This window comes from Dipodomys spectabilis, unplaced genomic scaffold (assembly GCF_019054845.1).
Source record: "Dipodomys spectabilis isolate Male_0828 unplaced genomic scaffold, ASM1905484v1 ptg000081l, whole genome shotgun sequence".
NCBI lineage: Eukaryota > Metazoa > Chordata > Mammalia > Rodentia > Heteromyidae > Dipodomys > Dipodomys spectabilis.
In genome coordinates this window covers 15438795-15582973 of record NW_024870758.1, presented here as the reverse complement: position 1 = coordinate 15582973, position 144179 = coordinate 15438795, and positions in this window count along the sequence as shown.

The window sequence follows — 144179 nt, the reverse complement described above, 5'->3', positions numbered from 1 at the left end:
GGAAAAGTTTATGAAGGTAGTTCCACAGTTGCAAAGTACTAAGATTTTACCTAGCATACTTGCCACTAGTTAATAGGTGGATGTTTCCAAGTTAGTTCAACAGAGTTACTAGATTTTTCTCACAAAAAAATGCACAAGAAAATAAAAACAATTGATATCTACTTCAGCTCAAATGAAATATGAGGGACCGGATTTACCATATTTGCCAGAAGTAAACAACAAAAAGTGTGCAACGGATTTTCACATACTGGGCCTTAGCACATAACAACCATCCTTCAAAGAGAAATTATATAATTACCCCAAATTTATGTGTGACGTTTCCAGACTTCAGTAGATGCATGAGGCAGGGGTGGGGCGGGGTGCAAATAGTCTCCCTGAGTTTAAATGACAGAGGTGAAAGTGCTGAGGGAATAAGACACTATAATTTACTGGGTAGTATACTAGTGAAGAAAAATCTGCACAGAGAGAGAGAGAGACTCAGGTATCTGGTGGGGCTTCCCCTTGGGTCTGGATCTCAGCGTTGATCAGAACATTCACATGAGGAAATTGTCATAATCAAGGAAATAACCATTAAAAAGGAGAAGGGGGAGGGAATGCGTTTGATGCTCACAGAGAAATAGAAATTGTTTGCACATAAATATGTATTTCTACTACACAGAGTGGGAAAAATCCCATAACCCAGGGAGCATGAGGGACAGTACTTAGAAGGATTTTGTCTAAGTAGTTAGGCAAAATTACATTAAAGGTTATTTTGGACCTGCCTGACAAAGCTTAAAAGCACACTTTGAAAAGCTCAAATCCTTCCCAGGAACTTATTGGTGTTCCAGAACAAAGTTTAAGAACATTTACAGAAACACAGGAATATCTGCTTCCCAGAAAGGAAAAATTATTTATAATGTCTTACATATAAAAAAAATTCCAAGAATTGCAAAGAAGAAGGAAAATATCACCACACTGAGAAGAAATCCAAGCAATGAAAACTCAGTACAAAACAATGCAGATGCTAGAATTGCTAAAGGGAATTAAAACATTAACTATCACCACATTCTGATGTTAAATACAAAGGACTTTATTTTTCTGAATACCTACAATTCTTCCATGGCTTGCTGACATTCTCATCCCTCCGTTTCTCTCCCTCTGGCTCCTCTCAAGCCCACATTCTTCTCCAAAGAGACCTTTATGAGGTTCCCAATGACCTCCCTGGTGGGAAGCCCAGTACTCTGTCCTCCATCTTCATCTGCTTGCACCTGCGACCAGCATTTGACACACTGACTTTTAAAAAAAATGTTTATTATCTCTTAGTACTTCTACGAAGAAGTTCCCATTCTACAAAACAGTATATGAAGACAAAGTGTCTGACAACATTGTCATTATCACTCCTAACTCCTCCTTTCTCCCACTTTTCTTTTTTTTTAATTGATATTAGGTGATTACATAAATTTCACATATTTCACAGTATTGTGGAATAGAGATATTTAGTTAACATCACAAACACATTTTAACCTTCACAAGACAAACTGTCATTATCATGGTCTATAAAGTTTGTGAATTCTATGAACTTTGACAATACAATTATTTCTTCCACATCAGGTGATATTTATATTTCTTTCCTTTTGCTTAGTGTAAGCTGTTTCCTCTTTTCCTCTCATTCCTCTCTTCCCATAGCTGTCTTTGGGTTGCTTCGTTCATTTTTCATCTATGTCAGGTGCAGCTGATGGGCCCCTTTGTTGTATGTTTTCCCATTTCCCTCTGATTCTGTGTCTTCCTCCTACCCTCCTAGCTTCCCCGCATTGTGCACGCACACACACACACACACATATATATATATATTTTAACTGATCTTAACTGATCTTTGGGTGAAATACTGTCCATATACTCCTATATGCAGCTAATACCTCTCCCTAAACTCCAGAAACATATATTTGACACATTTGATCGATTTATATTCTATTAATACAGTATATGACAGTGTCATTATTTCAACTTCCACCATGCATTTCACTTTTAATAAGCTGGTAGGCAAAATATTTCAGCATTTTTAGTTTATTTGCCTGTTGTATATATTATCAGCCATTTGTGTAAGCATTTTGTGTGAATTCCTACATATTATACATCTATTTTTCTATCATGATAATTTCCCTTTTTGATGGTGTCTAATGTGTTATTTGATTGTGTTAACTATTTAAAGTGAGAAAGCACGAAGGAAAGCTTGGTATGCTAAAGAATTGAAAGACATTTTGTGTTAAACTCAAATTGAACTCTCAGAGAGAATAGAAAAAATAGCATTAAAACACGGCATATTTAGGCAACAGGGCATAAAGAGTTAAGTGGGGAGTATATTGTTATACTCACCAGCTCATTTAAGCATATACCTTTTGAATTTTCCATAACTGGCTTAAATCACTTTTACTTAAATCACTTATACTCTAGAATTGTCTGAGGAAATCACTTAGCTATCCTGAACCTCCTTTCCTTCAGTCATAAAATGATGACATCCTTGTTCTGAAGAAGTGCATAATGAGGAAGAATAGCCCATGTTCTTCTTAGCTCAGCAGTCCTAATATGGGTGCCCCTTTGTGCTACCTTTGCTTTCCACCACTGCTGGTGTTTAGGAAGCCTTCACCCCCTCCAGCACTGGGACCTTCAAGAGATATAGGACAGGGAATACTGTTCTCAGTATTTCAGTTTCACTGATTTAAGTCCCTCCCTTTGCAGGCCATTGATTTCGATTTTCCTACAGCCCTGGGCTTATACCCTACTAAATTATGTACTGTAATTACAAGTCGAACAAACATGAACCATGGAAATTATGAAAAAACAAACTATCCTCCTGTATATTTTTAAAGACCTGTAACCTAATTCATTATTGTACTTTGTTTTATTTCACTGTATAGTGCTTATACTGAAAATTCCACAAATATATACCATTCAATAAAATTTCATAAACATTAATGTAGTAAGCACTACTCTGGACAAAGGAGCTGAAAACTGCAGCCACAAGAGCAAGTTCCCTGCCCGGCTCCCAGGTCAGTTGTTACTTCCTCCTCAGAAGTAGTTATGCAGAGTTCTAACATTATACTTCAGTTTTGCCTGTATTTGAGTGTTACACAAATACATAGATTTTCCTTTAAACCTTTGTCATAGCACTGTATTTAGGAAAGTTCATGTACATTGCTGCATGGAGCTGTGGTTCATTTGTTATCCTGTTAATTCATTTATTCCTCCATTCATTCAACAGATATATTATTGCCACACAATATTGCTTTTAATAATATACATTGTGAAAAACAAAATGCTTAAATAGAGATACAGGTTGACCCATTGTAACAATAAGATGGACAAGACACTATGTTGAAAACAAACTTTACAATTTGTAGGGGGGAGGGAGGGAGGAGTTGGGGAGATGGGGAGGAAAGGGATGATAGAGGAAAAACAAAGGAGGAGGTAACCATGTTCAATAGGAAATGTACTCATTACCTTACTCAGGTAACTGTAACCTCTCTGTACACTATTTTACAATAAAATTTATTAAAAATAATATCCTATTGTTGGTTGATTGATATTTGAGTTATTTCTAGTTTGTGGGTTTTAGGATTGATGTTACAATAAAAACATTTGGCACCTTTCTCTTGTATCTCTGTGCTGTCAATTAGTATAAAATAGAATCGAGGGGGTATAATGTAAGCATAAATTATATATAAACATAATATACATATATTATCTACCTCCAGTAGATAATATAAAAGAGTATTTCCCAAATGGTTGTGCCATCTTCTTCTCACTAAGAGTTCTATTAGCTCTACATTTTTTATCACTGATGTTTTAATTTTTAATTCCTCTGATGAGTATACAGTGGTTTATCATTTGGCATTAATTCTCATCTTTCATGACAATAAGATTCAAGGCTTAACAGAGTTTATTGGCAATTTATACTTCTTTTGTGCAAAGCCTGTACAAGTCTTCCATGTTTTGTAAGTAGCATCTTCTTTACCAATCTGTACTAGTTCTTTACATACTGGAGATCATTTAAAAGCTGTTATTAGTTACATAGATGGCAGCTATCATTTCTCTTCAATGGCTTGAGTGTTCCTCTAGGTTTCAGTTAAAAGTTAATTTTAATGCATTAAATTTATGTCTTTTATTTTTAAGATCTTTGTAATCTTTCTCTCCTGAAGAGAATAAACCTCATTATCTCTAGAAGCTAATTAAGCTTGATTTTTACACTTTAATCAATTCTATCTGGAGTATAATGCTTGTGTGTGATATGTTATATGTTATAGATCAAATTCATTTCTACATAATATTCAAATTACTCATTTTCATTATACCAAAACATCTTTTTGTGTTGCCTCTCCAGGAGCAACAGAATTGTTCAGAATTAATTGTCAGAATTAAGCATTCACATACATTTCAGTCTTTTTCTGAGACATTTATTTTATGTGCTTTATTTAGTTGCATGTTTGTTTGCTGATTTATGTAGCTCAGGCTGGACTAGAACTTGGAATTCTCCTCCCTCAGCTTCTAGACTGCTAAGATTACAAAGGCAAAATGCAATTGCAAAAATCTCTGTTATTCTACTTGTCTTACTTATACTTGAATAAGTACCACATTAGTCTAATCTCTGAAATTGTACACCAGTTCTTAGCATCTTATTAATAAAGTACTTAATTGTGTGTGTGTTCGTGTGTACACACTGGTAGAAGGACTCCAACAAAGAATCTGACACTATACTTTAGCAGTTTAACTCAAGGCTGGCACTCTACCACTTGAGCCACAGTTCCATGCTCTGCTTTTTGGTAATTAATTTGAGATGAGAGTCTCATGGACATTCCTGCCCAAGCTGGCTTTGAAACATAACCTTCAAAATTAAGTAGAAATCTTTCTCGACTGCCTCTATATAACAGTAAATAATTTATAAGTATACTCTCTAAGTGAAGTTAAAACACAAAGTATATAAGAAAAAAATATGAAGTCAACAGACCAATGTTTTGATGTAGGAAAATAAAAACATAGACTAGCTGAATAAACATTTTCCTCTGGGATTTGTTTAATGTGCCAGAGTCTATCCCTTCACTCAGATTTGGAAGGCTCACTTCCTTGCATGTTTGGAGAAACTTTTTGCCAGCTTGAGCTCTTTAAAAAAGACATGTGCCCATAGTTAAAATTACAGAGGACTTTACAACATCACATTCCTCCTCTCATGTGGTGGGAGGGAAAGGAAGAGAGTTTCACATCCCTTTTTAAAAATGATTTAAACACTTTCAGGACATCATGTCTTTTATTAGACATTTTATAGAAATTTTTGAAGAGGCTCAATGAATTCCATTAAAATGGAACTTAAATTGAAAGGAATTTTGTTTCCTTAAGAAGTTTCAATAATATTTATTTGATTCTCATATCAATTAAGCTCTGAGTCACTCTTTCTAAGAGGCAGTTTGAGTTGGTATTTTATTTGGCCTTAATTTAATATCCTAACAATAGGCTGTTAAGCTTAGTAATTGCTACTTTGGTGAGATACACTTCTTTGAACACCCTGAATCTTTCACAATAAGCAGAGCTAAATGTCTGCAAGGTACTATATCTACTTGTATTTGATTCCTAGGGTTTATATTATTGACCTTTGGGTAGTTGCCAAGATCATACTGTGTTTGAGGTTTAGTTAACTGAGTATAAAGGCATTTTAGGATAATATCCATTATAAAATTTAAGTTAAAAAATTCAAATAGTTTCAAAAGCACAAAGAGACTAAAGAAAGACAAAGCCCAAGTCTGAGAAAATGCTGGAATTTTACCATAATCTGGACAGAGACAGAAGGAAGGAAGGAGGAAGAATGGGAGAATACAAAAGAGAGAATAAAACATTGAGCTTAATTCTTAGAGTTAAGTCATTTATTATGTAGATGATAACACATATTTCATGAGTTAAGGAAAAAGCAGGGGGTATTTTCAATGTGTATGCCATTACAATTGGTTTAGTTAGGGTGATTTTTTTCAATAGCTCTAGCACAAAGTAATCAGTAAGCATTTGGTAAATAAAATTTACTGAAGTAAGGGACTGAACCTGAATGCAGACCAGAAAAAAAGAAGAAAATCTTCTAGTGAAAAACTAAAATATTAAAATTAAATCTTCAAAGAAGTATTGAATATAATACCACATGCTTCTGCCTCTTGAGCATGTGTTTCCAGCACTCACTTCCTCTTTCTCCCTCTCTCCCTCTTTCCCTTTCTTTTTCTCTCTCTCTCTTTCTTTCCCACTCACAGATAGACAGAGATTAAAAAAGAATAAAAATACTTATGCCACTCCTATGTGTCCTAGGTAACTGATAACACAGTATCCAAACAAATCATACTTTGCCATACTGAAAGGAAAACATCACACAGCATAGAAACTGAAATGAAGCTTAAATAACCAAAAGGAGTGGTCCCTACATGGTTAGGTTTTTAAAAAAGAGGCTGCCGAGTAAGAACACCACTACACATGTGATACCCAGGTAAGGGGTAGGTTTATTCATCATTCCAGCTGGCACCAGGCCAGGTTGGCACTCAATGAGGCTGGGAAAGAAAGCATCTGGCCCTGGGTTAGGCCTTATCTGGGCGGGGGGGGGGGGGGGGGGGGGGGTAAGGGTGGGGGAGAAGGTGTGGCCACATCGAATCTCAGTGGATGCTGATGTGACCTCTTCCAGGTGTGTCAGTTGTCTAGACAACACAGGTACTGGGCAGAGACTTTGCTGCGAGGACGGTGGAGTCTACTCACCATCCAGGATCGAACCTTACATTCCAGCCTTTTAATAATCATGAAATAGGGTGCAGAGTCTCTCTGGCTACTTCCTGATGACAAGGGGCGTCGACATTAAGAGTAAAAGGCCAGAATGTGGTCCCCTCCCAGAGAAGGCAGTGAGCAGCAGCTGTCCCTTGGTAGGCGAGAGTCCTTAGATGAAGTCTGGAGGAGGCAAGTCTCTTGGATGAAGTCTGGAGAAGTCTCATGAGGCATTGAGGGGCTGGGAACAAAATACTAGAGAACAAATAAATGGCAAGAGGAAGGACTTGGGGCCGAAAATTAAAAACTGGCTAGAATGGCTAGTTCTTATCTCCTGCATTCCAGGCTGTCCTGGAATTGGTAGAAATGTTCCTAGCTACTTCTAACATCTGACAACTAGGTAGAGGAGAACATCAGGTAACAAAGGCAAGAACGTAAATTCCTGTCCAGTTAAAAGACAGGTATGGACACTAGATGGGCAGGCTTCTTACTTCTATTGACCTCTCAGCTCTGGTTAATTTTGAAAGGGCAGGCAAAAAGTGGCTGATGTGACATCATCTCCTCTTACTCCTCTCCTTGGTCCTTTGCTCCCCAGACTGGCTGAGTCCCAGGGGTCTAGATGCTCATTGCTGGGATGGCTCATCCCAGTTGATATTCACAGAGGCTTGAACTCCAGGTCTGAGAACTATCCCTGAGCACTTCTTTTTTTTTTTCTTTTTTGCCTGTCATGGGGCCTGAACTCTGGGTCTGGGCTCTGTCCCTCAGCTCGCTCTTCAGCTCAAGGCTAGCGCTCTACCACTGAAGCCACCACACCACTTCTGGCTTTTTCTGTTTATGTGGTGCTGAGGAATTGAACCCAGGGCCTCATGCTTGCAAGGCATGCACTATAGCACTGAGCTACCTTCCCAGCCCTCCCTGAGCACTTCTGCTCAAGGCAGTGCTCTACGACTTTGAGTTATGGTACCACTTCCAGTGTTTGGCTGTTTAATTAGAGATAAGAGTCTTGAACCATGCTTCCAGCCTGGCTCTTTGCAGGTTAGTTGGGAGATGGAGTCTCAAGGATTTTTTCAGCCTGAGCTGGCATTAAACTGGAATCTTTGCCACAAAATCCTTTATTATTTCCAATTAAAGCAACAAGAAGACCAAATAGAATAAATAGAGCTTACCTGCTCCTTATCAAGCATTGACCAACAAATATTCTGCAATGACAAAACTCGTTAGATGTGATGAGAATTTTAGCTCAGATATGCCCAATATTTTAGAACCACACAACACCAAACAAAAGGGCAAAACTCAAAACCTAAAATTTTTGACAACCATGTTTAGACATCTTTTCTAACAAAGCACATCAGATGGTTGGGCCTCAGTTACCAGGGCCTGTGAAGAGGCAGTAACTTGTTAGCAAAGCACCTTAGAATAGATGGATGGAGGAGTAGTAAGCTTGGTGGAAGGGTCTGGGAGAGACAGGCCAAACCCTTAACCCACCAGGTGCCAAGATGGCAAACTCAATATGGCAAATTTCTGAAAAAACGCAAAGAAAACCTGAACAAATAGAAACTCTGACAGTTTTCAAACCTAGGCTGGCTAGCCTTTGAGAGGGAACCTAGAGGGGGGTCCCCGGGACCCAGTCTGCATCTCACTCTTCAGGGCACAAGCCAAAAAGTTGTAGAAAAGAGAAAGGGAGAGATAGGGAAAGTTGGACATGATTGTCAGGGAGCAAAGAGAGCCTAAAAGTAAACAGACTTCTGATTAGTTACCATTCCAGTGGCAAAAATTGTCTAAATCCAAGAGAAGCATGGAGGTGGATGCAGAAGCCAGCAATGGTATTGATGCTCTGTGTCTGCAGCAGATCAGTTTGCAAAAAGGCCACCAGAACTGGGGGCATTCTTCAGAGCAAAAAAAAAAAAAAGGAAAAAAAGAAAGAAAAGAAAGAAAAAGGAAGGGTATCCTACCTATGCTGACTTTAAGCCCTTCCTGGGCTTCAGCACTATTTGTGTTAGGTTTTTAAAGAGGGGCTGCCGAGTAAGAACACCACCACACATGTGGTACTCAGGTAAGGGGTAGGTTTATTCATCGCCCTGGCTGGCACCAGGCCAGGTTGGCACTCCATGAGGCTGGGAAAGAAAGCGTCTAGCCTTGGGCTAGGCCTTATCTAGGGTAGGGGCAGGGAAAGGTGTGGCCACATCGAATCCAGATGTGACCTCAGCGGATGCAGATGTGACCTCTTCCAAGTGTGCCAGTTGTCTAGGCAGCGCAGGTACTGGGTGGAGACTTGGCTTCCAGAAGGGCGGAGGGCAGAGTCTGCTTGCCAACCAGGAGCAGACCTTACATTTACCATGCTAATTTCGTGGTTCTATGAAATATTTCAAGTCAATATAAAATGGATGTGAATGTCAGTGAGGAAGAATGCAATAAAATAAAAAGAGTTGTACATGAATGCTTATAACAATTTATAATGGCTCCAAAGTGGAGGCAACCTTCTTGTTATTCAACAGATACATAAATACAGAAATCTTAGTGCATCTTCAAAATGAGATAATGAGCCAGAAAGTAAAATAGAGGAAGCAAACTATTGATATATGCAATAATGTGGTTAATCTTAAAATCAAACTATTGATATACGCAATAATGTGGTTAATCTTAAAACTGGCTAGACACAAATGAGCACAAAGATATTGCATTTGCACAGAATCTTAGGAAGAAATAATAAAACTTATAATAAAAAAAATATCAGTGGTTACCTGGGAGTGGAAGCTGGAGAAAGAGTATGGCTGGCATCCCTAAAAAGACAGGGTAGGATTGTTTGGATTGATAGAGAAGTAATGTATATTGATTACACTGCTGGTTATATAAATAAAGACATTTGTCAAAATTCACATTTCAAATAGGTATATTATTTCACTGTATGGTATTAGATCTTGTTAAGTTATATTTTGAAGGGAATGCATTCTACTCAGAGAAAACAAGGCTATGACTGGGCTGTTTTCTTTCTTTTTTTTTTTTTTGGTCGGTTGTGGGGCTTGAACTCTGGGCCTGGGCGCTGTCCCTCAGCTCTTCAGCTCAAGGCAAGCACTCTACCACTTGAGCTACAGCACCACTTCCGGTTTTGTGGTGGTTTATTGGAGATAGGAGTCTCACGGTCTCTCCTGCCCGGGCTGGCTTTGAACCGCGATCCTCAAATCTCAGCCTCCTGAGTAGCTAGGTAGGATTACAGGCATGAGCCACCAGCGCCCGGCTGGGCTGTTTTCTTAATAGTCCATTCATAGGCAGATTAGAATGGATTAAAGAAAAATATGGAGCTAGTGAGACTATTGGTTAACAATAAAGGTGTTGTTTTACATGGGTGTTGAAGATGCTTTTCTCCAAAAGTTATGGAGGACCTCCTCCTCCTCGCCATGATACTGATGAATGAAGAGCTCTTTCGTAGAGCAAGTTGAAAAGCCAGAACTTCCAGGGATAGTTATCAGGCAAAATCTGTTCTTCATTTTCTACTCAGATATTATCACACTGTAAGTAATCAGATCACACACACATATACAGACATATAGACATATACTTAAATGTTGCTCCTTCTACATATATGTGTACATAAGAACATATATGTACACATATGTCTATGTTCCAATGGAAATTAGAAAATATTTTGGAATAAAAATAACAAATATAAAATAGCAACCATGTAGGGTACAGAAGCAACTTGTGTTTACAGGAAAAGTTATAGCTTTTTATGTGCATATCTGAGGGGGAAATGTAAGGCCAAAGATCCAGTTTCATTCCTCAAGAATTTGGAAATAGTAAATCCAATGCTATCCTGCCATCTGTTCGCAAATGTTTCAAATCCTTTGGTTGAAAAAAAGAGCTTTCTAAAGCCATGTACCTTTGAAGAGAAGCTGTTGTTGATTTCATACTGATTGGTGCTTCATATAGGAATTCATACTTAATCATTCTATAAAGTTTAATCGAAATCTCTAATTTGTGTCAGAAATGATCATTTCTGAACTGTAGACCTATTGTATCTTCTGTTGTTGAAGCTTTAATATGCACATACTTTTTAGATTAGAATGCTATTATAAGCACAAATACATGTTTTTAAAGCGGCTAGAAATCTGCCGATGAAAAAGAGCAATCTAAATGCAAAAGTCCAGATATTCAAAGCATTTGCAATGTTCAAGATAAAGGAGAGAAAAACTGAAATGTGAATTGAATCACAAAATTTGAATGTTTACTTTTCTGCCTTCATTTTTAAAACAACCTAGACTGTGGGGGTGGAGGGAGTGCGGGAAGGTAATGTGGGTACAGAAATAGTTTTCTAACAAAAATAGTAATTCTAAAACTAAACTAAATTACTGAAAACAGATAAAACAAACATCTGTTACTCCTCAAACTTGACAGGAATAAGAAAGTAGATATTAAGCTTGATCTAAACCCTTATGACCAAATTGTTTATTACTCCTTCATCAGTTTATCATCTCAACCATCCATTGAGCCAACAGGTCTTTACCAGTGGTAATTCTTTTCCAGAAATTGCGCTAAAAGTAGCAATGCCACGGAGAGTAAAACAAACATGTTTTCTTTCCTCTGTTGTTTATGGTATAGAAGGAGTCAGTATTAAATAGATAGTCACATGAACAGATGTGGGCACCTGGAGGTTCAGTCTGCAGAGGATGAGGGACAGAATGCTTTGTGAACATACATATTATGGCATGAGTCCAGGGAGTCAGAGAATGCTTCCTTCAGAAAATCTTTCCTGAGCTACCATCTATAAGACAGAGTAATCAACAGACAGTAGAGAGAAGTGAAGTGGAAGAATGTTCTAGAACAAGCAAATGAGAGGGGTCCTCAGAGGAAGGGACCAAGGTCAGTGTAGCAAAAGAGCTGAATGTGGCAGCAGTGTGAAAGGGAATGAAGGGACAAGGGCAAAGCAGTAGGTAGAACTTGTCTAAGGTATTTTTTAATATCGTTCTGCCTGACATGAGCCCATTGCCTTATTGCCTGGATTCTAGCAGGTGAGTCAGGATCCTGTTGCATGAGTATGAGTGAGAAGAACAATGCTGGAACAACGTTGTGAGAACAGGCCTGACCCTGGAGGCCTTCCCTAATCTGAGGGCCCTTGATTTTTTAAGTCTACCTTCTATGACACCTGCTCTACTAAGCCAATTTTCTCACTGCCATTCTCCTAAATTATTCCTAGTCTTTGTTCCATTTTTCTCCAAGGAGCTCCATCCCTCATGAATGATATCTCCTTTCATGTAAATCATGACGATTTTATATACATGAGCCCATGCTCCATCTCCCTGCTCCTCAGAACATTACCATATCCATCTTTCTGTGCATTGAACATATACTAGCTCCTTCTCTCTCTGTCTCTCTGTCTGTCTCTTTTTCTCTGTCTGTCTCTGTCTGTCTCTGTCTGTCTGTCTGTCTCTGTCTCTCTCTCTCTCTCTCTCCCCCCCCCCCTTTGGTGGATGTATAAGGTACATAGGGAAAGAAATATGTCGTACTTTGGATTCCACTGTAAGACCAATCCGAGGCTGGGATTAAAGGCAAAACACCTCTGCCCATATGGAATTGAATTCAATGAAAAGCATTCATAAGCTATGAGTAATGATTTGGAGGAATACCATGTTCAAACTTCCTTTTATGAGAAAAAATGATATTACATCAATATATATTAGAGAAGAATGTTTTATAATAAATTTTTAAAAATCCAAACCATCTGCAGCTAGCTTCCTTAAATTTGTGAACTATTAGTGCTGAGTAGCTAACTAAGTCTCATCTGACTTCTGTGCCTGCCTGGCCAGTCCAAAGTGCAGCAGTAGCAGCTCTAAACTTGGGTTCCCATTAGAGCATTTTCTGAAACAGGAGAAAGTGTCAATTTTATCCCAGCATGGCCTGGGATAAATCTCTGATAGTGGAGCAGGAAAGAGCATGAGAAGTAGGCCTTATGAGAACACACAAAGCTAAAAACGCATCCCTTATCTCTAGATATCTGATATCTTCAGATTTTTAAATAATAAGATGCTAGTGTTGGGACCTGACTCTAAATAGGAAATTCATTTATACTGTATATATCATTCACACATATAGCCTGGAGGTAATTCTGTACAATAGGCTGTATGAGGTTAATGTGCAATTTTCTACTTGTAGCATCCGCTGGAGTTCAAAACATTTCACATATTGGAGCATTTTAGATTTCAGATTTTTCAGATTAGGCAGAGTAAACCTTGTTATACCCACAAACCTTCAATAAAGCAATCGTATTCTTGCTATGCTTCAATCAGAATTTTTTTTTTCATAGAATCTGATAAAGAGGCTAAATTTTGTTAGATAAAAACCAGTTCAGCCTGTATAGTTATAAGAGATATAGTTCTAGTCTTTTATAGTACTAGCTAGCATACTTAGAACATGTCAAGTAAAAGACAAAATTCTCAACCAGGTGCTAGTTTCTCACACCTGAAATCCTAATAACTAGGGAGGTTAAAGTCAGAATGACAGTTGTTTCAAGTCATCCTAGGTAGAAAATTTGCATTACATCTCAATGGAACACATTAGTTACAATGGGGCATCTCAGCTGGTATGAGAAGACTAACACAGGCAGGTTACTGTCTAGGAGCAAGCTTGTCTAGAAAGTGAAACTGTAACACACATGTGCACGCACACACACACACACACACACACACACACACACACACACACAAAGACTGAGACAAAGACAAAGACAAAGACAAGAAGCAGAAAAAGAAGAAGAAAAGGCTGGAGGTATGGGCTATCAGTAGAGCACACTGCCTAGCAATTGCAAAGGTCCTGAGTCCAAACCTTAGTACTTCCAAAAGAAGGATGAGCAGATAGAGTAAGGGAAGGAAGGAAGGAAGGAAGGAAGGAAGGAAGGAAGGAAGGAAGGAAGGAAGGAAGGAAGGAAGGAAGGAAGGAAGGAAGGGAGGGAGGGAGGGAGGGAGGGAGGGAGGGAGGGAGGGAGGGAGGGAGGGAGGGAGGAAGGACTTAATTTTATTAGCAACTCATCTATACAGACATTCTATGAAATATGAAAGAACATTACAAATAACAACTCGGGGCTTAAAGAATGGGGGGGGTGATGCACTAAAAAATTTCAGAAAAAGTAATGACAGCTAGGATTCTGATGGAGACGTATCTGATTACCTAATTAGAACTTTAATCTCAGTTTTAGAAGCATCTCTAGTGCAGGCAACACATTACTGGAAATAGGTCTAAGTCCTGATTTCAGAGTTCCTCTAATTTTTCAGGAAAGGCTCCAATGTTAACACACTCCGCTTACTTCCTAGCCTGTTGAAGCATCCTCTCTATTGTATCTCAGTTGTGTTAGGAACACCCATGGCTACTCAGTGCTCTACCAGGAGGTAGAAACTCTCCAGATTTGAACATAATACTCTTAAATAATTCTAGGGAAACAGAAAGGCATTGGACTTCAAAAATCTGTTTTCTGAATGGACTTGAATTCTAGTTTCTTCATACAAAAAAAAGTAATTGTCTTCAAATTAGCTCACCTATCTATGCCTTTGCCTACAGTAGTGCCCAACCCATAGGGATAATCTCATTGTCAGAAGAGTTGAAAAGTGCAATTGTGCTTTATATAATTCTTGGAATATCCCAAGAAGTCTAAAAGTTTCCTGACTTCACTGTTATTTTTTCCTATATATCCTCATTTCTTTAAACAGGTAGACAGTTTGCTAATTGTTTAACCTGCCTTCTGCTTGCCCATTTGTCTAAGGTTAGATGTGAGTATAAGCATGTTATCTGGAAGTGATCCTAGGAAGCACCCATCAGAAGAATGGAAAAGAGAAGCAGGAGAAGGAAGAAAGCCAATGTATGTATGGCAAGTTAATGAGCATCCAGCACTCTTGGCACCTCAACCCTCATCTGGCTGGATGTCTCCAGAAGAGGATGGAGAACACACCTTGCAGTCATCCTAAAGATTGAGAAAGTCTGCATTTGTTACTAATTGAGCCCACACTCAAACAGACTTTTATGTGTCAGGACATTTACTGGCTGAATAGCTCTTCCCCCTTCTCCCCCCAACCCTGAACTGGGCTTAGAGTGTCAAACATCTATTACTCACATGGTCCTTTATTTTTATAATGTTCCCAACTGCCTGTAATGTAATCAACTGCCTGGCTTCTACAAGGTGTCTGAACAAGTCCCATTGGCCAAATAGACCTCCCAGGCAGAGGCAGATGGGTAGAAGAAGCTACCAGAATGCATTAGAACGGTGGGTGCACAAGGATCTTGCAGGAACAACTTTAACATTTCTGCACCATCCCTGTGTCTTTCTCTTTCCCATTACTATGTTTGAAGAAATCTACTCAAACATTCTCTTTGTCTAAGAGGTCTTTCCTAATTGCCCTATAATGTGATATTTTTAAGGTTGGCAATGTCATGGTTCTTTTTTTGCATTACACATCATAGCCTATCGTGGATTGTGTTCATTTGTACATTAGTGTTGACTACTGACTTTTAGGTCAGGAGTCTCCATTTACTTTCTTTTATTCTGCAGAACTTAGTATAGAACCTTGTTCGTGGTAAGTGTTCAATAAATATTTATTGGATTAGACTGTGTTCCATGTAGAAAATGATTAGGCACAAAAAATGTACTTATTTTTTTCCACTGTGCTATTTTATGCCTGAGCCTCTTGGGAAATGTTTGCTAGAACATCTTTGCCTTCTTTAATGAGTTTTGGTCTTACATCACATTTAAATGCCTTGGAGTTCCAAAAGACAAATATATCCTCATGTAATTTAAATGACAGTCACCAGGCTATTTCTTCCTGATGAATATACAGAAAGCTGGTGGTCACAGCAGGTAACTGATGAGGCTAATCTGTCAATGTCCTGATAATTCTCTGCCTGATTGCTCCCAGCCTCAAAGGCTGCATGATCACAGAAACATTCAGCTATTTTATCAGGAACAGAATAGATTATCGATTGTCCTCAAGTGAACTTGGAGTTTGTAGAAGATGAGGTTAGCATGCTATCAAGAATTAAGAAATCAATACTGAGACTACAAAATGTGGTAAAAGACAGATACAGGAAGATTTGATGAAATGCAAGCCTAGAAAGCTTGATGCAGTGAGAATTGATGTGATTAGTTGTCATATTCTGTTAATTAGGACGCTGACTAAAAGCACTCAGAAAGGTTTGAGGATCATAATGGATGACTCAGTGTTTGATTGGTTTGGCTTCCCTGCTTCTTTATAGGTTTTTAAATTGTCTGAATTAATTATTTTGATAATGTCACCAAAAATATTCCCCAAACAAGATAACATGTTTCTACTGGGTATGAAAGAATTAAGCAGATGTCAATACCTTAATAGTCTTTTCTGAAGACTGTTTTTTTAAAATTATCTTTAAGTAGTTGTACAAAGGAGTGGCCATTAACAAAGTAGTTTATGAATACAATTTATCTTGAAATCACTCATTTCAATATTCTCACCTATCCCTCCCCTATATATCCTCTCTCTTCCTCTTCTTAGTTTTATAGGAAATGCATTTGATTCTTTGTTGTTATTATTTTGTTAGCTCATAGGGCTTGAACTCAGGGCATGGGCACTGTCCCTGAGCTTTTTGCTCAAGACTATCACTTTCAGCCACAGTGCTACTTCTGGCTTTCTCGTGATTAATTGGAGATAAGAGTCTCGGGGACTTTCTTGCCATAGCTGGCTTTGAACCAAGATCTTCAGATTTCAGCTAGCTGAGTAGCTAGGATTATAGGCATAAGCCAATATATTGACTAACTTGGATTCTTGACTGTATTCCCCTCTCAGTTCATTCTTTTATCCCTTTCCCTTAGCCTCATCCAACCTCTTTCAACTACCCCCTTCTAGGGGTTTATTTTGTTGAACTCTTACTTTGTCTTTCAAAAGAATTACACTATTGAGTTCTACCTTGACTCTACCATATTTTAGTTAATACTTTTGCATATACTTGCATACCACCCAAAGTATTTACTTCCAAGTTTATAAATAAAATCTAGCTTCCACATTTAAGGGAAAACATGCATGTTTTGTCTCTCTGACCTGACTTACTTCACTTAATGTAATATTTTCCAAGTTTTTAATTTCATTGCAAATGGTAAAATATAATTCTTTCTAATTCCATTGTGTATATACACCACGTTTTCTTGATCCATTAGTTCACTGAGGGGCATCTGGGCTGATTCCATACCTTGGTTGTGATGAATAGTGCTGTGACAGTTGTGCTGGTGGCTTTACTCTATGTCCTGGTGGATTTACTATTTATACTGGTTTGTAATGCTTTGGTTAAATGCCCAGGAGTAGAATTACTTAAACCCTCAAAAAATACCTTAATATACTTAACAAAGACTTTTGAGAAAGAAAAACATAACACATATATTGTAACTATATATATATGTATGTATATACATAGTTGCTTTAAATAATTAACATTACACTAGAAGCTAATTCTACTTGGTGAGTTTACTGTTCACAAAATTAAGTGGACATGCCTCCCTTAATCTAGGTCTTGCAGATCCCCTCAGGTCTTCATATTGCTTACTATTTTAAAAGTTGCTATTCTTCCTTATACATTTTGTTAACTGGCTTATGAAATCTAGAGTATGAGCTAAAGGTGCTGAGGAATATTCATGTTTTGATGATAATGTTGTCTTGATCCAACAGTGGGGTTCATCAGATGTTGTAGGAATTGAAAACTATGTCCTCTCCTTTTGAAGTTGATTTACGGATTCTTTGCAGATCCCAACTTCTGAACATCTTCAGAAAGAAAGCTACCTGCTATAACAAACATATCCCTACACTTGTTTGAGATTCAACAATCAACAATACCATCAGTTTCTCTCTGCCAAGATCTTTTTAGCAAGGTCAAGGAAAATTCATACCTTGTCTACCACTGCTAAATCTGTGAGTTGAGTTATTTTCAAATAATAACTCTTTCTACCACAACCAGACTGTGACTATGCATACTTCTCATACATAAAGCAGACCCCAGTGCCCTGTGTTTCTATGGAAATGCATTAAATTCTTCTTAAATGGATCCTTTTTGACCAAGAGCATGCAACTGCCCAGGACTTACTCATACAACCTTGGTTTAACCAAACTTGAGTCTGGTTTCTCACACCTCTACAGGCTTTAAATTCTGGCATCCCTCAAACACTAAAACATTAGAATGAGACATATACCTGTCCCCTTGCCTAACAGCTCATTCCGAGAACCAGCTAGTTACAAAGACTTTTCCTGCTGCCTGCGTATTCCACCACTTGCTGTCCTTCCCACAGCATCACACTCAATCCTGTTACCCTCTTAGTTTATTTAACTCAAAGATCTTTCCTGATCCTGAAGTCTGGATCCTCTTCCCATTGTAAGATCTGCCAGATCATCTTCTGATATCATTTGGATATAGTGTCACTTAGCATTTGTACATCTCTCTCTTAACTGGTGTACTCAGACTTCTTCCCTTGTAGTAGAGGGAAAGGCTTCACAGACCTCCATGATACCAGTTTGTAGAAATCAGGCCTGTACAGCTTGCAGGATAAACTAAAATCCACATGATAATGAAACAGTGACAAGAGATTGAAGAAATGAGGAAGGCAGTGAGTCTCCAGTTTCACAATCTTACAGGAAACATAAAGATGATAGATCAATTGGAGAGCCATCTTCAAAACCTTCAATTCTAGAAAACTAATAAAACTAATGAAGAAACAAATGAAAGATAAGGCCTATTTTAGTAAAATCTCTTTATTTACACACATCTGGGTGTTTATTTCTTATCATTAGTAAAGAGGCATTCTTTTTTACGTGGGATTGGAAAAGCTTCTTAAGTGGAAAATTTTATCCAATTTTGAGACAGATAAGGAATGTCACAGAATTCTTCTTGCATCTGTTGATTCTCAATTTCTTTCAGTTCAAAATAATTCTTAGGCCAAAGTGACATTTTTTTTTCACATGCTATATTCTGCTGCCCTTCACTTTCAGCATACAATCTATTTAGAGTCTGCTCTAGAAGATATCCACATATTTTGAACACCACTGTTTTTCCAGGAAGAACTTAATAATTATTTGGGGCTTAGAATACTGGGATTAAATTATGACTTTACAACCATGAGTTTTTACCATTGAATGGCAGTACACAAGGACAAGAAATGAAATATAATAAATATTTTTAAAGAAAGAGGAGTGCATTAAGTAATGATATTTTTGAAAATTATTAGGTATATGAATTTTTTTCCCATATTGAACTGTACAACAGATTATTTTAAGAAAACATTTTGAAACCAAGCATTAGGAGACTCCTTGGATATTGCCTTTCTCAAGACTAAAATTTTCCACCTAGTTAGGCAGAGGGCAGGTCACAGAACAGCAGTGAAAGGAGTCTGTACTTTATTTTAAGTGAGATGGAAAGCCCTGGAAGGTTTCCAGCAGGGGAGTCTCCTATCTGATTTACACTTTTTAAAGGCTCCCTCTTGTCTGTTAGATGGAGACAGGATGATAGAAAACCAAACTGGCAGTTAGGAGTCTAGTCTAGATAAAGGATGGCAAATAGTCCGACACAGCTGCTGCCCCTGGAGAGCTGAGAAGGAATTCCTAGGGATCCACAGCTGAGCACATTGCAAAGACATGAGGTACATCTTTGACTAAGATAGGCTCGGTGGCTTTTCATTTAGGCTACTTACTTATCTTTCCTGTGTTTGCCTTCACAAGACACACCCTTACCATTTTCTCCACACCCTGACTCTCACCCATCGCCTCAGTTGGAGTTATCTTGATTTATCCATTTTCTTCAGCAATCCCAACCTCCACAGTTCATAAGGTGTAAAAAAAAAAGTCATAATAAATTGATAAAATGAAACCTTTGGGAATAAAGTCTGTGAACCTGTTGCACATAAACTGCCAGATGTCTTTTAACAGGATAATTTAAGCTTATAACCCTTCAGCTTAGTAGTTACTGAGCAATTTAGTACCAGCTCCCCACTCCCTGCCCAGGCTTTCAAATCCCAGGACTATAACTTATGATCTGTGATTTTGGAGAAAATTACTGGAATCCTTTGTGCCTAAATTTCCTCATATATAAAATAAGAACATTAATAGTGTTTGCTCCACATGATTTTTATAAAGATTAAATGCATCCGCATTTACAAAGTGCTTTGTATACTCTACCTAACACCTAATAAATGGGTGTTTGGTATTGCCCTCATCACCTATTTTTAAGACCTGGGAAAGAAATAGATAAATAATACCTATAAAGCAGTTGGCATGCAGGCTCACGTATATATATATAGTAAGTACCCAATTACTTCTCAACTATTACTATTTTGCTCAAATATGACACAAATCTCAGCAATGACCCATTGTTTATTTTTTGCCTGTCTTGATGCTTCTAATTTCTTTTTCAGTCACTATGAGGTCACCTATGTCTGTGCTTGTGTCTGAGATGAGTATATTTAACCTTGGGGCTAAGACAGAAGATATTGGAAAAGAAGCAGAAGTTGCTGGCTCATTTCCAGTTTTCCTGATTCTATTAAATGTTTTCTTAAGATACTTTTATTTTAAAGTATCTTTTGTCAAAACTAGGCACCCAGTGTTGAGACTCCAGCTGAAATAAATAAGTCAACTAGTATATTAATTTTGGCTCTCTGACATTGAAATAAAAGCAATTTAGGAAAATATACCTTTGATTATTAAATTACAACTTGAGTACATTTTTTACTTCAGTAATTTTTGTAATTAGGTTTTATATTTGATATAACCATATGGAAACATGTCTATGCTGTGATTACAAAAAAACAGCTGAAATATTAATGAAGTTTAAGGAAGATTTTTGGAAGAGGGAGGAATTAGAAGGGCTATCACTCAACAATGAGAAAGAAGTAGCACAAAGGAGCTAGTAAAAAAGGGATGAAACTTCTGGGTACTGGTGGCTCACTCCTGTAATCCTGACTACTCAACAAGCTGGGATCTGGGGGTCTTGGTTCGAAGATATCTCAGGCAGGAAAGTCCATAAGATTCTTACGTCCAATCAACCACAAAAAAAACCTGAAGTGGAGATGTGTTTGTGGCTCAAATGGTAGAACACCAGGCTTGATTAAAAAGCCTAGAGATGATGCCTAGGCCTTGAGTTCAAGCCCTAGTACTGGCACAAGAGAAGGAAAGAGGTGTAGAAACTGAACAAGAGAAGACATACTGAAGAACCAAGAGCAAGAATATTACTGTTACTATTAGTGGCCCGTCCCACTCTGATGGCTCAGTACATTTCACAACTTCCTCTCTATAATCTCATTTGCTTTGTTAGTGACGCTTCTGACTTCTGTAACTTCTGCATGCCTCTTGAGGAACCTTTCCAGATCTTTGAGTTTTTTGGCAGATATTTAAAGTATTTGACAGCAAGGTTTATGTTACATAGCAGCAAACAAATGCTTAGCCATGAAATAAGAGCAGACATTTTGAGGTGGCCAGCAGCACAAATCAGTTCTGAGTGGGATTTGTTTGCCTTCTTTTATTCTGCCAATTTGCTAGAATAACACTGACAATGCAAGATTGAAGTGTCTACCATACCTTTTCTGAAGTTCTATTTAAATTACCAAACACTTTCTCCTGCTTACAAGCTCATATGTATGATGTTCCGGCTTAGATATTACTGTGATGTGTAATCTACCCAGGTGCAGTAGATTCATTTTTTCTAAATTGTCTACTGCCAGCTAGGTAAAAATCATGAGGACATCAAGAGGAAGGTTTGGGAACTATCTTATGTAGTTTTTCTCTATTACTATATAGGGTGATTTTGTTAAAAATATTGTACTCACTCCAGGAATTCTATATAAATATAAGTAAATATATATAGTTGGGCATGGTAGCTCATGACTATAATCCTAGCTATTCAGGAGGCTGAGATCTGAGGATTGCGGTTCAAAGCCAGCTCAGGAAGAAAAGGCCATGAGTCTCTCCAATAAACCATTCAGAAAACCAGAACTGGCACTGTAGCTCAAGTAGTAGATTGCTGGCTTGAGCTGGAGAGCTAAGTGACAGTGCCCAGGCCCAGATTTCAAACCCCACAACTGACAAAAGTAAACAAATAAACACACACACACACACACACACACACACACACACACACACACACCATCATCATCATCATCATCATCATCATCATCATCTGACTACTTGGAGACTTACCATTTATTGACCTATAAAAAATGTACTAGATATATCACATCATTATTTTATTCATTCTTTTCTACACTACCCTAAGGTAGATGTCATTATCTTTACAGGTAGAAACATTGAGGTTCAGAGAAGTAAAATAAGCAGTCTAATAGTCTAAATAGCTCAAGGGCATATTGCATCTTGGTGAGTTTATAAAATTATTCATTGCAGGTTTGAATCTCAAATAAGACTGTCTTTGGCATCCTTTTTTCTATGTGAATAAGATCACTACATTACTCATGATCCAACAAAGTCTGCAGAGACTTAGAGCATGTTTTTAGGTAGTATTACTCAGGCTGGTGGAATGCATCACAGAAAAAAAAAATTACATCACAGATGTGCCTGTGTGCCATTTACTATGGTTATTTAAGGGTTTGTAATAGAATCCTATTCAATAGGATTTAAGATTCATAGCAAAACAAATCTAATTTTGGCTGGACTTCAGAGATGCCTGTCTGTCCTGGATGGAGTTCTTCCCCAGTACCAGGATGAAGGAAAATCTGCCCTGTCTGCTCAAAGCAGAGATTACTCTTGACCCAATGTCTTTCTGTCTCCTCCCACAGCTAACCATCTCAAGAGGTAAAAGAGTATACATGACCTTACCCTTTCTCTCTCTCATGTTCCCACCCAATTTCCCTGAAGTTGCCTTTCCTTCTTAATAGACACTTTTAAGAAAGAAACATTAGAGAAGTTGAGAAATCCTTAAAGATATTTTTTGTTAATACAAGAGGAAACTGGCATTATTGCAAATCTCTCTCTCCAGACACTTCTGACACTTAAGACTAGGAATACTGAATGCCCTCATCATGTCTAGTCATTATTAAAAAGTATGATTTATAGAGGTCAAATGCAAATTACCTTCCCAGACCCTGCTCTACTGTGGTCTGATAGACACTGCACTGCATTCTCCCTTCCTTCCTTGCTGTACACTCGTATCTCAAACGACCCACCCCACCTATGCACCCTGGACCAATACACCAATAGCCATACCAATAGCTCATTCCAGTTGGTGCCTTATGAAAGTAAAGAGGGAATGGATTAACATATCTACAAAATACAGTCTACTGCTTGTATTCTGACTCCTTCTGGTCCTGGTTCTCCTAGTTCCTTGGCTCTGTTTTTCATTTGACCTGCTGAACACTCTTTATTGGCAGCTACTCAGAAGGTCACTGCTTAAAAATTCCAGCCTTTGGAGTTGACTTTTGCTGCCAGAAACAGAAGTTGTTGACGTCTGCTCCATATTGCTGAGTTATCCATAAGGATTCTTATTTTTTCCAATATGGAAAACATTTGTTCTGCCAAACATGCCCATCTCCAGCATGGGAGTTGACAGGATTCTGTTTGCTTCTAGCACAAAGCAGATTGACCTCTATAAATCACACTTTTTAATAATGACTACCCAGAGAAATTTGGCGTTAGCCCAAAAGTTTCTCTCCAGGTCCACATAAACTGATGAAGATGAAGACTTTGGCCACAACACCTGGGTGGATGTGATGTTCCTTATTAAGTTATATAAAAATGTCTGGAAAACAAAGTCTGGCTAGAGGAAGAAAAGAAATTCCCCTTGGCCTTGTTAAGCTTGAGATGCTTGTCAAGATAGAAGTTGGGTATATGGAGTTAAAATTCCAGGGAGCAGCTAGGATTGGAGATGCACACGCAGGAGAGATAAATAGTCCTAAATCTGAGGACTAATAAAGACCTAAAAAGAGTAAGAATATAAACAACTTCTACCAAGTTCTGCATTCTATAAATACTACAAATAGATTTTTCTTGGTGTGATACTGAAACAAGTAGTTGAAGTGTTCATGTTACCAACCCCATTGTTTTGTTTCCAAACAGAAATGAGAGAGAGAGAGATATCTGTGAGTGAAAAGTTAATGAATGCGTTTTTATTTTTCTTTGTCTTTCTCCATGAATATGTTGAGACCTGTAACAAATTTATTATTTTAACACAGTAAGTATTTAAAATAGCAGCAGCCTTTACACAAGCATTTCGAACTGTCATGAGTCCACATACATTCTATCACACTACAACATGAATACATAGAGTAAGTATAAGCATTTCTCCTGTAACCAAGTATTATGTCTCAAACCAAGTTATTTTTATAAGCCAAAAAGAGTGGTGCCTTGGAACAAGTGATATGATCAAGACCCTAGTATGGTATTTTGGATATAATAGAAGGTTATTTGTTGAATAAACAAAAGTTGCAGCTAAAAGACACCTTCTAAAAGCCTATTAATTATCTTGAGAAGTAGTTTACAAGCATGGTCTCTGTGTTTCTGTATGTTTTCCAACTCTCCCAGTACAGGAGGATAGCAAAAATGCAATTGGGGAAATAATTCTTGGCCACAACTCACATTCCAAAGGAAAGAATAACAACAACAAAATACCCAAGCAAAACCATCAAACCACATCCTGGTAAAAACCTTTCATGTACTGTTAGGGCATCATCTGGTCCCCATCATTACCAGCTGTGACTTGCACCCGGGAAAGGCCAGACTTAGCAATAGGAACTAAAATCAAAGGCCCATGACAAGGCTTTGAAGTTGAATGTGTTTAGCAGCATTTTTAATGAAGGTGGTGACTGGAGAATTAAAAGAAGGGACACGCAGGGCCTGTGAAAGATAAAGTTACTAGGTCTTACTTATAAAAAAGTGATCAATCTTTTCAGATCAAATAGGATGGCAACTTTTAGGTCAATCACAATGATCTTACCCTTTTTTTATTCAGTCTGTGGCAACTGAAAACCCACCTCTGAGAACTCTGTGTGAGTGCCTGTAGAAAGGGACAAAAAGCTGAAGCACTTTTACATAAAGTAAGAGGGAAATTACTAAAAGCTTTGAAAATGATATAAGCAAATTTGATCTTAATATCAAGTTATCACAGTCACAGAGCATACTTTCTTACAGCACAAAATAATAATTCCTAGGCATCCAAATGTGAGATCACCTGAGCTAAGCTGTGTGATTACATAAGTTCATCAAGATAAGCTTCTTACTAGAGAACTTCTAGTGCTTATTGTAAATCTCCCATTGGGATATTTAAAAAGCAGCATTTTCCTAATTCTTTGTTCCTGAACTTCATTTACCTAGAGCATCTCAGTAGAGCTGTGTTCCAAAAGAATGCACTTGCTGCATCTTTCCAGTAGAGAGTGTGACTGTGTGTGATTAATCTCGACAGAGCTTTGTGGAAAGTAGAGCAGAATTTTGAAAAAGGTAAACAACGTGATGGACACTTCAAAGGAAGTAGGTTAGTATGATGGACCAACCACAAAATGGCTTGGAGGTTGAACTATTTTCCAAGGGTGAGAACAACTAATGTTTATGAAAGAATCACAGAATCCACACAGGGCTTGGTTGAGTAAGCTTTCTCTAAGAATAGTCCAGACAAATCCAGAAAATGAAAAAGCTCTGTGAATTATAATTATTAAGAGGTCAGTGAGGAGATAGAGGGCAAATTGTAAAGAACACTAATCTTATAGATAACACACCACAGAAAAGAATTCTTACATTGGTAGTTTAAAATGATTGCTCCGAATACTTCAAGTTGCCACGAATTTTTAATGACCTGAATATCTCAAAGCTAGACTATTTCTAATTCATTTTTATTAATTTGTCTCTGTAAGCTTTACTTGTCCCCTGGAAGGCTATATGCTTTAGAAGATAAATTAGCAGTACCATTTTATGCATTTGTTCCTTCTGGAATCCAAAATTATCACCCATAAGGCAGGAATACTGCCAATTATAATCCTTCCTCACAAGACTTCATCAAAATGCTGATTCATACTGACTAAACAAGCTGCATATTAATTACTTATTTCAGTGTCAGTGTGCTCATTATATCTGGCTCTTTCCAAAGTAGGGAAAGATGAGGAGATTCTGATGCTTCCAGGGCATTTCATTAACATGCACAATGCAGGGAAATAAAAAGCTGTTTTTGTCCTTTAAATGAATTATGTAGAACAAACTGGCGAGAACTATAATGGAAGTGAAGGCTTGGTCACGTGAAGTAAAATATGTATATTTTTAGTCTCCTTCCTGAAATATTGGTAGCTCAAATTGACACATTATTATTTCTCCTTAATCTGTCCTTTTGTAGCCTCTACTACCTCATCCTATAACCTCCCTAGTGAGGGCCTCTGTTGGTAATATCTGGGGTAAATAATGGAACCTGACTTAGATGTTCTTCTTGGGCTTTGGCTGGGCCAGTTGCTTGATCACAGTAGACCTTTGGAACCCGAACTCAAGCCATATTTTCCTCTGGTGTTTAAGCATATCTGAAAATGTTTTGCTAATGCCCAGAAGACTTTTTAGAGAGAGGCTGAAAAGTCTCTTCATAGGGAACTTGCTCTAAGGAAAGAAGTGGAGATTATTAACTGGTCTAGTTATATGGACTTAATTATGAGAATACATGAGAGATCCTAGAGATACCATGATAAACACATCTCAAAACAGATGTGCTCCAGCATCCCAGATACATGAATAAGCCCAAAAGAAGATAAGCTTCTTTTTTTTTTTTTTTTGGTCGGTCGTGGGACTTGAACTCTGGGCCTGGGCGCTGTCCCTCAGCTCTTCAGCTCAAGGCGAGCGCTCTACCACTTGAGCTACAGCGCCACTTCCGGTTTTCTGGTGGTTTATTGGAAATAAGAGTCTCACGGTCTCTCCTGCCCGGGCTGGCTTTGAACCGCGATCCTCAGATCTCAGCCTCTTGAGTAGCCAGGATTACAGGCGTGAGCCACCAGCGCCCGGCGATAAGCTTCTTTAATTATTAAAAATAATGATTTTAATAGATTGTGTAATGCATCTGGTGTGAGCCTACCTTGTCAGAACATATAATCTATCATATCTACCTCTTGTCCCTACTCATTTCTTGGACATAACCCCTAGGCTCAAGTCTTAATAGATAGCAAATCAGTTCGGCTGTCAGCTGTGTTGAGATGAGGAACAGAAGAGCACTAGAGCACTAGATGACCAGTAAAGAAAGAAAAAGAAGGCAGACTCCAATGACCAAAAATGATACAGAGTTATGTTAGAGAGGCACAGTGCCCAGAAAAGTAATGGGAAAACAGGTCTGTGCAGTGGTGATGCTGGGTGCCTTCAGGTTGAATCTGTTCATGAACTCATTCAACACACTCATTCGAGAGGCCCCAAAATAATGCCAGGTGGGGTGGCACAGACCACAAATCCTTTGCCAACAGATGAGGAAAACCAACAAAATGGAGAACTTGAAGTATTACGGTAAATGTAGTTTGGACTTTGTCAGAAACCACGCAGACATCCAGGTACAGTGAACAAAGAAAAGGGACCAGCAAAGGAACCAGCAAGACATCTTCTCACAGGAGAGAAGTGAGAAGTGCCAGCTATTGTCTGAGGTGACATATATAATCTAGGCGGCTTAGGAGGAGTAGAAGGGGCTAGGAGGCAGAGACCCTGGTGTAGACGTGAGGTCCAGAGGCTTCATCATGGTGGACTAGGATTTATGGCTGCTGCCCAAGTAGTAGATAAGGGGCCCTGTAGCTGCCCAGAACTGAAGGTCACTCTAACGGGCTCTTGCTGCCTTATATGGTGGTAGCTGCCCCAGAGGAGTGCCATCCCAAGGCAAAGGGGGGTTGGAGGCAATTATTTACAGCCTTAACTAAATGGGCCTAGTATTGCCTAGGAAGGGAGCATGCCAAGCTGTGGGAGAGGGAAGAAACATGCTAAGCAATGGGAAGGGAGCTCATTGGGCTAAAATGTAGCCTCATTTGCTGTTCTAGCTAATAAGACCAAAGAAAGAGATAGACACACAGACACACAGACAGACAGACAGACAGACAGAGTCAGAGAGACAGAGACAGAGACAGAGAGACAGAGAAACAGAGAGTCAGAGAGAAAGAACATGTGTGCTCGTTCTAGTGTTTGAACTCAGAGCCTGGGCACTGTCCTTTAGCTTTTTTACTCAAGGTTGGTTCTCTACCATTTGAGCCACAGCTCCACTTCATTACAGCTTTTTGGTGGTTAATTGGAGAAGAGTCTCACTGGCTTTCCTAACCAGGCTGGCTTCAAATTATGTTCCTCAGATCTCAGCTTCCTGAGTGGCTAGGATTACAGGTGTGAGTCACTGGTGCCAAACATTATTATCATCACTTTACAGCAAATAGCTTATTTTTAGAGAGATGAAACAACTTTCCCCAGATCCAAATCCAATGACTTCTAAACATTAAAATTATAGCTTCAGTCAATGTCTATATGATATGAAGATTCATGCGTCACCACCAAATATGAACAAGGTAAGTAGCTGGAGTATATAAAGAGGACGTTAAAATTCTGTTTTGTGTTTATTCATGAGCTGTGATTCCACTAGGATCATTTTAGTCCAAATCAAGAATTACCATACCATGCCAACTTCACCAGATATCCTGAAAGAATAGGGATTTACAATCAGATGCTGATGACCCCTTCATTTGTTAGCTTTGATCATGATGTGCTGCAGTTTATATAGTTAAAAGTCATTCCTATTACATGTTTTTGACCAATATACCTCAGAAGACAAACAAATGACTTTAAAATATTCAAAGAGTAGGAGCCTGGTGAGAATGCTAATAATGTACACAAATTGGGTGCACATGAAAAGTAAAGGCATGAGCTTTCACACACACAAACACAGGAGCAGCAATGATGTAACAGGGACATAGGATGCTTTGACTCAAAATCAGTAAAAAGAAAGAAATTCAATACTTCCTTAGAAGTATTTTAAGTGAAGTAAGCCAGGCACAGAGAAACACAGATTGCATGATTTTCCTCATTTGTGGTAGCTAGAATGTGTCTTTATGTAAACACACTGGTATGCAAGCAGTTTCCAAAGAATTGACTAAATTAAAATAGATACTACGAAGACTTCATATAGTATAATTTTTAGAAGACTAAGTCAAAGACCAATGAAATAAGTACCAGAAAATGGATACTTGCAAGAGGGGAGGTCAGGGCCAAGGTGGGTAAAATGAAAGGAGGAAAAGAGGAGAATGCAGAATTCATTGACTATACCACACAGAATTGAGAAAAAGAAAGAAAGGAATTGGTCTAAAGGGGATGAAAATGTTAAAGTGGTGACACAGATCAAAGTGCATTGTATATATAAACTGCCTTGTTAAATGTCAAAAAAATTCAAAATATAAACTAAGAATTAAGAAAAGTGAGGGAAGGGGTGGCCTGGGAGGGGTGGGTAGGAATATTGAAAGGCTTAATATTGATGAAAACACATTGTTTTCATAAACTGTTTTCATGAACGGCAACTCCTTTATACAACTACTTAAAGGCAATAAAAACCTTCAAATAAATAAAAAAATCAGTTTAATAAAAGGAATTCAACACTAATGAAATTGATTTCTTAAGGATTCCTAATGACAATGCCCTGTTTCTAGATTCCCCTAAAGAAAGTTATTGTGAGCTTAATTCAAGGATCAAGCAGGTGTCCAACACTTGGACCAAAGAATGATTTCCTTTTACTAAGCAAAGACAGAGAACGAATGGTGGAGATTGCTACTTGCCAACTCTGTCTTATGAACTGAATTGGTGGCCTTGAGATAAACATAATATCAGCCTAGCATGGAATAATTTTATCTCGTCCACTCTTGTCTTACACTTTTATCTCCTTGAATTTCTGAAATTATTTGCCAGTGCTACTTTCTTTCCCAAATTAGTTTATTTCACTTACTTTACTGTATTACTATAGTTTGAACTCAGGCCCTGGAGTTTTTCAGGCTTGGACTTTACCACTTGAGATACTTGTTGAGTCTAGTCCTATAAGTACTACTTATTAAATTATTTTAAGATTAGAGTAATAAAAGGCATGGAATCATCTATTGTCAATAATTCATAAGTTGGAATCAGAACTATCTGGATGTGAATTCTGTAGTGTCTTTCAATGTTGTTCATTGACATCACCCAAGTCTTCAACTCTGAATCTCAATATCATTTTCTGTGACATGGAATTAGGAGCACAAAATCACAAGCTGTTGTCCCTAAGTAGTAAAATAATCTGCATCTGAAAATGGACTGTTTTGTTTAAACAATAAACCTTTTTTTGTTAGTCATGGTCCTTGAACTCAGAGCCTGGGCTCTGACCCTGAGCTCTTTTGCTCAAGGCTAGTGCTCTATCACTTTGAGCCACAGCATTACTTCTGATTTTCTGGTTGTTATTTGGTGATGAGTCTCATGGAGCTGGAGCTGGCTTTTAACTGTGATCTTCAGATCTCAGCCTCCTGAGTAGCTAGGATTATAGTCATGAGCCATCAGCACCTGGCAAACATTTTTTAACTGCTTTAAAAGTGCACATGGTTACCATGAGTTTAATTAATTAATTAGTCCACATTAGTTTATGATTGATTCAAAAATCCTGTCATGGTCACTGTTGATGACCTGTTATTCTTCACATCCCTAAGTCCAGGTGGACAGTAATACCATCTGTTGTGATGAAATCTCAAGAAAATATATGACCTCTGAAATTTCCTTAATTAGGCTCAAAAGCTGAATTATTTTCCAGTAGTCTATACTGAGTAACTTTTTTCCTAATCCCTTTTATATATAAATAAAAAGAAGGGAGGTGATAAATGATGTAAGGTGAAGAATATAACAGAAAAATTTTGTAGCTGCCACCAAACACCCAAGGAAAGAAGAGGTTTGTAATGAGCCTTCAAAAAGGGCCTGAATTAGTATATATTTTTATCTGCCGAGTACACTGGAACCCATCACAGAAGATTTCACTTGTTAGTGTGATTTTTCTCTTTTCTCCTAACATCACCTAATTCTGAATTCCACAGAAACATGAAAGAGGAGGATTAAAACTACTAGCTTAAAGCTAGGCACTGTTGGCTCATACCTGTCACCCTAGCTACTGGGAAGGCTGAATAAACCTGGGCAGAAAACTCCAAAAGACTCCTAACCTCAATTAATCAGCAAAATACTGAAGTAGAGGGGTGGCCTTGAGTAAAAAAGCTAAGCAAGAGCACCAAACCCTCAATGCAAGTCCCAGAACCAGTATACACACACACACACACACACACACACACACACACACACACACACTAATTAGAATAATAATAATGACAAATCAAAATATAAAACCACTAGCTTTGAAAAATACATAAATACAACACCATTTTCAGACCTGTAACTGTGCCAAACTGAAGAAGGAGGAGATGACTCAACATGACTCAACTTAAAATCAAGTTAAGTATTTTTTTTATTATATGAGACAGGGTATTTTATTTACTTATCAGAGTCTGTTTTATGTATTGGCCACTAACACATTTTTATTATCAAGAGTGGCCAGAAATGTTAAAAGACAATTTCCTTTTAAGTCACTGAAAGGATGCAGATTTCAGGTTGAGAATCCCACTCTGTAGGAGACAAAGGAAATTGCAATGGTGCATTGTGTGAAGACTCCAGACACAGGATGATGAGCTTTCATTTTATCATTCTACACTTAGCCACCATCTTTCTCCACTCCCGTGTAGTTACCACTACAAGCCGAGATATGAAAGAATTGTGATCTGTTACATTGCTTGAAAGTTAAAAGTGGCACAGGAGAAAGAATGATGAGAATTGGGGTTAGGACAGGCATTTCAGAAGAGACAAACAAAGACAAGGGATATTGATATTTGCCTTGTGGACTTTTACTACATAGTCCCCTCACTAACACTGCCTTCTGGCAAACACATATTTGTCAAAAAGCAACATTTAAATTTGTTTTAGTTAGTTAAATCGTTAGAGAAAAGAACATTTTTCTTTAGCTGTAGCTTGAGAAGCTAAAGTTACATCTCCGAATAGCAAGAGCTAATAGTTTCCATCCTCCAGCAGAAGAGTCAGGCAAATAAAAACATGAAGTTAGATTCAATCGTAGAAAATGATTATAAGCAGTGATTTATAGGCAGAATTCCTGGGGTGGGGGAAAAGACAGTGGCGTCAGTGCTGTAGACCGAAGGAAACAATGCTTTATAATCTACTGAACAAATGTTAAGTCAAATTACAGAAAACAGAACTGTGGAGATAAAAGTACATTCCCTGGGGCCAGGAAATTGTAGAGCATTTAAAATGAGAGAATTTCCCCTGGCCTCCTCCCTATATTTATCTTTCTCTTTCTCATTTTACTATCTCCATTTCTCATTTCCTGTGTCTTGATCTTTTAAAATAATCATTCCATATGGAATGAGTGAGCAGTTTATATATAAATGAACTGGTTAAATATGAAAATGTTGTATTATTTTAATAATGACATAGATTTCAATATTTTCCATCTAGATTAAAAAAATTCTTGGTTCATAAGGCCTTAATTAACTGAAAAGAGTATAATGTGGCAAAACAAATTAATGTTATGGCTACAAATAAATCATTTTTATTTTTATTATTGTTTCTAAAAAGTTGTAGTTTTCTATACTTTTTTTATAAAATAAGAGGTCAGGTTTTTGCCTCTTTAAATTTATTTTACAAAATTCAATGTATATCAGTTAATAACATCTTTCTTAAATCATTTCCCTACGTTAATTTTGTAAATTTATGTTTATAGCATGGGTAATAATCAGTGATTCAGAGATTATAAAAGATTAGAATATGTTTCTTTTTTTTTCTTTTTTTTCTTTTTTATCGGTCATGGGACTTGAACTCTGGGCCTGGATGCTGTTCCTCAGCTCTTCAGCTCAAGACTAGCACTCTACCAACTTGAGCCACAGTGCCACTTCCTAGAATGTATTTCTTAAATTCAGTCCATATGGCTATTCTTTCTTTTGAATTTATTGTAAAAGTGAACGGGGGTTACAGTTACCTAAGTAAGGTAATGAATACATTTCTTTAAAAAAATTATTTTATTGTAAAGATGCTGTACAGAGGGGTTGCAGTTACATGAGTAAGGCAATGACTACATTACCTGCTGATCATTGTTACCCCTTCCCTTGTTGTCCCACTAATCTTCCCTCCCCTACTCCCCACACTCCTCCACCTCGGCATCCACAATGACTCAGGTATCCATGGAAACACTGGAATGTGGGATGATGGGAAGCCCAGGATGACATGCCTCCTCCTCCAGGACAGTCAGCAGCACCACGCTCAAGGCACATATAAGCAAATGGTCCCAAGTTCTGCTTGGACAGAGGTCCACAAAAGAGGCTCACTCACTTGCAAATGTGTCTCCTATTCTCCCTCTTCCCCGGCCACTAACACACATTTGCCTGTCTCCTCCCCTTCCCACCCCCTTCAGGCTCTTTCAAGAGTAGATTCTTCCCTTCCCATCTTAGAGCTGAAAATAACTTCTTTTTATGCTTGGTCTTTCTTCAGACGCTTAATTGTCAGGATGTAGTAACCCTCTTCAATATGCAAAAATTTAAACATTTCCTTCTTAACTGATGAGTTGAATTTCCCCACCTCTCCCCAAGATAGGCTGATATGTTGAAGTCTTATCATCCACAATACCTCAGAATGTGATTGCTTTATTTTTTATTTTTGGAAAGTTGATCCTTTTTGGTAATATTGGAGATTGAACTCAAGGAGCGCCTAGTACTTGCTTCCTAAGTACTCAGCCACTTAAATGATGCCTCTAGTCCCTTTTTTACTTCATTTTTCAGGTAGAGTTTCACTTTATGCCCTCACTGACTTGAGTTGCAATCCTCTTATTTATGCTTTTCTATCTTGCTGGGAATGACAGGCACATACCAATGTTCGCATCCTTTCATTGAAATGGATTTCCATGAATTTTTTTATGATGCTGTTGACCTCAAACTGATTTCTGCTTTCTGAGTAGCTAGGATTACAGACTTGAGCCACCTCACTCAGCTGAAAAATAGATGCTTTAGAGAGATAAATGGAAATGGGTTCAAACCAGTTATGACTTGTCTTACATAAATCATATGCAGAGGAAAGACAATGTGAAGATACACAGAGAATAGTGTTGTAAAGCAACTTACATTTTGGAAGATGGAATCTTGGATCCTTCTACATAGTTAGCAGTGCCTAAGCAGCCCATTGTAACAAAGGCCTGCTGCTCACAAATACATTTAACACAGCGAGGAAACAGGCTAGAGAGGAAAGAAAGAACAAAAACAAAACCAACAACCAATTCATTGTCAAATTGGGACGCCATGATGACCAGGGACAAGCCAGGAGACAGGACACAGGACATATCATGGAGACTCGTGGCATGGTGTAATGGTGCCTGTGCTGGTACGGGCCTAAATAGGGTCAGGGCAGGGGCCAAGTCCACAGGAAATATCTAGTCCCAAGCACTGGACTGACAGGTTCAGTAACCTATCAGCCAAATGCCAGCCCTGCCTCCAGGGATCCAAACACATTCATCACCTGGGGGTGTGGGGGCGTTTCCTACCCCTAGCATAAAGACAAGATGCCAGACTCAACCATCAGCTACGTGGCCAATATGGCACCAGCCATACCTGACCAGGCTACTTCTTTAGCACCACGTGAAAACATGATCACATCGTGTGCTACAGCCCTAAATCGAGGAATGCCAAAGACTGAGGAACCTGGCAGAAGCTAAGAGAAACAAGAAGGATTCCTCTGCAGATCTCAGAGGGAAGGTGACTATAATGATATCTTGATTTCAGACCTCTGACTTCAGGAATTGTAAAACAATAACTAAGTGTTGTTTTAAATACCTCATTCTTACAGCAGCCTGTATGACAGTCTTAACAAACTAATACTTGAGCAAACCTCCTTTGGCTCTCCTTTCGTTTCCCTCAATTATTATTTCCTGAGTTTGACTAGTTGCAGCTGAATAATGGCAAAATATCTTCTCTTGGCTTCAGAGATGGAATTTAATCTAAGTTCATTACTTGTGCAAATGAAGCTGTAAGAAAATAAAGCCCCATTCAAGAAGTCCCAAGTTTGTGTTGCCAGACCTAGGGCTTTTCGGTGATAAGATCCAGAGAAGGTCTGTCCATTCATGCCTTGGCATTAAACTTTCTCACACAAAAGGCAATCCTCCCTCCTCCACCCTTCCAATGACTGAGAGTTGAAATAACAAGAGACTTATTATTTGGTTGGAAGCCTCTGCTAGTGTGATCCTGTATTTGTAGACTGGCCTTTCACTGACTATGTTCACAATAAAGGAGGAGCATTTCTAGGCTTCAGAGATGCATCCAGCATGCAAAGGCCTATCTTCCTATTGCAGCTCATGAGTCTGAAGATATATCAGTATTCCCAGCGACATGCAAATTTAAGAGAATGAAAAATGTGGAGTCCTGTTTCTCTTCTAATAATACTGGTAAAAATGTAACCTTCTATAGTACAAAGGATGAAACCAATCTTAGGGCCTTTGACTATAATAAGTTTCACTTCAGTTTATGAATTTTTCAATACATAATTCTGGGTCAAAATATTTATTGAAATTCATTTATAGAATGTTAAACTATTCATCTACTTATCTTTTACAAGATGTGAATATATAAGACAAACAGCTACCATTTGAGACCTTACTATGTACCAGTTACTATGGTAGATACTTTATCTTACCACTTTAACCCTTAAAACAACAACACAGGGTGCATCCTGATATAATCCCAATTTCCAGTGACAAGTAAGAATAGTGCTCACACCCACCTCAAGTTCCACATTTATTTTGGAATTAATACATGAAATCAATCTCTGACTTCTGAGCTCAAGCTCATAGCTTCTCTGCATATTAGGACTACTTTAGGTATCAGATGTTGTACTAAGAACAAGGGAGCACAAGATTTTTTTTTATGGCAGTATTATTAATGGTCAAAGCACTTAAGAATTTAAGAAGGGAAAACAGTAAATAAACATAACTGAGTTTCCTATTTCCAGAAACACAACTGGTTCTGTTGTCACAATTCATATCAAAATCCCTTAATACATGATACCAGAAACTCTATTTTTATAAAATTAATTTTAAAAAGAACCTTCAAAGGAGATAATACAAATGGATGACAAAAAATAAGGTAATTAAACTATGTGTATATCCTGACTTGAAACACAGATTGAAATCGTCTGGAAGCCAGGCCAATCTGTTTGTCTTGGCAAACTTGGAAGGTACTCATAAAGGTTTTCACCTCACTCTCCTAGCCAATGGCTTCCTGAAAATGGACTTATCTCTCTTTGCTTTGTGGCAGATTTTAAATACCTATCAGGAGTTCCCTTGCTACAGTTGGGTTCAAAAGCATCTGTTAGGGCTGGGAAGGTGGCTCAGTAGTAGAGTGTTTGCCTAGCATGCATGAGGCCATGGGTTCAATTCCTCAGCACCACATAAGCAGAAAAAGCAGGATATGGTGCTGTGGCTCAAGTGATAGAGTTCTAGCCTTGAGCTGAAGAGCTAAGAGACAGTGCCCAGGTCCAGAGTTCAGGCCCCATGATCGACCAAAAAAAAAAAAAAAGCATCTGCTATAGCCCAGAACAGTATGCATCCCTAACATTCAAGTCTCATTCAAATCTTTGCTGAACTTAGGCCTGATTTTTGTAACCCTTGTAAGCCTGAGAGTTACTGACAATTCTAGCTTTCTCCACATATAAGCTATGCAACCTTGTGGTATTTTGTAGCTAAAACAGAACTTCAAAAATCATTCCTTAGACCTATTACTCTATCATCTATAAGCATTTACCTAAATACTTTGCTTTGTTTACTGTGCATTATACAGTGGCTACTTGGGTAGGCAAGAATCTTTCCTCTATAAAGCCTTTTTCCCAAAGATGTCTAAAATATGGGTAGTACTGAACTATATGTGTGTGTGTGTGTGTGTGTGTGTGTGTGTGTATGTGTGCATATACACATGCATACATATGTATATGCACCCACATATGTTTTTCCTATACCTATGCACCTATGAAAAAATTAATTTACAAATTCAGCACAGTAAGAGATCAGCAACAATTAACAATAAATCAATAGAATACCTTTAACAATTTGCTATAATAGAAGTTCAGTGAGTGTGATATCTTTCAAAATATGTATTGCACAGTATCATAACATTGTATTGTTATCAAAACAATATCAATAGATGATATTTTCCTCAGAATTTTGGTTCTGAATTTTCAACTTTTGCTGAAATCCCTTTATGGCTTCTGTCCATATATTTAAATGGCTACATCATTACTCAGATGCTACAAGGAGTGCTTGTGTGGTTCTAAACAGTATGATTCTTAAGACAGCTTGTGAGATAAGGCAGCTCTTAAGTGATTATCAGTAAGTAGTGTCTATAGCACACCAAGTATATACAAAGACACATATCACAAGATCCCAACCTGTTATTCAGAATGGTGCACAATTCTAAATATATGCATCATCTGATTTCCATTTTTAAGGATCACTGAAGTGCAGAAAGGAATTAAGTGTGTTTTCCCTCAACTGTACTGTAATGTGTTTAAGAACAGGGAATACATAAGCACATTTTTTTCTACTGCTTTTTACATTGGTTTGTAGATAATACTAAGTAAAAGTTGCTGAAAGGATAATTCCATGCTGAAGAAAGTAGGTTTAGAAGTTGATTTTTCTTCATTTAGTGAAGGAAATATACCTCTTCCACAAAGATTTTTCTGGGCTAATTAGAGCAGAAGTTAAAAATAAGTTTAGACCAAGTTATTTTATTATACAGTCTGGTATCAGTAAGCATAAAGTTGTATGTTTACATAACTTGGATTTTTGTTACAATAGAAATGCACTCATCATTAAACAATACAGCAGCAAACTAGCAATTACTCTAATACATAATGACTGGCTCAACCTCTGAAGCCATCAGGAAGGTTCTTCACCTCTCTTCTCTGTTCCCTTTTACACACAGATCTTTTCATCTCTACCTCTTATTTCTCACTGTCCTTCAGAAAACCTTCTAAAGGAAAAATAAGATGGCCATCAGGTATGCAGTTTGCATGTAGCCAGCATTAGGCTGAGCTTCTTGACCTTGAATCCAGATTCCCTAAGACTCCCTACCAGACACAACTTAGTTTTCTGAAAACCCCTGGCCTGTAACCAGAGAAACAGGTTCTGGTAAAACTCTTGGTTATTTCTATTTTATTTTATTTTTTGGGTGGGGGGGAGGGGTCCGGTCATGGGGCCTGAACTCTGGCCCTGGGCACTGTCCCTCAGCTCTTCATCTCAAGGCTAGCGCTCTACCACTTGAGCCACAGCGCCACTTCTGGCTTCTTTTTGCTTATGTGGTGCTGAGGAATCAAACCCAGGGCCTCATGCATGCAAGGCAAATGCTCTACCGCTGAGCCACCTTCCCAGCCCCATGTTATTTCTATTTTAATGAGGAGAAAAGTTGATGAGTAGAATTTCTTTCTCTAGGTTTCTAGAGAAAAAAAATCAAGAGACCCTACAATATAATCTCTACCTATGTAGTCAGTTACTCTGATTCAGAAACTCAAGTCCCACAACTACAAAAGTATGACTAGTGTTGGGAAAATGGAGGAGAATGGAAAAGGAATAGGCCAGACTTGATAGTCAACAGATGAGGACTGTTTATTGAGGAATAGCTAGGGGCACAGACCTTCCTGTGGGATTGGAGGTTGTGCAAGGGATTGGATTTTGGGGTGGGCTTATATAGGGCTTAACAAGGAAAAAGAAGATTGAAAAAATGGGCTACCGTCTCCTTGGGATCAAGGGCAATGTCCTCGGCCGGGCCCACAGTGAATGCTGAGTGTGGGGGCTGTTGTCTCCCGGGGGCCGAAGGACCTGCCTGTGGACAAGCACATGAGCACATACCTGGTGCTTTGCTTGACCCTGTGGAAAAAGCAGGACTGAATCCTACACTACTTAGTAAATGTATTGTAGGTGATGTCAACCTTAGTGAATAAACAACAGGGTTTTTTGTTTTTATTTTATTTTACTTATTTATTTTTATTGTGAAAATACCGTACAGAGGGATTACAATTACATGGGCAAGAAGGCAAGATAATGAGTACATTTCTTATCAAGCATTGTTGCCTCCTCCTTTGTTTCCCTTTCCCATCCCTTCCCATCCCCCACCCCACCCCCACCCACTTTTTTTTAATCTCTAAATTATAAGATTTTATTTGTGGGGAAAGTGTCTCTAAATCCTGTCCCTAATTCAATTTTTGTTTATTTACTTGTTTTCTTTAAAACTAATTAATTGATTCTTGGATGATTCCATTTTCTCATATAAGAATAAAGTCTAATCCTTGGAGATTTACTAAAAACTCCTGAGACTTAGACAATGCCAGCAGAGTAGGGGAAACACACGGAGCAAAATTCACAAATGGCCAATGGCTAAAGGAAAGGGTTTTTGTTAAAGACTCCATGAAACATTTCCAACAATCTAATGACAAATTCCAGGTGAACTTGAGGAATTTGACCTTGTCTATATACTAGCATAATAAATTCCATAATGAGACAAAAAGAGAGACAAATAGAAAATAACAAAAGTGTAAGGCAGCAAAATGATTTTGTGTCCACATTTTCAGAATGAGAAATAAGTTCAGTGTAATCTACCCATGTGGGAATCAGCTCAATGGAATTGAACACGTTATTGGCAGCAAGCTATTCACTGTGAACAGCCTGGCCTAACCAGAGGGTTCCAAATCTTCCTTCCCTGCAGAGACTTCTATCTGCCCATTCATTATTTGCAACAGGGGATGACCAACTATGGGACTGTCAAATCATGCATAATACAAAGAGACTTACTTCCCTCAGGCTTCCAGCTTTTTAGGAGAGGCCATCCAAGGCATGATGGCATTAAAACCCAAATAGTCACTGAACAATATAATGTGTAACAATTCAATACAGTCCAGGTGAGTTGAGGTCTCATTATACAGACCCTCCGGGCTGAGAAGAAGCAGAACAAACGATGGCAAGCATGCTGCTAGGGAATCTCTGCTGTGTCCCCTGGCTTCACAGAAGTGAAATTGCATTCCTTTGAACTACTTTGGTGGCAAGTATCTTCTGCCCACTTTCCTCAGTACTCACATGAATAAGGATGCTCTTCCTCCCACACTGGTCATATTAACTCCTACGTTACAGGTTTTCCACATCACCACTTACCAGTACTAGATCAGAATTGGTTTATTGTATCTGAGAAAGGATATTTCCATGAAGAATATACACTTTTAACGTGGGGGATTTTAAGAGAGAGGAGGAAGCATAATCAGGAGCAGAACCATGTCTAGGGTGTGAGCAAATCAAGATTTCATTGGCAAATGAGCTCCATTGCCAAATTATAAGGCAGCCTTTGGCAAATTACTAAATTAGCCAAAGCCTCTACTTCTTTATCATATAAGCTAGTACTGATTAAACCATACACAATTATGTATTTACAACTAGGAAAGTAAAAACACAGCTATTTGTAATTGTAATGTGTCATTGATTACAAAATGCATCCTGATTTCAAGGATGTTAAATATGAAAGAAAAGCATATACAGATATAGATGTAAGTGGTAAATGGCAAAAGTGAACAGTAGGGGCTTAAGAAAAGAGATATTCTTGGAAGATATTCTTTTCACAAAATGTCTATTTAAATTGTCAACTTCCTTTCTTTTTGTAGCTGTGCTGAAGCCATTGAAACATATCTGTAGAAAAGACAGGAGCAGGAGCAGGGCTTTTAAGAAAAATGTGCTTCTAGGCCAGGCGCCAGTGGCTCACGCCTGTAATCCTAGCTACTCAGGAGGCTGAGATCTGAGGATCGCAGTTCAAAGTCAGCCCGGGCAAGAAAGTCCATGAGACTCTTATCTCCGATAAACCACTAGAAAACTGGAATTGGCACTGTGGCTCAAATGGTAAAGTGCTCACTTTGAGCTGAAGAGTGCAAGGAAAGCACTCAAGCCTAGAGTTCAAGCCCCATGACCGACAAAAAGAAAAGAAAAAGAAAAGTGTGCTTCTATCTTGTAACTGCAACATGACTCTGAATCAGTGAGGCATTTGGAAGTTAAGTCCTCTGTCTCTTCTAAACAAAACTCAAAAGTCAGGTCTGCCCTGTTCACCAGCCAGCTCCCAAAGCATTAGACCAGAATCTCCCCAAGTCTAGCCTATTGATTATTTGCATCTTCCAAACCTCTCTAGATCCTTTCTTTCCCCTTTTACCTTTTCTTCCTTTTTCTCATCCACCAATAGTTATTAAGCCCCTACTCCATGATACCAGGAGGAATACAGTGGTGAACAAAGCAGACATGAACCAACCTTAAGAGCAAGAAACATCATGGGAGAAACAGGAATGAATTGTTCTAAGAAAGGAACACACATACAACCTACACTTTGAAGATCAGAGCACCTTTCTACAGGAAGTGATGTCGAAACTGAGATCTGAATTGTAATCAGGAAACTACTAATTACTAATGAAACAATTCCTTCATGCCGCATAATTGAGTGGCTTGTCTAAGTGTATTTTCTAGTTAACTGAAAAAAACAAAAACAAAAAACAAAACAACCACAAGAACATCTATCCAATAATATTTTTATTCCCCCACGTAATTTCACCTTGGTTGGAGATTATCTCCAAATTAACCTTGTTCTAGCCTGCCAGTGGCCTCTTTTCCACTGCACAAACTTTGTTCTGTGAACTCTGTCCTTTGTATACCTCCTTCAGTTGCCATCTCTCCAAATTCTTTGATCCATTTAAGTTGTACATATCAACTAGTTTTCTCTGAAAAAGCTAAGATAGAGAGTGGCTCAGCAAACTAATCTAAACGGAAACAGCTAGTAAGCAGCCAAGCATAATTCAAAGCTGGTTTTCCCCAGTATCTCACATTTAACCACTACATCCACTATATTGTGTCATCCATTGTGATTTCAAGACCAAGGTCCAGACATCATACTAATAGGCTTCCCTAGAGAGTTGCAGCATATAGATCTTTCCTTTGCTTTCTGTTGTTTATTTCCTTCCTGAATTTTGTTATAGAGTGTAACACTTATCAAGTCTTTTGACATATGCATAAATTAAATAATTCTGTGGTTAAATAGTAGACCATTCATTGAAAGAAATTGTATTGCAGTTGGAATTTTTGCTTAGTTATATGTAACAAGCAGCAGGTTTTTTTTCATTTTCATCCACATGGGTCAGAAAATCAGCATATTAGCTGCCTGAGAGAACTCCTTAGCTGTGTGTCAGGTAAGGGACATTTTGGGTGACATTGGACCATAAAGGTCTTAGAGGCACCAATCGGATGATTCTTGCTCTTAATTGCGTTTGCCTTGCAAACTGACACAAACTTAGTGTCACTGGTAATGGGAAATGAGCAAAAATGAAGGACATAAAAGGTTTTCTGAGTTCTTCATTTCCTCCCAGAGCAGCCAGACCTGAATAGTATTCCTCTTTGAATACAAATCAAATGCCATTGTGGATGTGAAATTAGATTATACCAATGAAATATCTCAGGACATGAATTTTCAAGTAGATCAGTGCTGACGTGTTTTATTGGGTTTTATCCTTCACAGCACTAAAGCCACTCCCAGGGTGTTCCTGAGGCACTTGGAGAAGTGCATTCATCCCACTAGGCTCCCAATTGATCATGTTGTACATTATTACATACGTTATTGCCAGAGAGTGACAAAAGCTCATAGCAGAATGTAATTCCTTATCATCATTTGCATTTCATATATACAGATTTCCACTAAAGAGCTTCAAGCTCTGTGCAGAGAATATTTAGTGAACCATATTAACGAATTATAAACAAAGAACACTACGGAGCGAATAGGAAAAGCAAAAGGTACAATGAGGGAAGATCTCATACAGAACAAATAAAAGCAGGTAAAAGCAAAATTCAAGTCCCAAAGAAAACAAAATAGAGTGTTCTGGCTACCAGAGAAAAATGGTACCCAACTATCTGCATAATAACATCATCTAAAGAAATCTATTTGCCGCTACATCCTTTAGGCCACAGACCAATTTGTTTAACTGAATAAAGAATTACATTCCATCCTCTAGTTTTGCTGGTTCCAGAGCTATAATCAACCAATTATAGATCAAAAATGTCTTAAATAAATGTTGCACCTGAACTGAATACATACAGACATTTTTGTCAATAATATAGTATAACAATTGTGTATCTTTTACATTTTATTAAATGGTGTAAGAAATCTAATAATTTAAAGTATATAGGAGAATATGAATAGGTTATATTCAAATACTATAGTAGTTTATAGAAAAAAGGACTTAAAGCCAAGCACCAGTGGTTCACATCTGTAATCCTAGAGAGATTCTATTTTTAAAATAAATGAAAAAAATAAAATAAAATAAAATAACCAATGAAAATCAGACTCAGTGGTATAATGCCATCCTAGCAAGCATGAAGGCCTGAATTTAAAATCTATTAAAAAAAAAAAAAAAAAACCTTGAACACCCATGGATTTTGCCATCTGATGGGAATCTTGGAATGAATCTTCCATGGTTTCTGAAAGCCAACTGTGTTTGTCCAAGTAATACAAGTGAAAAGTGTTTGCATATGGTCATGAATGCGCTAACAGTCAAAGGCTCCATGAGTGTAAGGAAGCCTTCCCAGGAAGCCCATCATCTGTTAAATGAAACCATCCAGAGTAAAGGGAAGCGCCTCTGAAATCATATTGTTTCTTGTTCTAAAAGTAAGAAGTACCCATAGTGACTATATCCCCAGCTTCCTGGCAGTTTAAAGATATCAGCCTACTTATTTTCACCAGAGTAAACTTTCATCCACAATATTTCCTGTATTTTAATTAAATCATTTCACAAAGACACAAACACATAATCATGTCTCCCCACACACCACCCAGCAGCCTATTAAATTTAAAAAAAACACATAAGATTATGAAATTACACAGGGTTATAATTTCCAGGTGACACACATGCACATGTATGGACACTCTGACAAATTTGCATTGGATGTATACATATATATTTGGATGTGTGGATATATTTTGGGTTTGATTTTTTTTTTGGTCAGTCCTGGGGCTCAAACTTAGGGCCTAGGCACTTCCCCTGAGCTTCTTTTGCTCAAGGCTAGCACTCAACCACTTTGAGCCAAAGCACCACTTCTGGGTTTTTCTGAGTAGTTTGTTAACAGGAGGTAAGAGTCTCATAGCCTTTCCTGCCTGGGCCTGCTTCAAATTCCTATCCTCAGATTTCAGCCTCCTGATCAACAAGGATTACAAGCATGAGGCACTGGTGCCCAACTTTATTTTTTGTTTTTAAGACATGGTATGTAGCTCAGACTGGCCTCAAATCATGGTCCTCTTCCTATCTCACCCTCCTGAGTGCTGAGATTACAGACATGCACCACTTACCTAAGACTTTTTTTAATCAGACTTTAATATACATTCAAGGTATATGTTTTAAAGGCCAATTCAATTCCTCATATCCCCCCAAATAATCACGTGCAATTCTCCTTACTAGGATGCACTCTTTCCAAGAAAATGCTAAGAGAAAAAGACAACTTGAACAGGTTTGGCAGGAATTCTCTGGTCATTTGCAAGAGATAAACGTTTCCTTTACCTCATTAATTCACATTTTTTGGCATAATGTACTTTATCCTTGCAGTTTATCACTAGGCTCAAAAAACCCTGGAAATTTTGTGAAAAAGTTTAATGACTCAACCTATAAATAGCAAGTAAAATTTCCCTTGCTGGCATCTGCAACTAGCTAGAAATGTTCATGGGATATTTCTTTCCAGATGAAAATTAAGCTAGGAGATAAAATGGGAAACACTTCACAATGTGCTATGTAATCTCTGGATATATTTGGGAAAGGCTTAATTTCCATTCGTCTAGGTTTTCAGATGTTTACCATAGAATGTTCATTTGGGAACTGGAAACCAAACTTGCATGATAAATAATACACATTGTGTCTCAGAGGATTGTATGAAAAATGTCCATTTTAACTATTTGTGTTTCTTTTCAACAGTACTTATAGATTTTTTATGTTGTGCATGTTTTGGAAGATAAAAAGAAAAAAGTTCATATGATATCCTCAGGAGTTTATAGTTTGTGGGGAAAAGAAAACATATGGGAAAAAATCTGGTTAAGATAAAAGAAAATCAACTTTCAATAACAGAAATAGACTTCTCCATTCACTGTCATACCTATGTTGAGATACAGTATAGAGTTGGGTATCATCTCTAGATCTGTGAGTTCAATTTATAAGGATGAATTCACTTATTTATTTTCCAATAAGCCATTTTTTTCATTTTTTTATTGTGAAAATACCGTACAGAGGAGTTACAATTACATGGGCAAGATAATGAATACATTTCTTATCAAGCATTGTAGCCTCCTCCTTTGTTTCCCCTTCCTGTCCCTTCCCATTTCCTCCCCCTCTGCCCCCTCATTCCCCCCTCCCCTGCCAAAGTTGTGAAGTTCCTTTTTCAACATAACAACTTGTACATCTCGTTGTTGCAATGGGTCCACCTGTATCTTTATTTAAACAATTTGTTTTTTCCCTTCCCCTCCACAAATTATACCAACCTCGAATACAGTGAAAGCAGGGGTTATATCGTGGGGGAGGGACATACAAAGCAACAAAGAAATCATCTTATAACCTATTGAAATGGAGACAATAAAGTAATTAATGGAGCTATGAGTTGTCAGTTTATCTGTAGCTTAGTGAAAATGTCATATTTAAGTCTTAAAACTTTGGCTCTAATTGCCTTTAATTAAGTAATTAATGACTACTGGAGGTTTTTAATAGAGCCAACATTTGAAGAATAAACTTTCATTAGTAAATTTACCCACATGAGTGAATAACTAGCAAAAAAAATGAGTAGCTACTATGACCAGTCAAAAAGATTTTGCTATATTATTGATAAGCAATGGTAAGCCAGAATTAAAATAGTAATCAGAAGAAGTAATATGAGCTTTAAATTTGAATCATCTTAGGTGAAGACACATGTGATAAATGATTAAAAATTCAATCTCAGAGAAGTCATTCCTATGCTCCACAATTAGAGACACTTTCAGAGCCAGGATGTGCTCATCAATTAGGATATAGATCACTTAGAAAGACTAGAGCTCGGAACAAAACCAAGGAAGACCTAAAGAAAAATGATTTCTTCATTTGGGAAGAAGACCAGAAGAAATGTTATTACGATAGCCAGAATTTACAGTAGGAATGGGCATCATAAAACATCTAAAGTTCTAAAAAAATCTATGGGTGCCATAGCCATGTGTCTCGTACGTCAGAAAGGGATAGCAGGTGCAGAACAGTACCCCTGGAGTTACAGATTATGAGACGTTGGTGATCAAAAGGGAAGTATGTAAGCAGAACTGTGAGGCTGAAAGCCAGATTCCTAGGAAAGAGCCAGTGTTAAGGAAGTGATGCTGGGAAGTGCAAACCAGAGTACCTGTTCAACAAAACACAAGGACTAACATGGTATCAGGAGCCAGGGCTCAAGAGAAACGTCTGTATTTCTGTAGTGGTTTTCTTTCGTTTGTTTGTTTAGTTAATGGAAACCTGAGCACATGGGTCACATAGAAGGACTATTCCATTGTCTCTAAGGAGCACACTGTACTAAAATTTAACGGGAATAACTTGAAGGGCAGGAAGAAGTAATCCCTTTTCCCTGGGATTAGAAGATGAGAGCAGAAAATGGGTAACTATTGAGGAAAAACTCTGAATAAAGTAGGTGTGGTGACTCACACCTTTGTCATCCTAGCTTTGGGGATGGAGAGATTGTAGTCTGTAGTTCAAGATCAGCATAAGCAAAAAGGGTTTGAGAAGTTATCTCAACATCATAATGTGTTTCTGTCATCCCAGTTTTGTGGGATATATCAATAGGAGGATCACTGGTCAAGCTGGCCCAGGCATAAAGGTGAAACTTTATTCAGAATTAACTAAAGCCAAGAACTAAGGAACACCTTACGTGATAGATTGCCTGCCTAAGAAGCACTTGTACTGCTGATTTTTTTTTTAATACTTAGATCACTCACACAGCAGAGTGGGCCAGAGATATCACTAGTGTTCCACAGTGGCCAGGCCCAGACAGCTGGCAAAACATGAGGTGGCTTAGATGGTCTCAAGAGGGATAAAGCCAGAGGCCTGCTGAGTAGCATGAAAGGCCTTGTTACAGATGGTGTATCTGCCCCACATTTACATGTAAAGCTCAAGGCTTTGCCTTGGTAACTTCCTTTGAGGATTGTCAGCAGCCAATGAACAAGAGAAGAAAATTTGAAGTATAAGGCAGAGCTCTTAGCTGCTGTGTGCTGTTACCAGTGTTCTTTAAAATTTGTGGGAACAGGGCTGGAAAGGTGGCTCAGTGGTAGAGCCCTCGCCTTGCATGCATGAGGCCCTGGGTTCGATTCCTCAGCACCACATAAGCAAAAACAAAAAAAGCCGGAAGTGGTGCTGTGGCTCAAGTGGTAGAGTGCTAGTCTTGAGCTGAAGAGCTGAGGGACAGAGCCCAAGCCCAGAGTTCAGGCCCCATGACTGGACCAAAAAAACAAACAAACAAACAAACAAAAAACAAAAAAAAAACTTGTGGGAACAACAGTAAGTCAATAGGTCTGGTAGATCAAAAGTGTTAACAAGAACATTGATGAAAGTTTTTATTGGAGAAGGAGGTGAGTGAGGATCAGAGCATACAATATCTGAATAATGGGAGAAGTAAGTATACTTTATCCTTCCAAAAATAGAAGTTTCAGGTATAGAAAATATTTATCTTTCCTTATTATAAGGTAGACCAAGGACACATTCCAAGTTCTTCCTGAACACCTCAAGAAGAAACATGGATGAGGCCTACCGAGCTGAGTTGAAGAGGCATAGCTCCTTGAGACACAGACCCAGCATGGAGACAGGCATGTGGAAAGGACCATCGACCTGGGAAACTAATGCCCTGTATTCTCTTCACACTGTTCTCTACAGTATTTTCTACAACATGAGGACCATGATATATACTGAACTGGATAACTCTGCCAATAAAGAAACGACTTGCTTCATTATTTCTGGGTTATTTTTCAGTAAATGCAGGAGACTATCGAGACATAGGGTACACTTGAAGAGAGCTTTTTAAAGTAATGAAGTCAAAGTTGTTTATTCTGCCTTTAAAATATAATGTAGCTGAGTTAAATTAAACCACTTAGGGCCATATCACTTCCCCAGAGAAAGTGCAAAGTCATTTCTCACAAGCAGACCTCACTGCCCTCCAAGCAATTAGACACAGGATCAGATAACATTCAGTGCACTTATCACTGGGGATTGCAAAGCCTTCAAATAAATCCAATTACCATTAGATAACCAAAGAAATGTGCCTTTTAGGGCAAATAATCTGTTCCATCGAAGACGTTGTTGCATATGAAGAATGACTACTTGGAAGAATAAAGTTTCTCTCTCTCTCTTTCTTCCCCATCCCCTTCTCACTCTTCCCCTCTCCATACCATATGGAGCAGCTGGCTGTTGGCAGAACTCTCTCTTGTGGCCAAGAGGATGGCTGTCTTCCAAAGATAGCCCTTGAGGCATGGCACAGATCAGAGGCTAGCACAGAAATTGAACAAACAACACAGTAGTCAGTGGGGTCCGACCTGCTCAGCAGGCAGGAGTGGCTGACTGATCCTGCGGTCGGTCAGAGGATACAGTCACAGCCCAGAATCAGATGATGGTGGCTTTCTGATTATAAGAATTTGGAAGAAGAAAAATTGCTTGAAAATACTTCAAAAGACAAGCCAACAGTCTCTCACTGTGCCTGAAGGCAGACTGACTACAACTCAGAGTTCTAACGATAGACTTTCACGGTCTGGCTGGTTAATCACTGGTTCCCAGAAAGCACACTGCAATCCATTCCTCCCCACCTTGGTTCATGCTGTTCTGCTCATCAGAAGGGTTGCTTCCCCCAGCCACCTCCTCCTCCCACCCACTTCAACGCTCAAGGCAGACTTCAGCATTTCTAAAAATCTTCCCTGAATGTCTCCAGCTCTCAGCCTCCTATCACTTTAAGTCTGCAAATTTACTCCAGAAGGCACAAAAATATTAGTTTTATATAAGTGTATCTTAACTTATTATATGGTCATTGTTCAGGAGCATAAACTCTGTCCCTATCATACTATATGATACCTTTAAAGTTGTGGAATAAAGTATTAGTCTTTCTTGGATTAAGGAGCATGTTTATTTAAATGTCCTCAATGTATACAAATAATAGACTTAGTACCAAATAGATGAAGCCAACCTCAGGTCTGTTGTAGTATAAGAAGGAAGAATAAAACAGGAAGGGAAGCTGTACCAGTCAGCGTTCTTCTGTACATGTTTGAATTTGACTGCCCTGGAGGAACTAGTAAGAGTAAGCTCTGAGCACAGCAGGACTTGGCAGGGCAGGTGTTTTCTGGAAACTTCCATGAGGTCAGAAACAGAGGTGTTTTTTAAAGCAAGTTTACCCTTGTCAGAAGTTCACTCAGCCTCATGTCCACCATCATGATGCTTCTGTAACACAAAGTCATGCAAGTTTTGGCTCTTCGTTTCCAGAAGTGTGGTGACCAGGACTACTGGTGGCCTAATGACTGACAGAAATGAAATGCAGAAATGGGACACTGCAGGTTTCCTTACTAGAAAGGTAAACTCTTTATATGGCACCAACTGCAGTCCCGTGGCTCTGGGGTGTTCTCACATAGAAGATGCCTCCGTGTTAACCACTGGATGCTGAATCTGCCTTCATGACATTCACTGTGTTCTCTTCACACAGCCATTGATGGTTCACTGGTTCCCGAGTAAATAGAAGCAAACATAAGGTTGCCAGTTCTTGGTTATCATCTGGATCTAGAGTTGTAGTTCTAGTCTAGCTCAGAGACATGCCACACTAGAGCCAAGGTAAGTTCCCTTCCCTAACCTGCCTTGTACACATTCGGCTTCCTCATTGAGTTATGTCATCTCCATCCCAGCTTTTTACTGGTTAATTAGAGATATTGTCCCATGGACTTTCCTTCCCCAGGCTAGCGATGAGGTCCTCCAGACCTCAATCTCCTGAGTGGACAGAATTATAGACATGAGTTGCCAGTGCCCAGCTGTGCTCTTCTCTTGGCTCCACCAGATTTGATCGTTGCTTTCTGCAATCACCAGGGCCTACCACAGTAACGCAAGCCGAGGAAAAGTAAGACATCAGTGAAGAGAGAGCCAAATTTTATGCTAAGACCCAACATTCTTCACATGGGACCCTCCTAAAAGCTATCAAATCACGTGTTTGGAATGTCCTTAGAAATGCCAAGCAGAAACTACTAGAGGTCTTGTAAAACAGAAGTCTGTGCAAAATTAGAAGAAACATTTCTTTTATCTCTGTTTGCTAAAAAAGACATCAAACACCACAAGTAAGCGTGATTCTCTTAGGTATTCGTTCTCAGATTTTACTTTTAATGAAGCATTTTATATAAAAACATACTTTCAAAGTCTCAGACTCCAGAACAGCAATTACTATATTTAAAAGGCAAAGCTTTTTCCCTCACAGCCGGAAAACTTTAGATCTCACATGGCATCAGCCAGCTCTTCAAAGTTTACTAAACTAAATCTTAAGAGCTTTTTGTTTTATTTTGAATTCCATGTCAACTTTGAAATAGTGGGAAGTCTTTATGTCTTTCATATCTCCTGAGGACTGGTTCTCCTGGGCAAGACTTCTCCATAAGCAAGAACTAAAGAGAGAGGAATAAAAACAGTCCTCCAAACTTTGCAATCCAATCTATTTCTTGGTTGGTGGTATTTCTTGAGTTGTGTCTTATTCGCTCAATCTGTAAAATTCAGTCCTGTCTGAATGTCAGACAGCATTACTTTTGGTCAATGCTCTAAATCTATTGTTGGCCCTCTTCACAAAAGAAGGGAGGTATGAGGGCCTCCAGGTACCAACCCCACACTTCTAGACTTATCTTCGGTACTTGGGACTTCACAATTACTTCTTCAAGTAGCCAGACCATGTTTCTGTGGCCAAATACTGCAAGCCCTATCATGACAATCACCCAACTAGACAAGAATGTAGAAGGAGCAACACTTCCTAGAAATTTTTAGGAGAGAAGAATTTACTTAAAAGTCAACTCTAATTGTTCGAAGATCAAAACTCATTTTCTGAAAGCCTTGTGAGATGTGTTTTTTAAATTTTGAAGTTTAGAACTAGGAAACATGTTAGATAATAGGACATAACGACTTGTACATCTCATTGTTGCAATGGGTCCACCTGTATCACTATTTAAATGATTTGATTTTCTCCTTCCCGTCCACAAATTATACTGACATCAAATACTGTAAAAGCAGGGGTTAAACTGTGGGGGAGGGATACAAAGCAACAAAGAAATAATCTTATAAATGTGTTAGAAACAATTGCATGAAAGAAAAAAAAACATTTGAATACATATCTTAGGGTTCACAAGTCGTTATGTCAAAAACGAACTTTACAACTTTCGTGGGGGGGGGGAGGATTGGTTGGGGGGTGGGGGGGGAGGATGGGAAGGGATGGGAAGGGCAAACAAAGGAGGAGGCTACAGTGCTTGATAAGAAAGTACTCATCTTGCTCATGTAATTGTAACTCCTCTGTACAGTATTTTCACAATAAAAAAAAAAAAAGAAAGATAATAGGAAAGACAGACAGACAGACAGACCAACCGATCATATCTCCAGGATAGTCCAGGGAGTTCCTCATAATCAAGTACAATATATTTTCAAGAAACAATATGTTTTCACATTCTTGGGCTTAATTGTATTCTCTCAAAGATCTTATGTTGAATCTTTAATACCTAGTACTTCAGGAGGTGATTGTATTTGGAGAAAGTGTTTTCAAGAAGTAATCAGGTTAAAATGAGAGCATTCGGATAGGTTCTAATTAAACCTGATAGTATTCTTACAGGAAGAGAAAATTAGCACAGAAGAGAACAAAGCATATAAAAAATATTAGGAGCAGCTGGCCATCATGAGCTAAGGAGAATAGGCTCTGAAGAAACCAGCCCTATCAACATTTTCATCTTGGACTTCCAGTACCTAGAACTGTGAGAAAATAAATTTCATTGCTTCAGTTGCTCTAATATGTTATTACCGTATCCCCAGAAAACTAATATGCACTCTGAATAAAGCTGATCAATAATCTCATAGCAAGTCAGGTCAAAATCTCCCCCCAAATGGGTTAGGAAAAAAAATTAAACCCTGTTTCAGAGCTTTTTGGCTTTCAGAAGCGAACCAAGTGTGGGCCTGTGGACAAGTTATGCAATCCTGCCAAGTGCCTGAAGTCACAAACCTTTTCCAAGAGCAGCCAAGAGACCTGTGAGTTCCTTCCATGCTGTAGAAGCTACTTTACAGCCTGGCTGCCCACTATCCAGGCTTCCCTATTAACAGGCTTCAGAAGAATACAAAGCAGGTCAAGGAAATAATCCTTGTTACACAATGTGCCTTTGCAAGGAAGTCCTGAATTAGCCCTCAAGGGGCCTTCAAAGTTGGCCGAATACTTCAGATTCTTTGAATTCTACAGCCTCACTGCACCTTCCATTGTATCACCATATGGGTAACACATGCTCCTGTCTCAGTTCTACTAGCATTTTGGTTTGAATTCTATAGTGAATCAAAAGAAGGGAGATCACTTCATAGCTTCTGTTGGATAATAAGCCACATATTGTGTGTGAGCACTCATAAATAATTTTATTTAACAATGAGCTGTTTCCCCCCACCCCCAACTTTTCTAAATCTTCGGTTAGGGAAGGCAGCCAAATACAAAATTTGACAGCTTATTATTCTGTAGCAGAAAAAGCTGCTTTGTTACTAAGCTTTTTAAAGGCACTGTAAGTATCATTTTTGGTCAGAGAATTCTTTCTTTAGTACAGATTAGCTCCATTTCTCAGGTTATAAATTGAACAATAAGCCCCTAAAGTTCTAACTTGTATGGTCCCCACCAAGTCACAGAAAACTTGACTTTTCAAAACTCAACTTTTTTTCCCATTACATACTTATGTAGCAATAGTAATATTAGTAGTGGTGATGTTGGTGATGATAATAATATTTATGCATCCTCGGGTCACACTTTTGACAAAGCTCATTTAATGATCAGAGTCTGTGTTATGAAAGCCTTTTCATAGAAGAAAGTACTAATACAGGGTTAGCAGGAAAGCCAGCAGGGAATTGTGGTCTATAGAACTTGTATATGGTAGGATAAGCAGATAAGCCAAAACCTGCCTGACAACAAAATTGGGGTAGGGGATCTACACCAGAATGAGGAAGTAAAAAGCACAAAAGAATGAGGAAATAAAGACAGCATGGTAAATTTCTGGCTTTAAAACCTCATAGAAAATAGAAAGGAGACCTATGAATGAGAAAGTCATCCAGTTCTCACTATTAAACTCAAGGCCAAATTCTGTAGGAAAGAAAATTGTGGAAGACAGCCTAAGATGGTGGAAACAGATTGAACCAACATCTTCTCCTGTGGCATATGTATGCCAAGTGCTCTCTTTCTCCTATTTCTCTTCTTATAAACTTGTCTGTCATCTTTACTTATATTTGTGTCTTGCCTGAATTCTTCTCTTGCCCCTACCAGGACTGAGGTCATTTAACTGCTGTTAACTTTCTGGTACATATTTGGTGCATTGGCCAAGAAATTCAGGATTTTTTTTTTAATTTGGACTCATCTAATGGTTATGATATGATACACACAGAGCTAAAATATATGGTATAAGGCCCCACCCAAATTAGTGGAATACCTGAGCTTGAACCCAAGCAGTTGGGCCATAGAGTTTAATTGAGGCTTTTTATCAGTTTCCTTATACCCATCCAACTGTCCACTGGATGGCAAACATAGATTGTTTCACATATTAACCCAGTGAAGACTATTACTCTGTGTATGAATAGTTACTCTGTGTAAATGTGCAGATTTTTTCAAAATCCTATTTTATTTATTAAGTTGTGATAATATTGTTGCTATTGGAAAGAGTATTGATCTAAAATTTTAAATACGAAGAACCTGATTTCAAGTTCTAAGAAAATTGTTTCTACACACACAGGATGTTAAGCAACTATCAATTCAGAAAAGAAGTAAGAACATGATAATGAAGTCAGAAGAAGCACTCAAGAGAATTCAAAATCTGCTGAATGTCTACCAAGTGTCAGAGATCCATTATACTTCACAATCTCCGTGAAATTCATCTAAGCTTTACATGGCAGGGTGAAAACGAGTCTCCAAATCCCTGGAACTGTGCATGTGACCTTATCTGAGAAAAAAGTCGTTGCAGATGCAATTAAGATGAGGGAAAAAATATTCTGAATAATTAAGGTTTTGTCTAATTCCACAGGCAAGTGTCTTTGTAAAAGACATATGGAGCCAGACACTGGTGGCTCATGCCTGAATCCTAGCTACTCAGGAGGCTGAGATTTGAGGGTCATGGTTCAAAACCAGCCCCAGGCAGAAAAGTTCCTGAGACTCTTATCTCCAAAAATCAACTCAAAACAGTTGGAAGTGGTGCTATGTCTCTAGTGGTACAGCACTAGCCTTGAGCATAAAGAGGATCAAGGACAGCACCTATGCCCTAAGTTCAAGCCCCAGGACCAGCAAAAAAAAAAAAAAAAAAGACATGGAAAAAAAAGAGAGAAGAAGAAATCATGTAACCATAGAAGAAGAAATTAGTGTGATATAAAATGGCACAGCAAAAAAAAAAAAAAAAAAAAAAATGCCAACAGTCACCAGAAATTAACAAAAAGCAAATAAGAGAGTGTACTTTGGTCCCGGGAAGGGAGCAAAACCCTGCCAATTCTTAGACTGCACACTGCCGACGTGAACCATAAGAGAACTGATTTCTGTCCTTTTAAGCCATCTGTTCTGTGGTGATTTTTTTCAGAAACAGCCAATATTGTAAGAACTGGCCTTGGTCTAGCACCATGGTACACACCTATAATCCCCAAAGTACAAATGCCTGAAAAAGAGGATCATGATTCTAAAGCCAGCTGGGTTACAAAGCTAGTTTGCAGCTGACCTTAAGTAAATAATAAGATGGTCTCAAGAAATGCACACAAGCAAACAAACTAAAAAATCCAACTAACCACAGAAAGGCTGGCAGACATACAGTTGACCCTAATATCCACGTAAGAATGAATGTACTCATTTCACAAGAAAGAAATGTAAGTAGTAAGGAAGTTACCTCTCTTGTTTAGCAAAAACAAGTAATATGAGACTCAGATCATGTATTTATCCAAGACAGTTTATTGAAAACTGTAAAATATTACATTATAAAACCTATGATGATAAGCAGATACTTTTGAAGAAGATAATGAAGATTATGGTTTTGATTACATAAGATGGGTAAAAGTATATTTTAATGAACTAAACATTGAAATCAATTCATAGAAAAGTCTTTTTATAAAAAAAAAGTCTTTATGATTACTAGTGAATATGTAAGAAAATGTAGTTTATTAAAAACTTCATGAAAGTAAAAAAAATTACCTAAACAAAGCATCTCTAATTTTCAAAAATTATTATCATGTGGCAATATAATAATAAAATGCAATAAAAATTTTGATGACAGAAGAATTAGGAAGATCCTCAGCCTTCATTATGAATATTAATTATTATTGCACTAGGATAGTCGTTTAACAATTTTTTTGGAATCAAAACTACTTATAGAATGCCTACATTGTGTTTGGTAGCACACTGCTGTGCTCAAAAGCTTTGGCTAACAGAACAATTTTCAACTGTCACAACATGACTAACAAAAGGGCAAGACTTACACAAACAACATTTTTCTGACAGCAATGGTATTTTTCTATAATCCAACTAACTAGTCTTCTTTCTAAACACAATAGAGACTCAATTATGTACTTCCTGGTAAGATGTTACTCGAGCACTTTGTCCAATACAAATTGAGCAGTACAAGTGATGAGTCTGAAATTTCCATTACTGATAGACACATTTCCAATTGCACATTTAATGTTCTTATGGAGATTTAGATGTCCTTAAATAGCCTCATTCTCTCTTCACAAGAACCAATTTTAATATTAGTGTAATTTTTATTCCTTCTCTTAAGATGTGGCACTTGAACAACAAAATAAAGTGTATAAATGAGCGAAACATTTTCATGGAACTATATAAAAAGCTTTACAATGCAACTTAAAGAAGAAAGGTAAGAAAAGTCAAATAAACTGATTATTTGGATAAAACAACAAAAATATGGATAAAGAATATAGTACATAGCACCCATTGCTTATAAATATGTCTGTTTATGTGAAGTATTAAAAAATAACAATGATGCTGATACAAGAAAGAAACAGATGACTGTATAGATCCTGCTAGCTCAAAAATTTAAACTTACATTTTTTTAGAAATCCAAACAAAAATGGGCAAATGAATTGAACAGACAATTGCCTTCATGAAAAAATATCCAACAGGTTGCAATATTCTGGTTGCAAGGTCAGTCTTCTTCAGGCTACATCCAAATACCCTGGCTCCCCAGGGAATAATCTTTAACCATCAGAGAAATGCAGTCACTAATATTCACTTGGATTGATTCCATCTTGCCCTAGTGAGAATGGTAAGCATAAAAAAAAAGACAAAAAAATGTTGGTGGTTATATGGTGGCAAAAGAGTTCTATATCATGTTGGTGGGAATGCAATCTAGTGTACCAGTAGAGAAAGCAGTATGGAGGTTCCTCATAAAACTGCAAATCAACTACTATATGAAACAACTATACCACTGTTGAATATATATCTAAAGTCAGCATACACTACAGATACCTATACACTCACATTTACTGCAGTCTGATCTACCAAGAAATAGTCCCAGGTAACCCTGGGCAGAAAAGCTTATAGACTCTATCTCCACAGAAGACAGATGGATATAGTGGCATTTAACTGTTATCCCAGAAACTACTGGAGGTCTAAAATAGGTTGTGGCATAGACACATGCAGGGTGATGAAGATGGATGAGACTCAAACTACAAATAGCCACTACGAAGTATTATAGATGAGTGGCTCAGCAGTAGAGCATCAACCTAGTATGCACAGAGTTCAAGCCCCAGTACTGCCAACAAAGACAAATGTGAAATATATATACAATGGAGTATAAGTCAGCTGCAAAGAATAACAAAATTACTTCATTTGCTGGGAAATAACTTGAACTGGAGATCATCTCCTTAAAAACCAGACTTAGACAAATACGTTTTATATGAAGAATGCAGATTCAAAATTTTAAAAATGGTCTTAGAGCAGGGGCTATTTGAATTGAGAAAGGGACAAACAGAAATGGAAAAAAGGACTAGAGAGTGTACTAATAGGGGCAATATGATCAAAGTACATTATATATGTGCATTAAAAAGTAAAAAAAAATCTCAACTCTCTAGAGTCATTCTAAATAATTTAATCTAGCTTTGCATTGTTTTTTTGCTTTCTATTGCTGCATTTATAAAAATGTTGATCTCTAAAAATATATTCAGTGAAGAAAGGTCTTTTAATAAGAAAGAAAAGAAATAAGGATGTACATATTCATAATACAAATCTTTCAACCTTTTTGAAAATTTGATATTAAAAATAAATATTAAGAGAAAAAAAGTCAGTTGAAGTCACCCATGTGAATTCTTAAAGACATATCTCAGTTCACAACTCAGTTTTGTTGTGTCAGATTTTGCTTTTGGTTTTGTTTGAAGAAAATAATTTCATATTTAGAAATCAGGAAGTTTCACATAAAGTCACATTTGGGGGGATTATTTTGCAATATGGAACAATTTGTTTGCCTTCCCTCTTGGTAACAGCTGACACTTGTCTTTGTCTAAGGGGCATGAATGCAGCCATGTTCCAAGGTCTCCACGGCACCTGCTTCTCTCACTTCCAGGACCTCAATTTAGCCCTGGCATTTGAGTTTGTATTTGACTCTCGGTACATACATGAGAAAATGGAAATATGAAGACCACTAGTGAAATTGAAAAGAAAGTCAAGCCTACAAGGATCACTTGAAAAGTATAAATAAAAGACCATTTCCTGTTGTAAAAATCAAAAGCAGTGATTGGGACATCAGTGTTTATTTGTGACTATTAGGCATCTCTGGACCTGATTTCTACCACTGCACTTACAATATTGCTGGTAAAGTTTTCTCTACCGGCCTGGGATTTCCATGAAGGTAGTCTACATTTTTTCCTCATTTCTATCAGAAGACATTGCTTTCACTTAAATATTCTATGCACTATTTTATTAAGGACATATTGAACAAATGAAGTATGATATATTATTATGGTTTATTTTGATTTTGACAAACACTAGAAACCTCAGGTAACTATGGGCATTTAAACCAGGTATTAAAAAAAAAAAACAGAGAAAGAACAATCTCCACCTCTGAAATAGAGGCAGAGTTTATGCTCAACTTCTCTACCATATGTTGCTATGTTTTCATCAGACACCGGAAGAATAAACTGATCATTAGGATGAGACAGATTTTTGTAGCATCTTGCAGCCCTATGGTTTTGTTTATAACCTTTGACCTGTGGAGTCACAGGCAGTTCAAATCTCAAATACAAACTCAAATATGAGAGCTAAATTAAGGTACTGGAAATGAAGCTAACAGGTGTGGTGGAGATTGTAGGAAATGACTGAGTTCATGCCTAATGTATTTCATTCCTTCTTCATGCCTCCATGATATCAAAGCTTTAAACAGATGCAAAGACCCAGTTCTGCCTCTTTCCTCAGTGTTCTATGATGATCTTTCAACACCATCCTGCTCTGAGTGTTAAAAACAACCCAAGCCACCTCGCTCTCCAACACGGTTCACCCCTTCTTAAATACACATGCTCTGCCATCTTACCTCCTCTATCTTTTGTTCAGATGTAGAGTTGTTAGAGATTAGGAGTGGGTGAGGTCCTTTCTGTGCCTCTGTGGCAAATTATTATTAGGGTGTTCTGTGTTTGGGCAAGAAACCAAGTTAATAATAAAGCAGTTCTCTCTTCTCTTTTCCTATGTATTTATCTCTGGAAATATTCCACAGGGAAGAGATCTGACTAGTACAAGACTGGATCTGGGTACAACTAAATCCATGGGCCAAAATCTACCTCATGCCATCTCAATCCTGCCATTACTTTCAACTCAAATATCTCAATGGCAGTTATGTAAAAGAGACTGTGAGGCTTCATCAGATAGAGTGAGGGTGTTTGGTTAGTGACAGGCACAATTTTACTAATAGACAAAGCACATTTATTGTAAAAAAAAAAAAAAAATGACCACTTTTAAAAACAGCTTCTTTTCACTGGGAATGCTAAAACTGGATTTTGGAGAGCAAACCTGGGCAGAACTATAGGTTAACAGTCAGAGGTTTAAGTGTTAGACTCAGTTTTAACAACAATTTGCCTCATGAATCTCATATTTCTATTTCGTTGTGGTTCTCAGTGAATCCCTTAGCTTTGAATTATTTTGCACACTTAGGATATGCCTGACATAAAATTCATTCAGACCTTTTAGTAATGAGTGCATGTTTTTGTTTCCTTGAAAAATACACTTCAAATAATACCACCTTCAAATATTTTCTTAACTTTTTTTTTTTTTACATTTTTGGTGGTGGCTGTGTTGATTTCTTGCTTGCTTGCTTCTGGGAACTAATGACTTAGAGCCTCCCTTGGCCCTCCTATATCTGCATTTTAAACAAATGTAGAACTAAATAATTTTTCCAAAGTGTGTCTTTTAGCTTCCCCTATGATGATAGACCTAATTTAAATGGCTTTAGTTTTACATTTCACAATCTAACATGTCTAATCCAGGAATGAACATAACTGCTAGACATCTTTTTTCCTTGAGCAGTGGCCAAGATAATATAATTTTTACATGTTGCTAATGTTATGTATAGGATACTGTTACAGTATTGTCTTCGTGAATTCTGGAATCTCATTTCCAGAATTTTTTAAATCCCATGTGTTTCTTCAGAAGGCAGAAATAAACAATCTTGTAAAGTATAATGGTTCAATACATCATACAGTTAAAAGAGCTCTAGGCTATTTTTAGCAATTAGACCATAAAGAGGGAAATAGACCATATGTTCATTTATGATGTCTATAAAGTATAACACATGGAAATAAATTCTGACAGTGATGGTGGAAATATTTGCATGTCACATTTTATCATGTATCACTGGAGGTCATGGGTAAGATTTGTCAGGATGCGTTTGGGATCTGAGAGGGTCAAATTGGCATCATGAATATTAACTTCGGCTACCACTGAGTGACACCTATGGACAGAGATTAAATTGTCTTTATCTTACCTTTTCTTGCTTCCTGTTCCTTCATGGTAATTCTGATAATTTTCCAGGAATGATTTTTTAATCATGTCTCACTCAAGCTTTGCTTTGCAGTGTCAGATGCCAGAAAAAGCTTTGTTTCTAAGCACATCCTAAGTCAATAGGGGTAAACTTTTTCTGGGGATTGAGACCCCAAATAGAAGTTTCTGCCACTGGCAGCTGTTGCTTGACCTAACAAAACAGTGCCAGGGCGCTAGGGCAAAAAGCTTGTTTCCCTTCTCTTCTCTTCCCTTCCCCAGCATCTCTGGAGGAAGCACCATTCCAGGTAATAAGAAAGTAGAAAGAACTGTAAGATGTGGGCCAACCCACAGGCTTGAATACAACTGAAAGATGGAACATGCACACAAAAATTATTGCAGGGTGAACAAAACTTTTATTCTATTTCTCATGAAGTTTGAGAAGGGCAAAGGCTGAGAGAGTAAAATGCTAAGACCAACACAGCATTAAGTAAAGGAAGGGAACAGCCAAAGGAGATTGTTAGTGTTCCTGAGAAGGGGAGACACGGAAAAGCAGATGATGAAAGAAAGGTAAGAGACCAGAACCAGCAAGGTTCAGAAAATCTTAGAACTATAGGAGAGAAGACGTCCTCCTCCTCCAGACTGACAAAAGAAAGAAACAAACAGCCAAATGGAAGGTGTGAGTTGCTGGGATGAAAAGAAACTCCTGGAATTATGGAACTTGTAATTAGCCTTCTGCCTATATGAAGGTATTTTTTTCATTTCCCATTCTCACAAATGTTCATCATGTAGGGTCATCTGGACTGCGCAATGAAAGTAATCACAGAGTAGTAAGTTAAAAAGTGTTCAAACTCCATATGTTCAGTAAACTCCCTTTCAAATTACAGGGCGGAGGTGTGACTCAAGTGGGAAAATCCTGCCTAGCAAGTGCAAGACCCTAAGTTTAAACTCCAGTACAGCTAAATATGTGTATTCAAATTATGGTCCACTCTAAGAAGATGCATCTTAAAGAAAAACATCCTCTGAGGCCTTGTATTATATCATTTGTGTTTTTCGTGGTACTCATCACTTCTATTTGGACATAGAAATGTGTGCAGACTTTTCATCTAAGCTACACATTTCTTGAGAAGATGATATATTTGAGATACTTTTGTAATTTGACTTGGCCTAACACTGAGCTCTTGTATTATTTTATTTGTATTTCTTTATGGTACTCATCTCTTCTAGTTGGACATGCAGATGTATGCAAACTTTCCTTTTAAGCTACACATTTCTTGAGAACATAATGTATGTGAGATACCTTGGAAATTTGGCTTGGCCTAACATAGGGCTTAAATGCAGCAAACATATGGAAGAAATAAGTGAATGCATGACTATTGAAGTAATAGACTGTATGTGACTCATGTAAATAGTGAAGTCACAGTTTGCACATACATGAACTGTGTGGAGTAGATTGATCAGATAAGGCCTTTCAGCAGAGTTAACGTGAGGTAGTCTATAAATAAAAAGATGCTTGTGTTAGTATTGAGCAATGAAAGCATACAAGAGAGAAGAATGATATTTTGGAAAACACACCATGCATAATGTTCTAAACATGTAGCTCTATATTTATTTAAAAATCATCTCCATCACAATGGACAGGAGAAAATTTGTGATCCAGAACTTCAGGTTTGGAGCAGGACAGTTTGGGACAAGGATAGGAAGAAATAAAAACTATCACTCTAAAAAATGCAATGCACATACAATATTTAAAGGAAAGAAGTGAAGCATACTTGAAATGTGTGCCATAAACATTATGAGACAATTCCAATAATACTAGAGATTATTATTTTAAAACCACATCAACTCACTTGCCATGTTTACTTACTCCATTAGTAACTAGCATAACCTGTTCATAGCCATGTTATAAACAATAACATTTATAGCAACAACACCATAAACTACTCAGCAACAAATGATAGCTGAACCAGACAAGTTTCTTAGAAATCTACTCAAATCTAACCAAAGAAGTGAAGGACCTCTATGATGAAAACTTTAAAATCTTGAAAAAGGAAATCAAAACAGAACTTAGAAAATGGCAAAACCTCCCATGCTCCTGGATAGGAAAGATTAACATCATGAAAATGGCAATATTTCCCCAGGCTATCTACAAATTCAACGCGATACCTATCAAAATTCCAACCTCATTCTTCAAGAAATTGAAGAGGCAATCCAAAAATTCATATGGAACAATAAAAGACCCTGAATAGCAAAAACACTCCTCAATGGAAAGAACACTGCTGGAGGAATATCAATAGCAAATTTCAAACTCTACTATAAAGCCATAGTATTGGTATTGGCATAAGAACAAACCTCAGAACCAATGGAATAGAATTGAAAACCCAGAAATGAACCTACAGACCTATAGCCATCTAATCTTCGATAAGGGAGCTAAAACAATAGAATGGAACAAAGACAGCCTCTTCAGTAAATGGTGCTGGCAAAATTGGTTAACTACTTGTAGAAAACTAAAGCTAGATCCTTATATATCACCCTGCACCAGAATCAACTCCAAATGGATCAAAGACCTCGAAATCAAAGCAGACACTCTGAAAACATTACAGGATGGAATAGGAGAAACCCTAGGTCTCCTTGGCTCAGGCCGAAATTTTCTGAATAGAGACCCGGAAACACAACAAATCAAAGAAAGGTTGGACAAATGGGATTGCATAAAGTTGCAGAGCTTCTGCATGGCAAAGGACATAGCTAGCAAGATCAATAGAAAGCCCACAGATTGGGAGAAGATCTTCACTAGCCATACAACAGACAAGGGTCTCATATCTAAAATATACTTGGAACTCAAAAAATTAAATCCCCCAACAACAAATCCTCAATGAAACAACTGCCCAATAAATAAGTGGGCTAAAGACTTAAAGAGAAACTTCTCTGAAGAAAAAAGAAGGATGGCCAATAGACACATGAAGAAACGCTCAACATCCCTAGCCATAAAAGAAATGCAAATCAAAACAACATTGAGATACCACCTCACTCCAGTTAGAATGGCAAAAATCAAGAACTCTAACAACAACAGATGCTGGAGGGGATGTGGACAGAAGGGAACCTTACTGCACTGTTGGTGGGAATGTAAACTTGTTCAACCACTTTGGAAAGTAGTATGGAGGTTCCTCATAAGACTTCACATAGAGCTCCCCTATGACCCAGCAATCCCACTTTTGGGCATTTACCCAAATGTTTACAAACAAGACCACACTAAAGCTACCAGCACAACTATGTTTATTGCAGCATTATTTACCATAGCTAAGATATGGAACCAACCCAGATGCCCCTCAGTAGACGAATGGATCAAGACAATGTGGTATATATACACAATGGAATTCTATGCCTCCATCAGAAAGAATGACATTGCCCCATATGTTAGGAAATGGAAAAACTTGGAAAAAATTATATTAAGTGAAGCAAGCTAGGCCCAAAGAAACATAGGTCCCATGGTTTCCCTTATTTGCAGTATCTAGTATATCTATGAGTCAAGCGGAAAAGGTCAGATAATGTGATGTTAGGAAAATGAACCCTTAGATATGTATTCAAATGTATTTTTTCTTTCATGCATTTGTTCCTAACGTATTTATAAGATTATTTCTTATTTGTATGTCCCTTCCCCACAGTATAACCCCTGCTTTCACTAAAAAAAAGAAAGAAATCTCATTTGCATATTCAGTAAACATTTCTTTAATTCTATATAGAAATAAGGCAATGAGCAAAGCCATTTGAGAAATTTCTGGAGGAGTACGACAATGTCCCTGTAATCACAAAACTATGCTTGGAATATCAAAATTTTTGTGCAGGCAACAACAAATAAAAAGTTTATACAATGTGTGTTACCTGTGAACCCAAGGAGACTATTTGGAAAGGGCTTCATGGAAAGGTCTAATAAGTACTCAGCAAATTAGCTTCCAGGAAGATGCAGCATTTGTTCTAGGACTTTAAGGTAGATATGACTACATAGTGACTTTTAAAGAGTACTAAAAAATCAATAGAAAAAATGTTAATAAAAATACACGGTGGACTATGGCTACTTCCTGAAGTACCAACGATTTCCAAGTTCTAGATTCACCAGCATGCAAGATAAAAATGGAGAAGCAAACATAAAACAAAAAAAAAAGGGCAACAGATTGGATACTGGTAGTGTAATAGATTTGTCTGTGATTCCCGGAGACTGTTTAATGAACAATACTTTTCCAACAGCTCAGGCAGTAATATAAATTTTTCCCATGACTAGAATTTACCTGCGTTATTGAAAACAGCTGCTTGGTTTCTCTTGAGTAACTTTCTAATTTATTACCTTGAAGTATGGATTGTTTTCATTTAAAAAATTCAAAACCACACAACATTATATATCATAATATATTCCTTGCAGATTTTGAGAGTATCTGTTAGATATCTAAAAGCAAGGGCATTCCATTTAACTGCACAAAGTTAATTTATTCTGTAAATAGTACAATCTTGTAGCATTTACACCAGCAAAACCAGAACCTATGAAGCCAATAAATGAAGGTTAGAGTATCAGCCATAATTTACATTTCCGGCTTATAGCCACAGTAATGAAACCCTTTAGGATTATTAAAATGCATTTTGTGCAGTGTATTTATTACTTGGCATTTCTTATTTATGATTCATTGAAAGATGAAGCTAAGTGAAATAAAACACAAACTAAACTTTCACCAGAATAATGAGGTCCTATTTGCTCTCTTAGCCAAATATACTTTTACTAGGGCTTAAATGGTTGTGTTGGTTTCATTCTTAGGAAAAATGCTTTTAACTTTACCTATTTTGGAGACCTTTTTTAAAAAAACAAGCTAATTTAGCATAAAGAAAACATTGTACATAGGTTTTCAAACTAACTTACATTATTTAAAACACCTGATTAGTAAAACTTTATTTCATGTGAGGTCACAATGAACAAATAGTTTCAAGCTTTCTTGTAGAATAACTAATGATCTCACTAGGGTCCACTGACTTGTTGGTCGATTACTATCTGAATGCATAACAACTTCCCTCATAATGGAATTACTACTGCTTCCCACTTACAAAGAATAGCTAAAATTTCATTACCACTCTCTGTCTTTCTACTCTCAGAAAATGTTTCTTCTTCCAAGTAGAAAGATTTACAGAAAATGCCTTTTTTACCGGGCTTCATTCCCTGATGTCACGGCCTTCTCCAGGAAAACAAAAGTATGATCATTTACACCTGCATAAACTCTGATGGAATCATTTTTTTCCTGACATGTTCCCTGAGGCTACATCATCTTGGAACAGAAGAGAGAGGGCAATCAGTTGATTCAACCCAATTTGTTACTCCTTTCACTGATGAAAGTGTACAAAACTTCTCCACCTTTGTGGTCTGTGAAGCTTCCACATGCTATGGTCACAGGACTAGGATAGGCCTGGAGCTTCCATGTTGAGCTTTACAAGATGGAGGCTCATCCAACATGAGCCTGTGAACATGTGGCATGTGAACACAGAGACAGCACAACTGTTAAATGTCTCTATGCCTCAGATTTTTTTCCTCTTATGAACAGATATAAGATCTACCTCAAATTACTGCCATGATAATAAAATAAGATAATTTCTACAGAGGCCTAATACATACAAATGATAATACCATTGTCTTTTTTTTAAATTTAATTTTATTGTCAAGGTGATATACAGAGGGGTTACAATTATATACGTAAGACAGTGAGTACATTTCTTGTCAAACATTGTTATACCCCCCCATTTTTCTCCCACTTTCCTCCCCCCAAGCGTCCTCCCCAAGTTTTTGTATAGTTCATTTCCAACACTGTCTTGTGAGTATCGCTATTGCGTTGGTTAGCCCTTTGTCCTGTGTCTCACCATTTGTTGTTCCCCTCCCCTTCCATAATTCACATGAATGTATATACAATTCACAGAATACCAAAATCAAATACAGTGACGACAAGGGATAAACCATAGGAGGAAAAAATGCAAGAAAAAAGAAGTAACTTCACTAGTACATTAAAAACAACAAAGTAAAACCTCTTGTTTCCCTATCTTGAAGTTCATTTTGCTTAGCATGATCTTATATGGTCATATGTACATAGGTATTGAGCTATTGTGATCCTCTTCTAGGACTATCCTAGACATATACTAATGATTATAAATGAGGGAAACCATGGAGCTTATGTTTCTTTGGGTCTGGCTTACATCACTTAATATGCTTCCATCAGAAAGAATAATATCTCCCCATTTGTAAGGAAATGGAAAGACTTGGTGGAAAAAATCATATTAATACCATTGTCTTTTTTTTTTTTTTTTTGGTCAGTGGTGGGGCTTGAACTCTGGGCCTGGGCATTGTCCCTCTGAGCCACAGCCCCACTTCCGGTTTTCTAGTGATTAATTGGAGATAAGAATCTCACGGACTTTCTTGCCAGAGCTGGCTTTGAACTGAGATTCTCAGATCTCAGCCTCCTGAGTAGCTAGGATTACAGGTGTGAGCCACCAGTACCCAGCTAACCATTGTCTTTTACAGATTAAGTCAGGTAAAAAATCTCATCCTTTGATCTAGTAATTCTACTAAAAATTCTCCTTCCCTGATGGTCACCAGCTTTGGACCCAACTCTTGTTCCATAGATTCTCTATTTTTTTTCCTTCATTCAGCAGAAGGATAAATCCCTTCTTTTTTTTTTTTTTAAAACAGAAATCTGGCACTCTCTCCTAGCAAGCTTTGTTTTGCACTGAGTGGAAGCCATAACTAATTTAGAAAAGACCTCTGAGCACTGACATGCTCAGTCAGTACAATGGGATGCTCATAGGTGTTGGAGAGCACCAGTAGCTGATGGGACTGACTCTCCAGGCAGAGGATGACCCCACTACCACTTACTCACAGCAAGAATCCTGAGCATATGAACTGTTTAACCTCACAGGTCTTTGTTCTAAGAAAATGGTAATAATCACACCAATCTCCTAGACTAGTCAGGGTTATAAAAGAAGTTAATATGTATACGTGTTTAGAATAGTATCCCAAAGGTGTTTTTAGAACCCACTATAAAATGTGATCTCTGTGTAGTTGTTTTCTTTGTCAATAAACAATCATGCATAAACTTAGAAGTTAGGTATAAGTTTAAAGCCTGGCAAATTCACTTCAAATTGTAAGCTTAACTAAGGATGACGATAACTAACATCTATTTTATTACTAGATACCACATTGTTTCATTTGTATAGACAACCATTTTTTTAGGATAAGTATTGTTTGTATTCCCCTTTGGCAAATGAGTCAACTAAGATCTAAAGGGGTTTGTTATAATCCAAAGATACAGTTGGTCAGTGGCAAAATTAGAATTCTTTTCTTTCCAGGAGCCAGTGATTCATGCCTATAATCAAAGTTACTCAGGAAGCTGAGACAGAGGATTGCAGTTTGAAGCCAACCCAAGCAGAAAAGTCTATGAGATGCTGAGTTCCAATTAACTAGCAAAATGAAAAGCCAGAAGTCAGTTGTGGCTTGAGTGGTAGAATGCCAACCCTTAGCAAGAATGCTAAGGGACAGTGCCCACATCCTGAGTTCAAAGCCCAATACTGGCACATGCACGCATGTGCATGTGTACACACATACACACAAGAATTTTTTTGTGTCTTTGACCATTCAGCTACATTGCCTTTCTGTTTTTTATAGGCTACTGATCTTACAGTATTAGATCTCAAATAACTTAAGAGTTAAAGAAAAGCACTTTTTATGATTAAATTGAAAACTGAAGTTCACTTTATGAGGAGCATAAAAAATTCTTAGAAGCAGTGGGTGTAAGAACTACAAAGATTTAAATGTTAAGGTATACCATGGGAGTAGAGGAAGAAATCGTGGTAGATTGGTTGGTTCATAGAACAGCAACAGAGCAAACCTAATGTGGCATTTGCTCCATGTGCTAGATAAAAGACTGTAACAATAGTTAAGCTCATGCCTCTAAAAATAAGTGTATCCAAGGGTCCTGTAAACACAATAAAAATGTCTTTTTCACACTTGGAATTGTTTGCTGACACCATTTTAAAGGAAATGGAATGCAGACTCAAATATGCTCTGGGAAATAGTTGTTTGGCCTGGAACACACCCCTGAAGCACATATTTGCCTTGTCCTGTTTTCTCTGCTGCTCAAAAGGTTTAGTTGCCCTAAGATGAGGGACAGTGGGTGTGACATGGTTGGCAGAGCAGCAAGGAAGCTGAGTTCTTAGGAAAACATGTCCTGGGTGAGGAATGCTCTAGTTTTGTCAAAGTTCTTATCTCAAAGTTGTTAAATGGAATAGCTCTAGTCTTCTTTTTTATTATTAATAATTGTTATTGTAAAAATACCATACAGAGAGGTTACAATTACATGAGCAAGGTAATGAATACATTTTTTTATCAAGCATTGTTCTAGTCTTCTTTAATAACAAGAATAGCTCTATACCACCCAGAAGCATGCATGAGGAACATGCATGTTTTTGCTGTAACAGTAGGGGTAGTAAATAAAAAAGATTTTTGGAGATGTTATAAAAAATGAGATAAAGGAAATAAAAAAGCAATAAATGGAAAGTGAGATTGAGAGAGAGAAAGGTATTTGAGTGAAAGACAAAACAAGACTGATCAGAAAGAACTAAATTTAATGGGAAATTTGCTCAAGCTTTCCCTATGATTTAACAATCTCCACATCTCCTCATGAGAACCTGTGATATGTGCCCTAGTTGCCACTATATTTTTTACTATGGACTTTAAATTCCAAGAAAGGTAGGGGCATGGAGAAAATTCTGTCATCAGCTTCTACTCAGCCCATAGACTACCCAGGGCTAAAAGGAGACCCTGAAAATTCCCTGGCTGTATGTGTTCATAAGGAGAGAGGGAGGGAGAGCGACTTCCAAGACATTGCCAGCAATGTGAACTAGCTCACACAGGTAGCAGGTTCTTCCTGGTAGATACCTTCCTCCTGGTTACTAAGTGGTGCAAAGAAAGAAAGCCAATCTCAGACCAAATTCAGCAATATATGTCCTACTCAATTTACCCAGGAGTTATGCCCCGATAATACATAATAGATTGAAAATGTGGTAAGTTAAAAAGGCACTTAATATGCTGCCATGAGCAAACACCATTGCTTAGCAACACAGTGTGGAGTAAGTTTACCCTTATGATCATATGTCTGACTGGGAGCTACAGCTCACCGCCTCTGCCAGGCACTGCATCGTTTTTTACCACCTGGGGAAAATTTAAAATTCAAAATTTGATAGAGTTTTTACTAAATTCATATCAGTTCAGTAATATTACAAAGTAAAAAGCTCATAAGTACAATGATGGTAAGTCTAGGATCTATACTTCCACTTATGTGTTAGTCAGCTTTCCAATATTTTAACAAAATACCTCAAGAAAAAAATGTATGAGGAGGAAAAGACTATATGGCTGAGGAATTCAGAAGCTAGATCTATTGTTTTGGTTGTGTGGCAGGTGAACAGCCACTCAAACTTGTTAGCCTCGTGGAGACCAGGAAACGAAGGGGAAAGAAAAGAAAAGAAAGGGGCTGAGGGTCCCAAAACCCCTTCATGGGCACTCCCACAATGAGCTAACTTTCTCGCACTATCTTTCACTTCCTAAGGGTTCAATTACCCCTGAACACAGGCTGGAAATAAAACATTTAGTATATGGGTCTTTAGGGAACCATATTTAAGATCCAAATCATAAGGACATATATTACCAAGAAGCTACAGAAACCATTGTAAAACTTAGTTTTGGAAGTGTAGTCCTGTCTCAACTTTGTGTCCCTCATGCTCCCCAGAGAAAACTTTGCATGAAGCATCTTCTTAGGGTAGATGAGGTGATATCATAGATGCAGGATTCAGCTCCATTTCTGTTTGAATTAAGTGAAACAGGCTTGGATCAGGAATTTGGAACAGTGGAAGATACTGAGAAGAAAATGAAGAGTCAGGAGGCCTTTAACTCTGCATCAAGGGTGAAGACAACAGAAGCCTGTACAATATTTCAGACTAATCCACTCAGTTCACCCAATTTCTACTAGTTATTATGTCAATTGAAAACCTTTTACTGCAGATTGAGATAGCAGTAGTAAAAAGGCCTGGCCTTTGAAAAAAGGAAGATATTGATTAGGTTCTTTCAGATACTAAAAACCTTTCTGGAGTATCCTATGGATTAGGATGCTTCAAATTTTAACTAAGCATGGATTAAAACTAATTTACAGTCACTCATATAAATCTTCACATGATAACATCTCCAGTGGACTATTTTGAAGGTAAATTACAGGACTTCAACAAGCAAATGCCTTCGGCCTTGTTGTTAACAAGTGACACAGCTGGTACATCCTATGGTTGAAATTACTATTGCTGAAAAGAGTTTACAATACAGAGAGAAACAGGCACAATCCTAGACAAAAGGAAGAAGTTAGAACAAGTTTTTTTTGTTGTTGTTTTGTTTTTTGGTGGGTTGTTGGGCTTGAACTCTGGGCTTGGGCGCTGTCCTTGTGCTCTTCAGCTCAAGGCAAGCGCTCTACCGCTTGAGCCACAGCACCACTTTCAGTTTTCTAGTGGTTTATTGGAGATAAGAGTCTCACAGACTTTCCTGCCCGGGCTGGCTTTGAACCATGATTCTCAGATCTCAGCCTCCTGAATAGCTAGGATTATAGGCATGAGCCATCAGCGCCTGGCTAGAACAAGTCTTAAACTTACAAAAAGTTAAATTTGTATTTGTGGTATTTTAAAAATCTGTCCATTTTTTATTTTCAGTGAGTATTAAGTATTTGGAGGCAAAAAATGTCTGTTTCTTCTTCACATAATTCTCTAAAGAAAAACCCAGATAAATGACAATATATGTGAAATCATAGCATGTACAAACTCTGTAATTCATCATGTTCCCTCATAGACATATACTGTAGTGAGACTTACTTGAAATATAGCTGTGCACAAAAGGGTCTGAGGATGCTCCAGCATATTCTCATGCTAGCAGATCAATGCGAGCAGATAAAGATCATCAGTAGATTGGCTAAAACCATCTAGTACAATTCACAACTAAGCATCTTCCAAACATATTGATGAACAGCTCTTTTGTCAGAGAAAGATGACCACAATGAGCTGAGTTCTCCTTAAGGCCAGCAAAGAAAAACACACTATCATTTAATTATCTAAACTTAAAACCGTAAGCGTGTGTGCATGCCATGTGAAAGAAAGTTCACCCAAATGTTGAGTCATTTTCTCAACATTTCACACTAAAATTTGCCTTCCGCTGTGGACTTTGTGAAGCATTTATGATGAGTGTCTATATCTTTAAGCATCATTAAGTTACTAAAAAAATTGCTATTATAGGAATGACTGATGATATGGCCTGTATTTGAGGTTTACATTCTTTGAAACATAAAGCAGCTCAAGTCAGTCCCTTATTCCAGATATTAGCTTCCAACTGAACTGGTTTAAAAAACTTAAATCCTTAATGGAGTCTAACATATGACTACCTGTATAGCCTTACCATCTGTCTTTCACACCCAGTGCCCTTTTGACCTTACTGGCCAGTTATCATTATCCATGTTCTATGAAAATATTTAAAAGGGAGTAAGTATTCTAAAATATACAAATAATGAGAATGGTGATACCACTTCCAATTAAGTCTGCAATTCTAAATCCAGGCTCCATTCATTGCCTCTTCCGGGGACTTCTAGAAAATGGAAAGTTCTGTGTGGACCCAAAGTCAATAGAGTGCCACAAGGAAGTCTATCAGCAGGTAAATTCCCCAGCAAGTTCACAGCAGTGGTTCTTTGGTACAACACAGGAAACTCTGGGACTTTACTGGCTAGGTTATTCAGGTAATTAATCACCAAGCAAAAAAACAAATTTTGAGAAACTTGCAATTTTTGACAAATGTTATTAAAATATAGATTGAAGTTCACAATTCAAAAATTTTAGCTATTCACATTTTAGCTATAAAATATCAATAAACAAAAGTTAATTTTCCTCTTTTATGTTTTAACCCATGGAAGTCACATGCACACACACACACACACACACACACACACACACACACACACACACTACAGAACACATCAGAATTGCTTTTGTACAAAGTATCTTTTACTGAGAAACAATCAACATATGTGTTAAGAATAATAATAGCAAATACATTTTCCAAGTTATTTAAGTAACAGAAGCAAGCTTGAACCTCCACAAAAAGAAAAAAATAATGTAATAATTCAGAGATGAGACAATTTTGCTAAAGAGGAAATTAAGGGGAAAACACTCATCAATAAGCCATCAATTTGTCTGCTTGATTTTGCTATCTTATGTACAATTGATGATAATTTTGACAGAGTAATTATATATACTCTGAACAAAATTCATATTTTAAGGGGCTCAGATATATTAGATAAAGTTAGGTTTTTAACATTCTCTGTTTAAAGAAAAATAAAAAGTTATTTATTCTAAATTAAATTTAATGTTTTGGCTCCCATATTTTATTCTCAGTTTGAGATTTCTGAAAGCAGTCTTACTACAGAGAATTGAAAAGAATGGCAAGAAAAACTTGCTGTGGATCAATTTTATCATTTAATTTCTGACTGAAGTAGTTGTAAGTTGCCAATCATTATATTATTCTAATGTGAAATGATTTATCATGTGACTGACTTTTTTCCAAAAACCCAAGAAAGAGCTAAGAAATTTAATTTTTTCATTGGAAATATCCTTCAGTCACTTTAGGTTTGGGGATTTTACATTTGCATCACTTGAATAGAAATGGAAAGAGAGGGACACATATAGACAGCAGAATACATGTCATAAATTTGAACTTTAACTTGAGAGCCTGGAAAAATAAATTATTTCTCAAGATGAAATGCAATTCAAAGATATTGTTTAGCTGGGTAGAGTGGTTTACACCTGAAATTTTAGCACTGGGAAGTAGAGGCTAGATCATGTAGAGTTCCAGGTTAGCCTACATGGTAAAGCAATATTCTGCCTCAAAAAAAAAAAAAAAAAAGAACTGGGCTCCCATGGCTCACGCCTGTAATCCTAGCTACTCAAGAGGCTGAGATCTGAGGATCACGGTTCAAAGCCAGCTCAGGCAAGAATGTCCATGAGATTCTTATCTCCAATAAACCACCAAAAAATGAGAAGTGGTGCTATAGTGGAGCGCTAGCCTTGAGCTGAAGAGCTGAGGGACAGCGTCAAGGCCCAGAGTTCAAGCTCTATGACCAAAAAAAAAAAAAAGCCAAAGAAAACAGGTAAGAAAACTTTCTAATTAATTCCAGAATGCTAGGCATAGTATTATGATAGTCAATATTCCACAGGTAGACCATTCTTTGTGAAGGAATGTGAAACTTCTTGAATGATATTTCCTACATGTCAAGAACAATGCTCTTCATCAAATGATACTACATTAAGCTATAGCGTAAATCAATTTTGGTATTTTCTGGATGAATAGAATCAACACCATTCATAGGTCATTTGTATAGAAAGACCTGATTGTTTTTCTAAAGTTTACTTATTTTGTTTGAACTCGTCAGCCATGAAAATCATGAAAAAGTGTAGTCACTGAATCCTCTATATTTAAGAATTTTTAAGCTTATATTGGTCCTTATTGTATATTAAGAGATAGATAATCCTTGGGATTCTTCTTCTTCTTAAATGATTACTATAAATGGAAAGTCTCATTTGGTTCTAGAGAGAAGATTCCCTAATAATCTTTACTTTTCCAGTTGTAGCTCAAGTCTAATGGGCTCTTGGGAGAAATTCACTTAGGTTTTTTGTTGCTGTTGCTGGTCATGAGGCTTGAACTCAGGGCCTGGGTGCTGTCCCTGAGGAATTTTTGCTCAAGGATGGCACTCTACCACTGAGTCATAGCTGCATTTCCAGTTTTCTGGTGGCTAGTTGGAGATAAGAGTCACACAGACTTTCCTGCACTGGACGGATTTGAACTGCAATCTTCAGATCTCAATCTCCTGAGTATCTCCTGAGTAACTAGGATTATAGGCATGAGCCACCAGAGCCTGGCTTTCACTTAGTTTTTAGTTCAACATTTCAGTGTTTCCATGACTCTTCTAAGCTCCTGACCTGGAAGAGCTTGAGAATTTGTGTCTGAGCAAAAAAGAACTCTTTATTTTTTTCATATTACCTAGTTACATAAAGATACTTTCTTATATCTATTTGTTTCCCCAAATATAAGAGGTACTGCATTCTCAGATATGTATATCCAAGTGGCTAATATATTTTTCTTTGTCCCAACAGTGCAATGATTTAAAAGATTCCCAGGCTGTGAAGGAAGGCCTCTTGTCCTTTCTTATGCTAGGCATTGGCACAACCTTACCTAAAACTGCTGTGGTTACTTGTATCTAGGCAGATTTTGCCATGATACCATTCTCAGAGCATGTCATAGCAGGTGAGAGGCTGTTTGGCCTACTCTACGATAGGTTTTGTTTTGATGGATACTTTAGGCGGCTGGCCCAGCAGTCTGCTAATTCACTATCTGAGGTAATTTTTTTAGTGGAAGAGACTCGATTATGGAAATAAAATAAGAAGATTTTTATTTGAAACTACTTGTCAAAGAATATACAGTGATGAATGGTCTCAATTCTACTCTAAATATAGCCATCCCTCCATTTCCACAGTTAGCCCCTTGGGGATGACAATTACGCTGTAGGTGCTTTTAAAACGATTCTGAAGTACAAAAGAACACTAAATTAATTTAATAACTAAAGTATTCATAGAAGACATGACAAAGATACACAAAACATGCTTAATGCAAAAGTACACCTGGAAAGTTTGAAAATAAACATTAATTATTATGCATTTTTACCACTAAACTATTAACATGATGGATTCAGGAACTAACCTTCTCTCTGGCTCACTACTGTATTCTCAGGGCCTACATAAAAGTTTATAGAAGGAACTCAGTAATATTTGTTGAATAAATAGATGAACAAATTTGTAACACAAGAACACTGTAAAGCACTATTATAAGCATCATAGATGTTACATATGTTTTACATGTTTTTCATATCAATCCCATGCTATGTCTTTTATTTGCAAACCGTTGCATATTGTTGCAGGGAGTTCTCTTCTGTTAAGTCCATTGACAGGTTATATTTCTCGGGTTCCTTTATAGTTAGGCAGCCATCGGACTGAGTTAAACACAATTGAATATAAGTACAATTGAGGTGTATCACTGTAGGTGCAAGCAATTAAGGGCAGAGACGCCTTCTCTGGATGCCTTATTTTATATGACAGCTGGATGTAGAGGAGGACAACCCTCTAGAGTCAGATGATATTGCTGCCAAATTAGAGAATGAGCCTGGGTTCCTGAGTTATTACATGGAAAAGTACCATATTCTTAGTCTTTTTTTTTCAGTCATGTGGCCTGAACTCCAGGCCTCGGCGCTGTCCCTCAGCTCTTCAGCTCAAGGCTAGCGCTCTACTACTTGAACCACAGCACCACGTCCAGCTTTTTCTGTTTATGTGGTGCTGAGGAATCAAACTCAGGGCCTCATGCATGCAAGGCAAGCACTCTACCACTGAGCCACCTTCTCAGCCCCAATACTTACTTTTATAGCACTATGACAAAAAAAAATTGAGGTTACTGTATAATAACAATAATAACATTATTGTTATTGCAACTAATCTATACTAAATGATACATTATAATAAGGAAGAAAAATTATTTAGTAAATATATATATATATATCCAAATACATATTTGGATATATATTTGGGGATATATAAAAATATATAATATATAAATCTATAAAATATATCCCCAAATATGTTAAAAACACAAATGCATTTAAATGGTATGCAAAAAAATCAAGATATTTTTAATCTTATAAATGATGAAACTAAAATTGGAACTTGTAATTTTCTTCCATTTTTACAGTTTAGGTAAAGGGAACAAAATACCCTGGGTAAATAGAAGATTGAGTGGTACAGAAGTCTTAAAATATCTTACAATGGATTTTGTTCCATAGGGTTCTTCCATTGTCTTCCAAAGCAAAGTAGAAAGCTTTTGCTTGAAAGTGTCTTTCATGCTATTCTACTCATCTCCTTGCATTTATATTTGTATTTAGTTGTAGATAGCATTCTTTCAATGTTTATTCCATAATACAAATACTATACTTATACAGAATTCACAGCTCAGCTGCCACTGTCAAATTCAAAGACTCAGCAAAATGGTTAAACTGGTTCCTTGAAATTGTGCATAATCTATTTCTTTAGAGCTGATCATGAAATAACATCTCCACGAACCAAGTGAGCCAAGAAATAAAAAGTACACATTTGCATAATTTGGGGACAAAGTAAGGATTTCTCTGACATGACATAAATTATTACCTATCTTCGCTTTTCCCATCATTATGGGTTGCTGATCTAAGAAGGAAAATTCATACACCTAGATTTTGCAAACCATTAGTCTGCAAAAGATTTAGTTTGGCTCAAGCCACTGACCCACCCAATATCTCCTTATCCCATTGGCACTACTCCCTTATAAGATAAACATCCTTACCCTTTTCTCCAATTAGATCCATGGATCAGAAGTCACAAGCATCAATTTAGAGTCCCTCATTAATGAACTGTCTCTCTCAAACAATATCCTAAGGAAATAAAAAGGGAGAAAGTGTAACTTTGTTTTAGGCCTTTAACTTGATTTAATTAAGTATAACTTCCTATTTTTCTATTATTCTGTTTATGTGGCTAAGTGCCACTATTTTTACCACTATTTAGAAAACATCCTTAAATCTTAAACAAAAAATTGATACTAATGCAGCTGGTAGTGAAGCGATTATTAAAACTAACAATTGTACTGGAGTTTAGAAAAATCTGAAAGACAAACGAGATCTGAAGGATAAATTTAAAGCCACGAAGTAAATCGGGTTGCCATAAGTATCAAAATAATTAAAATCAACCTAAGAACTATAACTCAACATCAGAATATCCTTTTTTGACAGATCACTTAATAGACCAAATTCCTACCATTTGGGGGTACCATAAAACATCACCTGATAAACTAGAAAAACAACCATTTTCTCCTGAAATAAACTTTCCTATTTCAGTCTCCACACAAACTGTACTCTGCTTTGGACTGGTAACCTTAAAAGGAAGCAGTATCTGCCTGGTTTTACATTGCTGCTTCATTTCATGGATAAATCACTCCACAAATAGCATAAATATGTAGAACATTCCTGGCATGTACATTACCAAATAAGCTTTTTAAACTTTTGGAAGAGTGAACTTTATATCCACATAAAATGCTTTGAAAGCAGTGATCAATCTGCTGTTTCTTATAATTCATTATGTAGTACCCATGGAAATTAGAGATAGTAGAAACTACACAGTATAATTTCCCTTGGGGGTGTAAATCATCTTCCCACCATCCCAACACAGCCACACCTGTTTTTATAAAATTCATGTGGTTGAATTCCTTAGTCATTTAACTCAGATTTTTCTTCCTTCAGATCAAGAATTTCCCAATCAGGAATGGTTGCATTCCTACCCATAGTGAAGGACCAGAAAATCAGAGGAGTTTCTATAGTACCAAAGCTACAGGACTCTTCATGTATTTATTATTGGCTTGATTTTGGAGCCAATGCTTACATCATTCATGTAAGCACATGGGATGTGAAGGGGAAAAAATACTCCCTTCCTGAGTCAACTCCGTATGTGATGGGTCATGAGAAGGCTGAAAAAGTGCTGTACAGGAGGAGTACCGTGCACAGCTTCCCTCAACTACTCCTGACCAAAAGAAAGGAGTCTCAACTAGCAGCAGCTCCACATTCCACATTCCTACCCAGAGCAGAACAACAACTTGCTCACCACACACTACCTAAAGAGACATTTCCAGCACTGGAAGTAAACAAACATGTGACACGGTATATCCTATACTATGATCTCATATTTATAAAACAGATGGGTGTACTTATTTGTTACGGCTGCTGTAACAAAGTATCATAAACTGAATGGTTTCAACCATAGAAATTTGTCCCTTAGCTCTAGAGCTTAGAGGTTTTTAAGCTCAAGGTATTGGGTAGATTGATTTCTCCTAGGTAGGACTGTGAGAGACAATTTGTTCTTTGACTCTTACTAGAAGCTGGTTGTTGGCTTGACGGTCTTTGAAATTCTATTGTTTAATAAAAGCATCATCCTAATCTTTACTTTCATCTTAACATAGCATTCTCTCAAGAAGCATGTCTTTGTGTCCAAATCTCTCCTTTTTAGAAGAACAACAGGCACATTGGTTTATCACTCATACTAATTGAATGACCGTATCTCATCTAATTTTATCTACAGCAACTCTGGCCAAAAAAGGTCAAAACTACCAAGAAATAGAATGTCAATGTACAAATTTTGATGGACTAGCATTCCAACATAGTAAAGCAAATGAAATATAAAAAGCTTTGGTTTTATGTAGTCAATCATGCATAAGGAAAGGAAGGAAGGACACCCAGGATATACCAACTAAACTTTTGCTACCTGACTTTGGAATTAGCTAAAATTGAGGGATAGTTATTATATGTTTCATTATACCATTGGCATCACATTAGTTATTAAAATGATTAGGCATTAACCTCATAATTAAAAACTGATATAAATGTAATGAAAACATTTTAACATAAATATTACTGGAAAGCAGAAAATTTCTCAGTTTAGTTACTGTATTTCTTGTCTTTCACTTAAAGTATTTTACCTTACTGGTGCTACCAGAGTTTGAACTCAGAGCCTACATTTGCTAGGCAGAAATTCTTCCATGAATCCATACCTCTGGTCCTCTCTGAAATGATTTCTATGCAGTTTGAAAAATAATAATCTAACTAACTAGATTGGAGAACCCCTATACTGATCAAAACAGAAAATCTGGATAGTGATAAAACCAGTTGACAGAAAACAAAAGTTAAATATACCATAGAGATATTGGAATGATATCTATAGCAAATGCTCTGGTAAGTATGAAAATCGTTATTTTGAAGGAAGAGAAAAGGAAGACAAAATGGCTGCATAGAAACAAAGATCTATAGAAATGTTTGATATGCTAAGAATAGGAAATGCAAGAAAGTGCAAATTCCAAGGGTTAACTTAATGAAAGATTCTAGCCAAGCACTGATGGCTAATGCCTGCAGTCCTAGCTATACAAGATGCTGAGATCTGAAGATCACAGTTCAAAACTATCCTGCGCAGATAAATCAAATAGACTCGTCTATTTCCATTAAACTAGCAAAAAGCCAGAAGTAGATGTGTGGCTCAAGTGGTAGAGCACCAGCTTTGAGCAAAAAAGGCTAAGGAAGAGCTCAAGACCATTATTTTAAGCCCTAGTACAAACTCAACAAAAAAGAGAAAAAAGAAAAGAAGTAAGGGAGGAAAGAAGGAAGGAAATAAGGAAGGAAAAAGGTTGGGAAGCAGGGAGGGAGAAGAGGAAGGAGAGAGAGAGGGGAAAGAAAGAGAGAAAGAGGGAGTGAACATTCTTGCTCCAGGAAACTTGGATCTTGGGAAATTTGGTGAATTTTAAGTTATCTTCACTAATTAAATCTTAGAAGAAAAAAGAATTAACTTTGTATGGTCTTTCTCCCATTACTGGTACAAATAGTATTATTCTATATGCAGACTATTCCTCCTGAAAAAAATCACTACTACCTTTTATTTTTGATACCAGATGGTCTCAAAATTCAGCAAAGTATATATCCCCATATAAATGGAAAGCTTGAAGAACCAGAGCTAGTTTGAAGCCTGCCTTGCTCATTTAGCAGCATAGTACAGCGATAATAGCCACTAAGCACACTGATTGCAAATGACCCTCAAAGATGCCCAATAGCACACTTCTAGCTCTTCAACTCTGATTGGGTCTGAATTTCTTCCTGTGTTTCCTGCTTTGATGGCTTATGATGAGCTATAACATGAAAGAAAAGACAACAAGAGGATTTCCATGTCACCCTTGTAATCACAAATTTAGAGAAAGTATGGATTGAGAAAGCTTTACTAAAAAATAAAAATAATAATGAAAATGTAAGAATATGAACAGAGAGAGCACAAAATAGCATGTGTATTCAGACTCTCATAGAATATACAAAATTTGGCTGCTTCTTTCAAATAAGTCTGTGGGATAGGCAAACATTCTGTCAATCCTAATTATCTTGCTGGGCCTGTTTTTGTTCCTCCAGGCTCTTTGCTGTCTAGCATCAGAGCCCTGCATCAGCCAAGATCCTAGCCAGCCGAAGAAGATTGAGAGGCAGACCTTGCACTTGAGCCTGTGAACTGTCACTCTGTGTCTCTTTAGTCTTGTGACAAGGTACGCCTTTCCAATGGGGCTGTCAGTTTGATTCCTGACTTGCCAAAGCAGCTGTGTGCACAGAGGTCTTTAAAAAATCATACAGAAAGATTTGATCTGAGCCAGCAAGCAATGAGAAAAATCATTGCTTAAGAAAAGAAGGAAAGCAAGAAAGAAAAGTATAGCAACAATTAAGTGACAAATTAATGAACTCTAATTAATTTGTGACCAATGACTACAATGCAAAGAAGAAAGAAAGGAAAAAAAACAGCCATCATCCAAACTTGCAAATTAACACTGTAAATGATGCGTGTTGAAATGAACTTGAAACTAATTCCACTGGCTGAGTTAATGTGTTGAAAAAGCAGGTTGAGCTGGTAGGTTCCTTTGGCTTCCATAATATCCCATTCCACCCTAAGGAAAAAAGCTATAATTGGTACCAACTCATCCTGTGAGCTTCAAAACCAGGAATGTTTTGTTGCTCATGACATTTTCCTCAGGGTTAATCTCCTTCTTACTTCAATTAGAGAGACATTTAAAAGATCAACCCAAGGATTAGCACCAGAGCATATTCTTCTTTGCTATTTTAATGTCAAAGGTGGAAATCAGGGAGCTCATTGACATATAACTATAAACCTTTTTAAAACTCAGGAAAAGGAACAATTCTCCACCTTGGTGATGGCCTTGATGAAAGTATAGTCACAAACTCTTTTTCATCCATTTACACAGCAGAATTATTTTTTTCAGTTTCCTAATCCCAGATGAATATAATACCTACATTCTTCAGTTTTAAATAATTCTCCATCCTGTAACATGTGGTAATCTGAATATATGGAGAGAAACATCCCATATCAGAAAAAAAAAATGAAGCGTACTGTGTGTGTTACCTTTGGAATGTTGGCTCCAAATATTCAGAGTAAGAATGTGCAGCCTTAGGTCCCAAGAGGCTGTTATTAGCCTGCCAATACCATGGCACAGGACAGTCTACAAGATTTATACTTCTATTTTACTTTCTTGTAATGACTACCATTATTATTTGAATTTTAACTGTATAACTTTGGCTAATTACATTTAACCTCTCTCTGACTCAGTCTCTTCACTTCTAAAATAAGGATTAATAATATCTACACAAAATGATATTTATGAAATTAAATGAGTAAATCGTTATATATACTTTATTAAAGAGTCTTGTATCTAGTAAACACTATGTAAATATTAACTTGATCTATAATGTTCTGCCCACATACTCGCTTAATCTTCTGTACCATTCATCAGTATTTGCTTACTTCCATAAACAATAAAAAGAAATTTTTAGCATTCCATTTCTTTCTTTCCAACTTTCCTCTTTTCCCTTTGGTCTGGGTTGTTATTGCAATTTTTTCTGTTTTTTTTTTAACTGTATTTTTTTTTTCTTTCCTTTTCTCGTACTGGGAATTAAACCAAGGACATTGCACTTGATAGGAAAGCACTGGGCCACTTAGCTGCTCATGATCACGTTCTTTATATCTTTATTACTTAACATACTAGGTTGAAACAATATACCTGAACCACTAATACAAAAATCTCAAGAACTAACTGTAGTTTAATTTCACACCGATAGGTCCACTGTTCAGCAGAGTCGTGTCAACACTTCCTATAGCAACCTAGGCCCAGTCTCAGCAGAGGTTCACATGGTTCTTCACAGAGTAATATAAGAAATCTCTCAATGATCTGATTCTTCTGTCTTGTGAATATTTTCTTTGGGGAAGGATTTTGGTGGGTGTAGATAGGGCACCATAATATGTACTATTTGTATGGCTACACAACAAACAATTACAAAATTTGGTGTTGAGGCCCACTCTACATGAGAAAACAAAAAAGATTATTTCTCACATTCCTTTTCTTTTTCTTTTTTGTTCTTTTTTGTTGTTGTTCTTTTTTCTTTTTCTTTTTTTTTTTTGCAGGTCCTGGGGTTCAAATTCAATGTATGAGGCACTATCCCTGAGCTCTCTTGCTCAAGGCTAGCACGCTACCACTTGAGCCATAGCTGTATTTTTTTTTTTTAGTGCTTAATTGGAGATAAGAGTTTCATGGACTTTCTTGCCCATGCTGGCTTCAAATTGTGATCACAATCTCAGCCTCCTGAGTAGCTAGGATTATAGGCATGAACCATCAGTATCTGGCTATTTCTTATATTTCGGTGGCTTGCATTGGCCCCAGTAGGTGGCTCTTTATAGAGGTTTATGTACAGGTGAAGATAGGGTTCTTTTCCTTTCTTTCCTTTCCTTGATTTCTTTTTTCTTTTCTTTCTTTCTTTCCTTCTTTCTCCTTGTCTTTTTAATACAGGCAGATTTGAACTCAGAACACTTGCTCAAGTCCAAGAAGGCTTTTTCATTTACATACTGGCACTTTCCTGCTCTATGACTGTTCTCTCTTCCTTGTGTTGCTTGTTTTTGTTTATTTTTCCGTAACATGATGGTCTCTAAGTAGTCACATTTCTTACAAAGTAATTATCTCCCAATGGCAAGGGGGAAAAATGCTAGTGAGGGGCTACAGTTAACAAGAGACTAGGGAAACTTGGACCCTTCGATCATATGGTCATATTCCTCTTTTCAAAGCAGCTACAGAGCCCACCCAGATTTAAAGAGTCAAAGAAATCTACTTCTTCAAAGAGTTGTTCATTTGATGAGGAAAGCCACGCTGAAGAAGAATATGTGGATTGGGTGCTATTGTTATAGGTTTTTCTGGAAGAAGCAATCTACCATCCAGTGTTTCTAGTATCAACCTCTTCTCATTCTAGAAACTGAGTTTGTGAACTCACTAGGGAATATGAATGGGCAGAGGACTGAAAGATTCATTTTCAGGCAAAAGCTGAATTCTATCTCATCATATGTGAAGAGGGTTTAAGCATACAAATAGTTCATCATGGGCCAAATGTAAGAATAATAGAATAAAAATTCTCTAATGTAAGGCAGTGGTTCACACCTAGCTACTCAGGAGGCTGAGGATTGAGGATCAAAGTCAGCCCCGGCAGGAAAATCTGTGAGACACTTACCTCCAATAAATCACCAAACAACTGGAAGTGGCACTGTGGCTCAAGTGCCTTGAGCTGTAGAGCTGCGGGACAGAGCCCAGGCTCAGAGTTTAAGCCCCACAACCGACCAAAAACAAAATTCTCTAATGTTAGGTAGGAATAAAACAATAGAGGACAGAGATAGGTATTATAATGATCCTAAAATCACAAAAAGGAGTGCTATTATAAAATTTTGGTATAAAAATTGAAAACACATACAATCAATAATCAAAAAAATCTTTACCAACATCAAATACAGTAAAAACAGGGGTTATACTGTGGAGGAAGGACATACAAAGCAACAAAGAAATCATCTTATAAATATATTAGAAACAATAGCAAGAAAGAAAAACAATTTGAGTCCTTATCTTGGGGTTCATTTTGCCTAACATCAACTTGTCTGACCTTTTCTGCTTGACTCAGACATATACTAGATATTGCAAATAAGGGAAACCATGGGACCTATGTTTCTTTGGGCCTGGCTTACTTCACTTAATATAATTTTTTTCCAAGTCTTTCCATTTCCTAGCAAATGGAGCAATGTCGTTCTTTCTGATGGAGGCGTAGAATTCCATTGTGTATATATACCACATTTTCTTGATCATTCATCTACTGAGGGGCATCTGGGTTGGTTCCACATCTTAGCTAAATAGGTAAATAATGCTGCAATAAACATAGTTGTGCTGGTAGCTTTAGTGTGGTCTTGTTTGTGATCATTTGGGTAGATGTCCAAAAGTGGGATTGCTGGGTCATAGGGAAGCTCTATTGTGGAGTCTTTGGAGGAACCTCCATACTACTTTCCAGAGTGGTTGAACAAGTTTACACTCCCACCAACAATGCAGTAGGGTCCCCTTCTGTGCACATCCCCTCCAGCATCTGTTGTTATTAGAGTTCTTGATTATAGCCATTCTAACTGGGGTGAGGTGGTATCACAGTGTTGTGTTGATTTGCATTTCTTTTATGGCTAGGGAGGATGAGTATTGAGGGAAAGGGGAAAAACAAACTGTTTAAATAGGGATACAGGTGGACCCATTGCAACAATGAGATGTACAAGACGTTATGTTCAAAAACGAACTTTACAACTTTGGCAAGGGGGCGGGGGAAGAATGGGAGGGCAGGGATGGTAAGGGGAAACAAAGGAGGCAACAATGCTTGATAAGAAATGTACTCATTTCCTTATTCATGTAATTGTAACCCCTCTGTATGGTATTTTCACAATAAAAAACATTAATAAAAAAATCTTTATTACCATCCTCTGAAAAACTTTGTTCCAATAGATTTAGTAAGCAAGTTCTATAAAACCTTTAAAGAACAAATAATTCTGAGAGTATGTAAGCTGTCCTAAAGAAATAGGGAGAAAAGATGTTTTCTACTAAGTCGACAAAGCTAAATCTTTAATGGCAACAAGACAAAATTCAAGAAAGAAAGAAATCGAAGAAAAATCTCACTTATTCACATAGGTCTAAAATAGGTGGAATATTAGCAAACAATATCAACAATATTCTAAAAACTAATGTATCAAATATGTGTTGTTTCAGGCATATATAAATAATTGATAACTTAGACTACAAAAGCAAAGACCCAATCTCAAGAAAACAGAAAAATGACAAAAAGATATCCTATAAACTAAGATAGAGAAAACTTTCTCAATCTAATAAAGAGTACCCACTTCATAGCCACCACAAACACACACCTAATAATAATCACTTTAAAAGAATTATAATTATACTCATAAACTTCCAACACCTTCTCTGTCACCTGCCTCCACCATATTGAACTTGGTATCCTTGTCAATATAATGAGAAGGAAGTGGAAAAATATTAAAACCACAACAAAAGGGATCTCAGCCTCCCGAGTAGCTGGGATTACAGGCGTGAAACACTGGCACCTGGCTTAAATTGTGCATTATTTTTAATCTAACAACTCAGCTTCTATGTAACTTATCTAAAGAAACTCTCACAAATATGCATAAAAATATTTGATTTTATTAATCATGTAGAGTTAGAGGTAAACTATGGCATCATTTATATAATGATATACTACACAAGAGTTAAATTGAGAGAACTAAGATAATATATATGCGCATGGATATATAACAAAACATAATGTTCCATGAAAAAAGAAGTTAGGAAAGAGAAAGTGGTATGATCATAAGCTCAGAGTCATTGTGTATAAAATTATCCTTCTAAGGCTAATTTAAGTGAACACACCTTAAAATAGTGCCTAAATTATAGAAAGAACTTAATGAATGTTCACATATAATAATGATAATGGAAATGATGATAACATTTATATACTTTTAAAATGTGAGCATATATGTGTGTGGTTGCTTATAGACAATACATGTAGTACCAAAAAAATGAGATTTCATAACCAGAAAAAAACTTGGGGCTGGGGGCTTAAGCCTGTAATCCTAGCTATTCAGGAAGCTGAGATCTGAGATCTGAGGCTCATGGTTCAAAGCCAGCCCAGGTAGAAAACTCCATGAGACTTTTACTTCCAATGAACTGCTCAGAAAAAGCCAGAAGTGGTACTGTGGCTCAAGTGGCAGAGCAAAACTAGCCTTGAGCACAAAGGTTCAAGAACAGCACCCAGATTCTGAGTTCAAGCCTCAGTAACAGCAAAGTGTGTGTGTATGTGTGTGTGTGTGTGTGTGTGTGTGTGTGAGAGAGAGAGAGAGAGAGAGAGAGAGAAGCAGAGAATTTGAATCTGTGTAATTATTGATGACTATGGGAAATCTGAAGGAAAAAAATTAACATTTAAATCTAGATGGTGGGTGTGGTAGTATATATAATTTTATTTCACCAATCTGTGAGTTTAACGTCCATTCAATCAACCATAGGCTGAAAATACACAGCAAAATTGTTTCTCTATGAAACATGCACAGACTAGACCTTGTTCTTGTCATTATTCTCTAAACAATACAATAGAACATCAACTTATAGAATATTTAAATTTCATTAAGTATTAATAGTAATCTAGAGATGGTTTAAAGTATATAGAAATGTACATAGGTTATATGAAAATGCTTGCAATGTATATAATACTCTTGGGCATCTGTGATTTTGGTTTTTGAACTAGTCTTTCACAGACTTTATATATATGTATATACATATTAATTTATATATATGTATATATTGTGCACATGTATGCACATGCACATATGTGAGATATATACATATATGTACATGTATACAGATATGTGAGGTAGATAGATGGCTGTGAGATTATGTGTCCTTCATTTTTAAATAAAGTTTTCTTTATTTTCCAAATTTCCTACAATAAGAATGTATTTCCATTAAAAAGAGTGACTTGATGAATTTGATCAAAATATGTGTAATTAATTTGTAGAATTTGTTATTTAATTCTTGCAATTACTTCACACTAATATTTTTTACAAAAGCAATTTTTATTGTAAAAATAGTGTACCTCTTTTAAAATTGAAGCCACCACATAACTGCCATCTAAATGAATCTTCATTTAGATGCCCTCTAATACAAACCAAATTATGCTTTATTAAAAGAAATTACCAGCACAGAATTTTATTTATTACATTTATATTTGTGAGTTATGCCTCCCTTTTTTGCCTGTAGTCGTTAGTATTAAAATTCACAGTAATTTATGGATGTTTGTCACCATCTTCATCATAATAAAATGTCATTTCCTATAAATCTCACATTACTGCCACAGTAGTGGGGTTACAGAGGACCGCTGGATGTATTTCTCAGAACGCTCACATAATGACACAACCACAGATCTTCTCCAAATTTCCTCTGTGGTGTTTCATGTCTGAAAGCACAACTAATCTGAACACAGAACTAATCTGCAGAGACCTTGCAATTTATCTTTCACCATGATTACAATTTCTAATCTAACCAGCAGCAGTTCAAATTGAACTCTGATCCAAATGATCAATAGCCATGGGCAACCCATTAGACATGTGAATATTAAATCGTTTTTGGATAAGGGCTGTCCAAATGAAAAGCATATAATTATCATTTATTAACATATATTGAGGCAAATAACACAAAAAAATGTGAGCTGTGTCTCAAGCAACCTATCAAGAATTCCAATGGCTATGATGCTAAGATTAGATATTTTACATATGAATTAATAGCAAATTATGATTAACGCTTTTATATGTTTGTTGTTAATAATGTTGGCTTAAGCCATAAATAAATAATTTTAATAATAAAATACACTTAATTTCCAATTTCATTGGGAATTTTTTTGCCTTAGCATAAAAATTAGGCTTGATAAATAAAAATATAATTAAACTGATTGACAAAAATAATTCCAAAAAGCTAGCTTTCTTTACATACTTTGCTTACATATTCATAAAAGCATGCAATTATATAAAGTAGCTCTTCAAGAAAAAATGAGTGCAGTCTTATTTCAAATGTTAGAGATAATAACAATAAGTTCTACAAATAGCCTGTGGTAACTCCTTCTGACATTGAACAATGCAGTTGGAAATTCTTTTTTATGGAGAACCAAATACTTCGCATTTCAAGGTAAATCTACTTTGCCTCACTTTTCATATAATATTTTCATATTTTCAAGTTTACAGTTAGTTGGTTGACAGCCAATTAGATTATAAGATTATAAAATCCACTTCCAAATTTGTCTCTAATTCAATTCTTCAAGCATAGCTTCATAACTGTGAAAAAGCCATCCATTCCAAATGCTAGAAATAAAGAAGTATCACGCAACTCTATGGTCTTTGTAAGTGCTAAAAATAAACTTATTTAAATATAATTTTATAATTATTATTAAGGTGGTGTTCAGAGTGCTTACCGTTTCATTAGTCAGGTAATGAATGCATTTCTTCCTTTAGACAATGTCACCCCTCCCTTCACTTTCCCACAGTTTCCCCCACCCAACCCTGCTCGTAACTTGCATAGTTCATTTTCTACATAGTGTATACAAAAGCATTATTGCCTATCTTCACACTTCTTCACTTTCTGCACCCCTTTTTTCCTCCCCCTAAAAAACAAAACACAAAGCAAAACAAAAACCAACACTACCAACAACAACAACTAAAAAACCTGTTTCCATTTCCTGGAATTTATTTTGACAAATAGTATTTTAAATGCTCAGAGAAGTTACACCTTCATGTTCCTCCCTAAGGGTATCCATCTTCCATGTGTGTGAATGTCTAGTGTTAGATATAGGTTATGATGTCCAATATATTTTAGATCTAGCTTCCACATATGAGAAAAAACATCTCTGAGATGTTTGTCTCTGAGCTTGGCTTACCTCAGTTAATATGATTTGTTATAGGTCCTTTCATTTCCCTGCAAATGGCATAATTGTATTCTTTCTAATGAATGAGTAAAATGTATATATATATCAACTCATCCATTGTAGGACATTTCAGCTGTTCCCATAACTTGATACTGTGACTTAGTACAGCAATGAACATGGATACTCAATTGTCTTTATGATATCCTGACTTATAAGGATCTGGGTAGATCCCAAGAGAGGTATGGCTGGGTCATAGGAAAGTTTTATGTTTAGTTTTTAGAGGATACTCAAACTCACCCTCCAGAGAGATTGTACTAGTTTTCATTCCCAACAACAGTACATTAGGGTTCCTTTTCCCCACATCTGCGTCAATATGTGTTGTTTGAATTCTTGATGTTGGCCAATCTAACTAGGGTGAGATGGAATCTCAAAGTTGTTTTGATTTGCATTTCTTTTTTGCAGGGACATTGAGATCTTAACTCGTGTGTCTATTTGCTATTCTTATGCCTTCTTCTTCTGAGAAGTTTTTCTTAAGCTCCTTTCCTCATTTATTGTTTTATTACTTTGGAGGGGGGTGTTAATTTTTTTTAACTCTTTGTGTATTTTGGATATTAGGCCTGTATTGGATGTATTGCTAGTAAAGATCTTCTCCCAGTCTGTTGGCTGTCTTTCTAGTTTAGTAACTATGTCGTTTGTTGTGCTGAAACTTTGTGTTTTAATGTAATCACAAAAATAAACTTTCATTGTGTATGCTCCTGAAGTTTCCTTATGATTTTATCAAAGCCTTATGCTTTATCAAGCGTAGATTCTATAGGTCTTTCAGGTATGAGGATAAGGAGAAAAAAAAATAGTGACTTTTATTCTCTTGTATGTCCTCTTTCATCTATAGCCCAGACCCTTTTCGTCCAATAAACATTCTAATTTGGTTACTACGTTTTGTTCTTATGGTATCTAGATTGCTTTTTTTTTCTCTATATTCTCTCTATATTTTTATTTGTACTTTTGTTTTACCATTTTCTCAGGATTTTAAATTTTAGCTCTCAAACTTCACTATTATTTCTCTTAAAGCAGAAAAAGTGGCAGGCTGTTTTTAGTATCTATTGAGTTCCATGTGTTGGGAGATAATTCCTTCTTCCCTTGTGTTGTGCAGATACAGAAGCCATCTTGTGAGATACAACATGTTTGTTACTAACCTGGTCAGGTCACGAGGGTCAAAGTCAGGTCTCCCACTTTCAGTAATTTGAGTCTTGTCAAAAAGAAATGTGGGCTCTGTTTCTGGTCTTGTGGAGGCTGTGAAAGAGGTTATTTCCCCAAGTCACTGCTTGTGCCATGCTACTTCCTGATGGTTTCACTGGTGCAGGTGTTTCCAACAAAGCTGACTAAAAGAAATCTAAAACATTTGTATCTTCTTCCCTGCTTTGTGCTTTCATTCTCAGTGATGGTTGGATCAGTGATCGTTGGACAACGTTTTCCCATTTTCTTTGCATGAGGGCTCCTTTGACTGACCTTTATCTGAGTGATCATTTCTGAGATTTCTTTGCATTAGAGGTCCATTTTCTTTTTATCTTTTTACACAGAAACAATTTTAACACATGTACCACACAGCCTTTCAAGCAAGATAAAGATTAGCCTGACCTTTCTTCCATCAATTAATCAATATGGTTATGCCACAGTTACCTTTTAACCTTGGTGTTTCTGCACTGAAATGGTAAATCATGATTTGTGAGGCTGCTTCATTTTATGTATGGTTAAGAACAACCTCCTGTCTCTGTGCTTTGATAAAGTGTCAGAGCACAAGACAACATAGGAGGGAAAGGAGGCTTTTATTGTCCTTGTTGAAAATGGCTTTGTAATCTAAGATTGGAGCTTCTAGATGGCTAGGCCTGATGACTGGAATTAATTGCAATGCTGTGTTTGCAGATTCCTGCTGCTGGAAAAGCTGTTTACTTGAGTGCTCTGGGAGTGGACTTCTGGTTAGAAACATGGGTCTGCTACCAGAATGAATGCCCTCTCTCTCCTCCTTCACACTCATCCCTAGGAGAAACCCAGTGTTCCTCACTATACCCTGCACCTCCATTGCCACTTGCTTTCTTTTATGTTTGCTTGTTTTGCTTTGTATTGTGTGTGTGTGTGTGTGTGTGTGTGTGTGTGTGTGTGTGTGTGTTGTGTGTGTGTGTATATCTCACTATGTAGCCCAACTCAGCCTTCAGTCTTCTTGCCTCTACCTCCTCAGTGCTGGAACTACATACCATTCCTGCTTCAGCCTGTCCTACACAAGAAGAATGTAGAAAATATGAGAGTATGAAAGTGTTTCTGTGTGATTGAATCCTTCTTCCCTGAATTCAGTTAACAGCAGAAAGCAACTATTATCTCCTCTGTGAGGTCTTTATACTTAGGAAAATTAACCTACTAGACCTCAATGTGCAAATGTGCTTCATGACATTCATCTCTACTGTTTTATCAAAGAAGAATTCAAGCCCTGAAAATGGGCTTATTTTGACTTAGATTCCACAGATATTTTTGAATGACATAGGTATGAAACCAGTGCAATTTCTTTTGAAAATGCACTTAAATCTTCAATGTTGTTCAAAAAACTACTATTTCCTCAGAATCCAACAATGAAACCTTTTGGAAGCTGTACATTTCCTCAAGGCTTACTTGGCACTGCCAACATCATCTTGTATCTAGACTTATTATCCTAAATTAAATGCAAGTTAAAGGTCTTATACTTAATAGATACATGAACTTTAGCAAGTTATTTAACCTCTCTGTGTCTTAACAGTCTATTCTCAAAAAAAATCACTATCCTACAGACTATCAGGAGGTTGAATGTATTAATAAATAAGAAACACTTCAAATAGTACTGACATAGAGTTAGAACAACATTACTGGTTTGTTCATGTTATTATTTCCATTCCTTTGTATAGACTTCAGTGAGTTTTGGGCATCACTCCCTCCTGAGTTCCTCCAGTTCATTTTGAACATTAACATATAAGAGTTGACTCCTTTTTATATTCAAAGCAAAAGCCAACTACCAATACTCATCATCTTACTCACATTGTGATTCTTTTGGGGGGGGGGGGTTTAATCAATGTGCTGAATGAATTTCATGTTGCTTTCAACTTGTAATTGATGTGAAATGTTTCAACTAAAATTCCAAGCTAAAATACTGTGTCTAAAGTGCATTTTAATATGGATTTTGTGATTCTACTCAATCTTCAAATCTTCTTTTAATAACAGAGTAGTACCTTTCCTTTGAACTTAGTTTGACCGATCATTAAACTATGTTTTTGTAGCCAAGAAATAGTCTTTAGAAACTAAGAGATCACAATCTAAAATCTTTGTTTCATTATATGTGGCAAAGTGGAACTTCCTAATTTAAGGAAAACTCTTTAAACCCAATGTTCCTCAGAAAATAAGGTGCTTCTGATTCAAGTGGAAACTAATTTAGATATGAAATTTGGATTTATCTAGGGTCATGATATGTGTAGGGTTATATTAATTGAAAACTCTTTGTGGAACCAAACATATGTTGGACTAGCTCAATTTTCTGTTTGAGGAATTAAAAAACTTAAGGAATTAGAAAACTCCAAAGGCCAAGACCCACAGCTAATTTAGGGATCTTAAAACTCTGTAATGAGATACTTCTTGAAAAGCTGGCCATTTTTGAACAAGGTCACCTTACCAGATGACTTCTGAGAACAATGAGCTTGAGATGTAAAAATAAAACTTAAGGATTTCTTATGGAGGTTATATGCTATTAATCCATGGTGTTTTGCCAAGAGATATCTCAGAGGCCTCATTAGGAGCTATTCCATTTCAGAAGGATAGTTGATATAAATATTTATGCATTTGGACACTTTTTCTTTGACCCATATAAGTTTCTATTTTGTTTGGATAGTAGTCTTAGAAATGTGATCATTGTATAGAATAGACACAGGAATGCAAAGGGAGGCAATAAAGTTTCCCTTTTTGTCTAATGGAGTTCTGTAAGATTAAAAGCAATGATAATCATTGCTGTAGAGTATGGGAATAGTCTTTCCCATATATCACTGGAGAGAGTATAATTAGTCCTCTAAGGGGGAGAATTGAAAATTCATAGAACTAGAGAAGTATGTAAACATCAGCTCCTAAGTTGTATATCAGTAATTATCCTGAGTTAATTCTCAAGGACACAGAGATATATATGTAAGAGAATACTGTGTCATTCATAAAACATAAACACAAACTTGATGCCACAGAAGTATCTAATAGTGAATTGTTTTAAGCAGGTATTTTCACACAATGGAATTTATGTAGCTGATAGGAATTGATTATATACTTCACAGAACTAATTTAGAAATATGTATTAAATAGTTGCTAATGGATTAAAATAAAATTATAATTCAAATTATAGTACTTTTTGAAGGGAAATTGCAAATAACAGGGTATAAACTGAAGGATATACATTAAAATGTTATTGTTGTTGGTCTTTGAACATTTAATGTGCTTATATCTATTTCCTAAATTTTCCAAAATTACTATTTTTTACACTAAAAAGTTAAGAATGGAAGTCAAGAACAGTGGCTCATGCCTGTAATACTAAACATATACGAGGCTGAGATGAGGAGGACCATGGTTCAAGGCCAGCCTGGGCAAAAAAAAAAAAGAAAGTGCATGATACTCCATGTCAACCAATAAAAGGCCAAATGCTATAGCATGTGCTATCATCACAGCCACGTGGGAAGTGTAAATAAGAGAGTCATGGTCTAGGCCTGCTGGAATATAAATATAAGCCCTATCTGAGAAGTAACGAAAGCAAACAGGACTGGGGACATAGCTCTGGTCATAGAGCACCTGCCTAGCAAATGCAAGGCACTACATTTAAATCCCATTACTACCTAAAACAAAATTAAGAATGGTATGCACTAAAAAACTTAACCTGTAGTATTTTTTCCTTTATATAAGTAGTTGTACAAAGAGTTGCTATTCAACAAAGTTGTTTACAAATATAATACATCATGATCAATGTCATCCATTTCATCATTCTCCTTTATCCCTTCCAACCTTACACCATTCTCTCAAATTTCTTTATTTTGTAAGATATGCATTGAATGGTATAGTTGCATTCTCCTCCCTTTCTCTTTATCTGTCTACTTCCCTCCCCTTCATCCTATATCCCCTCCCCTTTAAAGTACCCATTTCCTCGTGTTTATTTTGTTGGCCTGTGAGACAGCTTTTCCAAGGAATTATACTATTGAATTCTCCCCTGAGTCTACTATATTTTGGTTAATACATTCATGTATACTTGGACACAAAGATAAATTTTTAAGGAATTAATGACATTTGAAAATACAACGATGACATCACACATTTTTAATTCAACAAATAAAAATACTATTTCGTTCCATCTTAGTTTGTCATTATTATTAACTCTTTGAAACATTTTTAATAAAGAGTAAAGAAAGTAGAACTTCATGAATAAAGAAAGGAGATGGAGAGAAGAGAAGAGAGAACCCTGGAATTTACTGCAGCCTTGCTTTGAAGACTGGAAATTGCAAGATGCAAGTCAAAATCCTAGGTCTGTTTGTCTGTAAAAGTCATATTACTCCTGTGAGATTCAAGATTTTTGTTTTCATAAGCTTCAAATTATATTAATATTTATAGGAGTGCTGTGAGAACTACGTAAGTAACACGAGTCAAAGTGCATTTCTAATAGAAGATATGAGACATAGTGAACATGCGATATATACCAGACATGTTTCACATGTACTGTTGCATTTTATTCTAAAAACAGTACTATGACATTGTCATTTTGAAGATAAGGAAATTGGGTTATAAAAATTTTTAATCAGATAGACAAAAGCCCGAGGGATGGCAAGGGGCATATGGGAATGAAATATCCACAAGAAGATAGTTCTATGCTAGATCATAGCAAATCAATTTCTCATCTCCCTATTCATAAAAAAGAAAAGGTAAATCATTTTGACTCAAATTATATCCTGAATAAAAGCTGGGATGTTTGGATTCTCCGTAAAACTCATGTCATTCTACAAGAGTCATGAAAGCATTCAGTTCTAGAGAAAAGGTGGTGATGTATCCTCCTCCATATATGTCTTTTTTTTTTCTTTTTTCTTTTTGGCAGTCGTGGGGCTTGAACTCTGGGTTTGGGAGCTGTCCCTCAGCTCTTCGGCTCAAGGTGAGTGCTCTACCGCTTGAGCCACAGCGCCACTCCAGTTTTCTAGAGGTTAATTGGAGATAAGAGTCTCACTGACTTTTCTGCCTGGGTTGGCTTTGAACCATGATCTTCAGATCTCAGCCTCCTCAGCAGCTAGGATTATAGGCATGAGCCACCGGGGCCTGGCCTCATATATGTCTTCTTATATAGCATTTTCTTTCTGAGGTTAATTTTTATATTTTGCTAACATAAAATATAAATATAATCTGGTCCTTATACCCTCTTACTAATATATTTCTTGTGAAACACTCTAATCTAACAAAGTAGGATAATTTTCTGATTTTTCCATGCATGCTTTTTGTTTTGACTCAGCCTGTACTGAATAGAATACTATTTGTCCCTATCTGCTTTGAAGTAATTACATTTTTAGATACAGATTCTTTTATTCCAAAACAATATGATTTAAATGCTACTGTATAGTATAAAAACTATATTAAATAATTTTGTATACCATACTGGAAATTTGCTTGGAGTGTAGATTTTAGGTGCTCTGATCACAAAAAAGTAAGGTGGTGAATATGCTAATTTGCTTGACTGCAGTAAATATTTCAATATATTCAAGACATCATATTGTTCACCTTAAGTATAATAAAACTATAAATTAAAAAGAAAGCATCTGGAAGTTTTCATTTTTTACTTGATGGAAGATAGTAATGTATATAGAAATAATCAAAGAGAAAGCAAAAAGCTTTCTTTATTTTAAAAAGAAGCTTTCCCATATGAGGAAAAAGTAGTTCAGTGAAACTTCACTCACTATGAGCAGAAGCCTGTTGCCACTGTCAATGTTTTTTTCCACTAATCACTGAGAACAGATTTTCTAAGTTGAGCATCAGGGAGTGCTACAAAATAACTTAAATCACAAAACTTCATAAATGACAATATTAAGTCTTGAAATAATAGGCAAATCACTGATAACAAGCCTTTTGTTCCCTTTGAAAGTGGTCAGAAATGATCACTAAATTCTTGCCAAGTCGACTATCAGCAGGTTCATGTGAGATCATTGAAAACATGAAAATGATGCTCAAAAAGGTACCTGATGAGATTTTGCTTTTTCCTAAGAGACTCTATATAGCATTCTGCCACAACATTTTAAAAACCATTTTCCAAAATTGGGCACCTTCATTATCATGCATTATATCTGCACTCTCCACTCAGGTTGCTTTGAAAAAGAATGCCACCCAGTTGTGGGTTGTTTTGTTTTGTGCTTTTTTTTTTTTTTTTCATTAAAAGCACCTTCTCTCACACTTGATCTCTCCCTTTGTGACAGTCATTTTATTTCCCAGCAACACATCTCTTTATCTCTCTTTGAATAAATATGAGAGGCTGACTGCATGACCTAGCTTCAGTGGCCACCTCAACTGGCACCAAAATAGTCACAGAATCCTTGGTTTCAGTTATTACCATGCAGCACAATGCAGAGACACTGGAGAGTAAAAAGCTGATGTTGTTTGTTTACATACTTATTAAGGGCAATTATTTTGTAGAGGGTAGGTTGCATTTATCAGTACTGAAAGGAATGAAATTACTTATGAGTCTTTGTAGTGTAACTTCTAGACTGGAAGTGATAACTAAATAATACCTAAATGATACTAAGGGTCAAGATCAGACCATGACCTTTTAGAACAAAACAGGAACTGATGTGTAAATATTGCATATCAAGGTAAACTAACTGTAACTAAAAATGTAATTTGTGTTGATGTAGACTATTTTTTAATTTATATTGATCCTGTGAAAAGATATATATATATGTACATATATATATATATACTTCTATATTATCTAGCCTAGAGCAAGAATTTAAAGTAGAATAAATATATATGGAAATCTTTGTATATACAATACCCCATTCATGTATATTATATGTTTCATATAGTAAATGAAAACATCACATATACTACTACATGCCATAAAATATGCATTGTAAACTAGTACAATAAGGTCAATATATTTAGAAATAAATTTGAAAAAGTTACTAGGGTTGTATTAATACACAAATAATTAGAAGTTGTATTTCTGTTCCAACTCATTTTAGAACGAAAGCTACAATGCATTCCTTACCTGCTATGTCATCTAGGCAAAAGAACAATAATAACATAAAGCAAAAAAACTAAGATTACTAATATATGGAGACAATTCATCTACTTATGTCAGTACTAGCAGGCTCTATGGGAGTTACTGTGTTCTCTACAGCAGTTGATTCATAATTAATCAAGAAAAGTTTAAATTATCCACCTTATATAAATACATCTGGGTACTCAAAAGAATGTCTACTACAACTTATGATCATTTCTATGAAAATATTAATGCAAAACACGGCAAGTTGCCAATTTCACCTGGAAAATCCATTAATATGGAACACCTCATTTTTCAAAGATGTGTCATTGTACTTATGTTATTTTACATATTTAAGATAAGTCAGGGGAATTCTGAGAGGCTAAAAGTAATGATTCATCTATGAAATTCTTGAGAAGTACAGTTTCAGGTTTTCAAATTAGGAAAGTAAAATCATACGAGTTCCCCCTGACAGTGGATGAAGGGAGCACTTGGGTGTCATTTATATGCCTCTGAATTGCTGGGGTCAATCTGATCTTCCCTTTGGGAGAGTGCTGAGGCAGGAGCCCTCCATCCTTCGTACAAAGCTGAGAACAGGTGGCTAGCTTCATACCCCAAACACAGTAAACTGCTCCCCACCATGCCACAGAGATGCAGTCATACTTCATCCCTTCCACAGATGTCCAGGCCAGAGGGGTTAGTAGAAAGAAAACCAGAGACCTTGGGAACAAGTCTGACATTATCCACTAATTATTATAAGAAAGGTACAATTCTATGTTGAGTTTCTTAATTCACATAGGAATAAGAAAATGGATCATATATTAGTCTACATATTCCAAAGTGGGAAAGGGAAAAATAAGTGACTAAAAATTATATATCAAGGATCTACTATAATAAAAGTTATATCATTTTTTGGTGGCACAAAGGCTTGAATTCAGGGCTTTGTATTGCTAGGAAAGTGACAGGTGATATGAGGGAACAATGGCCATGAGGTCAGAGGAAACGGGTTGTAACGATGGGTCTAACATGTGAAAACAGTGATGCAAAGGCACAATGGTGATGGATATAAGGTAACACAGTGGGTCTTTGATGTCACAATGCAATGTGAGATCACAATGGTCATGACGTTTCAATGGGAACATGAGGTCACAATTGGCATGTGATAACACAATGGCAATGTGAAGGCACAAGGGTCATGAGGTCACCTATGGAATATAGTGTCACATGGGTCTTTGATGTCATAAAGGTAATGTGAGATCACAATGGCCTTGAGGTCACAATGAGACTATGGTGTCACAATGAATCTGTGATGTCACAGTGGCATATGGGAATACAATGTTCACAATAAGGAGATCACAATAAGGATGTGAGATCATAATGGGTATATGAGGTCACAAGGGTGCAGTGATTTCACAATGATGAGGTAAGGGTACAATGATCATGAGCTTACAAAGGAGTATGGTCTGAGATATAACATTGAGTCTGAGATATCACAATGGCCATGTGAGGGCCCAATGGCCATGAGATCACAAAGAAAATGTGACATCACAATGAGTCTGTGATGTAAGAATGCCAATGTAAGATCACAAGGAAAAATGAGGTCACAAAGGGGGATATAAGTCACAATGGGTCTGTGATGTTACAATAGCAATATGAAGACACAGTGGTCATGAGGTTACAAAGAGGATGTTAGGTTTCAATGGGTATATGAGATCACAATGGATCTGTGATATTATAATGCAATGTAAGATCACAATGGTCATGAAGGAAAAAGAGGAATATGAGCTCACAATAAGACTATAATATCACAATGGCAATGGGAGGGTGGAGTAGTTATAAGGTCACAAAGGAAATATGACTTTACAATGGATGTGTGATGTCACAATGGCAATATGGAGGCACAATAATCATGAGATCAAAATGGGGATATGAGGTCACAATGACTATATGAGGTCACATTAAGTCTATGATGTCACAATACAATGTGAGATCACAATGGCCATTAGGTAACAATGGAGCTATGAGGACACAATGGGTCTGTGACATCACAATGACAATGTTAGAACAAAAGGGTCATGAGGACACAGGGGAATTTTACCTCACAACAGGCCTATGATGTCACAATGCTAATGCGAGATAACAAGAGTCGTAAGGTCAAAATGGGAATGAGTTCACAATCAGTCTGTAATTTCATAATGACGTATGAGAATACAATGATCACAATTAGGGTGTGAGTATATGATGGGTATATGAGATCATAATGGTTCTGATATGGTGAGGTGAGGGCACAATGATTGAGATCACAATGGGTATGTGAGGTCACAATGGGTCTGTGATATCACAATGCAATGTGAGATCACAATGCTCATGAGGCCACGAGGGAGACTATGAGGACACAATGGGTATGTGATATCATAATGACAATATGGATCGTAATGGTCTTGTGATCACAACGAGAACATGATATCACAATGGGTCTGAAATGTCACCATGGTGATATGAGAACAAATCATGAGACCACAAAGGAAAGGTGATGTCACATGCAATGTGAGATCATAATCATCATAAGGTCACAAAGGGAATATGACATCACTCTGGGTTTGTGATATCACAGTAGCAATGTGAGATGGCAATGGTGTTATAGTCACAACAGGAATATGATATCACAATAGGTCTGTGGTGTCACCATGGCAACATTAATATACAATGGTTATGATGTCACAAAAAGAATATAACGTCAAATGTGTCCGTATGTCTCAATGGCCATATGGAGAATAATGGCCATGAGGTCACAAAGAAAAGGTAATGTTACAATGGTTCTGTGATGTCAGAATGCTAATGTGAGAACACGATCATGAGCTTACTAAGGGCATATTTTTCTCAATGGGTCTGTGTTGTCACATTGTAATGTGAGGGTACTATGGTCTTGAGTTCACAAAGGGAATATATCTTCACAATGGGTCTGAGATGCCACAATGCCTATTTCATGGTACAATGGTCATGAGTTTATAATAAGGGAGGGCACAATGGTCATAAGGGAACAAAGGAAATATGACAACATAATGGGTTTGTGATATCAATAACGATGATGTAAGAACAAAATTTCCATGAACTCAGAAAGGAAATGTTACATCACAATGGATCTGTGATGTCACAGAGGCAATGTGAGATCACAAGGATCCTGAGGTCACTATAGAGATATGATGTCATGATGGCAATGTAAGGACACTGTGGTCATGAGGTAAAAATGGGATCATGTCATAATGGGTCTGTGATGTCGCAATTGTGATGTGAGTCACATTGGTCATGAGGTCACAAAGGAAATGTGAAATCACAATGGGTCTGCAATGTCACAGTGTCAATGTGAAATCACAGGTCACTGTGGGGATATGTTGCAATAGGTCTGTGATAACACAACGACAAATGTGAGGTCACAATAGTCAGGATGTTAAAATAAAGATCTTAGGTCACAGTGGGTATACGAGGTCACAATGGGTCTGCAATGTCACTATGCAATGTGATATCATAATTGTTATGATATCAGTATGGGGGTTTGATTTCACAGTGGGTCTGTAATGTCACAATGGCAATGTGTGATCCCAATGGTCATGAGTTCATCATGAGATAATGAGATCTCAATGGTTCTGTGATATCACAATTGCCTGAGACCAAACAATGACCATGAGGTCACAATGAGGATGTTAGCTCACAATGGGTAGATGAGTCACAATGGGTCTGTGATGTCATAATGTGAGTTCACAATTGTCATGTCACTATGGAGATTTGATGTCACAATGTGTCTGTGATATCACAATGGCAAAGTGCAATCACAATGACAATGTGTTATCACAATGATCATGGGGGAGTCACAATGGGATTATGAGATCACAGTGGGTCTGAGATTTCACAATGACAGCATGAGGGCATCATGATCATGATGTCACAATGGTCACAAGGTCACAATGGGGATATGAGGTCAAAATAGATTTGTGATGTTACAACAGAAATGTGGGATACCAATGATCTTGAGGACATGAAAGGAATCTTGTCACAATGTATCTGTGATGTCACAATTGCAATATAAGAGAGGTTTCAAAGTCACAATGGAGATATGATGTCCCAATGGGTCTGTGATATCACAGTGGGTGATCTAAGGGCAGAATGAGCATGATGTCACAATGCAAAAGTGATGTTACAAAAGAGATAGGAGGTCCCAAAGGATCTGTGATGTAACAATGGTAATGTGAAATCAAAATTGTCATGAGATCATATTGGGAATATAAGGTTACAATGGGAATGTGATGTCACAATGGTGATATAAAGGCTCAATGGTTATGTGGTCTTAAAGGAAACATGACATCTCATTGGGTCTGAAATGTCATAATATCAGAGCGGCGGCACAATTGTCAGAGGTCACAATGAGGTTGTGAGGTCACAATGGGTATATGAGGTTACACTGGATCTATGATATCACAATACAATGTGAGATCACATGGTTATGAGGTCACAGTGGGTATAGGAGATCAAATGGGTCTGTGATAACACAAGGTCGATGTGAGGATACATTGGGTCATACAAAGGAAATGTGACATCTGTGATGCCATAATGCAATATAATGATGTGAGGGCACAATGTTCATGAGGCCAGGAGTTCACAAAGGCAATATGATGTCACAATAGACCTGAAGTTTCACAATGGTGATTTGAGGGCACAATCATAATATGACAATGGGAATATAGGATCACAATGGGTCTGTTATATCTCAGTGGCAATTTGAGATTACAGTGGCAATGTGAGATTACGATGGCCTTGAGTCTACAAAGTAAATATGACATCACAATGGATCTATGAAGTCACAATAGCAATGTGAGAATCCCAAGATCCTGAAGTCACAATGGGAATATGATGTCACAGAGGGTATGTGATGTCAAAATGGCAGTATGAGTGTACATGACCATGCGGTCTCAAAGATAATATGGTATCATGTGGGTCTGTGATGATGCAATGGTCATGAGGAAATGTGATGTCTTAATGTGTCTGTGATATCACAATGCAATGTGAGATCATAATGGTAATGGAGTCCCACTGGGGTTATGAGATCAAAATAGATCTGTTATGTCACAACGGCAATGTGAGAGCCATAACCCACACCTGACATAAAATTATGATGGTTCTCAGGTACTTCACATGGTGTTTTATATTTATTATTTTATCTTCAAGTAACTTTCTTGAATAGGTAGTACTATATTCTCCTTACAAAGCCTTACACAGAGAGGTTAGAAACGGCCCAAGATCAAACAGCTTTCAAATTGAAAATAATCAAGATTAATTATGGCAATCTAGTTATGACAAATGCAAAGACAGTCTTAGGGGAATTAGTAAGTGCTAACAGAAAGATAGAATTATGTTATTCAAGCTTCTGTGTTGATCTCTTTCACACCTCAATGCAAAAACCATTAGAATTGGAAGGACTCTTAGACAGAAATAAGTTATCTTAACCCAGGAGGGGTTCGAAGCTTTCCTGATAGTATAATGAGTATTTGGCCCACTAAAATGTATGTGTACTTGATTCTAGTAATTTATAGTAGCTATGTTCTATAAACACCTTCACATGAACATGAGGCTGCTCATAGTAAAGGAGATACAGAAATGTAGGGTTTGGTTCCTGTGAGATATATAACATTGTTTTATGTGTTTCTATATGAAGATACTTTTTTTTTAATCAGTCATGAACTCTGGGCCTGGGCATTGTCCCTGAGCTCTTCAGCTCAAGGTGAGAGCTCTATCATTTGAGCCACAGCACCACTTCTGATTTTCTGGTGGTTAACTGGAGATAAGAGGCTCATATACTTTCCTGCCAGGGCTGGCTTTGAACTGAAATCTTCAGATCTCAGCCTCCTGAGTAGCTAGGATTACAGGCAGGAGCCACCAGCACCCAGCTGATACTTTTATACTGATTTATTTACATAAGACTCACAACAGATAACATCGTAACTCAGCTCTGAACAAAGCTTCTTATTATGTATATATAAAACATAAAATATAGCATATAGCTTTCTGTGCTTAGGAATTCCAGAAAACACTTGAGTACTACACTTGGGGGTCATTTCTAACAGTAAAATTACAACAAAAAACTATAAAGAAAAACTGAAAAACTGAAACTAAATAGAATGAACAGTATATAGATGTAAAGTATGTAAGCTAACACAAGAAAGTAGAGTGAATTTGCTTACACACAGCTAAGAACAGTGCACTAGCCAATTCGAATATTTCACTACTTTGTGCAGACCAGTGAAGGACAACAAAATACAGGTATACTGCAGTAAGCAAATCTGCATATATGTAATCTATAAGTACTGAGGATCGTGTGTGTGTGCGCGGGTGTGTTTGTGCACGTGTGTAAGGTTTTCATTGCCAAGAAAAGACAAAGAGAACATCAACAAAATTTGTAAAGCAAATTGCTTCTGAACACATCTTAGTAAATTGACTTACAAAATTAAACAGAAACATTGAAGTTGTTTCTTTTGGAAACTTCAAAGGATGCCTGCTGTTTGCTTGTTAGTGCATCAAACCTGCAAAATCACAAACATTTTCTTCTGTAAATTTTATGCTTTCAATGATACTTGCTCCAAGAGTACAAATAACCTCCAGTAGTGGCATTTTTACTTAGAGAAACTGAGTCATGTTTTCATTAAGAGTTCAGTTAGGTTATAGTAGAAAGCAGAAAGAATGAAAACCTTTACCCAATTTTCTCTAAATAATGCCTTATTCTAAGTGCTAGCTGCTACATTTTTCAATTCAAACAAGTTCACCACTAAGTCCCAGAAACCTTATCCTGAGCACCTACTGACAAAAAATAATGTAGATTAACCCCCAAAAATCAATGGCTTTTCTGTATGCCAACAATGAGAAAAGTGTGGCTGAAATTAGGAAAGCAACTCCATTTGTAATAGCCCCACAAAAAATAAAATACCTAGGAATTAACTAAAGAAGTGAAGGACCTCTATGATGAAAACTTTAAAATCTTGAAAAAGGAAATCAACACAGAACTTAAAAAATGGCAAAACCTCCCATGCTCCTCGATTGGAAAGATTAACATCGTGAAAATGGCAATACTTCCCAAGGCTATCTACAAATTCAACGCAATACCTATCAAAATTCCACCCTCATTCTTCAAGGAAATAGAAGAGGCAATCCAAAAATTCATATGGAACAATAAAAGACCCCGAATAGCAAAAACGCTCCTCAACGGAAAGAACACTGCTGGAGGAATATCAATACCAAATTTCAAACTCTACTATAAAGCCATAGTAATCAAAACAGCTTGGTATTGGCATAAGAACAGACCTCAGGACCAATGGAATAGAATTGAAAACCCAGAAATGAACCTACAGACCTATAGCCATCTAATCTTCGATAAGGGAGCTAAAACAATAGAATGGAAGACAGACAGCCTCTTCAGTAAATGGTGCTGGCAAAACTGGTTAACTACATGTAGAAAACTAAAGCTAGATCCTTATATATCACCCTGCACCAGAATCAACTCCAAATGGATCAAAGACCTTGAACTCAAAGCAGACACTCTGAAAACATTACAGGATGGAATAGGAGAAACCCTGGGTCTCCTTGGCTCAGGCCGAAATTTTCTGAATAGAGACCCGGAAACACAACAAATCAAAGAAAGGCTGGACAAATGGGATTGTATCAGGTTGCAGAGCTTCTGCAGGGCAAATGACATAGCTAGCAAGATCAATAGAAAGCCCACGGACTGGGAGAAGATCTTTACTAGCCATACAACGGACAAGGGTCTCATATCTAAAATATACTTGGAACTCAAAAAATTAAACCACCCAACAACAAATCCTCAAAGAAACAACTGCCCAATAAGTAAGTGGGCGAAAGACTTAAAGAGAAGCTTCTCTGAAGAAGAAAGAAGGATGGCCAATAGACACATGAAGAAATGTTCAACATCCCTAGCCATAAAAGAAATGCAAATCAAAACAACATTGAGATATCACCTCACTCCAGTTAGAACAGCAAAAATCAAGAACTCTAACAACAACAGATGCTGGAGGGGATGTGGACAGAAAGGAACCTTACTTCATTGTTGGTGGGAATGTAAACTTGTTCAACCACTTTGGAAAGCAGTATGGAGGTTCCTCAAAAGACTCCACATAGAGCTCCCCAATGACCCAGCAATCCCACTTTTGGGCATTTACCCAAATGATCACAAACAAGGCCACACTAAAGCTACCAGCACAACTATGTTTATTGCAGCATTATTTACCATAGCTAAGACATGGAACCAACCCAGATGCCCCTCAGTAGATGAATGGATCAAGAAGATGTGGTACATATACACAATGGAATTCTATGCCTCCATCAGAAAGAATGACATTGCCCCATTTGTTAGGAAATGGAAAGGCTTGGAAAAAATTATATTAAGTGAAGTAAGCCAGGCCCAAAGAAACATAGGTCCCATGGTTTCCCTTATTTGCAATATCTAGTATAGGTATGAGTCAAGCGGAAAAAGTTAGAGAATGTGATGTTAGGAAAACGAACCCTCAAATATGTATTTTAATGTTTTTGTTTCTTTCATGCATGTGTTTCTAACGCATTTATAAGATTATTTCTTTGTTGCTTTGTATGTCCCTCCCCCACAGTGTAACCCCCGCTTTCACTATATTTGATGTCAGTATAACATGTGGAGGAGATGGGGACAAACAAGTCGTTTAAGGATTCAGGTGGACCTGTTGCAACAATGAGAAGTACAAAAAGTCATGTCAAAACCAGCTTTACAATGTCGGTGGGGGGGGGGAAGGGGGAGTATGATTGGGTGGGAGGGAGGGGGGAGGCTGGGAAGGGAGGTGAAGGGTAAACAAAGGAGGAGGCTGCAATGCTTGGTAAGAAATGTATACATTATCCTGCCCATGTAATTGTAACCCCTCTGTACAGTATGTTCTCAAATAAAATAAAATTAAATTAAAAAAAAAAATAATGTAGAATGGAAAGATGAACATGCAACCGAAGATCCTTAATCTTAATAGAGGAATAAAATGCAAACATAGGTAAAAAGATTTTTAAAATTTTTCTCTCCTTCTCCCTACCTGACTATAAATTTGTATATCTATATTTCTTTTTTTCTTTTTTGGGGGGGTCTGGTCGTGGGGTCTGAACTTTGGGCCTGGGCGCTGTCCCTCAGCTCTTCAGCTCAAAGTTAGCGCTCTACCACTTGAGCCACAGCGCCACTTCCGGCTTTTTTTTCTTTTTGCTTATGTGGTGCTAAGGAATCAAACCCAGGGCCTCATGCATGCAAGGCAAGCACTCTACCACTGAGCCACCTTCTCAGCCCCGATTGTATCTCTATATTTCTTTGCCTCTTTCTGTTTCTGTCTCTATCTCCATCTCTGTCTCTGTCTCTCTCTCTCGCTCTCTCTCTCTCTCTCTCTCTCACACACACACACACACACACACACACACACACACAAACACACACACGTGCATACACACACATATTCACATAACACAAAGAAATTCTCTGTGGCTAGCTTTATCTCTGAAATTCTATTTCTCCTCCCATCCTAGCAACCTCTGGAAAGTTTTTCTTATCCCTTTATTTCTCCAATTCTGACTATTGTAGTTTATACATCTTCTTTTGTAAATATTTTTATTATTTACCTGCTTTGATAAATATTTTTAAATTTGCCTCAAACCAAATACAGAATAGCAAGGTCAGGAGGAAAGGGCAAAGCAAGTTTCTCTTGAATCTTGAAATATCTCAGGGGCCTGATGTAATTTACTAGTGTAACTTAACAATTGGCACAATAACTGTAGGAAAAAGTCAACAAATATTTCAATTGAGTAAGCAAATAAAGATGAACAGATTGCACAGAATGATTGTTCACAAGACAAAAATGTGAATTTTAGAGACCAAGTATTCCAGTCAGATATAATTTGGCTAAAATTGCAATATTAGATTTTGATATCTCACCAATTTTGATTGATGTGAACTCAAATGCATCTACTCAACACATATCCAGTAAATATTAATTGAACAACTTGTCTGGGCAGTCTATGTTAACATCAGGATACAGCCATAAACATAACAGGTGTCAGGACCCCTTGTTAAAATGTTGGATAAGAAATGTACTCATTACCTTGCTCATGTAACTCTAACCCTCTTTACAGTATTTCCATAATAAAAAACTTATTTAAAAATAAATTAAATAAAATAAAATGCAGAGATATACATGAAAATAGGTTTTAATGAATAAGTTCTATTTCAGACCATAATCTTTGGTTACCCAAGACAGATCTTGGTAAAAATCATCAAGAAATAAAGCATCATGAAATAAAGTTATTTCACATTGGATGTCTCTCAATTCTATCTTTAAGATACTATGAAATGCCAGCAGAATGAATGTAGGAACACACCACCTGAGAAATATTCTGTGTCATTCTTTTAGCCTGAGCACTGTTTATCTTGAAAACCTACCACTGCAGCTGGCCTTGCTCCAACACAAGCAAGCCAATGATTCATGAGGCTTTTCTCTTTGGGGATCAGTTTTGAGCAGCAATGGCAAATAGGCTGTCCCAATGAAAACATGTCTTAAGGAAAGAAAATTCCATATTTTTCGTCTAGCAGACAGAAGACTTATAAATACTGGAGTTAAGAAATTCCTCTAGTCAACTGGCATTGCCCCAGGTTTCTTATAAACAAGAGAGTTGAGATGGAAAGCACAGACCTGCTCTTTTCAACTAAGAAAGTATGCTAAATCTAGATTTGAATGAATACTTAAAGTTAATCTGGGAGAGGAAAAGAAAAAGAAGCCCTAAGGAGATTGATGTAAATTGAGACAAATAATGATCCCAGCTTCACTTGTTATCCACAAGGCTTTTACAACTCCTCTGCCTTCCTTCTGCCCTCTTTATTCAAACTCAGCTGATTGCTGATAAGTAGGGTAAGATTCAATATTGGGCTGCCAAGACTCAATCTTTAAAAACTTAAGAATTTTGATAGATTAAAATCTTTTTCAAAGCAATGATATCAAATGTCACAAATAAAGCATTAGACACACTTGCATATAATAAAGTGGAAAATACACTGCATTACCTCTCCCACTGCATCAACTATCAGTCTAAACAATTTCATTTTAAGACATGGTATTGACTCAAACCTCTCTTGTAACAAGACAATAAATAAACAAAATGCTATGAATATATATATATATATATATATATATATATGTATCTTGATGCTTGGTTGCCTTTTTAAATTTCATTTTATTATAAAGAGGCTGTACAGAGGGGTTACAGTTATATGAGTTAGGTAATGAGTACATTTCTTGCCAAGCATTGTTACCTCCTCCTTTGTTGTTTTCTCACTATCCCTTCCCTTCCCCACCTTCTTCACCCCTCCCCACTGCCAAGAAGTTGTAAAGTTCATTTCCAATATAGTGTCTTGTGGGTATCAATTTGTTGCAATGGGACATCCTATGTCCTTGTTTCAGAATTTTGTTATTTCCCTTCCCCTCCTCAAATTAGACAAATGTATATATGAGATGCAGGGTAGAAAATCAAGTACAGTGACAACAGGGGGACGAACATATAAAGGAAACACAAAATAATCACATAGTACATTAAACAGCAACAAAGAAGACCTCTTGTGTCCATATCTTGGGGTTCATTTTGCTTAGCATCATCTTATATGGTCATATATAAATAGCTATTGAGCTTTTCTGCTCATCTGATAAAATCATCCTACACGTATAGTAATTATTGCAAGTGAGAAAAACAATGGGACCTATATTTCTTTGGGTCTAGCTTACTTCACTTAATATGATTTTTTCCAGTCTTTCCATTCTCTAATAAATGGGGCAATGTCATTCTTTCTGATGGAGGCATGGAATTCCATTGTATACATATACTACATTTTCTTGATCCTTCATCTACTGAGAGACATCTGGGTTAGTTCCATATCTTAGTTAAGGTAAATAATGCTTCAATAAACATAGTTGTACTTGTAGCTTTAGTATGGCCTTGTATGTGTTCATTTCGGTAAATGTCCAGAAGTGGGATTGCTTGGTCATAGGGGAGCTCTACGTGTAGCCTTTTGAGGAACCTCCATACTTCTCTCCAGAGTGGATAAACAAGTTTACACTCCCACCAACAGCGCAGTAAGGCTCCCTTTTGGCCACATCCCCTCCAGCATATGTTATTAGATTTCTTGATTATAGCCATTCTAACCGGGTGAGGTGGAATCTCAATGTTGTTTTGATTTACATTTATTTTACGGTCAGAGAAGTTGAACATTTCTTTATGTGTCTATTCATCATTCTTATTTCCTCTTCAGAGAAGTCTCTCTTTAAGTCTTTAGCCCATTTATTAATCGGGCAGTTGTTTCTTTGAGGATTTGTTGTTGGGGATTTAATTTTTTGAGTTCTAAGTATATTTTAGATATGAGACCCTGGTCCGTTGTACGGCTAGTGAAGATCTTTTCCATGGAGTTTCTGTTGATCTTACTAGCTATGTCCTTTGCCAGGCAGAAACTTTGCAGTTTAATGCAATCCCATTTGCACTCCACTCCCAAGTTACTCAAGCTCATTCAAAACTTTGACAAAGTAGCAGGTTATAAAATTAACCCTCAAAAATCAATGGCTAGGTATTTTATTTTTTGTGGGGCTATTACAAATGGAGTTGCTTTCCTAATGTCAGCCACACTTTTCTCATTGTTGGCATACAGAAAAGCCATTGATTTTTGGGGGTTAATTTTATAACCTGCTACTTTGCCAAAGTTTTGAATCAGCTTGACTAATTTGGGAGTGGAGTCTATGGGATTCTTTAAATACAAGATCATGTCATCTGCAAAGAGGTAGAGTTTTATTTCTTCTTTCCTTATTTGGATCCCCTTTATGTCTGCATCTTGTCTTATTGCTGTAGCTAGGCATTCTAATACTAGGTTGAAGAGAAGTGGAGAGAGTGGGCATCCTTGTCTTGTTCCTGAGTTAAGAGGAAATGGCTTTAGTTTTTCACCATTGAGTATAATGCTGGCTGTAGGTTTGTCATATACAGCCTTTATTGTATTGAGGAATGTTCCATGGATTCGTAATTTTTCCAAAACCTTCATCATAAAGGGGTGTTGGATCTTGTCGAATGCTTTTTCTGCGTCTATTGAGATAACCATGTGGTTCTTATTCTTGCTCCTGTTGATGTGATGAATAATATTAATTGATTTGCGTATATTGAACCAGCTTTGCATCCCTGAAATGAATCCTGTTTGATCGTGGTGTATGATTTTTTGGATGAATTGTTGAAGTCGATTGGCCAAAATTTTGTTGAGAAGTTTTACATCAATGTTCGTCAAAGAAATGGGTCTATAAGCTTCTGCAGGGCAAATGACATAGTTAGCAAGATCAATAGAAAGCCCACAGATTGGGAGAAGATCTTTACTAGCCATACAACGGACAAGGGTCTCATATCTAAAATATGCTTGGAACTCAAAAAATTAAACCCCCCAACAACAAATCCCCAAAGAAACAACTGCCCAATAAATAAGTGGGCAAAAGGCTTAAAAGAGAAACTTCTTGGAAGAAGAAAGAAGGATGGCCAATAGACACATGAAGAAATGTTCAACATCCCTAGCCATAAAAGAAATGCAAATCAAAACAACATTGAGATATCACCTCACTCCAGTTAGAACAGCAAAAATCAAGAACTCTAACAACAACAGATGCTGGAGGGGATGTGGACAGAAAGGAACCTTACTTCATTGTTGGTGGGAATGTAAACTTGTTCAACCACTTTGGAAAGCAGTATGGAGGTTCCTCAAAAGACTTCACATAGAACTCCACTATGACCCAGCAATCCCACTTTTGGGCATTTACCCAAATGTTTACAAACAAGACCACACTAAAGCTACCAGCACAACTATGTTTATTGCAGCATTATTTACCATAGCTAAGATATGGAACCAACCCAGATGCCCCTCAGTAGATGAATGGATCAAGAAGATGTGGTATATATACACAATGGAATTCTATGCCTCCATCAGAAAGAATGACATTGCCCCATTTGTTAGGAAATGGAAAGGCTTGGAAAAAATTATATTAAGTGAAGTAAGCCAGGCCCAAAGAAACATTGGTCCCATGGTTTCCCTTATTTGCAATATCTAGTATAGGTATGAGTCAAGCGGAAAAGGTCAGATAATATGATGTTAGGAAAACGAACCCTTAAATATGTATTTTAAGGTTTTTTTTCTTTCATGCATGTGTTTCTAACGCATTTATAAGATTATTTCTTTGTTGCTTTGTATGTCCCTCCCCCACAGTGTAACCCCCGCTTTCACTATATTTGATGTCAGTATAACTCGTGGAGGAGATGGGGACAAACAAGTCGTTTAAGGATTCAGGTGGACCTGTTGCAACAATGAGAAGTACAAAATATCATGTCCAAGACGAGCTTTACAATGTCGGTGTGGGGAAGGGGCGAGGGGGGGAAGGATTGGGGGGGGGGGAGGGGGGAGGCTGGGAAGGGAGGTGAAGGGTAAATAAAGGAGGAGGCTGCAATGCTTGGTAAGAAATGTATGCATTATCCTGCCCATGTAATTGTAACCCCTCTGTACAGTATGTTCTCAAATAAAATAAAATTAAATTAAAAAAAAATCAATGGCTTTCTTGTATGCCAAGAATGAGAAGAGTGTAGCTGAAATCAGGAAAACAACTGCTTTTGTAATAGCCCAACAAAAAATAAAATACCTAGGAATTAAGTAAAGAATTGAAGGACATCTATGATGAAAACTTTAAAAACCTGAAAAGGAAATTAACACAGAGCTTAGGAAGTGGAAAATCTTCCCATGCTCCTGATTGGGAGGATTAACACAATAAAAATGGCAATACTGCCAAAGGTGATCTACCAATTCATGTAATACCCATAAATATATGAACTTCATTCTTCAATGAAATAGAAGAATCAATCCAAAACTTCATATGGAACAATAAAAGACCCCAAATAGCAAAAACAATCCTTAGCAGAAAGAACAGTACTGGAAGAATATCAATACAAAACTTCAAACTCTACTACAAAGCTGTAATAATCAAAACAGCTTGGTACTGGCACAAGAACAGACCTGAGGACCAAAGGAATAGAACTGAAGACCCAGAAATGAACCCACAGACTTATAGCCACCTAATCATTGATAAGGGAGCTAAAAAAATAGAATGGAGGAAAGACAGCCTCTTCAATAAATGGTGCTGGCAAAATTGGTTAAACACCTATAGAAAACTAAAATTAGATCCTTATATATCACCCTGAATCAGAATCAATTTCAAACGGATCAAAGACCTTGAAGTAAAAGCAGATACCCTGAAAACATTACAGGAAGGAATAGGAACAACTTTAGGGCTCCTTGGCACTGGTCAAAATTTTCTAAATAAAGACCCGGAAACACAGCAAATCAAAGAAAGGTTGGCTGCCTTTTGATATAAGAATGTTTTAAGGGTTGGGTGCTGGTGGCTCATGCCTGTAGTCCTAGCTACTCAGGAGTCTAAGATCTGAGGATCATGGTTCAAAGCCAGCCAGGGGAGAATGTCCATGAGTCTCTTATCTCCAATAAACCACTCAGAAAACCAGAAGTGGTGCTGTGGCTCAAGTAGTAGAGTGCTAGCCTTGAGCTGAAGAGCTCAAGGACACCGCCCCAGGCCCAGAGTTCAAACCCCACAACTGACAAAAAAAAAAAGGAATATTTTAACAAGATTCAATGCTTATTTTAAAAAGTAAATAGATGAATGAAAATATACCTATTATTTATTGCTGTCAAATATAATCTCCTTACTTTCATTCAATTGGCAAAACCTAAAAACATACAGATGTTCTGAATCTGACAATTATTCAGAGATAAATACGTTTTTTCATATTGACAATACATATCACACTTTCATTAAAATATCTATAGATATTATGTAGTTATGATAAATTTTAGAAAGAAGCAAGAAAATGTGACTAAAGTTATGACAAGATCACTGACAAGAACTCATTGCCACACATAAAAATAATTTCTAACCTAAAATGGAAAATTTCATGTCATTAATACCTTCATTCAAATTAAGGATAAAAAGGAACATTTAAGAGTTTTTTATAGCAAGGAAAACATTAGTAAGCTAATGAATAGAAAGAGAAAAATAGTATAGGTGTAGATGGATATTCACACATTATCGTAGAGGTTTCATTGAAATGAATATTATTTATGAAGGTTTTCTCACTGTGTGATTTGTTAAGCCAGTTGAATTAGGGTGATGAAAAGAAAGGCTTTGCTAGGGATTATTTAAAATTGGGTAATATCTCAGTGGTATAAGCTAACATATGCAAATGCTTACAGAATGGAAAATGGATGAGATAGTCTTTCAGGATTTCCTTTTAACTCTGAAGATACAGGGTGACATGTTTTCTGAGATTTGATAGACTGGCTGGTCATTGGTTGCCTTCACTAATAGAGAAATTAAGGGACTAGTAATAAAAATGTATTGGATTTCAATTCTTAGACTTCACACCACTCTTAACTTAAGTTATCCTAAACTTATCTTTTCTGACATTTTCTATTAAAAAAAAGAAAGGTTTTGGGCTGGGAAGGTGGCTCAGTGGTAGAGCGCTTGCCTTGCATGCTCGAGGCCCTGGGTTTGATTCCTCAGCACCACATAAGCAAAAAAGAAAAAACCAGAAGTGGCGCTGTGGCTCAGGTGGTAGAGCACTAGCCTTGAGCTGAAGAGCTGAGGGACAGCGCCCAAGCCCAGAGTTCAGGCCCCAAGACCGGACCAAAAAAAAAGAAAAAAAGAAAAAGAAAGGTTTTATTATGCAAATATGTGGATTTTCTTTCATGGTCAAATTTTGGAACATTTAAAACAATTACTATTTTGAGTGTCTTTGACTGACATTTTAAACGTCACAATCTAGCTATAGCCCATTCTCTAGAAAGTTTGCCACCTTGCCACCATTTCTACTATTATAGCTATCAGTCACTTTACTTTGTTTAAATTTAATTTTATTGTCAAGTGATGTACAGAGGGGTTACAGTCACATATGTAAGGTAGTGAGTACATTTCTTGTCAAACTTGTTACCCCCTCCTTCATTTTTCTCTTACTTTCCCTCCCCGCAACTCCCTTCAAATTGTACAGTTCATTAACAACACATTGTCTTGTGAGTATCACTGTTGCATTGGTTCCCCTTTGTCCTTTGTCTCACCGTTTTGTTGTTCCCCTTCCCTTCCCTAATTCAGATAAGCATATATACAATCCCCAGGATACCAAAATCAAATACAGTAACAATAGGGGATAAACCATAGGAAAAAAAAGAAACAATTAATCACGTAGACATTAAAAACAACAGCAACAAAGAAAAACCTCTTATTTCCATGTCTTGGGAGTTCATTTCGCTTAGCATCATCTTATATGGTCATATGTACATATTACTCATTTTCTAATTATAATACTGTTTCCACTTGAACTGACCACACTTTAGTGATGACTTATATAAATGATTATTGCTCACTACAAAGTTTTCTCTGTAACCTTTACTCCATTTTTCATCCAGTAATTTTAGCAAACTGTCCCAATAATTCATGTTACTCATTACTTTTTATAAATTATTCAACAGAGAAATAACAAATACTCTAGGAAATATAATTTGATTTGAACTAAACACATCAAAATGAATGAATAGCTCATCCCAGATTTTATTGTTTATTCAATTGCTGCTTAATTAGGAAAATGACATTATTCAGACTATAGATCCTATCACTGTAAAAATCCATGAAACTCTACTATAAAACTATTATTAACTTTAGAACTAGTGATTGTTTCCCTCAAGCCAATAATAATGAAAATTAAATTGGTATTTCAATAAAATTGAAAGTTAGGCAACCCAAGTTACAAACTCTAATGGGGTACCAAATGGTTTCTAATTTTTTTTCAGCATTGGTTTAAAATCTTTCAGAACCATTCATCTTTCTACTTTGATGTTTATTTGAAAGCAGATGATGGAAATTCAATTCAATAGAAGGAAAAATATAATAGCTATGAATTCCACTTCTCTCTGAGACTACAGAGAGAAATAAATGTTTTCAGAACAAACCATTAGGCCGCCATAATATTGTGCAAAATATCTTAAAATTACTTGAGCCACATAAACTACATTAACTTCCACAAATATTTCTACACAGAAAAGTAAAATGAATTTAATTCATTTTGTGTACCAAAATCAACAACTTTTGTGCAACATTTTGTAATATTCAACTTTATTTTAATATAAGCATAGACAATTTGAAAATAGTAACAAACATATTTATTGAGTACCTAAAAACATAATAAAGTGTCACCCTAATGATTAGTGATCCCATTAAGAAAAGGTCATAATCCTAATAGTATGATTACCATGTACTTATTACATGATTAAAATTTACAGTTAATAGAATGATTAAGCTTTTCCTTTTTGCTGTTCAGTGAAACATTGGGTGCAGAAGAATAATAACTGGGAAATTGGTATAAAATAAGCCAAATGATGAAGAAAAGGGAAACACTGATCAAGAAACAAAGTATTAATAAACTGACATTTTGAATTGAAACCTCTTTTACAACAACTTAATTTTTTTAAGTAACTAAACATACATCAAGTATGAAATCTTTAAATGTAGTCATTTCTATGCTTGGGGGTGATCTTTATAATGACGTATGTGCTCATCTAAAATGCATTTACTCACTCCAGGAAAAATCTAAAATTTTGAGCCTCATATAATACCACTCTACTTAGAAATAATTATAATCTATTATTATATCTTGGGCCCCAAAAAGGCAAAAGACAAACCTAATGATTTATTCAACTATCAATCAAAATTTATATTAACGACATACAAATAACCTGTAATTCTATATGTAAGAATCAACCCAAGAAATTCTCTCTCCCTCCCTGGCCTGAGTTTCACTGACTGAGATAAAAAGGAGGGGAGGAAGGAAGGGAGATAACTATATTATCATTTCCCTTACCAGTTGTCTGTTTTTCTTCTCTCATGGAAACAGCAAACATAAATTATTTAGAAGAGTCAATTTGGCTTTTATACCAGCTGTAACAATCATGATGGCACATGACGAGATATCCAAATACCCTTTGTTTAAATAAGGCACAGTTTACTAGGGTCCAAGTTTTAATTAGATATCTTTGAATTTTCAAAGGAATAATCCAACTAGGTGCCAGTGGCTCATGCCTGTAATCCTAGCTACTCAGGAGACTGAGATCTGAGGCTCTCAGTTTGAAGCCAGGCCAGGCAGTAAAGTCCCTATGAGACTCTTATCTCCAATTAACCACCATAAAACGAGAAGTGGAGCTGTGTCTCAAAGTGATAGAGCACTAACCTTGAGCAAGAGAGTTCAGAGTCAGCACCCAAGCCCTGAGAGTTCAAGCCCTACCAACAAAAATAAAATTTAAAAAAGAAAAAGGAAAACTGAATACTTGACTTATGATTCATCCCAAGTGATACTAAGCTTATACTTTTTGTAATATTGCAGTTTGCCCTAAATTCTACAGATTATTTGACTTTCAGTCTAAAACTATCATTTCCCTACTGTAAACCATTAATTACATCCATTGACCTCTAATCTTTCTACTATGAAAAACAGTGTCATTTCTCTTGATCCTAACTTTACCTGAACTCCTAGAACTTGAAAGAAATTTCAGATTTACTGAACATCTCATTTTCTGATCATAAACTTATCCATAAGCCTAACTACTATCCAAACTCAAAATCTCACCCTAATTAACTCTGAAGAGTAAATATAAAGAGAATACCGTACTTTCTATGAAATTTCACATATATTTTACTTCCGCTTGGTAGTAGAAAACTCAGTTCTTCCCCTAAAGCTTACCCTTCCATAACCCTAACCCTAACCTGAACTACAAAACTAAAGCTAACCCTAACCCTACTTTCCTTTGAATGTAAACAGTAACACAAATATACCAGTTCTCTTTCATCCTAGCTTGAAATCAACTGAGAGTTGATAAAAATAAGCTAATGGTTTCCCTTTTCCTACTATTAACCTTAATCGCAGCTGGAGTATTCAGGCTAACCTTAACCCTAATAATACCTCAATCCTAATATAAACAGCAATGTTATATTTCACATTCATGCGAACTTTTACTCCAGTTGTAGTTCCAAACTTTAATTTCAGCTTGACCCCAAGGCTTCCATTTTCCCAACCCTAACTTCAACCCTAGCCGCTAATCTGAATTTATACTCAATTTATACTCAATGTGTACTTGTATTAAGTTGCAGTTTGCCCTAAATCTGCTTTAAACAGATTTCCTGACTTATTCTAAAACTATCATTTTCCCTACTATGAATCATTACATCCAATCTTGATAGTGTGAAAAAATAGTGTCAATTCTCTTCATGCTAACTTTACTTGAGCTCCTAGAACCTAAAAGAAATTTCAGATTGATAGAACATCTAACCATTTCCTAACCCATAACCCTACTCCTAAACCTAACTAGTATCCTAAGCAGTCTCAACCTAACAGGTTTCTATTGACACTCTGTCAATAGGTCTTCTACTGAGGGCATAATACAGTTTTTGTTGCAGTTCATACCTCCTAGAGAGCTAACACTGTTATGAAAAGAAGACGTTGTCAGATCATGTTCACCTCTGCATAGAATGTTACCTGTTATCTATTTTCTTGGTATGCAGAAGGGGAAGAAAGCTAATGAAATATATAGACTTGGGTAAATTTTAACAAGTTGTAGTTGATAGGGTGTTTTCATTCACTTCTACCCAAAAGAGCCCTGTCTCCTCAATTTGACACACTTGCATGCTAAACCTACAGCTGCCTTTTCTTTATTATGCCTATAAACCAGGCTGGAATGAAAAGCAAAGCCACAGAATCCCAACAGCCTAAGTCAGGGTGCTGGGAAATTCCATTTCAAGTAAAACAGCACAGTCTTGTTCCATTAAGCCTTTAGATCACATTTATAAACACCAAGGTGGTAGCCAAATCTTACCTACAGATTGACAGAAAATATTGCAGGCAGAGGTTTGTTTGTGAAGTGTGCATTGTTTCCAAAAGGATTCTATAAAACTGCATCCATTACAAAAGTAAATAAATAAACGAACTTGACCTACAGAGGACATCTATTGGAGCTCTGATAACTACATATTTTCAGTCATTGAAATAGAATGGCAGAAAATGGCTTTTTTACTACCAATTTGCCACACTCAGTATTAAAGTCACTCCACAGTATTGACAATTTTTTTTAAACCTGCTTTGCATGTCTCAGGGCTGTGACATCTCATTATGTGTTATAACTTTGTCTGACAAGTCTACATCAAAAAAGACTGCTTTGTAGGTTATGATATTTTACTATCATTTTTAATCTATTAAAGCTATAATCTATGTGGGAATGAAACATAGCTATCCATAAAACTTCAAGACTTAAAAAGAAAAAGAATCACAAATGAGAATCTTGCATGGAGCCTGATTTGTTAACATCACTTTCTCCAACACACATTCAGCTGCAACAGATCATTTGAGAGAAAGTATTCCCAGTGATGAGAAGGAGTTAAATATGGGTCTTGTTCAATATTTTAAAGAACAAATTTGACTGTGTTTTTCAATCAGAAAGGTGAATTCCTATAGTTTAATAGATATAATAAGTTCCTAGAATGGTAATATAAATTATAGAAGCCTAAGACTCATAGAATGGAAAAATCATAGAATAATTGAAAGGAATGAAATACACTTACAGAAACTACTTTTTTAAAGGCATCATATCGCAATAAGTGAATAAAAGCAAAATTACAGAATAATACATGCAGCAATTCTTTAAAAGTTTATAGCACATGAACTATGTACATACTTAGAGTTATTTATATTGATACATATGTAAAACAAGGCCTAAAAGAAAATACACCCTAATAATTATCTTGTATCCTCGTTTGTAAGTACAAGTAAGAGGCCATAATAGTTTCCTATTGCTGTTAAAATAACTGGCTATAAACTTGGTGGCTCTGTGAAGAAACTCATGTATTATTGTTTTACATTTCTAGAGGTCAAAATGCTAAATTCAGTCTCACTGAGTTTATTGGCAAAGATGGCTCCATATGAGGACCTTAAACTAGAATGCTATGGTTTGAAGATATACCCCAAAATGCACCTGTAATAGGAGCTGGTGTCTATTGGGAGATGTCTGGGCATTAAGAATGAATGTATTAACATAGATTATAAAAGGCTTGAGGCCAGGAGTTCAATCTCACCCTCTCATTGCCAACATCTCGTAAGATAAAAGTGGAAGAAAGCCTTTATCAGCTGTCTATCTCAGACTTCCCAGCACCCAGAACTATGAGCCAATATAGTCCTATACATTATAAACTATCCAGAGACAGAAATTCTATTACTGTAACACAAAACAGACTAGAATGGGAGATTTTTTTGTTGTTGTTTACTTTTTTCAGCTTCTGGGGATCAGATCCATTCATTAGCTTGTGGCCTTTCCTTATACTCCAACCTCTTAATTCCACCACCACATTTCTTCCTACTAACCCTGATCTGCCTGCCTTTTTTGCATAAGAAGCTTTGTAATACAAGATTATCTCCCCATCTGAAGATGTTATGCACACTTTCTGTACTGGATACCATCCATAGGACACAGGGAGCAGATTGTGAACACTACTCAGGAATCATTGCTCAGCTGAACACAGAGGCCAAACATTTGTGTATGCAGTCCTTAAATTGTACGTTTAGAGTACATTTACATATTAATTATACAAATTACGTAATTTTTAATAAAAACAAAAAAGGCCATTTTTAATTTTAAAGTTTGTGGAAATTTAGAAGAACAAAAAATTGTATTTTATATTTGTACACAACTATTTAGTACTTTAAAAAAAATTTTCCTTACTCACAAGACACTATGTTGGAAATGAACTTTACAACTTCGTGGGTGGGGGAGGAGTAAGAGAGATGAGGGAGGGAAGGGATAGCTGGAGGAAAGAAAGGAGGGGGTAACAATCTCAACAAGAAATGTACTCATTACTTTACTCATGAAACCATAACTCCTCTGTATAGCATCTTTACAATAAAATTAAATTTTAAAAAAATTTTCCTGCCTCTCCAAATCCTGTTCTTTCTCTGTCCTCACTCTTATTTCCTCATACTACAAACATAGTATACAATTTCACGCTTGTATTCCAAGGCTTCATGATCATATATTACCCAGACTCAGTCCATGGCACAGCTGAGATCCAGTACATCTGTACATAGGATAAATACAGTATGTCTCAACTCAGTATGCAAATGATATTTGAGCATCTACTATATTTAAGGAGATGCATATAGAATTGGAAATACAGATATTGGCAGCTACATTTTTAGAGCAAAAAATGTCACATTATGTAGCATAACAGATGTATGCACAATGGATTATAGGAACTTGGCCCAGAGAGAACTTACATCTAGCTGAAGTACTAGGTGAGGATGGAGAAAAAAGAATAAGGGATTTCTGGAGGTAGGGCTATCTGAGCTGGGATTTCAAAAGATAGGAAGCGGGTAGAGTGTGGCTTGACCGGCTAGGTAGAAATTATCACCTCAACAAAGGTAAGGAAAAATAGATACAGAGCATGGGTAAATGATGGGTAAATGCCTGCTTTAACTCCAGTGATTAAAATTGTCTGGAAAAACTAACCACTAGAAAAATGAGATTAAAATAAAAAGGTATAGTAAACTGAGCACTGGTGGCCTCTAATCTTAGCTACTCAGTCGGCTGAGATCTATAGATCATAGTCGGAAGCCAGCAGGATCAGGTAAGTCCATGAAACTCTTACCTTTAATAAAGCATCAAAAAAGCTGGAAGTTGTGGAGTACTAACCTAGAGCAAAAAAGCTTAGGGATAGCACCCAGGCTCTAAGTTCTAGCTCCAGGACCAACACACACACACACACACACACACACACACACACTACACACACACAGAGCATACTAGCATAATATCAATTGATATAAAAAATCTATAAATAAGTAATGGCTCAGTAATAGTAAAAGTTGATTTTTTTTTTTTTTTGCACAAAAAGCTCACAAGTGTTTCCTGTCAGCAGGAGGCTTTCCTCTCAGCTGTGAGCAATTCAGGACTATAGCTTGTCCCACCCCATAGCTGTATCATCCCACATTTGGTCCACAATCTGCAGACTCCTACCAAAATAGTCAAGAAAGGATGGATAAGGATATTCCAAGACCCAGGCATCAGAGGCTCACATCTAAATCCTAACAACTGCAGAGCATAAGATATGGCAGATCATGGTTTGAAGCCAGCTGCATTCTCTTGAGACTCTATTTCCAATTGACCCGCAAAATGCTAGACAATATTCTACAAAATGTAGTTCAAGTGGTAAAATGCCAGCTGTGAGCAAAAAAGCTGAGTAGGAGCACAAGGCCTTGAATTCAAGCCCTGATACCAAAAAGGAATAAAAAGAAAGAAAAAAAGAAAAAATGCCTTTTGAGTGAAATCAAATTTAGTAGAAAACTCACTGTCTCAGGTACGTTGAAAAATAACTACTAGCCATATTATTCCATCCTAATATTAACTATTACTGAATACCACTTCCCTGCAACTTTGTATTCAAACTATAAACTTTATTTCCAAACTATAAACTGGTTAAGCCACAATGAAACCTTAAGGCTCTGCCCTTGGGACATTTCTCATTCAGCTCCTGTTGCTCGGATTACCAGCCTGCCTCCTTAACAAGTGTAGCCAGATATATCCTGATCATCTAGAAAAATCTTTTTGTGAACGATATCTCATAATGATGCTCCTCCTGTCCCATGTATCTTTGCTTCTAAATAAAATGCATTTTACTAGCATGTGCTTAATTTTTTATTCTTTACAGGATGAGTTGAAAGATTTTCCTTTTTGTGAAAATAGTGAACATTTTTGATATGTGAGTCATATCCCCTTTGTTGCATCTACTTAAGTTTAAGAAAACCACCACAGAAAATATGTAAATAAACATGATTGTTTCCATGAAACTTTAGGTCGTGAGGCAGATTTTCTTCTCAATAATGTAGTATGCTGACATCTGCTCTAGGGGTGAAAACGTATTCAGTTTTTGCTCTTTGCCCTTTTTGGTTTTATCCATTGCATTGCACAAAATAAAAGTCATTTCATTAAATGCATGGGTTCTGAGCAGAGTTGACAAAGACCCATCTTACAATATCCCTACCATAGAGCAAGTAATTAATGTTTTCTAGTTCTTATAAAAGCTGTAACAAGGATCTTCTGGCTAGAGTATAAGAAATATGTATAAGCAGAATCATAAATTTGGCTCTTACTGGATGTATAATATATTGGGTTAATGTATAGTTCAATTCAATAAAATTATTGTGCAATATTTTAAGCAATTCCTTTAGACAGTATAGTCTTTTTACATAGGAGACATTCTGTGTATTAGCTTCCTAACTACTAGTTCAGGATTCCATTAAGAATATGTGTAGGTACAGAAAATTTAGGATCTTTGAGGTAAAAGAGTACTTGCTGCAATGTCCTCGTTCCCTTATTTCTTTAGAAGTGTATCTTTTCTTTTCATTTTCCATTCATCCAGTAGCTATCCAAATTTGAAGGAAATAGATGTGTGAAGATCTTGTCTTTTCTTGCCCAGTAGCTTCATCTCAGTTACTCAACCAAATCTCTGACACAAATTATCTGAGCATGACACAACCCTGTAAATGTCTCTGTCTTTTTATCTAGTACCATACTCTGGGCTGTCAGTCTTGCTAAAGAAACACCCATCCCTCATAAACATGTCACATTCACCAATATAGAATTCACCTGCTTTCCACGTTCAAAGTATTCCAGAAAAGCTAAATTTCAGAAATTCCACTGTTTATCACAATGTCTGGTTGAGTAAAAAAAAAAAAAAAAGATTGAGGAACCTTCCAAGATATGAAATAACAGGTTGCCTTCTATTTATCTAGGTTATTCTAATAATAGAGGAAAAATAATTTTTGTCTCCACGTTCCTTCTCTTTCTATACCAGACATCTAAATTTAATAAACTTCAATCTTCTTTACATTTTGAAAGAATATCCCTCTTAGTTTTTAATGTGCTAATAATTTAGCTAATTTGTAAATCAGGCTTTGAGCCTATTGCTTTCTTAAACACATCAGCTACCAGACTCTTCCTGAACTTCCTGTGGTATATCCTGAGACAGAAGGAGAAGAATCATGATTTACAGAATGATGGATTGATTCATGAAACCTTGTCACACTTCCACTCTAGCAACATTAGATATTGACAAAGTAAATTTACACGTCTAACACTATCTTGCAGCTAGAGTTCTAGATTAGAATTTAGCTTCTGTTCATCCAATGCACTAGAACACAAAATTGGCTCACAATGAGCTACATAGACAGAGGTTCATTTTTTTCATAAAAAATAAAGAAGCTGGACTAGCATGTGTGTGGTAATGGATTGGGACAGATGCTTGGTGACAAATGCTGACATTTACTGTGGAATGTATTGGCCCTAGTGTAACCAATTTATGAGACTAGTATAAGCTCAGCATGCAGTGGGTGATTGATGCTCCTCTTCTGAATAAGATTAAGAGATCATTCTTCAAGCATAGGATATTTTTGTGTTTTTTTAATTTTTCATCTACCTGTCTGCATTCAAGTTTTACAGATAAGCTTTCAGTTTCCATATATATATATATATATATATATATACATACATATATATTCCCAGTGTCTCATTTTTAGCTTGCTGTGTTTGTTTTGTTATTAAAGATAATGATGTTGAGATCTGGATAGGAAGTAAGTATAAGAGAATGATCCTTCAAGTAGTCCTTAAGAAATTGCAGTAGAAAACCTTTCACGGCCCTTACCTACCTATTATCAGAGAATTTTGAATAAAGATAATAATTTGATTCATTTGGCTCCTTGTGTTTCTTCCCTATAACTTAAAACTCTATAGACAGGATAGATTGCTGAAGTAATTATTTTCAACTTAAATCTGGAATTTACCTTACAGATTATTTATTTCAACTCTTCATGTTGTTAATGAAGATAGTGATGCCCACTGTTATAGAACCAATAAGTGAAAGAGCCTGGAGTAAAACTCAAATCTGTAGAATCTTTTGTGCACTGTTACCATACCAGTTAAAGATGAAGAAGCTAGTCTTAGCCAGCAGATTAATACTGCAATTTTCCTATCAAACCACTCTACTCACTTATACAATCCTTTCTGGCTCTGTACTTGGAATTCTTAGCCTTCATTTAAATCCTACAAACAATATTTCAGTGATCAAAACTTTTTTGGTAATGTAAATCACTCATTCTCCATATGGAAACTTTTTTTGGTCTTCTCTGGAACTGGGGGAATCAAACCCAGGACATTATATTTGTTAGGCAAGTGCTTTGCCATTGAGTTTCATCTCAGCCCTCCATACTGAAATTTTGTAATAACACTTTTTACAAAGGAGAATTGACCTTTGAAAACAGTCTGAGATAATGTAGACTAGGCCTAAAATATGGTTAACGTACTTTTGTTTCTTTAGCTACTCCAATTTTTAGTAAAAACAAAAACATGTTGACTTTTTCCATACAGGAAAACCATGAGAAGGGGTCTCTAGAGCAGAAAAAGCTTTCAGACTGAACTAGACCAGTAATGCCCTCCTCTGGCAGAACCTGCCTTGTGTTCCATCTGGAATAGCAGCACCAATTTTTGTCATCCCCAAAGGCACTATTCTGACATATCTCATTAATTTTTACAGGGTCTTGACCTGTAAGAATAAATGGTCTATGCTTCAATGTCTAAGTATGCACATAAAGAGAATAGAGTTGAACTTTAGTGCTATATAGGTAATATTTGGTGTAAGAAAAAATATGCACTGAACAGATATGATTCCAGAAGCAGTTATTTTTTCACCTCCCAAACAAATATAGCATGGTCTAAGAAATTCCTCATCTATGTGGAAGAAATGTATATTGAAAAACCTAGCCAACAATATTGTAGTTTTTATACACAGTGTCCTTATTCTACCCTTTTTCATGCTGATGTAGTCGCCAATTATCACAAAAATCCTTTCCCCAGGAAGAATATCAAACCTTAAAAAATTCCAAAAGTTGGTATGAAATAAAGTTAGTTGTGTGGTCATAACTAAGAGAATGTTCATGGGGGAAAAATGCAGCTAAGCCACATTGGCTCATGAATAATAGACATAAAAATTGAAAAAGAAATCCAAATATATTCATAAAATGTATTCATAAAATATTATTTTTCACCCCCAAAGCCTCTCTTCACCAGAACTCTATTAACTAAGCAAACCAATGATCATTTTAGTCCATGCTTTCCCAGAATTTCACTGCAGGTTGCAGTGAACAACAACAACAAAAAAAAAAGTAGACCAAGAAAAAGTAGAATAATAAAAACTGGCGTTTAAGTAGCCCCATACCTATAACCCTAGCTATCCAGGAGGCCAAATCCCAGAAGATTACAAATCAAAACCATCTCAGGTTGAAAAGTCCAGGAGACACCATCTACAAAATACCCAGTGAAAAGCCCAAAAAGATGAGCTGAAGGAGTGGCTATACTGGTAAACTATCAACTCAGCAAGTGGGAAGCCCTGAATTTTAAACCTAATATAAACCAAAAAATAAAAGCCAATATATACTAGATTTTACCTGAAGGGAAAGTATCTCATCCAAGTTACCTTATTTTATCTCATAAGAGTATTAATATACCCATTTTAAAGATGAAAGAAGACATAGGATTATTTATGTGAATTATCCAAGGACAAAGGGTCCAGGGAAAAGTATAGGAGAGGTCAAACACCATAAAGTTTTCCTACATCACTTCATTCCTAGATATAATGTCTTACAGGGCAAGAGCTGGCCTGGTAGGCTAGGAAGAAGACAACAAATTTCATGAGTAGGAACAAACAGGCACACTGAGTCACCCACATAAGGCAAGAAACAAACCTCTGGCACATAAGATGGCATTCACTTAGTTGTGTGCATTCTGACACATCAGCTGTGCACACACTTGAAGCTGCCCCACCCCCAGATCCTCTGCAGTGAGCCTTAGCAGTGTCACCACCCAGAGCAGCCCCACCTACAGAATTGCTACTACTCCACATGACATGTTCTACACGCCAATTCCTGCTCTTGGCCCAGAGCCTTAACCCACACCAACTACAATACCCAGGATGGGACCCAGAGGGGACTCACAGGAAATCCCTAGCCTAATGGGACTGGTAGTGAGCACATCTAGAGAACAACAGATAAAAGATGAGAGCCAGAGAAAACCTGCTACACTAACAGAGCACAGTATTATGTTCTTTCTTCCTTAAGGAAGAAGTCTTGGCTTGGCTTTCCTTTTTCATTTGGGAGATTTTTATTCCATTTTACTTGGTCATTCTTTATTTTTTTACCCTCTTCACTTTCTGAGTATATTACCTTTCTCCACAATAATTATGGTACACTTTTGTACACTATTATTTCATAAAGTCTTTTCCTATATACTTCATCTCTACTTCACATTTTCTTTTTTTTCTTCCCTTACCCCTCTCCTTTTTCACTATTTAATTTTGTGTGTGTCTGAGAGAGAGAGAGACAGGGAGACAGGGAGACAGAAAGACAGAGAGACAGAGAGAGACAGAGAGACAGAGAGAGACAGAGAAAGATGTTGGAGATTTAACTCAGAGCTTCATGCTTATTTAGATTTTCTTGCTCAGCTGGTGCTCTACCACATTAGCCATGCCTCCAGTCCTTTTTACTGGCTATTTTGGAGATGGAATCTCATGGAATCTTCTTCCTGGGCTGGCTTTGAACTTTGTTCTTCCAAATCTCAGAATCTTGAGTACCTTGGATTAAAGGCTGAGGATACCTGAACCTGGAAACTATTTAATTCTTTTTTGTGCTGGTGCTAGGGTTATCCCTGAGTATTTTTGCTCAAGGATAGTGCTTTACCAATGAGCCACAACTCCATTGCCAGCTTTTTTTAACTGGAGATAAGAGTTGCTGGGACTTCCCTATCTGGGATGGCTTCAAACTGTGATGCTCTAATCTCAGCCTCTTTAGTGGCTAGGATTATAGGCATGAGTCAATCCCAAATGAATTCAAAGAGAATACAAATAAATAGATGTGTGAAATAAAAAGCACAATGTAGCATATGAATGGAAAATTTAATACAGATATAGAAAAATCAAATTGAAGTTCTGGATATAAAAACTCAGTAACTAACAAAAAGCCAGTTAAAAGCCTTATAAATAGGACTGAGCCAACCTGATAGTAGAATATCAGGTCTTAAATATAAGACAGAGAAATTGGATCATTCAGATAAAGAATAATAAAAAGTAAAAATAATGGAGGAACTGAACATGTGAGAGCTCTAAGACAAAATAAAATTTCAAACCTATGACTTAAGGGGGTAGAACAAGAAAATGTGCCAGCCATAGACATAGAAAACATTCAATAAGATAATAGCAGGAAATTTCCCAAATATCACGTATGAGATGATCATCCAAGGATAATAAGTTTTTTGAGGGCATACATAGTTAAAACCTCAAACACAAATGAAAAAGAGGCATATTGAAACCAGCAAGGGAGAGGTGCCAGGTCACATATCAAGACAAACTCACCAAAATGACAGTAGATTTCTCAATAGAAACTCAAAAAGCAAGGATAACATGGAATGATCTATTTTAAGCCCCAAATAACTGTCAGCATAGATTACTGTGTCCAGGAAAGCTATCCTTCAAACTTGAATAAGAAACCAAAACTTCCCATGATAAAAAAAAGCACTGCAGGATTCATAAACACTAAGTGAGCACTGTAGAAGATACTTAAAGAAATCCTACATACAGAAAAAGAAGAAAACTGCAATAATAAGAAAATGCATACTTTTATTCTTTCTTAAGAAAATATTTGAATAAGTCTCACCATATAAGTAGATAAGAAATAAGAATCAAACACTATAAAAACTACAAAATGACAGCAATTTCTATATACTTATCAATAAATCTTGATGTTAATGCTCTCAATTCTCCAAACAAAAGACATAAACTGATCCTGGAATCAGCAGCTCTTTACTGTAATCCTAGCTACTCAGGAGGTTCAGATCTGAGGAACAAAGTTCTAAGGTTCAAAGTATAATTTAGATATGAGACATTTGTCCTTTGTTTGGCTAGTGAAGATCTTCTCCCAGTCTGTGGGCTTTCTGTTGATCTTGCTAGCTATGTCTTTGCCTTGCAGAAGCTCTGCAGTTTCATGCAATCCCATTTGTCCAACCTTTCTTTGATTTGTTGTGCTTCTGGGTCTCTATTAAGAAAATTTTGGCCTGTGCCAAGGAGCCCTAGAGTTTCTCCTATTCCTTCCTGTAATGTTTTCATGGAGTCAGCTTTTATTTCGAGGTCTTTGATCCATTTGGAGTTGATTCTGGTGCAGGGTGATATATAGGGATCTAGTTTTAGTTTTCTACAAGTGTTTAACCAATTTTGCCAGCACCATTTACTGAAGAGGCTATCTTTCTTCCATTCTATTTCTTTATCTCCCTTGTCAAAGATTAGGTGGCTATAGGTTGTAGAACTCAAAAACCTAAATCCCCCAACAAGAAATCCTCAAAGAAACAACTGCCCAATTTAAATCTTTAAGGCTAAAGACTTAAAGAGAGACTACTCTGAAGAGGAAATAAGAATGGCCAATAGACACATGAAGAAATGCTCAACCCTCTCTAGCCATAAAAGAAATGCAAATCAATACAACACTGAGATTCTACCTCACCCCAGCTAGAATATAATCAAGAAATCTAGTAACAGATGCTGGAGGGGAGCTGGCCAAAAGGGAACTCTACTGCATTGTTGGTGGGATGTAAACTTGTTCAACCACTCGGGAAAGCAGTATGGGGATTCCTCAAAAGATTCCACATAAAGCTCCCTAACCCAGCAATCCCACTTTAGTCATTTACCCAAACAATCACAAACAAGGTCAGACCAAAGCTACCAGCACAACCATGTTTATCGCACTATTATTTACCATAGTTAAGATATGGAACCAACCCAGATGCTCCTCAGTAGATGAATGGATCAAGAAAATGTCACACACACACACACACACACACACACACACACACACAACTGTTTAATTTAAACAGTTAAATTAAACAATACTTTACCTGGGGGGAGCGAGGGGGAATGTAGTTGTGGAGATGGAAGGGTAGGGATGGGAGGGGAAAAACAAAGGAGGAGGCAACAATGCTTGATAAGAAATGTACTTATTACCTTGCTCGTGTAATTGTCACCCCTCTGTATGGTATTTTCACAATAAAAAACTTATTAAAAAAAAAGAATACTTCACCCAACAGCCACAGAGTAGACATTATTCGTAGCAGCCCATGGAATGTTCTACCAAATTTATGATATTTTAAGGGAAAAAAGCAAGGCTTATCAAATATATTATAATTGAAATCATTTCCTATATTATATAACAATGGAATGAAACTAGAAATCAACAGCAAAAGAAAACAAACACAGCTGGGTGGATGATATATAACTAAATGGGTGTTAGGCAACACAAATAGACATATCTATGGACTTATGATGATAGTAGCACTACTCACAACAATCTGGGTGAACGAAAAAAATACAATGGAGTATTACCTGTCATAAAGAAGAATAAAATGACTTCATTTGCAGGAAAGTGTATAGAACTAAAGGTTTCACATGAGTGAAATGAGAATGCTAAGCTCAGAAAGACAAATATCACATTTTTTTGCTCATGTGAAAAATCTAGAAATAATAATAGTAGTAGTATGACATGACTGTAGAAGGAGAATTACTTGGGGAAGGGCCCAATAGGAGGAGGAACACAAGAGTAGAGGGAGATGAAGACAGGTACTATCAAAGTATATTATATATGTGTAAAAATACCATATAAATTCTACCAAAATACTTTAGGGGTGGTGGAAAAAACTAAGAAATAATAATAGAAGATGACCAAAACATAGTAAGTGGATTCATGGAAATAGCAATTAAAATCCTTTGGACAAATACTTTCTACTAATTAATAAAAAAGCCCCAAGGCTTTCTAATGCTAAATAAAGAGCCAAGAGTGTTTTCCTCTCCTAAAAATGTGCTGACATTATTCACTTGTATATTTAACTTGAAAGTTAGGAGTCCTTAAGCATTAGTAAACAGATTTATTGTAGTCTCTATGGACAAATGAACATTTCCTCTTCTTAGTGAAACTCACACACGACGGGCCAAGGACCATAAATACTGGTTAAATTATAAAGCAACTACTTCTATATTGACTACTTTCTTAGTAAAATACATGCACAACCACTACATCATTTTTCAGTTTGAGAACACAAAAACATAAAAGTGAAACAAATGTAAAGAAGTGATTGTGAAAACTAGGCAGCCATGTAGCCACAGTGTGGGTAGGAGCATAGGAAACAGGCTTGTTAGAGCTGCCAGCCCTTCATAAATCTTTAGGAAACTCATGGCCCAAACCCCCACTGAAAGCTGCCAGACTCCATGACTAGATTATTTGAAAAAAACCCTGCAATTAGATCACAATCCTTTATTGAAGTTCTTCTGATAGTCTCCAAATATAGAGGTTTCCAACATTTAAAAACAGAACAAAACAAAGTAAAAACAAAGTATTTTTAATTCAATTCTGGTTCAAGCACTAATTATCTTACAGGATTAGTTCTATCTATTTGGTAATTAAGAGGATTACTGAGTTCAAATCCTGCTGTCTAGTAGGTAAATTGGATTTAATAAAGAGACTCCCTGCATCTCAGTTTGTATCATTTCAAAAGAGTACAAACCTCACAGGTTTTGTAAAAAGATTAAATGAAAAAAAGTATATTAAAGGCTAAAGTCTAGACTTCTTTTTAAATAAAGTTTAAATTACTCACTGCATTAAATCTGCAGAATTACGGTAAAATTTGAAGGATTCCCTCATCTAGTCTGGGGGGGGGGGAAGCTAGCAGATAAAAGTAACTACAGTAAATACAGTAATATTTAGAAGACAAAATAAGTTGTTGTGACAGAATAATGAAACAGAATTCATCATATGAACATGTATTAACTAGGCTCAGAAGGTGTCAAGTATCTTGGTTCTGAGAACTCATTACTCAGCTTTCAATGTTAGATAAATTTTAAGACAGAAGACTCAATGAGGGAACAATTATTGGCACAGTGAAACTGTGCACATGAAGCATTCAAAACCTTGTTTATACATATATATAGTACATATATTATATATATATATATATATATATATATATATATATATATAGTTCATAAGCATCTTGGATGGCATTTGAGGGTCGGTTCCATGTACAATACCTCAGCCCCATCCCAGCCTGGCTGACTCAGAATATAGACCATAACAACATTCGAAGGTGATTTATATGTATATTAAAGTTTAAGAAATACATCTGTAAACCACAAGAAAATCCTCTGCCCACAAAAGTAAGGCTTATATTTAGAAAAGCATCAGGGTCATATTTAGAAAATCATCAGACTCTTTTTGAAATGACAAGTATGGTTCTCACTTATTCTCATCTATAACATAAGCTATAATGATCTATAAGATCATTCCTGCCTGTCATCCATTAATAAAGATTAAGAAAAAGATATTCTAAAAGATGGTATGGTTTCTAATCCCACAAGTGGAAACTTGGCCCTTTCAATATCCACTACACTTGTAATGTTCTACATAGAGCATGAATTCAACAATAATTTCAGGGGTTTGGGAATTTTCACAAGTACATTTTGAAGCAGACAACCATAGGTCATGTCTATAGTCTACAGAGATGTAGATTATTCTAAAGAGACTACTACGTTCAGTGAAATAATCCAGGCATAGAGAAAAAATACTGGTTGATCTCACTCACTTGTGGAATCTAGATAACCTGATCTCATACTATAGAGCAGAATGCTGGCTATCAGAGACTTTAGAAATGGGGGAGGGAAATGGATGTTGATCCATTGACATATAATTATGAACAGATAATAGAAATATATCTTTTAAATATATACAGGATAGGTAAATACAAAGAAACAGAAACTCAATATATGATTGCTTTGGTGAGGTGGAAGGAAGAGAGGGCATGGGAAGGTGGAGGTGGGCTAATGCTTATGGAGTTTCCTTTACGTGTGATGAAATTGTCCCTAATTGATTGTGGTAATTGTTTCACCATGCTGTGAACACACTAACTCAATGGATTGTACACTTTAATCAGGTGAATTAGATAATACACATATTATGTTTCAATATTTCAGAACCCTTTTATTGTAGTGTACTGTAGCTTAAATTTAAGGCTTTGCTTATAAAGCAGGTCTACTACTTGAGCCATCCTCCCTACACTTTTGGCTTCTGATATTTTTCAAATAAAATCTCACTTCTTTTCTGGGCCAGCCTGGACCACAACCCTATTATATAAGCTTCCTGCATGGTTTCTATGAGGGTACATGCTACTATTACCCAAGTTGAATTGGTTGAGGTAGGAGTCTCATGAACTTTTTGCCCAGGATTGCCTCAAACTACAATTCTGATCTCAGCCTCCCTACTAGTAAGGATTACAGATGTGGGCCACCATGTTTGGTTTTCATTAAAGCTTTTTTTTAAAGAAGCTGAGCACTGTGTCAGTAGCTTATATCTGTAATATTTTTGGATGAAATAGGAAGGCATATTATTGAATAGTGATGCCATTTATTGAGATAAGCAGATTAAGAAAGAAACAAATTCAAAGGAGCATGTTAATATTAAATTTCTGTGGTTCACCTAAAACTATGTGACTTTAACCTAAAAATATCTTACAGTTTGTGGTCTAAGTCTTAGTCAAAACAAATTGGAGCTTCTATTTTTTCAGCATACGCTCCAGAGTAATAAATCTTAAAAAATCCTAGCATCATCTATAATAGTTTAGTCTCTTTTCAGGAGCAAACCCAGGAACAAACATGGAACAAAGGCTATCTCAAACTAAAGATTTAAGATAGATTTGGGTATGAGTATATGTTCAGGTGCTCTGAGGTCTCTAGATTTGGAATAAAAAAGAATATATTTCTGTATCTAGATATGGGTAAGTAAGATGAGAATCTGAACTAGAGGTTAAGCATCCACTCTGCGAAGTAGAAATCAAGGAAGAGAAAAACCCAGAGAATTTAAAGGAACATCCTATGTCTTAGCAGCAAATCTCTCCACAATTCATGAATTTTTATTCTCTCACCAGCTCCCTATCACAATGATTCCCACATCAGAGCCACCTAAAGAGCTTTGTAAAAATACTAATACTGCTCTACACTGAAATTTTGTAATTTAATATTCTTAATTAAGAAGTACCATCCTAGTAAAAGATAATGTGGGTAGATTCTCAATCTTGACTGCACACTAGAACTTCAGGAGATTCTTTCTTTAAAAAAAAAAAAAAGATATTCAGTTAGTCCTGGATGATGTTTTTGAAGGTCTTAAGTTACTGAAATGTGAAGCCAGAGTTCAAAGCTACTGCCAATTCTCCTAAACAGAGGTTCTATATTTTTTCCACTATTTTAAAATACTCTATTACTATAACCATGTTTTGTTTTGTTTTGTGTTGTTATTGAATTTAGATTACAGAAGTCGGCAGTAGGTTCTATCAACTTCTCTATTATTTTGAGTTTTACCATAAAATTTTTTACCATAAAATTTTTTAATTTCACCACAATCCTCAAGAGAATTGTTACATGCAAATGATAAAACAATCTTCAGTTCTTCAGTGAACCATTCTTTCTGGTCACAACCAGAAGTCTCTCTTACCTTAAAATCAGAACCAAAAGAAACTCAAAAGAAACTCCCCAAATCCTGTTTACTCTTGAGTTATTGATCTATAGGTTTTCTACCAAAAACAAACATATTTGTTAACAAAGTCTCCTTGGGACAGAATTGATATAGTGATTTTTCATGGTCCCTAATAGCTTGAGAAGTGAGAAAAACTGAAGAGAAATAACCTGTTCTAGAAACTATGTGCATTTCCCAGAACCAGAGTTGTGCTTAGAAAGTCCAGAGGTGGAGGGAGTCCAGCATTTTTGTACAAAAGGAGAGTTAAGTACCCTATGAGCACAATAATTGGTCCTAAAGAAGATAAAATTCTTATAATTTAAAATGTAAAATTACTATTATTATATTTATAGTCAAATTATTTCAATAAATGCAATACAAAATATAATCTAAGTTTAAAATTTGCTTTATATAATAGCTTGGTATTAGCACGACTATGTTTATTGCAGCCTTATTTACCATAGCTAAGATATGGAACCAACCCAGATGCCCCTCAGTAGATGAATGGATCAAGAAAATGTGGTATATATACACAATGGAATTCTATGCCTCCATCAGAAAGAATGACATTGCCCCATTTGTTAGGAAATGGAAAGACTTGGAAAAAATTATATTAAGTGAAGTAAGCCAGGCCCAAAGAAACATAGGTCCCATGGTTTCCCTTATTTGCAATAACTAGTATATGTCTGAGTCAAGCAGAAAAGGTCAGATAAGGTGATGTTAGGGAAATGAACCCTAAGATATGTATTCAAATGTTTTTTTCTTTCATGCAATTGTTTCTAATGCATTTATAAGATTATTTCTTTGTTGCTTTGTATGTCCCTTCCCTATAGTATAACCCCTGCTTTCACTGTATTTGATGTCAGTATAATTTGTGGAGGGGAAGGGAGAAAACAAATCGTTTAAATAGGGATACAGGTGGACCCATTGCAACAATGAGACGTACAAGTTGTATATTGAAAACGAACTTTACAACTTTGGTGGACGGGGGGAGGATGGGATGGGAAGGGGAAACAAAGGAGGAGGCTACAATGCTTGATAAGAAATGTACTCATAATCTTGCCCATTTAATTGTAACCCCTCTGTACAGTATTTTCACAATAAAAAAATAGCTTGATATTTTGTGAAAGCCTAAATATGATGGTGTTAAATTCTTGGCCATTTTTTAATATGATTTTAGGATGAATTTGATACTAAATTTAGTAATTCCATGACACATTGCAGAAGTTTCTTTCAGAAATAAAAATGACATGCTTATAAATAGCTGCATCAGTAATACTGTCTGTTCATTATGCTCATTCAAAGTATGTTGAAGTAAAGCTTCAGACTGGAGACATTCAGGATAAAGGAGCAGACAGAAGTCTCAGATAAAGAAGTAGACTAAGCAGCAAGATGTATACATTTGCCTGGAGAAAACCTGAATCTCTTACCATGAAACTACATGGTACAAATGATTATGTTCAGGATTTATTTACATATAATCTTATATAGCTAAGCTGTCAGCAACTACCATTATCTCTTGAAGCTCCCAAATTCCGTGCTTATTGATTGCTCAATAATCATTCACTGAAGGAAAAATTTTTTAAACTTTAGTTTGCTTAGTATGCCATAATTAGTAAAACTAATTTATAGCTGGGTATAGCTGGGTTCAATAACTCAAGCCTATAATCCTACCTACATGGGAGGCAAGCTTAGGAAAAGCACAGCTTGAGGCCAGCCCAGGCAAAACGAAATTCAAGAGTTAAATGCTACTGGCTCCTAGGGAAGCACAGTGGCTGGGCACAGTGGCATGTACCTGTCATCCCCAATGACACAGGGAACCACAAGTAGGAAGGTGATGAACTAGGCTATCTTGGGCATAAAATGAAACCCTACCTTGAAAATAATGAAAGAAAACAGGATCTGGAAGCAAGATCCAAGTGGCTGAGTGCCTACCCAGCAAGTATAAGGCCAGTCTAGCAAGTACAATCCCCAGTATTGCTCAAACAAAACAAAACTTGCCTTAAAAAGTTGTAGAAAATGAAAATGCCCTTTGAGAAACTAAATGTTGCAGATATGCAAAATATTCTTACCATTAACTGAAGTACGATACCACAAGAACTCTACTATATATCCCACCAGCCAGCCTGCCTGTCAGAAACTAACAGATTAGAAATATATAAAAGTTGACATTTGGAAGAGGTGGGTTTTGCCCTTTGGCTCTCTGCCCTCAGTCCCAGAGTGTGGCCCTTAAATCCATCTCCCTCAAGAGACTTCAGGAAATGCTTGTGTGGTCAAACTGGTTCCGCCACTGGTCTTATTCCAACCAAAGCTCATTAGTTTCACTCTTCCCTTTGGACTTGTGGGCTACACTTTTATTTGTTGCATAATAGAAGGCACCAGCAGCTTGTATTTTTCTTGCACTTTGGCATTGAATCAACAAAGTATCCATTACATTTCCTTTATTAAGATTAAGTGGTGGTTTGCTATATGTCCTTAGACTAGGTTGTCATTTTAAACATCTATTAATTATTCTAATTATAATAGCATGTTAGCCATTCTACATCTCTCATCAAGATAAATTAAAAGAGAACAAGTATTCTGCTTCAACTTAAAAAAAATCAAGACCTCTACTACTATTTATTAAAGTATCCTCTGGACATATGTGGCCAGTAAGCTGATGAAATATGATTGATCCAGATTAAGATGTATTATGTCAAGTCTAAAATATACTAGATTTCAAAGGCTTAGTATAAAAAAGAAAATAGAAATATCTCAAAAATAGTAAGTTAGCAGGGCTGGGAAAGTGGCTGAGTGGTAGAGCGCTTGCCTTGCATGCATGAGGCCCTGGGTTCGATTCTCCAGCACCACATAGGCAAAAAGAAAAGAAACTGGAAGTGGCGCTGTGGCTCAAGTGGTAGAGTGCTAGCCTTGAGCTGAAGAGCTAAGGGACAGCCCCCAGGCCCAGAGCTCAGGCCCCACGACTGGACCCAAAAAAGAAAAAAAGTAAGTTAGATGATATTCTGAATATTTTAAACAAATATATTCATAAATTTAATACAAACTATTTTCTCATACAATAAATGGAAAATTTGAAATTACACAAATGTCTTACATTATTTTTCTAATGAATAATTTTGATCTGGATGTTCAGAGTCTTTTAGAGATTAACATTCTTACATTCTTATTGCCATTTAATTAATTTCCATCCATTCTTTGAAATTCAGCATCTATTCATCATTTTAAATGGTACTGACTGACTTTCTAAGTTCCTTGGAAGCCCTTTAAGACACTTGTGTTTAGTACTTTGCATTACACAAAGTGATACAAAGTGCTGAACTAAGTATTCCAGTACTGTTCTTACTTAGGTGTGGCTTCTCTTATTCTATTGAGCACAATGACCAGTGAGTGACCACAGTCCACTCCTTGATATATGTGTTAGGCATAGCACTTTGCCTAAAACATCATAAAGAAACTAGTAGTTTTGTTCCTACTCCTTGTGATGTATTCTCAAACTCAGCTTCAGTATATATGTAGCAGACGCATGAACACCTACTCATACATAGGAAATATTTTTTAATGAGTGATCACTGTATTTATGTCTAACAAAAGAAACAAGAGGGACTGGGAGTGTGGCTTAGTGGCCGAGTACTTGCCTAGCATGCATGAGGCCCTTGGTCCAATTCCACAGTACCACATTTTAAAAAATTGAAAAAGAAAGAAACAAGAAGGAAACTATCTTAAGGAAAATAAATGAAATGATGAAAGATGAAGAAACCTATTTTTTTAATGAACCACCACTCACTCTTCCACCTAGTAGTTTCTCCCATGAAACTAAAATGGAAGAATTATAATGAACACATTTACCATGAGAAAAGGGGAAAATTCTGTGACATTAAATACCACTGAATCCAAAGGAAGCATAAGCCTAAGATGAGCCCACCTGAACAAAGGAAATAGATACATACAAGAAGAAAATCTGCAAGACAGTGAGAGCTCATAGAACACAAAAGAGAATAGTTGCATCAGGAAAATTTTTCTGCATAATCTTCTATCTTTCACTAAGAAAATGTACTACATAGCTATGGCACAATTTTCAAAAGGGGGTAAGAGGATATTTAAAGATTTAAGGGAGAACTGAAATAATGTTATTTCTTGAAAAGGAAAAGTTAATGTTCAACAAAAAAATAAAAATTTAAAAAACACTTGAAAGTTGTTACCTAAAAGGGGTGGGATAGATTCAAGGGGGAAAGGGCAGACAAAAAAGAGAAGAGAGAGAGAAAGCAGTTTATCCTACAAAGTTAACGTTTATCCTACAAAATTAAAAAGAAGGAGAGAAGAGGTGAGCAAGGGACTGACGGGTGAGAAAGTTGGGTGACTTTGAACAAGTGATCATTAATCAATATAGATTGTCTTCATAAACTGCTTTGTTAAATGACAAGTCCTTTGTACAACTACTTAAAGATAATAAAAAATAACTTAAGAAATAATTCAGTAGATTTAATAATACAAAAATAATGTCGTCCCATAGATACCATGTGCTCACCCTTAAACATCAAATGCATATTCCACTTGAAAACACCTTATCTCCTTCAAAATAAATCATTTTAACAAACTGAGACCAGTAGACAAGATTGTCATTCTCTCACCTTCAATTGTCAAAAATCTAGATTGTATGTATAATAATGACACAATTCTAAAACTACCAGGTAGAGTAAACCCCGAAGTAAAATAATATGCTAAATGGAAGTTAGAATTCTTTACATTCTAATGGATAACCACTGTAAACAATTTATTCATTGTCCTAGTCAATTCCTTCCCTTTCCTATCATGCTTCCTATCTTACCTCACCTCCAAGTCCAGGTTAAATTAAGATTTTCTTTTTAAACCCTGGAGAAGCTTGATAGAACAGTCCAATTTGTTTTCTCTCTTTCTTTTCAAGTCTACCAGAATGTCAATTCTCTGCAAATTACTTGAAGCCATCATCCTATCTCAAAAAGGAGCACTAAATTTCAACTTTTCCAGAATCCACAAATTTGAGTTTCAAGTTGCATTGTGATTTAGAGATAATAATCTTATATAATCTTTCAGAGCAATAGCAAAATGTATTGCCAGAAATAAAACTTGAAAAGTTTGACCTGTTTTTCCATAATGTATAATAACAAATCCCATAAGAGAAAAAAATAAATAGTTTTTTTTCCAGGAATGAAGAACTAATTCAGAATAAGTCAGAATTTTTCTCTTAATTTGTACCTACCTCATTACTATTTAAAGAAAAACTGTAACTGTACAATTATAGAATCATGATTTGATCATGAATTTTTGAATAACTTAGTAAAGTTGGTTACATATTTATCATCTATTTCAAAGAAAACTTCAGAGGAAAAAAAAAGACCGAGATAATAGACTTTATCAAAAGTTTACATTTGAATTTTGCCCTTTATGAGCTGACTTATTTGGGACAACTTTCTTAACCCCATTCATATTCATCACTAGTAAAACTGGAATAACTATACCCACCTCAAAGTTTTATTCTGGAGATAAATTTAAATATTATTACTTGTGTACATTATTAACATCATCATTAGCAAAATATGTCCAAAATGATTAGATGTCATTATTCTTAAAAAAAAAAAAAAAAAACCTTTACTATCTTCATCTTGGTTTCTTGAACTCTCTCATCTTTTTAAGTTCAACAAATTGGTTTCTAGTATTGGTTCAAACTATTGAAAATCTAGCATCAGCATAAATTCTTAGTATATTTATTTAATTTTTTAATCTCTGACCTGTTGCTTATTCTTTAGTACAAATAGCTAGTTAGAGTGTCAAGAACTTTTTAAAAAATGGTAAGGAAGTAGAGTACTTGTATTAGAGGTAGACTTTCGTGTTCCAGGAAAACACTGACAAAAGGAATTGAGTGCAAAAAGGCCTTTTTTTAATTTTTGAAAGCTGAGAATAAAGATAAGTGGATGTAGGAAAACAATTTTTAAAAAAGATTGTTTTATCCATTTAACATTCTAGGTGACTTGAGCTTAAATCTCACAGAGGAACTTTGAGGGTAAGTTCAAAACATGTATATGTAAGCTAATGCAAACTTAGGTATTTAATACCAACTTCTGGGATAGCGGAGGGCACTCCCAGGGGTTGTTAATTCCCTATCACTTTTGGCTTCCTAATCATGGATCATAGGATTGAATGTGCTCCTGAAGAAAGTGTGTGATTCTGTGCTCCTGAAGAGAGAGAGAGAGAGAGAGAGAGAGAGAGAGAGAGAGAGAGAGAGAGAGAGAGAGAGAGAGACAGAGAGAGACAGAGAGAGAGACAGAGAGAGAGACAGAGAGAGAGAGAGAGACCACCTCCTCTGCTATGGACATCCAGAGAGAAGTTGTTGACTGAGGATGAATCTAGACTGAAGTGGACCTAAAATTATGATCAAACCTATAACACCTAGATTCTCCTTTCCTGATGCTTTCTGATTTATTGAGCATCTACTTTTCTTCCATTTATATCTCTAGCAGGCTTACAGCCACAAGTAGACCTGCCATTTAAATGACCTGCTATTTAGTCAATTGGGCTGAGGATTTGCATTATACAGAACAATAACTCACTAGATGTCATGATCATTTATTACAAAGATTTTTTTCCCATTTTCAATATCTCAAAATAAAGGTATCGCTGAAGAGAGTAATACTTAGTATTTTTAAATTGACTGTGCTTGATGGTGTTATCCTGAGAGATTAATGTTTTAAAAAAATGTCTAAATGATTAGTCTAAAAAAGAAACATTTATTTAACCGACTGAAATTAAGTGGAGGGTATTCTAAAACAATCAGTTTAAAACTAAGTTCAATAACTTGCCCTAAAATATAATTTATAATTGTATAGTGGAATTTTTCTCAGATATATAGAGGTATAAGTAAACATCCTTAGAAATATAACTAACACACTGGGCACAAGTGGCTCATTCCTGTAATCCTAGCTACTCAAGAGAAAGATCTGAAAGATCATGCTTCAATGCCAGCAACAGGGAGAAAAGTCCAAGAGACCCTATCTCCAAAATAACCAGCAAAAGGTATGGATAGAGGTATGGCTTAAGGGGTAGAGTCTGAGCTGAACAAGCAAGCTGATGAAGTTCTCAGTTCAAACTCAGGAGCAGAACAAAGGAAGGAAGGAAGGAAGGAAGGAAGGAAGGAAGGAAGGAAGGAAGGAAGGAAGGAAGGAAGGAAGGAAGGAAGGAAGGAAGGAAGGAAGGAAAGAAGGAAGGGAGGGAGGGAGGGAGGGAGGGAGGGAGGGAGGGAGGGAGGGAAGAAGGCTAACACTTCGTTTCTTGGGAAGGGAAGTCTCTTTATCCTTGAAACAAGATCAAACAGAAAATAATACTATCAACTTAAATCTAAATAATCTATACTAAGAAGAAAAACAGGGTTGAATAAGTTGTAAACACACATACACAATAGTAGTAGTAGTAGTAGTAATAGTAGTAATTTCCAAGTGGCAACATGGAATACAAGTAAGGAAGAGGCAAATAAATTAGGAAGCTAAATTTTGCCTTCATTATTGCATTGAAACTAGTGATTACTTAAGAAGGAAAATGATAGTCCTTTTCCAGAGCCTATTTGTTTCAAACTGCTTTCTAGACTCACACTTTTTAGTTCCTTATGGGAAATTTAAAGCAGTTAGAATAGAGCAAGCTTTTCCTTTTTTTTTTTAACATCTTTAGGGAGGCATTTTTCTCTACTTCAACACAGGTTCCATCACACATTGCACTAAAATTTGTTTATTCAGCCTGGCTACTGCAGGTTTGTGAATCGCAAGTCCTGTGCTCCATTTCCCCCACCCAGAAAAGCTATACTATTTCCTATCTTAGAACAATATTCACTCATAAGTCTACTCTTAGCCTTTCTCATTTCCTCTCTGCCTGTATAAATATCATTTATCCACAGAACCTATTCTCATGCTTCATGAAGGCATATCTAAACTTACCACATTTTTTCTTTTACCAGCAGTGGTATACTGGTCAATGATTAACAACTGATTCTCCTTGGATGGTAAGTAGATTTCTGGTTTCCTCCCAGCACCCCCACTCCCCTATTTCGGGGAATAAATTCTGCTACCATGGCCAATTTCAAAACTTAAAGATAGAAAGGTACCCACAGTCAGTAGAAAGAAATAGTCCATAACTTTGTAACATTGTCTCAAGGTGTTTTATTTTTTAAGAGAGAAGAAATACTGTAGGAAAAGCAACTGAGAAGAAATAAAAAGAATTTGGATCTAGCTCTATTTGTAGCCACTACAGAATGAGGTGACTCTGAATCTCCTTTCTCAACTGTAAAATAACAAGAAGCTCATAGGTCTCTGATTTTTCATAACCCTGCATGAGAGCATGATCAATGCTACCAACACTCTAATCAACCCAGGGTTGGCCAAAACGCATTATGTTCTGAACACACAAAGGATGTTCAGAACCTTGTATTTAACAAGTGCTTCATAAGCAGATGCTGAATAAATGAATTACCTAGATAACTGGAGGTAGCCTAGGTGTATATGTTAGAGGAACAGAATTCAGAATGCAAGTGCGTGAGAACAACAACTACTAAAGAATCAGATGAGTAATTTGGAGAATAACTTCTGTCTGTGCATTTTCCAGATGAGCAATAGACTAATTTGAACATACCATATCTACGTACAAACAGCTCTCACTCCTTCCAGGCACCACCCTGATAAGGTTCCAACCCTTCCTTAGTTCCACCTCCTAGTGGAAGCTCCCTTCCCTCGCCATCTTTTTCTTCTACTTTCAAAATGAAACTAGATTATGTTTTTTAGCATTTCTTTGTCATTTGCATTTCCCCCCATCATATATTATGGTCAGATTTATCTCATAGAAAAGGATATCTTATTTGTACCACTTTTTTTCTTTTCCATTTTTCTCGAATGTCACATAAAGAACCTGATTGTGGTAGATCAGGACACTATTATTACTACCCATACTAAAAAGGTCAAGAAGACTTTATGTACAAAACTAAAATCTGACAAGCAAAAGAATAAAAATTGGATTCTTTCTATTATAGCTTTGGTCATAATTCTAAAACTTAAGATACCACAAGGTAAGATGTGTCATGTGCAGAACTGCTAGGAATGTAAAACACTTCTCCTGGAATTAGTGATTTCCAACCAATAAGAACTCTGCAGTTGGAATTATTACTGAAGAATTCTGTTGAGAGAGTTGTTGGAGGACTTGCTTTCCCAAAGGTAGATTTCATTTTTTTTGAGGGGGGGGTCTGGTCATGGGGCCTGAACTCTGGGCCTGGGTGCTGTCCCTCAGCTCTTCAGCAAGGCTAGCACTCTACCACTTGAGCCACAGCACCATTTCTGGCTTTTTTCTTTTTTGCTTAGGTGGTGCAGAGGAATCGAACCCAGGGCCTCATGCATGCAAGGCAAGAGCTCTACCACTGAGCCACCTTCCCAACCCCTAGACTTCATTTTTGCCTTACCACAAGTGACAAGGACATAAAGGGAGTCTTGGAGAAGTCCATGCCTATTATAATTCCCTGTGGCTAGACTGGTCTTCATCAGCAATGCAGAGAAATAGGCAGAATTTGGAATTTCTGAAGAGCAAATGTGTGCAATAAGCAGGGATAAAGGTATCTTGAAAGGATTACTAGAAAAGAAAAAGTACCTGGACAAATGAGTGAAACCCAGGAACTGAGAACAATTTCTGTGTTAATCAAGACTTTTCATCACTGTTACAAATTACCTAAAATCCACTTAAAGAAGGAAATATTTATTTTGGTTTGTAGTGTCAGAGGTTTCAGTCCATGGCTCCACTGCTGTGTGGGTAAAGCAGAATATCGTGGAAGTGTGTTAGAGTGTGGCTTAGGAGGCTGCTCACTCCCTAGGACCAGGAAGCAAAGAAAGAAATGGAAAGAAGTAGTGGACAAGGTATCCTTCCCAGGATACAAAATATCTTTTCCCTATGACCTGTTAACATGTGCATGCACAGGCAATATGCATGCACACCTGCACACCTATATAATCCTAGCTACTCAGTAGGCTGAGATCTGGAGGACTGATGTTCAAAGCAAGCTCAAGCAGAAACATTAATGACAACTCATCTCCAAAGTAAACAGCAAAAAACAAGGCTGGAGGTATGACTCAAGTAGTAGAGTGCCACCCAAGCAAGCACAGGACCTTGAGTTCAAATACCAGAGCTGGAAAATAAATCCCCTTCTCTATTGTTTTTCACTGAAAATATATAGTGTACTTCTACTCTCCTTAAATTTTTAAGTGGGTTAGAACAAGTATTTGAAATGCTACTGATTACATTCTTTGTAAGAGAAAATGTATATAACTTCCCAAAACCAAAACTTACAATTTAATCCATTTGGAGACTATATTTTCCAGAAATCTATGCATATTACAAAGTAACTCTAGGCATAAAAGAAAACTCTTTATCCAAAATAATAATTACTGAATAAAACTTGTAACACCAGACTCCAGTCTCTTAAA